At 44.8% G+C, this 144179-nt stretch overlaps 1 protein-coding gene across 1 annotated transcript; it reads right to left on the bottom strand.

Annotated features, from left to right (window-relative positions):
* Positions 1-4430: 4430 nt before the first annotated feature.
* LOC134353861 (ras-related C3 botulinum toxin substrate 1-like) lies at positions 4431-101793 on the bottom strand. Its single transcript, XM_063062340.1, has 7 exons — positions 101594-101793; positions 44502-44573; positions 39812-39929; positions 36081-36143; positions 33129-33288; positions 15011-15143; positions 4431-8635 (listed from the first exon to the last, which is right to left on the bottom strand). Exons 1-6 carry the CDS (start codon positions 101626-101628, stop codon positions 15013-15015), a joined length of 579 nt encoding a protein of 192 aa, XP_062918410.1. The 5' UTR covers positions 101629-101793; the 3' UTR covers positions 4431-8635; positions 15011-15012.
* Between the last annotated feature and the right edge of the window lie 42386 nt (positions 101794-144179).

Here is a 144179-nt window from a genome sequence, read left to right on the forward strand (position 1 = left end):
TTCTTTTTCTCTCTCTCTCCTTTTTCTCCCTCTGTCCCTCTCATTATACTCCTTGCCTATCCTCTGGGCTTCCCCCCTCCCCCTTTCTTTCTCCCTAGGCCTCAATGTCCTATGATCCTCTCATATCCCTTTTGCCAATCAACAGTCCAGCTCTTGGCTCCATCCCTCCCCCTCCTGTCTTCGCCTATCATTTTAGATCTCCCCCTCCCCCTCCCACTTTTAAATCTCTTACTAGCTCTTCCTTCAGTTCGTCCTGACGAAGGGTCTCGGCCTGAAACGTTGACTGTACCTCTTCCTACAGATGCTGCCTGGCCTGCTGCGTTCACCAGCAACTTTTATGTGTGTTGTATCAAACTGACAATGCTCAGTTAATCTCTTCAATTCAACCATGTATGCAGAAATGGTCTCCTCTTCCTTTTGGTTCTGCTTATGAAACCTAAAGTATTCAGTTCTAAATGTTCCCGCATTACTTTCATGATATCAGCAAAGCTCATTTCAGCTAGCTTGGTTGAAGCAGTTAAGCTTCAAAGCAAACTGTATGCTCAGCAAAATTGGCACTTGCGTCTCATTGGCTATTTGATTTGTTTCAAAATACTGCTTAATTTCCTCACTATATACATTCCAATTATCTGTTGTATAATCAAACACATCTATCTTTCTGATATAGGCAGCCATCTTCTGCTCTTTTTATTTATGATTATTATCACCCGGTATTCACTGTTTATGAACCCATGAATTCTTCCATTTTCTGCCTTTGTTTTTATCTCGATTGTCTTTCCTTTTGTGAAGAAAACACGCTGCTCTGAAGCAAAAATATGGCGTGCTTTTTTCTTAACTCAACTGTCTTGCCATGCTTCAAAGGTAGGGCTCATTTAAAACTTCTTTGTTGTCACTATTATGATTTGTAACTCTGAAACATAAAATCTAATTTGAAAGCAAACATGGAGCTGGGGATGAGAGTCTAATTTTGTTTCAAATTTAAGCGAGGCACCCACTTACCATGTGGTAGCGTCATGACATACGCAACTGAATGTGTTTTTACATATAACCCATAATGAATTATTTAAATGAACAATATGCTAAATCAAATAATACATTCCTCAAATACTACTGAAATATTAAATACACTACAGCTGTGATCTTTGGTGCCCTTACTAATCAAGAACTTATCAACCTCCAGTTTAAATATACCCAATGACTTGGCCTCCACAGCTGTCAGTTGCAATGAATTTTAGATTGACCATTCTCTAGCTAAAGAAATTCCTCCTCATCTCTGTTCTAAGGAGACGTCCTATTATTCTGAGGCTGTGCTCTTTGTTCCTAAACTCCCCTGTTTTAGGAAACATCGTCTTCACATCCACTCTATCCAGTCCTTTCAATATTTGGTAGGTTTCAATGAGATTCCTCCTCATTTTTTCTAAACTCCAGTGAGTTCAGGCCCAGAACAATTAAACCCTCCATCTTCCTGGAAGATGACAGTGTCTTCGATCACAACAGCTTTGATGAGTCAACCAAAGGCTTTTATCAACATAATTTTTATGATTGCAAGACCCTGATGGACATTAAGAAAAAGTATTGCAGTTGATCATTGGTGGAGAAACTGAAAGAGCTGGACTTAGTGTGGATGATGCTGCTGCCTGCGTCAGAGAGGTGTCAGTGTGCGAAGGTGGTGTGCAGTCTAACGGTGAGTGATTGTCTTCATCTTTTCTTATGATACAAGACCCTGTTGGACATTGTGAATTTGGAATGGTGTAAATCCGGTTCACTGATCTATTGGCGGAAGGCAGGAGAGCTGCGTGGCATCAATCGTAAAGAGGACTAGGTGTCACACTGCAGTGTCATCGGTTTGCAGCAACCCAGGAGAGAGGCATCAGACTCTGTTCTCTCTACTGAAGGTGGTGAGTCATGGCATCCATGGTGGAGTCAGTGCTGCCCCCAGTGTTCATTCGGCAGAAGACAAGCTGAATTGTGTTCAGCTGCAGACTGTTGCAACATTCACGTACTCAGGGTCTTGGACTGTATGTTTTTGTGTGACCATATTTTACTGCTGTCTTATACTGTATGTGCTATATGTGGCTTGTGCTGTGTGTGACTGTTGGCACCATGACCCCAGAGTAATGCTATTTGTTTGGCGTATTCATAGTCCAGTGACAATTAAACTGGAGTGGGGAATCTGATCAAAATTGACTGGATACTGAAAGATCATGTAGAGGATGTTTCCATTATTCAGAGAGTCCAGGATCTGAGAGCGCATCCTCAGTATAAAGGGCAACTTTTTAAAGGCTGAGATGAGGAAGGAATTTCTTTGCCAGCAGGTGGTGAATCTGGGGAACTCATTACCACAGAGGGCTGTGGAGGCCAAGTCATTGGGCACATTAAGGCACATATTGATAGGTTCTTCCCAGCCTGAAACGTCAACCATTTATTCCTCTCCATAAATGCTGCCTGACTTGTTGGGTTCCTCTGGCATTTAGTGTGTGTCCTACAAGATTTCCATCACCTGAAGAATTCTTTGTTTGTTGATAGGTTTTTGATTGATAAGGGGTTTGAGGGTTACAGGAAGAAGGCTGGAGAATGGAGTTAAAAAATAAGCCAGTCATGGTTGAATGGTGGAGCAGACTTGATGGGCTGTTTGGCCTAATTCTGCTCCTATATCTTATGGTCTATGGTCTAAAAAGGCAACTGACCACTTCCTCAAGGGCAATTATGGATGGGAAATAAATGCTGGTCCTGTCACTGACCATCAAATTGGAGTGGGGTGGCGCTGGTGGAGAGGGGGTCATTGGAAATATCTAAAACAGAGATTGATAGGTTCTTGATGAGTAAGTGTGTCAAAGGTTACGGGGAGAAGGCAGGAAAGAAAACCGTAAGACCATAACATATAGAAACAGAATTAGGCCATCTGGCCCATCGAGTCCACTCTGCCATTCAATCTGGCTGATCTTTCTTTCCCCTCCTCCTCAACCCCAGTCCCAGCCTTCTCCCCATAACCTTTAATGCCATGTCCAATCAAGAACCTATCAATCTCTGCCTTAAATACACCCAGTGACCTGGCCTCCACAGCTGCACGTGGCAACAAATTCCACAAATTCACCACCCTTTGGCTAAAGAAATTTCTCTGCATCTCTGTTTTGAAAGGGCGCCCCTCTGTCCCGAGGCTGTGCCAGCTTGTCCTAGACTCTCCCACCATGGTAAACATCTTTTGCACATCTACTCTGTCTCGGCCTTTCAACAATTCAAAAGTTTCAATGAAATCACCCCACCCCATCCTTCTGAATTCCAGCGAGTACAGACCCAGAGCCATCAAACAATCATTATATGATAACCCTTTCATTCATGGAATCATCCTTGTGAACCTCCTCTGGACCCTCTCCAATGCCGGCACATCTCTTCTAACATGAGGGGCCCAAAACTGTTCACAACACTCAAGGTGAGGCCCCACCAATGCCTTATAAAGCCTCAGCATCACATCCTTGCTCTTGTATTGCAGAGCTCCTGAAATGAACGTGGCATTTGCCTTCCTCGCCACCAACTCAACCTTCTGGGTATTCTGCATAAGGACCCCCAAGTCCCTCCACATCTCTGATTCCTGGATTTTCTCCCCGTCCAGAAAATAGTCCACACATTTATTTCTGCTACCAAAGTGCATGACCATGTACTTTGTATTTCATTTGCCACTCTCTTGCCCATTCTCCTAACCTGTCCAAGTCCTTCTGCATCCTACCTGTTTCTTCAACACAAAGAAGGGTTGAGAGGGATAATAATCAGCCAAGTTGGAATGATGGAGTAGACTTGGTTGTATACTGCTCCTATGATGTGAAAGGGGTGGGACATGAGAAAGAGACTGAGGAGAGGCAAAACACTGGCAAACAAAACAGTTGACATTTCAGGCCAAGACCTGTCTTCAGTATTGGTAAGGAAGAGGGCAGAAGTCAGAATAAGAAGTTGAGGGGGGAGGAATACAAGCTGGCCTCTGGAGGGACCATCCGAGGGAGTAGGTGGGAAGATTGGGGGTCGAATATTGTGAGCAGCTTAGCGGTGATATGTGTTAAAGGTAAAGGGCTGAAGGAAGAGGTATTTGATAGGAAAGGAGAGTGAGCCAAAGAAGAAAGGGAAGGAGGAAAACCAGAGGGTGGTGATGGGCAGGTGAGGAAAAGAGAAGTTGTAAGAGGATAACCAGAATGGGGAATGGGAAAAGAAAGAAGCGGGAGGAGGAGCCTGAGCCCTATCACTTACCAGCTTGTACTTCCTCCCGTTTTCTTTCCAGTCCTGAAGAAGAGTCACGGCCCAAAATATCAACTGTTTATTGCTCTCCATAGATGCTGACTGACCTGCTAAGCTCCCCCAGAACATTGTGTGTTTGCATTGCTCTGGATTTCCAGCATCTGCTGAATCCCTTGTGTTTTAAAGCAGAAACAAGTAAGGCCAGTTTTAGAATGTTCATTTTATTAGAAAAAAATGTATCGAAGTTCATACACGGCTCGTCACCAGCGGCAATAGCTTGTCCTCACAACTTTATTATTCTTTGTAATAAAAATTGAACACATACAATAAACTAGCAGGGTAGCAACTAGATCAGAAACTTAAAGGAAGAAATTGTAACTAATACTAAGTAGATGACCTTGGGCTACAGTCAATCCTGTCAGCACTGCTGATGCACCAGGGTGGGAGGGGAGAGGGCATTTTTATCAAGACATTAACAAAATGCAGGGAACATTTGGAAAGGAATTCTCTTCAGGGACAACATTGTGACTTGTTGAACTTTACCATCCCCCCAAAATCTGAGGAAATGGTTCCCCGAATTTTCAGCGATTGAGGTCCAATTCCTGCCACAGCTTGCGAGAAGTTTGCCCGTTCTCCCATTCACCACATTGATTTCCTCCACGTGATATGGTTTCCTCCCACATTCCAAAAGTTTACAGGTTAGGATTAGCGAGTTGGGGGTATGCTATGTTGGCGTCAGTAGCATGGCGACACTTGCGGGCTGCCTCCAGCACAAACTTTGTTGATTTGATTTGATGCAAGCAACACATTTCACTGTATATTTTGATGTATATGTGACAAATAAAGCTAATTTTAATCTCTCAGAAATGGAATGGAAAACAATTAGCCGAAGTTAAAATGATGACATCATCTCTTCATTGTAAATAGGTCCCACCCACTTGGCCATTAGAAAAGGATAAAGAAATTATAAAGGAGGCTAGGAGTCATGTATCACCCTCCTCTCCCACTGCAAAGGAGATTAATCTGAGGAAAGGTTATCTGCTGCGTTCTTCTCCCCAGATGCTACCTGACCTGTAAGCCTGTTCTAATTTCATCTGCAATTTCAGAAAATAATGAGCGCAAAGCTACTTCTGGCACTACCCATTTGTGAACCTCTCTTTAATCCCAACTCTCCATTTTTATACATATGATTTTAATGGAGGAATAATTTGTTATTTTCTGACACAACTTAACATAGCACAGTGAATGGTACAGGGTGTTGTGCCAGCCTTTAAACCTATTCTAAATTTGTTGTGGGGAAAGAATGAAGAGGGCCATTAACTAGTAAACAGTGATGTGGATTGTGCTAATGTGGTAACAGGAAACCGCAGACAAAAATAGAGACATGGAATGCAGCAGCAACAACACCCACGTTTCAGGAACTTCACTAATTATGTTAGAGTACTCATTGTTGTAACAGAGAATTGGATTGGCTGGTAGATCGTTATTCTGTTATCAGGACCTAGTCTGTTACTTAATTCAATCCTCCTGTCGCCACCATTCTGTTATCAAATGTACTTTCACTGGTAATCTCTTCAACTGGGAATGTAAAACCCATACCAAACTCGTGGCCCGCTAGACCAGCTTCAGCCCGTCTCCTAGTGCACACCAGTTTTTAACAAATTGTCTATGTTTTGAACACCAATGTTATGTGATTTCTCAGTTTGATCCTACAAAGATCAATTTCACCCCTTTCTCCCACAAACCCCTTTATTTTCCTTTCATCCATTTGCCATTAGCTTGGAATAAAAAAAACTGTACATGTCAAAGCACTTTTTGGGGGGGGAGGGTGATGGGGGCAGAGGGTTTCTTACTCCCCAGTACACACACACACACACACACACACACACACACACAGCCAAATAACATTTTGGGGAAGAATGCTGAAAAATGGGAATCACATTAAACCTTTTCTATATTAAATCCCTTAAAACAAGAATGAGGAGTGACTTTATGGAAGTGCTTCAAATTCTGAGGGGCACAGAAAAGGTGGACAGTAACAGCCTTTTCCCCTGGATAGGGGAGTCCAAAGCTAGGGGACACATTTACGGTGAGAGGGAAAAGATTAAAAAGAGAGCCGCGGGCACCATTTTCCATGCAGAGGGTGGTGAGGTAGATACAATTTTATCATTTAAGAGGCACTTTGCGGAGGGGGGGGGTGCAGCTTGGGTCGAACACAGGAAATCGAGACTATCTAGATGGGCTCATCGGTTGGCATGGGTTCACCAAGCCAAAGGGCCTGTATCTGCAGTAGCACACACAAAATGCTGGATGAATTTACCATCTATGAAGAGGAATAAAGGGCCGACATTTTTGGCTGACACTCTTCGTTAGGACTGGGAAGGAAGGGAAAGGAACAGAAAAACAAAATGGGGAGAGTACAGGCTAGAAGGTCATAGGTGGAACCAGGTGAGGGGGAAGATGGGTGGATGGGGGGAATGGAGATGAAGTGGGAAGCTGGGAGGTGATTGGTTGAAAAGGTTAATGGCTGAGGAAGGAGGAAACTGATTGGAGAGTGGACAATGGGAGAAAGGGAAGGAAAAGGGGCATCAGTAGGAGGTGATGGGCAGATGAGGAGAAGAGAAAGGGTTAGAGGGAAGCCAAAACAGAGGATGGAAAATGAGAGGAGGGGGAAGGAGTGAATTTATTGGAAGTTAGAGCAATTGATGCTCATGCCGTCAGGTTTTTCATGCTATGGCCAACATATTGGTAGTGATATGGCAGGAATCTGTACCCAACTACGCTACAGCAAGGGCCCTACCTAACCCAAGGTTCAGAAGAAACTGCAGAACCCTTTGCAAGATGCCTCTGCCATGGGGGCCAGATTGTCAGATTCATTCCCACACTCCAATCTCTCCCACGGCTCACTTCCAGTGTCTAGGGTTGTCTGGGGTTTTTTTGTGAAGTATTAAATAACTTTTTTTCTGACCCAGAAACTAACTGTTACAAAGTAACACAATATGATGCTGATGGTGGATCTGGAGAGAGTATTGCCTCTTGTGGGAGACTATGAACTTGAGGGTAAATATTTGAGAGGTCTCTCATCAGAGGCAATTTATTTTTTGAAAGGATTGGAACACTCTTCCTTAGTGGGCAGTGGAAGCAAATGTCTCTAGATAACTTTAAGGCAGAAGTAGATAGATTTTCCATCAGCGAAGTGTTAAGTTATCAGGGTGGGGGGGGGGGGAGGTCAAATGGAACATGGAACCAAGGTTTCAGAAAGACAAAACTGACTCAAGGGGCTGAGTGTCCTGTTGTTGCTCCTAATTAGCACATTGGCACTGAAAGTAAATAGCATGGAAAAGTACTGCACATAAACAGGCCCTTTGGCCCATCTAGTCTTGCTGAACCATTTAAACTGCCTGCTCCCATCGACCTGCCCTCCATATCCCTACCATCCACTCTTCTCTTAAATGTTGAAATCAAGCTCACATGCATCACTTGTGCTGACAGCTCATTCCACACATTCACAACCCTCTGAGTGAAGAAGTTTCCTCTCATGTCCCCTTAAACCTTTCACTTTTCACCCTTAACCCATGACCTCTGGTTGTAGTCAAACCCATCCTCAGTGGAAAAAGCCTGCTTGCATTTACCCTATCTATATCCCTCATAATTTTGTATACTTCTATCAAATCTCCTCTCATTCTAAGGAATAAAGTCCTAACCTATTCAATCTTTCCTTATAACTCAGGTCCTCCAGACCTGGCAATATCCTTGTAAATTTTCTCTGTACCCTTTCAACATTGTTTACATCTTTTCTGTTGGTAGGTGACCAAAACTGCACATAATACTCCAAATTGGGCCCCACTTATCCCCCAATCCTCATCTTCCGCAAATTGACCAAGACCTCTGCTGGAGTCATTTTAGGGGTGCTCAATTTGGACAGTTGTTGGGGATATCTTTTCAGTATTAAAATGTACAGAAGCCTCCTTTTTTGACTGTCAAAACCCTCCTATATCCTCCCAGATATCTTCATTCGGTTTAATTGCTTCTGGTTTTATAGGGAGTGGTGAAAGAGGGCCCAGCAGAAAGAGGAAAATAAGTTAAATAATGTTCTTGGTTCACATATTTTATAGGATGTTTTTTTCAACATTAATCTGCTGTATAATATCTTTCAACTGGGTGTGCATTCTGTTTAGTTAACAGAACTGGCAACAAATGCGCAAGCAAAAATAAAATATTTTTTTTGGATTAACACAGAATTTTACAAAACGAAATGAAATGAAACCTCCTTTTAAGAAATGTAATTAAACCGTAACATCACAACACCAGATATGTTACAAAAAGGCATTATTCGTCCGCATAAGGCTTGATGGTGCATCATCTGGTAGAATTCCTTGGCTTGGTTATCGGCTATGTAGCGTCCATACAACTGCAATAGTGAGAGAAATCAGACAGGAGTTATAGTGACAGTGTTGAGCACCAGTAACCCTGTGTAACCAAAACTCTCCCCTGCAAGCCTTGCAACTCGCTGTCAGAAAATTTGATGCACAGAATAAAAATACTCCCTCGTGGAATTTACGTGGAAAAAGTAAACTAATAGATATCAAATAAACTCTCATTTCTTGACCCTAGCCATATTATGGAAAATCTAGGCATTTTATAGGAATGCAAACCCCTGTCCTCATAATAGAGGGGTCACCTGATCCAAAAAAGGACAAGAAAATAGGCCATTCAACCCCTCAAGCCTCCTGTATTCAGTACTATCATGACTGATAGGCTAAGACCCATCTCCTCCTCTATGCCATAGCATTTAATTTCCTGATCTCTCACAAATGGATCTCCCTCCACATTACATGCACTCAGTGACCACTTTATGAGGTACACCTGCACACCTGCTTTTAATGCAAATATCTAATCAGCCAATCATGTGGCAGCAACTCAATGCACAAGAACATGCTGACATGGTCAAGAAGTTCAACTGTTGTCCAGACCAAACATCAGAATGGGAAGAAATGTGATGCAAGAGACTTTGACCATGGATTGATTGTTGGTGCCAGATGGGGTGATTTGAGTATCTCAGAAACTGTTGATCTCCTGGAATTTTTATACACAACAGTCTCTGGAGTTTTTAGGAAATGATGCGAAAAGCAAAAAAAACATCGAGTGAGTGAAAGCACCTTGTTAATGAGAGAGGCCAGAGGGGAATGGTCAGACTGACAGGAAGGTGACAGTAACTCAAAATTCATTACAATAGTGGTGTGCACAACAGCATCTCTGAATGCACAACACATTGTACCTTGAACTGGATGAGCTACAGCAGCAGAAAACCTCATTGGGTTCCCCTCATGTACCTAAAAAAAGTGAGTACTGAGTGCTCTCTAATGTTTGTGACCGTCCTCTTGAACGGATCTGTCACACACTAAAAGATAAAGCCTTTGTTTTTCAATCTACCCTTGCACTTTGCCCAGCTACACCTCATTCTCTCTGTTACACTACATTCTCCAGTCAGATTCAGATTTATTTATGGGGTGTACTTCGCAACGCTCCGTGAAATGCATCATTTGCATTAAAACCAACACACCCAAGGATGTGCTGGGGACAGCCCACAAGAGCCACCACAATTCTGGCACTAACGTACGATGTCACAATGCTCAGCAGAACGACACAGAACACGGCAAACAAGAGTGTCCCTTCCTCCCATGGATATCAACACCACCAACGATTCTGCAGCTGCTGGGAATCCTGGGCAACACACACAAAAAGCTTGAGGAAATCAGCAGGTCAGGCAGCATTCATGGAAATTAATACACAGCTGATGCTTAGGGCTGAGACCCTTCTTCAGGACTGGAAAAGAAGGAGGAAGACAATAGAATAAAAAGGTGAGGGGTTAGAAGGAGGATGGATAGAAGGTGATAGATGAACCCAGGTGGGCAGGAAAGGTAAAGGACTGGACAGGAAGGAACGTGATTGGGGAGCAGAGTGGACATGGGAGAAAGGGAAGGAGGAGGGACACCAGGGGGAGCTGATAGGTGGGTGAGAAGAGGTAAGAGGCCAGAGTGGGGAATAGGGGAAGTGGAGGGATTTTTTTTTTACAGGAAGGAGAAATCAATATTCATGCCATCAGGTTGGAGGCTACCCAGACGGAATACAAGGTATTGCTCCTCCACCCTGAAGGTGGCTTCACTGTGGCACAAGAGAAGGCCATGAACCTACATGCTGGAACAGGAATGGGAATCGGAATTAAACTGTTTGGCCACTGTGAAGACCTATGGATATACTGTACACAGAGCCCTTAACCCGAGGACAGGCCGCCGTTGGCCTCCAGATGACTTGTACAGTCGCAAACACCAGAACATAGCACATTACAGCACAGCAGAGGCCCTTCGGCCTACCACACTGTGCTGGCCTTTGTTTTCTCTTTACTACCTGGACACATAAACACAAGGTATAATCTGCCTTCCTCTGTATCTTGGTGCGTGTGAGATTAATAAACCTTGCCTTCCCACTCAGTCACCACCCACAGAGCCACTGACCACACTTATTCCCCTCACCGACAGGCTGGCTTTTCAGAATATGTAGAAGCCAGAACACCTCCTGCACATCAGGTTCCTCTGTCTTAACAAAATCACCAACTGAGGTGTGGTGTGGAGAGAGCTTTGCACTTGTGCCAGCAGTCAGAGGTGGATTTTATACCCTCAGTGCTGGCCTCCAGCAGAACTTCCCTCAACTATCCCCACACACTGGCCGAGGCACCTCCTTGGATCAGGATCTTTGAAAGTCGGTGGAGGCCTGTCCTGTTGTTGTAGGCCTGTCTGTGTGTGTGATTGAGTGGGTGGAGGACGGGCCTGTTTTCCTGTTGTCTTAGTTTTGTTGTTACTGTTGTTGCTGATTGTGTTGTTCTATGGAACATTGTGGGCATGCTATGTTGGCTGTCCCCAGCGCATCCATGGGTGTGGTGGTTATTAATGCAAATGACGCGTTTTCACTGTATGGTTATGTTTCGACGGAAAGGAAGAGGATGGCAGCAGTGATAGGGGACTCTAGAGTTAGGGGGTCAGACAGACGCAGGAAAGAAACGCCGATGGTAGTTTATCTCCCAGGTGCCAGGGTCTGGGATGTTTCTGATTGTGTCCATGGTATCCTGAAGTGGGAAGGAGAACAGCCAGAGGTCGTGGTACATATTGGTACCAATGACATAGGCAGGAAAAGGGAGGAGGTCCTGAAAGCAGACTACAGGGAGTTAGCAAGGAAGTTGAGAAGCAGGACCACGAAGATAGTCATCTCAGATTTACTGTCTGTGCCAAGTGACAGTAAGTATAGGAACAGAAGGAGATGGAGGATAAGGGCGTGGCTGAGGGATTAGAGCAGGGGGCAGGGATTCAGATTTCTGGATCATTGAGGCCTCTTTTGGGGCAGGAGTGACCTGTACAAAAAGGACAGGTTGCACTTGAATCCGAGAGGTACCAGTATCTTGGTGGGTAGGTTTACTAAGGCTATTGGGGAGAGTTTAAACTAGGATTGCTGGGGGGTGGGAAGCAAACTAAAGAGATGGAGGAACAGACGGCTGGCTCACAAATAGAGAAAGCTTGGAGACAGTGCAAGAGGGAGGATAGGCAGGTTACAGAGAAGGGATGTGCTCAGACCGATGGTTTGAGATGTGTCTATTTTAATGCAAGGAGTATTAGGAACAAAGCAGATGAGCTTAGAGCATGGATCAGTACTTCAAGCTATGATGTTGTGGCCGTTACAGAAACTTGGATGGCTTAGAGGCAGGAAGGGTTACTTCGAGGGAGGAAGGCAAAAGAGGTGGGGGCGTGGCACTGTTGATCAGAGATAGTGTCATGGCTTCAGAAAAGGAGGAAGATGTGGAGGGATTGTTGACGGAATCTCTGTGGGTGGAAGTTAGGAACATGAAGGGGTCAATGACTCGACTGGGTGGTTTTTTTTATATAGACCACCCAATAGTAACAGGGATATCGAGGAGCAGATAGGGAGACAGATTCTGGAAAGGTGTAATAATAACTGGGTTGTTGTGGTGGGCGATTTTAATTTCCCAAATATTGATTGGCATGTCCCTAGAGTGAAGGGTTTAGATGGGGTGGAGTTTGTTAGGTGTGTTCAGGAAGGTTTCTTGACACAATATGTAGATAAGCCTACAAGAGGAGAGGCTGTACTTGATCTGGTATTGGGAAATGAACCTGGTCAGGTGTCAGATCTCTCATTGGGAGAGCATTATGGAGATATTGATCACAATTAGGTTAGGAAAGCGTTTAATTGGACTAAGGGGAAATATGACACCATCAGGCAAGAACTGGTAAGCATAAATTGGGAACAGATGCTCTCAGGGAAATGTACGGCAGAAATGTGGCAATTGTTCAGGGGATATTTCAGTGGAGTTCTGCATACGTACGTTCCAATAAAACAGGGAAAGGATGGTAGGGTACAGAAGCCGTGGTGTACAAAGGCTGTTGTAAATCTAGTCAAGAAGAAAAGAAGAGCTTATGAAAGGTTAAAAAAAACGAGGGAATGATAGAGATCTAGAAGATTATAAGGCCAGCAGGAAGGAGCTTAAGAAAGAAATTAGGAGAGCCAGAAGGGGCCATGAGAAGACCTTGGCAGACAGGATTAAAGGAAACCCCAAGGCATTCTACAAGTATGTGAAGAGCATGAGGATAAACTGTGAGAGACTAGGACCAATCAAATGTGACAGTGGGCAAGTGTGTATCGAACCGGAGGAGATAGCAGAGGTACTTAATGAATACTTTGCTTCGGTATTCACTATGTAAAAGGATCCTGGCGATTGTAGGGATGACTTACAGTGGACTGAAAAGCTTGAACATGTAGATATTAAGAAAGATGATGTGCTGGAGCTTTTGGAAGGCATCAAGTTGGATAAGTCACCGGGACCAGATGAGGTATACCCCAGGCTACTGTGGGAGGCGAAGGAGGAGATCGCTGAGCCTCTGGTGATGATCTTTGCATCATCAATGGGGATGGGAGAGGTTCTGGAGGATTGGAGGGTTGCGGATGTTGTTCCATTATTCACAGAAGGGAGTAGAGATAGCCCAGCAAATTATAGACCAGTGAGTCTTACTTCAGTGGTTGGTAGGTAGATGGAGAAGATCCTGAGAGACAGGATTTATGAACATTTGGAGAGGCATTATATGATTAGAAATAGTCAGCATGGCTTTGTGAAAGGCAGGTCGTGCCTTACGAGCCTGATTGAACTTTTTGAGAATGTGACTAAACACATTGATGAAGGTAGAGCAGTAAATGTAGTGTATATGGATTTCAGCAAGGCATTTGACAAGGTACCCCATGCAAGGCTTATTGAGAAAGTAGGGAGGCATGGGATCCAAGGGAACATTGCTTTGTGGATCCAGAACTGGCTTGCTCACAGAAGGCAAACAGTGGTTGTAGACAGGTCATATTCTGCATGGAGGTTGATCACCAGTAGTTTGCCTCATTGATCTGTTCTGGGACCCCTTCTCTTCCTGATTTTTATAAATGACCTGGATGAGGAAGTGGAGGGATGGGTTAGTAAATTTGCTGATGACACAAAGGTTGGAGGTGTTGTGGATAGTGTGGAGGGCTGTCAGAGGTTACAGTGGGACATTGATAGGATGCAAAACTGGCAGATGGAGTTCAACCCAGATAAGTATGAGGTGGTTCATTTTGCTAGGTCAAATATGATGACAGAATATAGTATTAACAGTAAGACTCTTTGCAGTGTGGAGGATCAGAGGGATCTTGGGGTCCGAGTCCATAGGACACTCAAAGCTGCTGTGCAGTTTGACTCTGTGGTTAAGAAAGCATACAGTACATTGGCCTTCATCAATCATGGGATTGAGTCTAGGAGCCAAGGAGTGTTGCAGCTACACAGGACCCTGGTCAGACCCCACTTGGAGTACTGTGCTCAGTTCTGGTTGTCTCACTATAGGAAGGATGTGGAAACCATAGAAAGGGTGCAGAGGACATTTACAAGAATGTTGCCTGGATTGGGGAGCATGCCTTATGAGAATAGGTAGAGTGACGGAGGATGAGAGGTGACCTGATAGAGGTGTACAAAATGATGAGAGACATTAATTGTGTGGATAGTCAGAGGCTTTTTCCCAGAGCTGAAATGGCTAGCACGAGAGGACACAGTTTTAAGGTGCATGGTAGTAGGTACAGAGGAGATGTCAGGGGTAAGTTTTTTTTTTACTCAGAGAGTGGTGAGTGCGTGGAATGGGCTGCCGGCAATAGTGGTGGAGGCGGATACAATATTCTTTTAAGGGACTCCTGGATAGGTACATGGAGCTCAGAAAAATGGAGGGCTATGGGTAAACCTAGGTAATTTCTAAGGTAAGGACATGTTCGGCACAGCATTGTGGGCCGACGGGCCTGTATAGTGCTGTAGGTTTTCTATGTGATAAAGATAAGACATTGACATAGAATTAGGCCATTCAGCCCATTGAATTTCTGTTCCACCATTCACCATGGCTAATTTATTATCCCTCTCAATCCATTCTCCTGCCTTGTCCCTATAACCTTTGAAACCGTCACTAATGAATAACCTTATCAACCTGTGCTTTAAATATTCCCAATGATTTGACTCCACAGCCATCTGTGGCAATAAATTCCACAGATTTACCGCCCTCTGGCTAAAGAAATTCCTCATCTCTGTTTTAAAGGGACAGTGGATCCTGTAACTATGAAACTAGACATCCCCAGATTCGGAGCCAGTGCAGGTGTACACATCTAACACAATAGCGCAGCGGGCTCAAGGCACCTAGTGTCCTGGCCCCAAAGCAAAACCAGGCACCTTTACAGTAGCAGGCACTTCTTCTTGGACCTCTCCTCAGGGGCAGGGCAGAGCACAGCCCGAATGGCCTCATCAAACACAGTCTTCAGTCCTCGCTGGGTGAGGGCGGAGCACTCCAAATACCTCATGGAACCTGTGTCAAAGAAAGAGGAAAAGAAAAAAATATAGGAATTGCTTTGATAATAAAATGCTTGTTGCAATGTTCGGACCAATGTTTCCCCAGTAATGCAAATGATTGGCCTCTTGTTCATTTTCCTAGACTGGCTGAGAATCAGGATCACAATACAAGCCCATTCCATCTCAACTAAAGCCCTCTCCATCACTGAACACATCTACGAGGAGCGGTGTCACAGGAAAGCAGCATCCATCATCTAGCTTCCAGGCCATGCTCTCTTGTCACTGTTGCCATTGGGAAGGAGGTTCAGGAACCTTAAGTCCCACACCACCAAGGTCAGGAACAACTGCTACTCCTCAACCGCCAGAGTGGATAACTTTACTCATCCCAACGCTAAACTGACTCACATTCAAGGACTCTGCAATTCATATTCTCACTAATTTTTTATTATTTTGTATTATTTTCTTTTTTGCATTTGCAGTTTCCGTCTTTTGCACATTGGTTGTTAGTCTTTGTTCTGTGCAGTTCTTTATTGATTCTATTGTGTTTCTTTGTATTTACTGTGAATGCCCACAAGAAAATGAATCTCAGGGTAGTACAGTAGACTCTGGTTAATTGGGACACATCGGAACCAGTACATTATGGCCCAATTAAGCAGCTGCCTCAATTAGCCAAAGTTTCATGGAAATAGTTTAAAAAGGTATAAAAAAAAGCCAAACTATCATTTAACTCAGTAACACATTGTGTATTTAAATGAAGTATAGCACAAATTAGAACATTACCAACGCTTGTACAGTACTATAAAACTATCTATTAAAAAGGTTCAAAGGTTCATTTTGTTATCAAAGTATGCATGCAGAATACAACTCTGAGATTTGTCTTTTCCAGATAGTCAATTACAGAAAAACCATAGTAGTTGAAAGAACAGACATCATCTCCCCCCGCATGAAAAGAAAAAGAAACAAAAAAATCCCAAACCCCAAACCCACCCAACCCCTCCCTCACACAAAAACTAACAGATCGCCCAAACCCCCAGCCTGCCAATTGGCAACAAGAAAGAAAGGGTGAGAACACGAAAAATAAAACAGAACTGAAAGAGGCCAATATGAACTACAGTCCAATCTATAAATGTCAGAATTTAGAGAACACCTCTGAGAGCATCGGGACTCCAAGGGAAGCGACTCGAACTGGCAGTCCCTCCGAGGGAAGCAATGTGAACCAGCAGACTCCCCGAGGGCAGTTTCACGAGCCAGCAGCCCAACCAAGGGAAGCAACATAAACTAGCCGCACCTCTGAGGGAAGCCTGGTTCCTGGTTCCTAATATTTTCTGGCATCTCCAAGCCTGAATGCTTGATGCTGAAGTGAGCAGAACAGTCCAGAAATGTCTTGCTGCTTATTTCTCAGAACTATCAGTGACAAAAATCACTGCTTTTTGAACACAAGCACACACTACTGATGCTATTTAAAAACTGTTCCCTCCAAGCAGACTGTAGTACCTACTGGGCACACAACTGCACCTTACTGACACTAGTTAGAAGATGTCTCCAAGTCTCTTGCCCCAATTAAGTGGCATAATGTCCCAAATAAATGAAGGGAATCCTGGCTATTTTCTCAATTAGTTTTTGTTCTTCAAGAGTTGTCCCAAATAAATGGCTATCCCAATTAATCGATAGCCCAGTTCACTGTATAGGGTGACATATATGTACTTTGACAATAAATTTAATTTGAACTTTGATCTTGGATCTCAGGTGTCAAACAAACTATCAACATCTATGAAGCTTTTTCATGCACGTAAATGTCCCGGGCAGATGTGAAACTGGGCAGATTTAGGAAGACACAGAAGCTGCCTGACCTGTTGAGCTCCTCCAGCACTTTGTGTGTGTTGCTCTAGATTTCCAGCAAGAAAGATTTAGGGAGTGAGAAAACTGTAGGAAAATAAAGGGAAAATAAAACAATAAGAGAAATAAAGAGCTAGAAAGCACTATAGGTGTGTGCATCACGCAGACATTCCACCCTGCAAAAACTCATTTCAGGGAGGTATCACCACCATTTCAGGGAGGTAGCACCCCCGCACCCCCATATCCCGCCCCCTTGCCCCCACGGTCGACCCCCAAGGGTGTATGTAATGCTTTGTTTAGTGATTTTGTCTAATCTGTAAACCAAGTTGGGTATATGCAGAAAATGCAACATTAAAATACGTACTTATATTATATTATATTATCATATTTATTCTATTACAACTTTAAGCAAGTCTACAGGGAGTTTGGCCTCATCACGTAGGACAGCAATAGCGTAGCTCCTTGGCAGCTAGCCAGCTAGTTTAAATCAGGGGTCCCCAACCTTTTTTGCACCGCGGACCGGTTTAATATTGACAATATTCTTGTGTACCGGCCGACCGGAGGGAGGGGAGTGTTAGATGCCACTGGAATATAGGTGATAAATCAACTATAAGTCACTTGCAAGTGGCTGATACACTCAATTTCGTTTCTAAAGGGGTTTATCTAACAAATTTAATATTAAACACACAGCACATATTTTCCTCGCATGAATGTAGTGATAGGTCTATAACAGTGGTCCCAAACCTCCGGGCTGCGAAGCATGCAGTGGTAGCCGGAACACACCCAGCACATCTTTAAGAAAAAAAAGCCGAAATAAACAAGGTAATTGATTAGGTGCCGCCCGGCACGTAACTGTCAGTCTAGATCAGAGGCGATGCAATCAGCAATCACCTCTGATCTGGGCCGACATTTACGTGCCGGGCGGCACCTAATTAATTAGTTTGTTTATTTCGCCCTTTTTCTTAAAGATGTGCTGGGGGCGTTCCGGCCACCGTTGTATTCTTCGCAGCCCAGAGGGTGGGGACCACTGAATTATAAGTCACTTATAAGTCAATAGCATCATAACATTTTAAGTAACGTTTGGATAGTAAACACACAGCGCATATTTTCCCCGTATGAACATATAAAATCATTGCAACACACCAATATCGCTGAATCAGTGGGAGCCCTGGGCTTGTTTCTCTGCAACAAGATGGTCCTATCGAGAGGTGATGGGAGACAGCGATACTCGAAGGGGGTTCCTTATGTCCAGTCTATTCCGCAATTTAGTTTTCATTGCATTCATTGCAGAAAACTCCGCTTCGCAGTGATACGATGTTGGAAATGGAAGCAACGTTTTCAGTGCTTTTGTGGCTATCTCAGGATATTCAGCCTTGACTTTGATCCGGAATGCCGGCAGAGATGTTATGTCAAACATACTTTTCAGCCTGTCGTCATTTGCGAGCTTGAGGAGTTGATCTCCTTCCCGCGCTGACATGGATGACGCGTGCGTAATGACCTCGCATGCGTAATGCAGGGAGTGAGGAAAGGTGCAGCTGACTCATATCGCCAAATCATATCGTTTTCTCGCGGCCCGGTGGATGGGGACCACTCTTAGCATGAAGAGAGACCAATCAGGTTGCTCGCTCTCCATCTCCCTCTCCCACTCAAAAAAATCTATTTCCGGGATATTGTATATAATTTCTGGGCATCAGGGAGCCACTATCGATATGCGGGAGACTCCCGGAACTTCCGGGAGAGGTGGATGTTTGGCATCACAGTTGGCACGGTAACTGCTCTGCATATGACTGCTAGAAAATACAGAGTTGTTGGCACAGCTCAGCACATCACAAGAACCAGCCTCCCCACTGTGGTCTCTGTCTATACTCCTCACTGCCAGACTAATCAAAGACCCCATCCACCCTCTCTTCTCCCTTACACAGTGAGCTGTAGGGCACTGAGGAGTGTGATAGAAGAGAGGAATCTAGGAATACAGATCCAGAATTCATTGAAAGTGGTGTTACAGGTAGATAGGGTCATTAAAAAAGCTTTTGGCACATTGGCCATAAATCAAAGTACTTATGAAGCACAGGAGATGGAATGTTATGTTGAAGTTGTATAAGATGTTGGTGAGGCCTAATATGGAGCCTCGTGTGCAGTTTTGGTTACCTACCTACAGCAAAGATGTGAACAAGGCTGAAAGAGTACAGAGAAAATTTACAAGGATATTGTCAGGACTTGAGAGTCAGGGTTATAGGGAAACGTTGAATAGATTAGGATTTTATTCCCCAGAGCATAGGATGATGAGAGGAGATTTGATAGAGATATATGAAATTATGAAAAATGAGAGGGTAAATGCAAGCAGGCGTTTTCCGCTGAGGTGGGTGAGATAAGAACTAGATGTCATAGGTTAAGGGTGAAAGGTGAAAGGTGAAATCTTTACCGGGAACATGAGAGTGTTCAGAGTGTGGAGTGAACAAGCAGCAGAAGTGGTGGATTTCAACATTTAAGAGAATTTAAAAAAAATATTTATTTATTGACATATAGTACGGAACAGGCTCTTTGAGCCATACCACCCAGCACAGAACAATTTACAAAGACCAATTAACCTATCAACGGGTACATTTTTGGACTGTGGGAGGAAACCCACGGGTTCATGGGGAGAACGTACAAACTCTTTACAGATAGTGGTGGGAATTGAACCCGGGTCACCTCTCCTACACTGTAAAGCATTGTGCTACCGTAACTCAAGGTACATGGATGGGAGAAGTATGGAGGGCTCTGATGTGGGTGCAGGTCAATGGACCAAGCAGGTTATCAGTTTGGCATGGACTAAATGGGCCAAAGGGCCTGTTTCTGTGCTGTAATGTTCTGTGACTGTGTTCCCCATGTCCCATTAGGCAGAAGATACAAAAGCCTGAAAGCACATCCCACCAGGCTCAATGACAGCTTCTATCCTGCTGTTATCAGACTCTTGAACAGACCTCTTGACCTCACAATTTACCTCGTTATGATCTTGCACTTTATTTATCTGCGCTGCCCTCCCTCTATAGCCTTTACCCTTTATCTGCATTGCTACTGCAGATTATTGGGCCTTATTCTAGCTCAATGCACTGTGTAATTATAAAGCTTTTCACTGTACTTTGATGCATGTGACGATAACAAACCAACACCAATTCCCATAAATGGAACATGTTTGAGGTGAAGAGAAGAGAAAGAAGAGTTAATGGAAGTGAAAAAGACTGGGTTCATTTCCCAGGGAGGAACTTACCAATCCTAATCACTAAAGTCCAACAAAACTATGAACTCTTTGATCTCTTTGCACTAAACTTCACTTTTTTGTTCCAATTGTATTTTTCTTGTAAAATATCATGTACAATTTATGCTTAATTTCTATTTCCTTGTGAATACCACGTAGCTGATGCTCTGTGCCTGTGGTGCTGCTGGAAGTTCTTCATTGCACCTGTGCATATGACAATAAACCAGACCTGGAACAGAAGGTATGGCCAGCAATATGGAGGTGATGGAGACAGAGCCGTGCAAGGTGTCACAGTTGGAGACGCCCGAAGGTACAGTGCTGGAGGTAGCTTCAGAGACTGAGACAGGCTGCAGACAGAGTAGATAGCCATAAAGGCGTTCCTGATTTTTCCACACATCTATGCCGTGGGAAGTCATTTGTATCAGGGATCATGTATTATCACCTGTACATCTCAGTAACAAAACATGGGCAGGTTTAAACTGTACTTTTACAATAGAGACAGCTTGAACACTGCTCGAAGTAATCCAAACAGAAATGCCCCAACAACATTCCATTAATCAGTACGACTCAGAGCACCTCATGGATACTGACTGAATTTATCACCCAACTGGTTTGGGTCCAACCTTGTTCACCAAACTGCAAAGCTGAAATGTAAAGTTAACTCTGGTCTTGCCCTTAGCCCACTGTCCTAGTGACATTCAGTGTAAAAACCAAACTGCTGGATAGACTCAGTAGGTCAGGTAGCATCCGCAGACAGAGGTGGAGAGTCGACATTTTGGGATGAGACCCTGCATCTGTATTGCTACATTTAGACAAAGTGCAAAGTTGAAAGTAAGTTTTATTATCGCCAAGTATATGTCACTGTATAGAACTATGAGATTCATTTTCTTGCAGGCATTTACAATAAGTACAAAGACAAGAGAATCAGTGAAAAACTGCACAGAAAGACAAACAACTCGTGCAAAAGACAAACTGTGCAAACACAAAACGAAAGAAAATTAGTAATAAATAAAGCAATAAATATCAAGATCATGCGATGAAGAGAACTTGAAAGAGAGTCCATAGGTCATGGAATTAGTTTAGTGTCAAGGTGAGTGAAGTTATCCACTCTGGTTCAGGAACCTGATGGTAATAACTCTTCCTGAACCTGGTAGTATGAGACCTAAGGCTTCTGTACCCCTTTCCTGATGACAGCAGCGAGAAGAGAGCACTCTTCTTACAATTGTAGATGTAATGGCATCTACAGCTGTTAGATATTTTAACGGCAGCTCTTCAGCAACCAACAGACTGAGTCATGATCTCAATTCAAAATGTTCCTTTAGTGAGCAAAAATTGCATCACTTGCATTGGAGCCAGGATGCAACACCAGAACTCATCCAACAGGTGGCGCTGTAACTCAGACTGCAACAACGAGACAGCGTGTGGGTCTATGGGCTCTTATGTCAGGCTGGCCTTTGGGACAGAAGTCTGCACATTGGTAACAATGACAACAACCTTGTTGGTCTGGTTGGAAGCAGAAGACAGAAAAATAAAAATAAAGCTGTAAATAGATCTGAAAATAAAGCAGTACAAGACCACTTTGGTCCACAATGTTGTGCCAAAATAATTAGGTGCTTAATTAAACTAGTTCCTTCTGCCTGCACATATTCCTCCATTCTCTGCACATTTATGTGCCCTAATCTAAGGGCCTCTAAAATGCTTCTAACATACTTGCCTTCACCACCATCTCTGTCATGCACCCACTATGCTGGGTAAACTTGCCCCTCTCACCTTAACAGATAACACTTAACTGAGATCTATAGAGAGAAAAACAGAGTTAATGTTTCACGTCAATGATCTTTCAAAAAAGGCTCTGACGTGAGGTTTCTCTCTGCACAGATGCTGCCTGACCTGTTGAGTATTTCCAGAATTTTGTTTTAATCTCTCTCCAAGACTATGAATGGTACCCCTTCCTCTCTCAACACTACCGACCCTCCGCACGACTCCATCCTCAGTATTGTCATCCATTAGCCAGCTTGTCAGAGAGCTCGTCCTCTGTGGGAGAGTCTCACTAGTAGACTTTCGCTGACAGGGATGGTATGCCAGCTCAGTCATGAACTTATCACTCACATACATTTGGCATTGGATGGTCATCGAAGCTGGGATTAACAGGTAGACTAATCCCATGAGGATGGTACAGGTAGTGCTGTTGCCAAAAACACAAGAGATTCTGCAGATGCTGGAGGAACTCTGCAGGTCAGGCAGCATCTCTGAAGAGGAATACAGAGTTGATGTTTTAGGCCAAGAACCTTCATCAGGACCACAAAAGGAAGAAGAAAGAATCTCTACCCCTTCCTCTCCAGTCCTGGGGAAGGATCTCAGCCTGAAACATCGACTGTTTATTCCTCTCTATAGATGGTGCCCAACCTGTTGGGTTCTGTTGCCAAACAACTGTAGTGACCCACATTTGATTTTGACCTCTGGTGCTGCCTGAGTGGTGTTTGCATGTTCTCTGTGTGATCTAAGGTGTTCAGCATGTTAAATGTCACTGTAACTTTCCCCTAGTGTGGAGGTGAGCAGTAGAGGGGTGTTGGGATGGGATGGAGTTCATAGGAACGCGGGGAGAATAAAAGGGGATTAGTGCAAATTGCTGTTAATGGTTAATACTGTCTTAGTGGGCTGAAAAGGCCCCATTTTCACACTATACACCTCTACGATTCCATAATAGCTTTGAGTTCAGGCTGTGTACCCACACCAACTGAAATAACCAGGACAATTAAAACACAACTTTTAATCACTTCAATCAATTCTCAGCCCAGGGAGTCCAAACAGATGTTGAAAAATTGCAGATTCAATTTCACACATTTGTTCCTTTCCTCAAATCGGGCACGTCAGCCTGACATGTGGGGAGAAACCAAAAGACCTTTGCAAAATGAGGCCATAAGACAAAGCAGCAAAAGTAGGCTTGTATGGCCCATCAAGTCTGCTCTGCCATTTCATCAAAAGTTCAAAGTAAATTTATCAACGATGCCATCATATACAACCCTAACCCTGAGGTTCATTTCCTTGCAGACATTCACAGTAGATACAAAGATACACCATAGAACCAATGCACAAACTATCAATGTGCAAAAGACACCAAACTGCAAATACAAAAAGAAAAAATAATTAAGCTATAAATATCAAGACCATAGGATGAAGAGTCCTTGAAAGAGAGTTCATAGGTCATGAAAGCAATTTAGTGTTGGAGTGAGTGACGTTATCCACTCTGATACAGGAGCCTGACAGTTGTACTGTAACTTCTGAAGCTGGTGGTGTGGGTCCTGAGGCTTCTGTACCTCCTTCCTGATGGCAGGAGCAAGAAGAAAGCATTTGTTTTACAATTGTAGATGTAATGGCATCTACAGCCTTGAGATATTTTAGTGGTTGTTCCTCAGCAACCAACAGACCGAGTCACGATCTCAACTTGAAATGTTCCTCAGTGAGCAAAAATTGCATCACTTGCCTTGGTGGAGATCCCTGATGATGGATGCTGCTTTCTTGCTACAGGGTTCTCTCATTGGTGGGGAGGGCTTTACTGGTGATGGACTGGGTCGGATGCACCATTTTGTAGGCTTCAAGGAAAACACTAATTCAAGGAAATTAGTGTTTTCGTAGTAGGCCATGGTATCCTGCCCGTTATTTCCTCAAAGAATTCTGATGGATTTGTTGGCAAGATTTCCCTTTAAGAAAACCATGCGGACTTTAGTCCATTTTATCATGTGCCTCTAAGTACCGCAAAACTTCATCCTTAATAACGTAATAGAATGGTATAACTATCCACTGGAAATAAATACCACTGAATTAAGGTCAGGGCAGGTTTTGGAGCAGAGGGATTTTTTAGAGAGCAGGGAAAGCAGAAGTGGCTAACTTGTTTTGTTTAAATATAGGCCGGATTTCCCCCACCCTCTCCGTCGCCATCATAAGGTAGTGAAGCAAATGTCTGCCTCTTTCACTCATTCAAATAGGTCATGACTTTTTCAAGGTTCGTATTTATTTATCACATTTACATCAGAACAGAACCTTCTGGTAAGTTAGTACAATCAGACACAACGCCTCCATGGGGTCAACCAAAGGTGTTAAGGTCTTTTTTTTAAACTGCATTTTTTTAACAAACACAAGAACTTAAAGTCCTTCAGGTCTACCCCATCAGCGAGTTGCTCACTGAAGGAGCTGGATTTGATGTGGACCGTGTTGCTGTGAGCAACAGAGAGTCATTTGTGCGCCAAAGGGGTGTGCAATCTAAAAGCAAATAACCATCTTCATCGTTTTTCTTGCGACTGCAAGACCCTGTTGGATACTGGAGGTGTGGAATGTTGCAAGTCCAATTCATTGGTTTATTGCCCAACAGGGGGAGCATATGGTGGGGGAGCTGTGTGGCCTCGGTCAAAGCGAGGACAAGGCACCAAGCTGCAAGTGTCACCAGTTTGCAGCCACTCGGGAGAGGAGGTGCGGTGTGGTATCCATGCTAGAGGCAGTGCTGCCCCCCAGTGTTAGTTTGGCAGAAGACAAGTCGTATTATGTTCTACTGTAGGCCATTGCAACATTATGGACTCGGGGACTAGGACAAGGACAATTATACTACGCAAAAGCCTTGGGCACATATATATAGACAGGGTGCCTAAGACTCTTGCATAGTACTGTAGTAATTTTATACATTGCTCTGTACTGCTGCCGAAAAAAAAATCATGACATGTGAGTGATGACAAACCTGATTCTGATATGGTCTTTATTGTGGACCGAGAGTGGGAAGGAGGCAGGGAGAAGAGAATCATGTTTGGGAAAAGGGGAAGGGAGAGGGGAGGGAGCAGAAAGCACCAGAGAGACATTCTGTAATGGTCAATAAACCAATTGTTTGGAATCAAATAAGCTGGTATCTCAGGGCTGAGTGTGTCTGCACCAGTGCCACTGCCCACCCTTGGCACACTTTCTCTGCCACCTGTCCCATACCCCTCCTGCAGCAGTCCACCCTCTCCATTCCTAAATATCCTTTGCTCACACCAGATTTACCTCTCCACTTTGGCAAATACTGTTCCGTGCAAAAGTCTTAGACTCCCTGGCTATGTGCCGAAGACTTTTTGCACAGAACAGTTTATATTTTTGTGCAAGACTGAATTTTAAGTTAAAGGCATCCATTAGTCTTGCGAGACCATGGATCTGCGCCTGGAAAGTCTTCACTCTCCAGGGCACAGGCCTGGGCAAGGTTGTATGGAAGACCAGCAGTTGCCCATGCTGCAAGTCTCCCCTCTCCACGACACCAATGTTGTCCAAGGGAAGGGCATTAGGACCCATACATCTTGGCACCAGTGTCGTCGCAGAGCAATGTGTGATTAAGTGCTTTGCTCAAGGACACAACATGCTACCTTGGCTGGGGCTCGAACTCACGACCTTCAGATCAATAGTCAAACACCTTAACCTCTTGGCCACGTGCCCACACTGTATTTTACTGCTGTGTTATATGTGCCCTGTGCTGTATGTGAATATTGGAATTGTGTTTTGAATCTTGGCACTGGAGGAATGCTGTATTCATAGGTATTCATGTATGGTTGAATGACAATTAAAGGAACTTGAACCTATAGTGAGATGCTTCATCTGCATTAACAACCGATTCACTCAGGGAAATGCTGGGGGCCGTGCCCATGTGCTGACACACATTCTAGCAACAACACAGCAGAATATGATTAGCAGCAAAACCAGCGCCATTCCTCCCTCACTCTGAAGCACATACTCATTTCCTTAACCCCAGCAGAGGCCGTCTTTGGCCTCCAGCAGATTTAGAGACATTAGGCTTTTGATTTCCCCAGGTGGACCCACAGAGATTTGCAGACCCAAGGCTTTGTCCAATGGGCCTCAACTTCCAGACTTCCGATCGACCCTTGGGCCTTAACATTGACCACAAAACCCGGTGATCACTGGACTTGCCGGTGACGGACTCCAAACACTGGAGCTCCAAACCCAGTCTCGCCAATTTGCGTACCCATTGGATCTCAATCCTCTTGTCCACACAGAAGCTGCTGACAATTTGTTGGCCTGGAGGAGGGGGTATTGTCCCTTGTCCATGCCGGTCTGCCAACCCCACATCCAATATTTGACCACGGACATCCCACCGCTGCATCACTGGCTTTTGAACAAAGGCTTAGACTCTGGCCTGACCTCCAATTCCCCCATGTCTCTTCCCAAAACCCTAACCTGACCCTTCACTTCCCCAAAAACCATCCCCTTAAAACCAAAGTGATTGACCAGTGTTGTGGGCATATGGTTTGGGAGCAGAAACAGGCCACTCTGCCCAACGCAGTGAAGATGCTCCCACACATTGCTGGGCCAGGATGCCTTGCGTGCTGGTGAAAGGCAACTGTAGAGCTTGAGAAGGACTAGGGAGGTGATGAAAGAGTCTTCACAGAAACAACCCAATTCAGACTTCTCCAGTATTCAATACCATCAGTGCTGAGTAACGAAATTCAGGAATCTACCCCTTTACATCCTTGCTTATATATTCCAATCTTTAAGAAGACGAGAACATAAAAGCAAGGATACAATGTTGATATTGGTCAGACCTCACTTGGAGTAACATGAGCAGTTTTGGGTGCTCACCTAACAAAGAATGTGCTGGCATTTGAGAGGGTTCAGAAGAGGTTCTTGCGAATGATCCCAGGGGCATTTTATGGCTCTGGGCCTGTACTCACTGGATGTTATAAGAATCCCGGGGGGGGCGGGGGAATCTCAGTGAAGCATACTGAATATTGAAAGGCCTAGATAGAGTGGTTATGGAGAGGTTGTTCCCTATAGTAGGGGAGTCTGGGACTAGAGGGCACAGCCTCAGAACAGGATATTCCTTCAGAACAGAGATGTGAAGGAATTGCTTTAGCCAAAGGATAGTAAATCTGTGGAATTCATTATCACAGACTGCGGTGGAGGCTAAGTCATTGGGTATATTTAAAGTGGAGGTTGATAGGACCTTGATTAGTAAAGGCAACAACGGTTGTGGGGAGAAGGCAGGCGAATGGGGTTGAAAGAGATAATAAATCAACCATGATGGAATGGCAGAGAAGACTCAAATGGTCCAAATGTCATTGTTTTATGCCCGCCCCCTTTTTGTTTAACTCATGAGGGGTATAGATACAGTAAATGCAAGCAGGCTTTTCGCACCAAGGTTGGATGGAGCTATAACTAGAGGTCATGGGTTAAGGATGAAAGGTGAAAAGTTTAAGGTGAACATGAGGGGAAATTTCTTTACTCAGAGGGTGGTGAGAGTGTGGTACAGGCTCCCAGCACAAGTGGTGCATATAAGCTCGTTTTCAACATTTAAGAGAAGTTTGGATAAGTACATGGATGGTAGGAGTATAGAAGGCTATGGTCCCAGTGCAGGTCAGTGGAAGTAGACAGATTAAATGGTTCAGCATGGATGAGGTGGACCAGAGGCCTGTTTTTTTACTTTACTTTTCTATGATTCTATGACTTATATTCCTTTATAAGTTCCTTATTTCCTTATTTATATTCCTTATTTACTGCAAATAACAAGACACTGTGAACACAATGCAGGAAGTAAACACTTTAAATTCATTTCTTTGGCATTCTGGACACTGTCAGCACAAGGGAATCTACAGATGCTGGAAATCCAGAGCAACACACACAAAATGTTGGGAGTAACTCAGCGGTCAGACAGCGTCTATGGAGAGGTTTTGGGTACAGTAGATGTTTTGGGCTGAGAGCCTTCAATAGGACCCGAACACCCACCTCTTTGCCTAAACTGCTGATTCCTGTTCTAATCTCCTTACATGCCTCTAAATCAAGTAGACTTTGATCACACTCCTGTGATCAGACAGAAAAGGTTTACCAGGTTGAACCCTGGCATGGCAGCTCTCTTAAACGAGGAGGGATTAAACAGGCCTTAGTTTTACTGGCTGTATATGAGAAGATTGAGAGGTGAGTCAGTTGCCGACTATATTAGAGGGGTAGGGAAGAGATGGTCTTAGTTGGTGAACAGAATGCATGTCTAAGCTGAAGTAACAACTTGTTCTGAGAGTCGGTGCTGCATAGTAACGTTAAAGGAAGTGGTGTGTGGTTGTGTCCAAATTCAGCACAGGGCAAGGCTGTCCTTCCCCAAACACTCAGAGAGATTACAACACAAGGCACGTTACCAACTTCCTCAACTGAGTAAAGACAGAACCAGTCATATCAAACTCCACCATTCCCTGTGGACCAATAGTCTGGACTCTACCCCTTTCCAGCAATCCCTGGGATCATGCTTCCTCCCACATCAATATCCGGAACAGTTGTTGCACGTTGACAGGGTGCTATGGCGAGAAGGAAATGGATAGGCAGGAAACTACAGCACAGCCTCTCATCAAGAGTCCTGATCCGAGGGCAATAATGAGCATATTGGTGCAATAGCTTGGCACTCTGGACAATATACAGGATACAAGTTTGAATCCGTAACTGCAGCTAGGAGATTTAAACCACAAGTCTGGAATTAAAATCAATTGCAGTAATAATCAACATGAAGTCAACCCCAGTTGTATAAAAATGATTCTGCTGGCATCTCTTAACTCTTAACTTGTTCAACACTGTCTTCAAAGTTCAAAGTAAAATTTATCAGAGTACATACATGTCACCACAAAAAAAACCCTGAGATTCATTTTCTGCGGGCATACTCAGCAAATCTATAGAACAGTAACTGTCAAACAGGATCAATGAACAAATGATGCAAATACAAATATAAATCAATAGCAATAAATATCGAAAGCATGAAAGAACAAGATCATGTCCTTAAAGTGAAACCTTCAGTTGTGGGAACATCAGAAATAGAATGAGTGTAGTTATCCCTTTTCGTTCAATAGTCTGATGGTTGAGGGGCAGTAACTGTTCTTGAACCGGGTGGTGCAAGTCCTGAGGGTCCTGTACCTTTTACCTGGTGGCAACAGTGAGAACAGAGCATGGATCTTTGATGATGGATGTTGCTTTTCTACGGCAATGTTTCATATAGATGTGCTCAGTGGTTGGGAGGGTTTTACCAGTGATGCACTGAGCTGAATCCATTGCCTTTTGTAGGATTTTCCACTCAAAGGCTTTGTTGTTCCCATACCAGACCATAGCGCAGCCAGTTAGTACACTTTCCACCACACATCTGTAGAAGTTTACCGAGGGTTTTGATGACCTACCGAATCTCCACAGACTCCTGAGGAAGAGGCCTTGCTGTTGTGCTTTATTTGCAATTATATTTACACGATGGGTCCAGGACAGGTCCTCTGAGATAGTGACACCCAGGAATTTAAAGTTACCAATCCTCTCCACCTCTGAACTTTCAATGATTACTGGCTCGTGGACCTCTGGTTTCCCTCTCCCTGAAGTCTACTATCAGTTCCTTGGTCTTATCGACATTGAGTGAGAGGTTGTTGTTATGACACCTCTCAGCCAAACTTTCCATCTCCCTCCTGTATGCTGATACAGCCCACAACAGTGGTGTCATCAGCAAACTTGTATATGGTGTTGGAGCTGTACTTATCCACACAGTCATAGGTGTAATGTGAGTAGAGCAGGGGGCTAAACACACATCCCTGTGGTGCTGCTGTACTGATGGGAGATTGTGGAGGAGATGTTTTTGCCAATCCAAACTAACTGGAGTCTAAGACCCAGGTCCTGGAATTTACTGATTAGTTTTGAGGGGGTAATAGTACTGAATGCTGAGCTGTGATCAATAAAGAGTATCCTGATGTCTGCATCTTTGCTGTCCAGGTGTTCCAGGATTGTGTGAAGAGCCAATGAGATGGCATCTGCTGTGGACCTGTTGCTCTGGTGGGCAAATTGGAGCAGATCCAAGTTGCCACTCAGACAGGAGCTGATGTGTTTCAACACCAGCCTCTCAAAACACTTCATCAGTGTGGATGTAAGTGCTACTGGGTGATGGTCATTCAGACAGGTTACCACGCTCTTCTTGGGCACTGGTCCAATTGAAGCTTACTAGAAGCAGGAGGGTAGCACACACCACTGGAGTGAGGGATTGAAGATATCCGTGAATACACCAGCCAGCTGGTTAGCACAGGTTCTCAGTACTCTGCCAGGTACTTCATCTGGACCGAATGCTTTCCTTGGATTCACTCTCTTGAAGGCAGACTGCATGTCATCTTCAGATACTGAGACCAAATACATGGGAGTGTGTGATGGTTCCTCCTTGTTCTGGTGATCAAAGTGAGCATAGAAGGCATTGAGCTCATCTGGAAGTGAAACTTTGCTGTCCCCTATGTCACAGATTTAACTTTGTCGGAGGTTAAGATATTCAAAAACCCTGCCACAGCTGTCGAGCATCCCTTGTTGATTCCAGTCTAGTCCGGAATCCCCACTTCACCCGAGAGATGGCTTTCCGGAGATCATACCTGCACCTCTTGTAGCATTCTTCATCTCCAAACTTGAATGCCTCTGATCTGGCTCTCAGCAAATTCCGGATTTCCTGGCTCACCCAGGACTTCTGATTGGGGAAAACCCTGAATGATTTTGTGAGGACACACTCATCCACAGTTGTTTTAATAAAGTCTGTAATGACCCTGGCATAGTCATTCAGGTCCTCAGAGGAGTTCTTGAACACGGCCCAGTCCACTGACCCAAGGCGATCCTGTAACCATTCCTCAGCCTCTCACAACCACTTCTGAGTTGTCCTGATCTCTGGAGCCTTGCTCTATAGGCTCTGTCTGTATGCAGGAAGTAGGAGCCAAATGATACAACTTGTCAGAATGTGGTCTCAGGAAGGAATGATAGGCATTCCTTATTACAGTGTAGCAGTGGTCTACTGCTTGGGACCTCTGGTGCAATAGGTTACGCGCTGGTGACAATTGGGCAGAGTTTTCTTTAAATACGCCTGATTAAGGTCGTCACCGATAACTTGAAATGCATCGGGATGGGCTGTTTCTTGTCTGTACACAACATTGTGCAGCGTCATGAGTGCATGGTTATAATCAGCCGCTGGTGACATGAAACTGCGGTCGGGATCACGGACGAGAACTCCCGAGGCAAATAGAATGGTCTACGTCAGGTGTTCTAAGTCAGGGGAACAAGCAGCTCACCACAGCATATGTAGAGAAGAAATGATCAGGGAACCAAATAGCCAAGCAGAACTTGTTTTATCGTCCCCTCAGAACTAATACTCACATATAGGATGTGGGCATCAATGGAAGGGTGAAGTCATTGGTGACTCTGGGTTTCATAAAACCAGTGCTCACTACAGGAGTTCAATTACACATTCAGCCATCAAATGACAGGACGCTTCCTATGGCGGGAGGGTCAAAAATCAGAGAACACAGCCTCAGAATAGAGGGGTGTCCTTTCAGAACAGAGATTAGCAGGAATTTCTTTTGCCAGAGAATGGTGAATTGGAATTCTTTGTCACAGTCAGCCGTGGAGGCCAAGTCTTTCTGTATATTTAAGGCAGAGGTTGATAGATTCTTGACTAGTCAGGGCATGAAGGGATATGGAGGGAAGGCAGGAGACTGGGCTGAGAAGAAATATGGCCTAATTCTGCTCCTATATCTTACGGTGTTTTAGAAAACATTCACCATCTCATTGATAGAGGTGCACAAGATGATAAAAGGCATAGATCGAGTGGACAGTCAGCATGGACAGTCCAGGGTGAAGTTGGTTAATACAAAGGGGCATAACTTCACAGTGATTGGAGGTAAATAAAGCGAGATGTCAGCTGTAAGTTTTTTTTATACCCAGAGTGACGCACACTGACAGAGGTGGCAGTGGACATTGATATGTTAGAGACATTTAAGAGACTTAGACAGGCACATGGATGAAAGAAAAATGGAGGCTGATGCAGGAAGGAAGATCTTGATTGATTTTGGAGTGGGTTTAACCGTCAGTGTGACATTGTGATCCGATGGGCCTGTACTGCTCAAGGTTCACATCATCTTTATGACAGGCACTCAATGAGGAACTGGAGTGAAAAATGTTCATCTTGATTGAGCAATATACTAAAGTTTGGGACACAAGCAGACTTTACACAGAGTCAATGCAATCTTAAACAGTCAAGATTGGAAACACTCAGCAGGCCAGGCAGTGTTCACAATCGACCTGTATTGTAAATGAGTCTCTCTCTCCCCTCAGATGCTGCCTGACCTGCTGAGTGTTTCCAACATTTCCTGTTATCTCAGATTTCCAGCATCTACAATATTTTTTATTTTGATCATGAGTATAGAGTCATAGAACAATACAGCATGATTACCGGCCTATTCAGCCCAACCAGTCCATGATGACCACACAATTTCCTGCATTTATCCAATACCCCTCCAAGCCCCAGGCTTCCATGTATTTTATTTGATTGCTTGTTAAATCATACTATTGCACCTGTCTCAACCACTTCCTCAGTCTCCCCTCATGTCCCCTTTAAATCATTCCTCACTCATCCTAGTCCACCATATCAATGTGCCTCAATTTTATACATTTCTTTAGATGTTGTCCATCACTTTCCTACACACCAAGAAATATAAACCTAGTCTGCTCAACCTCTCTCTATAATTCAGGCCTCCTAGTTTGGGCAACATCTTCGTAAATCTTCTCTGCAAACTTTCCAATTTAAATTAATCTTGGAGCAAATTAAAAGATCAGCATAGCTTCATAGGCTGAAGGGCCTGACTGTCTTGTTCAAAATCATTGCCCAGTGATTAGAATTAGGGTCATTATGAAGTAACTTTAGACAACAGTAAGTCCACACCAACCATCAACCACTTCAATTCACCCCACTTACTACCATTCACCAACACACTGGGAACAATTTACAGAGGCCACTTACCCACCAACTCAAAGGCTTTATACATGTCAACCCCTGAACACACTGCGCCATCTTTACAAATACCCAAACACCCGCTCCCCTCAGTGTGGTGTGTGCAGCTGATGACTCAGAGAAGGGACAACTCATACCAATCTCCTTTGTCATGGCAAGCCCTTGTGGATAGGTGATGGGAGCCAACTTCTTCTCCTTCAACTTCTCGATGGTGTCCTTGTCGTCCCTCAGGTCCAGCTTGGTGCCCACGAGGATGATGGGAGTGCTGGGACAGTGATGCCTCACCTCAGGGTACCACTGCGAGAAGAAGGTTAGATGTGTCAGCTTACTCACGACTCACCTCCTGGTCCCCCCACCGGCAGCTCACGGTCATGTCCCGTAGGCATATTGGATCATCACTGCTCCAGTTGGAGCGGGTCCAGACAAGGTTCACAAGAATGATTCCAGGAATGAAAGGGTTAACTTATGCACTTTGATGCCTCTAGGCCTAGACTTGCTGGGGTTTAGAAGAATGAGAGAGGACCTTATTGAAACCTTTTGAATATTAGGTGGAGAGGATGTGAAGAGGGTCTTTCCTGTGTTGGGGGGAACCTACGACCAAATGGCACAGCCTCAGAATAGAAGGATGATGCTTTGGAACAGAAATGAGGATTCGTTTCATTACCACAGATGGCTGCAGAGGCCAAATCATTAGATATACTTAAAGAGGAGGCTGATTTGTTCTTGATTAGTAAGGGTGTCAAAGGTAGTGAGGGAGAAAGCAGCAGAAAAGGGTTTTGAGGATAATAAGTCAGCCATGATAGAATGATGGAGCAGACTCAATGGGCCAAATGGCCTAATTCTGCCCCTATGTCTTATGGTCCTATCATACCTGGGGCAATGGCAAGGACATAACAGATACAGGAAGGGGGCCATTCACCCCCTAGCTCCTATAATCTGCCATTTAACAAGATCAGGGTTAGCCATTTACTTCAGGCCACTGTACTGCATCAAGATCACATCCCCCAATTCCTTAAACATCCCAATATCTACTGAGCTGACTTATGACTATAATCTATGACCGAGCCTCTTGGAGATTTCCAAAGAGTAATGATCTTTCAAGAATCATTAGATTCTGGCATGTTTCTGACGGACTAGAAAATTTCAAATGTCACTTCACTCTTCAAGAACGGAGAGAGGCAGAAGAATTAAAATTATAATCCAGTTCGGCGGTACAGAAGATGATCAAGTCAATTGTTAAGGATGAGGTTTCCGAATACTTGTAGGAACCCGATAAAATAGGCCAAAGTTAGGGAAAATATTGCCTGACAAATCTGTTGGAATTCTTTAAGGAAATAACGAACAGGATAGACCAAGAAGAATCAGTGGATGTTGTGTACTTGGATTTTCAGAAGGCCTTTGACAAGGTGCCACACGAGGCTGCTTAGCAAAATAAAAGCCCATGGTCTTACAGGAAAGATACTAGCATGGATGGAGCATAACGAGAATATTTTCTGATTGGCTGCCAGTGACTAGTGGTGTTCTGCTGGTGTTGGTGTTGGGACCGCTTCTTTTTGCATTATATATCAATGATTCGGATGATGGAACTGATAGCTTTGTGGCTAAATTTGCAGATGATACAAAGGTAGGTGGAACAGGTAGTGTTGATGAAGTAGGGAGGCTACAGAAAGACTTAGACAGATTAGGAGAGTGAGCAAAGAAATGGCAAATGGAATAGTGTTGGGAAGTGTATGGTCATGTGCTTTGGTAGAAGGAATAAAAACGTAGTCTATTTTTAAAATGAGGTGCAGAGGACTTGGGAGTCCTTGTGTCAGTTTAACTTGCAGGTTGAGTCATTGGTGAGCAAGGCAAATGCAAGTTAGTATTCACTTTGGGAGGACTAGAATATAAAAGCAAGGATGTAATACTGAGGCTCTAAAAGGCACTGGTGATACCTCACTTGGAACATTATGAACAGTTTTGGGTCCCTTATTTAAGAAAGGTTGTGCTGACAATGGAGAAGATTCGAAGGATGTTCATGAAAATGATTCCAGGAATGAAAGGCTTATCAATGAGGAACATTTGATGCTCTGAGCCTGTAGTCACTAGATTCTAGAGGAATGAGGGGGGATATCATTGAAACCTATCAAACGTTGAAAAGCCTGGGTAGGGTGGATGTGGAGAGGATGTTTCCTATAGTGAGTGAGTCTCGGACCAAAGGGCACAACCTCAGAATAGGGGAATATCTATTTCAAACAGAGATGTGGAATTTCTTTAGCCAGAGAGTAGTGAATCCGTGGAATTCGTTGCTACTGGCGGGTGAGAAGGCCAAGTCATTGGGTAGATTTAAGGCAGAGGTTGATAGGTTGTTGATAAGTCAAGGATTGAAAGATTACAGGGAGAGGGCAGGAGAATGGGATTGAGGGAATTGGATCAGCCATGATCAAATAGCACAACAAACCCGATGGGCTGAATGGCCTAATTCTGCTCATATGTCTTATGGACTTCTGTCATCCATTGGATAACTAACTTTCTTCTTATCTCTACCCAAAATGACTGACCCTTTATCCTGAGACTGATTCCTGGTTCGAGACTCCTCAGCCAGGAAAACATTATTCCTGCATCTTCCTTGTCAAGACTTGTAAAACATTTTGTAGTTTCGGGATCAATGGTGTCAACCAGGCCTTTCAGCCTATGGCGTCCATGCCGACCATTCTACACTAGTCCCATTTTCTTCACTCCACATCCCATTCTCAGAGATCACTCAGACACTCTCCACTCTCCCTTTCTGAGCACCCTATCCCCATGAGACCACCACCATTGAATGCAGTGCATGCAGAGTTTAATTAGTATTAAAGTTTCCAAGTGCCCACACGTGCCTTGCATATAGAGCAGACCCAGTGTTGCCAGGAGCCACTGGCTCGATAAGTCAATGACAGCAAACTGAATGACCAAATTCTGAGTAGCTTGGGACTGTTTGGAGCGAGCAGTGGCACGTTGGCATCCAAGCTCCGGCTTTTAATACCAGGGTACTTGGCAGAATCAGCAATGTCTGGACATGACTCGGAGCACACTGGGTGTAGGCAGTGCTGACAAGAAATTACACTCACCTTAGCACGAACGTTTTCAAATGATGCGGGACTGACCAATGAAAAGCAGATCAAGAAAACGTCCTGGAAAGGAAGGACAATAAATGGTCACTTTGGTGGGTTAATGCAACCCAACACCTGCCTATAACCGTGACACCCTTGGAAGTGGACCTGGTAGGAACAGACTCCCTCTTCTTTTTGTCCCTTCTTAGCACTTGATAATTGTTTCCCCCTCTATCCCCTTTCACCTACTAAATAATTGCTCCTCACACACACAAGCATCAACAAGCGTCTCTGAGCCTTTTGTCTCTAAAGGAGAATCAAATAGGATAGGAAAATTCGTCCTGATGAAGGGTCTCAGCCTAAAATGTTGACGGTTTATTCCTCAGCATAGATACTGCCTGACCCACTGAGTTCTTCCAGCATTATGTGTGTGTTGCTCAGGGTATATAACGTCTTTGTCCATGGGAAACTGGGTTTCGCTTCACCCCTGCATCTTTTCCTGGTTACTGGGGTCCAGCCCACTTGGGCTCAACGGCACAGCAGGAAAAAGCAGCTTCCCACTGACCAATGAGAAGGTGATTAGATGCCAAATGAGACCATGGTGTGGAAGCCCAGCCCAACACACATGAGAATCATCTCTCAACAAAAGGGCAAAGCACACATGGTGGCCTTCAAGGTTGGACAGAGAGGAGTGCTCCATAAAACCAGAACAAGGAATCTCACAATCAACCTAGAGGCAAACAGGGGCTTTAACCTAAAAGTCTTCACTGACTGTCCAGTAACCATTTACATGAATCCCATTTTACTCTGCCCATATTCCCCTTAGTTACCCCCTCACCTGCCAGATTCTACCCCGTACCCGCACAAAAGGGGAAGTGTACAGCATCCAATTAACCCTAATAACCAGCACGTCTTTGGAATGTGGGAGGAAACAGGAGCAGCCATTGAAAGCCTACTAGGCCACAGAATACATGCAAGCTCCACCTAGACAGCACTGGAGATTAGGATTGACCCTGGATCACCGAAACAGTGAGGAAGTGGCTCAACTGGCCGTGCCACTTGTCCAGCATAACAAGTAGGGGCTTGCAGTGTAGCACAGCGGTGAGTGTAACGTTATTACAGTGCCAGCAGCCCAGGTTCAATACCCACTACTGCCTTTAAGGAATTCATACATTCTCCCTGTGGCTGCGTGGGTTTCCTCTGGGTGCTTTGGTTTCCTCCCATATTTCAAAGATGTTTGTGTTAGTGGGTTAAATGGTTACATGGGTGTAAATGGGCAGCACAGGCTTATTTGTACAGAAGGGTCTGTTACCATGTTGTATCTCAAATTAAAATTAAAAATTGAAAAAGAAATGATTACTACATTCATGGGATGCTGACATCACTGACAATGCCAGCATTAATTGCCCATCCCTCACTACTCCTGAGTTGAGAAGGCAGTTACAGCCAAGGTCACTCTTGGATCCGAGTCACTTTGAGAAGACTGGGTAAAGAAAGCAGATCTTTCCTGAAGGCTGCTTGTGAGCCACCAATTTTACATGAGTTACATGCCCAGGTTTCAGCAGATTTGGAACCTGAGTCACCCTAGACCATTGGGTTCCTCACTATGTTATCACTGTGTTAAATGCATACCCAGGCTGAGTTACACAAATGCAATCCCATCCTGACTGGTTACATCACAGTCTGGTATGGAAACACCAATGCCCAGGAATGGAAATGTCTACAGAAAATGGTGGATACAGCCCAGTCCATCACAGGCAAAGCCCTTACCGCTAACAAGCATATTTACAAGGAGCACTGCACAGAAAAACAGCATCGATCATCAAGGACCCCACCAACCCATTCTTCTCACGACTAACATGGGGTATGAGGTACAGGAGCCTTAGGTCCCACACCACCAGGTTCAGGAACAGTTATCAACTATAACCACTGGGCTCCTGAACCAGCATTGATAACTTCTCCTACCTCAACTCAGAACTTTCTTAGGTTTAGGAGGTTTGGATTGTCAGCAATCACTCTAAAACAAACTAGCCTGATTGGTGGCATCTGGTCTAATACAACAATTCAAATTCACAGAACTCAAGAAGCTGCAGTGAACTCAGCTTAATACATCAGAGCACATCCTCCCCACCATCGATAATATCTACAGGAGGTGTTACCTCAGGAAGGCAACTTTAAATGCCTCAGCGTTATTATTTCAGGCGACCTGTCTTGAGCCCAGCACAAGGCTTTGTGGCTTTGGGACAAGCCGATTCTACGCCGGTACCACTGACTGAAGCATTGCAGGAGAAAATGGAATATCAGGAATAGCGGAACACCTAAACCTCTGACAATCTTCTATAGATGTGTGGTTGAGAGAATATTGACTGGCTGCATCACAACCTGGTGGGGAAATTCCAATGCCCTTGACCAGAAAATCCTACAAAAAGTAGTGGATACTTTTTGTTCTCACTCCAGGTGAGACCACCACCAGGCTCAGGAACAGTTGTAACCCCTCAACCATCAGGCTCTTGAACCAAAGGGGATAACTTCACTCAACTTCACTTGCCCCATCACTGAATGTTTTCACAACCTTTGGACTCACTTTCAAGGACTCCTCATCTCATGTTCTCTATACTTACTGCTTATTTACTTATTATTCTTTCTTTCTTTTTGTATTTGCACAGCTTGCTATCTCTTGCACACTGGTCGAATGCTAAAGTTGGTCCAGTCTTTCATTGATTCTGTTCTGGTTATTTTTTTGTGGAATTACTGAGTATGTCTGCAAGGAGATGAATCTGGGGGTTGTATATGGTGATAGATATGGACTTTGATAATCAATTTACTTTGAACTTTGAATATCCATCCTCAAAGTTCTCCACCATCCAGGCCACACCATCTTCTCACAGCTACCATCAGGCAAGAGGTACGGAAGCCTGGAAGTCCCACACCATCAGGTACAGGAACAGTGACTTCCCTTCAACCACTCAGTTCTTGGACCAACCAACAAAATCCTTATCACTACCTCAGTACAGCAGCACTGTGACCTGTCCTGGGCCCAGCACAAAGGAAGACATGCCGGCGAATTTACTTTCTTAGAGGTTAAGGAGGTTCAGCTTGTTAATGAAACACTTATACAAACAGATGTACTGTTCAAGTGTCCTGACTGGTTGCATCATGCTCTGGTGTGACAATCCAAATGTGCAGGAACGCAAGAAGTTGCAGAGAGTGGAGAACTTAAATCCAGTACATCCCTCCCTGCCATCAGCAGTATCTACAGAAGGCAGCATCCATTATCCGAGACCCTCACCATCCAGGCCATGCCGTCTTCTCACAGCTCCCAGCAGGCAGCAAGTTCAGAAGCCTGAAGTCCTACACCACCAGGTTCAGGAACAGCTACTTCCCTTTGTTCTAAAACCAACTGGCACAACTCTAATCACGACTTCAACACGCAGCACTGAAACCACTTTGTCCTTACTGTGGAATTTGTTTTTGTTCCAATAGTTCTTTTCCCTCAGATAGTTTAGGTTATGTATTTCTTGTGAATATTGAGCCTGTAAGTTTTTCATTGCATTCTGTGTAGGACAATGACAGACAGCCGTGCAGTAACCGAAAAGTTTCCACACAGATAGACTTGGTTGGCACGTAGCTGGTATTTTCTTTTATATAATGTGCCACAGTTTTCAGGCCGTGTAAACATTTCCTGCTCAGAGCAATAGTTGTAAAAAGTTAGAGGGAAGGTTGCTTCAGAGTGACAAAGGGGTACGTACTGTCTGTGGGTAGGAGAGCGGACGAAGTCTGTCATAATCCTCTTGTCCGGCTGTATCCCAGAGTCCCAGGTTCACTGGCTTCCCGTCCACCATTACATTGGCAGAATAGTTATCAAACCTGAATGGGGGCAGAAGAGTATCAATGACACAAGTGCAAATAACGATTTACTTCATCAGTCACACGTACACCGAAACATACAGTGAAACATGCTACTTGAGTCAAATCAACCCAGCGAGGGTCGGCGGTGCAGCCTGCAGGTAGCTCAACACAACTCATTAACCCTGACGTATACATCTTTGGAATGTAGAAGGAAACCAGAGCATCCAGAGGAAACCCACCTGGTCAAGGAAGAATGTACAAACTCCTTACAAAAGTGGCAGATTTTGAAGTCAGGTCACTCATACTGTAAAAGTGTTTTGCTAACTGCTACACATCTGTGTCACTCTCGAAAATCTCCCTGGAAATGTATTATTCCTGCCACTTGTGCAGTGGATCACTGCATTACTTTACCAACTTTGGCATTACTTCATACACACAAGGAATCCTGCAGATGCTGGAAATCCGGAACAAAATGCTGGAGGAGCTCAACAGGTCAGGCAGCTTCCATGGTAATGAATACACAGTCGATGTTTCAGGTCGAGACCCTTCATCAGGACTGGAAAGGAAGGGGGAAGAAGCCAGAAGTAAGAAGGAGAGAGGAGGAGAAGGAGGACATGCTCGAAGGTGATAGGTGGAAAAGATAAAGGGCTGGAGAAGAAGATATCTGATAGGGGAGGAGAGTGGTCCATATGAGAAAGAGGAGGAAGGGCACCAGGTGGAGGTGATAGGCAGGTGAGGTGAAGAGGTGGGGCAGGGCAGAGTGAGGATTTGAAGAGGGGAGGGGGAAAATTACTGAAAATTGCTTTTACACATATTATTCCATTATTTATTTGCATTGGTTCTTTTAGGCAACCTCAAGGGGCCTTCCCAAGAGCAGTGAACCCTTCATTATCCCCCCACAACTGAACCTTCCCCCCCCTGCAACTTGCAGCTGACACTACAGCTCTACATACCAGCCGGAAATAACAAAAACCGGTGTGTCAGAGCCAAGAATTTCCCCCTTCTGCTGTCTGAGTCAAAACAAAACTAACAATCAGCAGCTAAAAGCCACCACTAGAGTCGCTGAGTGTGAAGAGAAACTCTCTAACCAAGCCTTCAAATGGTTATAGCTCCCAAAAGCTAAAAGGAAAAAATAAGACACGTACAGCAGTTAGGGTTTGTAAATCTGGCAGGAGCAAAGGATATTGAGAATGGTGAGGGTGCAGCGTCAGGGGAGGGGTATCAGACAGGTGGCAGAGAAGGAGAGCTGGGGTAGGTGCAGACACACCCAGCCCTAAGACACCAAGCAAGGTCATTTGATTCCAAACAATTAGTGTATTGATCATTACAGAATGTCTCTCTGGTGCTTCCCGCTCCCTCCCCTCTCTCTTCCTCTTTTCCCAACCACGACTCCCCTCATCTGTCCTCTTCCCATTCTCAGTCCACAATACATTCACGTCATAAGACTTGTTTTTTTTTCAGCAGCAGTACAGTACAATACATAAAATTACTATAGTACTGTGTAAAAGTCTTAGGCACTCTAGCTATATATATGTGCCTAAGACTTTTGCACAATGCTGTACAAGAAATCCAAAATAAGAACAGAAAATGCTGAGAGCAAACAGAAATGAGGTCAGGTAGCTTTTGTGCGGAGAGAAACTGTTAACATTTCTCTTTCCTTATTATGTCTCTTTCAATCGGTATTTCAGTTCCAATTCCTCCATTTGATTTACACTCGTTCCCTGCTAGTGCCTTTGTTTGCACAACCTTCCAGGACCATTCTGGCATTTAAGATGAGCAGGGGCAAGTTCAAAAGAGATGTTTAGTTATTTGATTATTATTTATTTTACTTAGAGATACAGCACGGAACCAGGCCCTTTCTCGAAGCGTGACCAATTAACCTACTAACCGCACACCTTTCAAATGTGGACGGAAACCAAAGTCACCCACCCAATCATGAGGAGAACGTACAAATTCCTCATCGACAGTGGCAGAAATTAACCCTGGTCACTGGTACAACGGTGTTATACTAACTGTGACGCAACCATGCGCGACCAGATATGTGGGGCAAGCGGCTTTCTTTTACGGAGAGTGGTGGGTGCCAGAGTGTGCTTCCAGGGGTGGGGTTGAAGCCATATATGACAGGGGTATCTAAGAAGCTCTTGCGTAGGCATATCTGACTATGCAGTGAATGGAGATATACAGACCATGTGCAGGCAGGAGATATGAGCGTAATTAGAACATTAGCTTAAAAAGAGGCACAACATGTTCTGCAGATGCTGGAAATCTTGAGTAATGCCTGAAAAATGCTAGAGGAACTCAGCAAGTCAGGGAACATCTATAGAGGGAAATAAACAGTCAATGTTTTAGGCTGAAACTTAGGGACTTAGCTCCTCCAGCATCTTGTATGTGTCGCTCAAGATTTCCAGCTTTTGTGGCTATGAAACAGCACAGCACAGAACTGATTCTACTAATTTCTTCTCCCTACACAACTGTACATACTCCTCAAAGTCATGTACCTATCGCAGAACCTCTAATAGCACTATCGCATTTACCTCGACCAACACCCACTACAGTGTAAAAAGAAAACTTGTCCTGCACATCTGCCACACATCTCCTTTTAAATTACCTCTCTCATCATAAATGGATGTCCTGTAGTATTTGATAATAAGACCCGGGGGGGGCGGGGAATAAAAAAAAAACACAGGATTCTGACTGAAGAAAGGCCTCAGCCTGATTTCCATAGATACTGCCCGGCCTGACCTGCTGAGTTCCTCCAGCATTTTGTGTGTGTTGCTCTGGATTTCCAGCACCTGCAAAGTCTCTGGTGATTCTGACTGTCTATCCTGTCTTTACATTGAACTACAGTACAGCACAGTATAGGCTCTTTGGATCATGATGTATAGGGTTGCCAACTTTCTCACTCCCAAATAAGGAACAAAAGTAGCAGTCAAATATGGGACACTTGTGTTTACCCCGAGAAAGACTACCATGACCATGAAGCCTTGCGCGGTAGCTGTGTGCACATGCGTGTACGTGTTGATTTTTTTCTACAAATCAGTTTTGTTTAATCTTCCCAATTCTGCTAAGTGATACTACACTGTACATACATTATTTCTACTTTATATAGGCTGTGTATTTATCATATCATTCCTGCTTTTACTATATGTTAGTGTTATTTAGGTTTTATGTGTTATTTGGTATCATTTAGTAGATTATTTTTTGGGTCTGAGAATGCTCAAAAATTTTTCCCATACAAATTAATGGTAATTGCTTCTTCGCTTTACGCCATTTCGGCTTACGAACAGTTTCATAGGAACACTCTACCTTAGCAGGGAAAATACGGGACAAGAGCAGTCCCGTATGGGACAAACTAATTTAGCCCAATATACGGGATGTCCCAGCAAATACAGGACAGTTGGCAACCCTAATGATGTGTGCCAAAATCACTCTAACCCCTTCCTCCCACACAGTCCTCCATTTTACCATCAACCATGTGACCATCTATAAGTCATTTAAACGTCCCCAATGTATCTGCCTCGAAAGCCAACCCCGGCAGTACATTCCAGACACCTATTTCTCCCTGTGTAAAATATCTAAAAAAAACCTACGTCTCAATCTTAGCATTTCTATCATGTGTCCCCTCTGCCTCTGGCACTCTAGAGGAAGCAACTCCAGTTTGTACGTTTACTTATCATATATGCCCTCAGATTCAGGCAGCATCCTGGTAAGCCTCTTCTGTACCCTCCCCATAGCCTCTATATCCTTCCCGTAAGGGGCAAATCAGAACTGAATGCGATACTCCGGACGTAGTCAAATGAATGACTCCAGGTACAGTCACAAGATGCACTGTATAGAAGCTTGTTGGAAATACAGAGGAGAACAGAGCCAAATCTGCCACACTTCACACGGTGACAAGTGGAAAGTCACAAATGTGTACTTCAGTGTGGCATTCACACCTACAAAGTCCTAGTCCTACAAGTACGAATTCCTCGTGTTTGCATCTTTAAGCAGGGAGTGGGAGCTCAAAGTACAGGGCAACCAGGCTTAACATCAGAGGTGAGTGACTTAAAAGGAACATCAGGGGCATCTTTTTCCACACAGAGTTCTGCGTATTTGGAACACAAGAGATTCTGCAGATGCTGGAACTCCAGACTAACACACACAATTTGCGTATTTGGAATGTGTTGCCAGAAACTGAGTTAAGCATGTTAGCAACACTCAAATGCCTGATGTTCAGGGACTGGAGAGGTTTAGAAGGCAATGGATCAGACATGGCAGATGGGACTAGCTCACTGGGCCAAAGGCCCTGCTTCCACACTGTATGATTCTGTGGTTCAAGATGAAGGTGGATCCCAGGTAGATGATTCTGCACCTGATCTGGAAAAATATATTCTATAGATGTCCCAGGGGTGAAGGAAAATTTGGCAAAGGCAGTCAATTTGTTGGTGGTGAGACATAAAATGGAGGTGACATATCGTGGGCCTTTAACAAACAGTCCTTGTAGGTAATGAACAGCTGCATAAACCAAATGATTACTATTCTGTGCTGCAGCATAGAGAGAGACACACATAGACACAGACACAGACACACAGACAAACGGATACTTACACAGTCGGGATATACTCTCCAGGAAAGGCGTTTGTAGTGTAGCTGATCAAGAGGCAGGTTTTACCCACAGCCCTGTGAATGAAAAGAGAAACAGCCATCAAAAATGTGACCATCACAGTCAGCACTCTTTTGCTCTGGCGGCCTTATCACCCACATTACAGCAGTGCCTGCCCATTCGGAAAGTGCACGGTGGTGGTGTGATCAGTGCAATGCTTTACAGCACCAGCAACCCAGGTTCAATTCCCACCGCTGTCTGTAAGGAGGTTGTATGTTCTCCCTGTGACCATTCGGGGCTCCTCCCACATTGCAAAGATGCGTGGCTTAGGGTTACTGAGTTGTGAACATGCTATGTTGGTGCTGGGAGCATGGCGACACACAGCAAGCGTCTCCAGCACATGAACTGTGTTGGCCGTTGACGCAAATGACGCAATTCACTGTATGTTTCAATGTACATGTATGCGACAAGTAAAGGTCATCTTTAAAAAAATATTCAGAACAGTACAGTCTGAGAACTCAGCAGGTCAGGCAGCATCTATGGAAATGAATAAACAGTCAAATGTTTCGAGCCAAGATCCGTCTTCAGGACTGAGAGTAAGGGTAGGATTAGTAAAACCAGATGGAGGAATCCAGGAATAGGAGAAGGTCATAAAGCTTCACAACTTTCCCACTATTCAGTAAGATCTTGCCATAGTTGTGGAAGCCTTGTTTACTATGCACAAGCAAAATGAATTGCAGAACAGGGTTCTGAAATTTACTTTGTGAATACATGCAAACTGTACTTGAAACTCACTCCTGAACAGCCCAGATCTTAATAAGGTCAGACTTTACTACTGCTCTCAATTCCTGATGAAGAGCCTCAGCCCAAACAGTCGGCTGTTTCACATATCCATAGGTGTTGTCTGTTTGCTGTGTTCTTCCAGCATTTTGTGTGTGTGTTGCTCTGGATTCCAGGCCTATTCCTGCCAGCCCCTCCTTCACCCCAGGGAAAGAATTTCTCTGCACATTCTAGCAATTGGTCTCTTCAATTTAAAATACCAAAGAAAACTTAAATAATAACTTTGCAAAAAGTTTCATTCCTGCACTTTTCTGACAAGAAACCGAATTTTAGCCCAAGGTTTTATTGATAGTATACAAGTATTTCTGCAACTTCCTTTAACATAACACAGCACTGTAAACAAAATGGAGTGTTTATCGCAAATCACAGGGAAGTGTTTGGACCAGTCAGTAATGCTTTATACCAGAGGGAAACTCACTACAGGAACTTCAGTTTCCAAAAAAACACGGGACGCAGTGAACCAGGTTAATGACTTCTTATGTCAGACTCCAGCAAGACAAGAGATCTCTAATTCCCGGTATTCACATCCTTCTAAACCAGGAAGTGCTGTCTGATCCATGACAGGACCTATAGCCACTGGTCCTCCCACACCCAATCCAGTCTGAGTGGTGCCCAGGGTTGGGGGAGGAAGAAGGAGAGAGTCAGAACCCAAAATTAGTGCATCGCGGTGTTGGGGAGGTGGGGTGTGTGCAGGAGAATGGACCATGGTTCTAAGGTTGGGGTAGGGGTGTGGAGATATTATTGTCCACAATTGTGGGCCATGGTGAAGGGTGGAAGCATCACAATAATTAAAGATAAGAGGCAAATAAAGACAGACTTGGTCACACTGTGTGGGGAGGGCAAAGTTAATTCAAGTGGAGAATTCCAAAGATTTGACACCCTCTGAATGAAAAAGTATCTCAGTAATGAACACCATTGCTTTCTTAGAAAGCAACCCTGCCACCCCGCCCCGAGGCAAGACATTACAACACCATCCCAAATGTAGACACAGGAGACACCAACTGAATTGTTTTGGGAAAAAGGAAGCAACATTTCCCTCCTGTTCCCTCCTGACATCTAAAATTTTGATAAACTTCGAAAGATGTGTGATGGAGAGTATATTGACTGGCTACATTACAGTCTGGTATGGAAACACCAATGCCTTTGAATGGAAAATCCTACCAAAAATTGTGAATACAGCCCAGTCCATCACAGGGAAAGCCCTCCCAACCATTGAGAATATCTGCATGAAAAGTTGTCGCAGAAGAACAGCATCCATCATCACCCCTACCACCGCCCAGGACATGCTCTCTTCTTGCTGCTGCCACCAGGACAAGGGTACTAGAGCCTCAGAATTGACAGCAGCAGGCTCAGAAACAGTGGCTATCTTTCAGTCATCAGGCTCTTGAACCAAAGGGGATAACTTCACTCAACTTTACTTGTCCCATCTTTGAAATGTTCCTACAACCTATGGACTGACTTTCAAGGACTCTCCATCTCATGTTCTTGATATTTATTTCTTGTTTATTATTATTAGTTCTTTTTGTATTTACACTTTTTGTTGTTTTCTGCACACTGATTGAACACTCAAATTCATTGATTCTGTTATGGTTATTATTCTATGGATTTATTGAGTACATCCAACAGAAAATTAATCTCAGGGTTGTATTTAGTGACATATGTACTTCTGATCATAAAATTTACTTTGAACTTTGAAATCTCCTAGGTAATGATTAAAATGCACAATCAGCAAAAACATTGTCATAACAATGACATTTATGGGAACTTTTTGTGTTTAAACCGACTGCCACACTTCCTAAAACCATAACAACTTAGAGAAGCATCACTTTGGCTGTAATGTATCTTGGGATGTTCTGAGGTTGTGAAGGCCGCTACAGAAATACAAATCTTTGCAGCTGAAGCTTGAGACTTTACGGTGGAGGTACAGACCCTCAGCTTGGTCCAACATGCAGCAAGGTGGCAAAGAAAACAGTGGAGGCCTCATTGTTGCTGGGTTGGATATGTTAGCCCTTCGAAGCATTGTGGATTATGATTCATTGAAAACTCTCCTACAGAGTTGAGTCATTCTGAAAGCTCTGTTGCCAATGTGCTCTGTACAACAAAATCCATCTCAAATCTTCAAACAAATAAGGCCATAAGACATGGGATCAGAATTAGGCCATTTGGCCCATAGAATCTGTTCCACCATTCCATCATGTCTCATTTATTGTTCCTCTCAACACCATTCTCCTGCCTTCTCCCTGTAACCTTTGACACCCTTATTCATTAAGAACCTAACAACCTCCACTTTAAATATACCCAATGACTTAGGCTCCAAAGCAGTCTTTGCAAATGAATTCCACAGATTCACTACCTTCTAGCTAAAGAAATTCCAGTTCAAAATTATATATGTTAGCTTAAGAAACAGCCAAATTCAGGGGCTGCAAAGATTTATTCTTCTCTGTATCAACAGTGTTCCATGGAGCGCAAATTCTCTCATCTTCTGCAATCTCTGGCCTCTTCTCCATCGCACACTCGCTTCAGCTCATCTTGGACATAGAACCCGAAACCCTTCCCTCCTCTCAAACCCCAACACTTTCACAAAGAGCTTCCTCTTCTGATTCAGTGAAAGGAGCTATACAAATACAGGTGGTTGCTAGCATTGGATCTCTGACCCAAAGATCTTCCCTCTTATAGGTACTCTGGTCCTCACTGAGGGGTCAGCATTGGAAAGGGTGAACAGCCTCTCAAGCTCCTGGGGGCCAAAGTATCTGAAACTCCATCCTGGACCCAACATATTGATGCAATTACAAAGACGGCACATCAGCGGCTATATTTTATTAGGAGTTTGAGGAGCCTTGGTATGCCATCGAAGACTCTGAGCTAATTTCTGCAATGTACCGTGGAGAGAATTCTAACAGGTTGCATCACTACCTCCATGGAGGGACCACTGCACAGGATTAAAAACCCTGACTGTAGACTCAGCCAGCTCCATCATGGGCACCAGCCTCCCCACCGTCGAGGACATCTTCAAAAGGAGTTGCCTGAAGAAGCAGCGTCCAACATGAAAGACCCTCGCCATCCTGTCCACGTGCTCTCATCAGGGAAGAGCTACAGGAGCTTGAAGATACACTCATTTTAGGAACCGCCTTGTCCTCTCTGCCAGAGTTCTGACTGGTCCTTCAGCCCATGAGCACCACCTCAGTACTTCTCTCTTTTTGTACTATTTAATCTTTATGTGTTCTTAGTGTAATTTATAATAATTTTACCTATTGCACTGTGATGCTGCTACAGAGCAAATTTCATGACATAAGCCAGTGATAAAACCTAATTCTGGTTCAGATGGAAACTGTACAAGATAGTTTGTTTGTGAAATAAATACCTTGATGAGCACCTTGTTGCCAGAAAGTTTTCGTTCCTGAAGGCAATAAATTTTCAGCCAGCAGGTAACTTGAAAGCTGAACAGTTTATGATGAGGGCCATGAGGCTGATAGAGGCCATTTGGCCCATTACACTGTGCCTGTGTACTACTGAGCAGTAATATTATAGAAGTGTATGAAATCATGGGGGGGGGGGGGCACACATAGGACATCCTTTTTCCAGAGCTGTGGTTTCCTGAACTAGAGGGCATAGGTTTAAAGCGAGAGGAGAAAATTTTATGAAGAAAGTTTCAGTGAGCTTGGACTTCTCTCTTTGAAGCAAAAGAGGATAAGGTGTGACTTGATAGAGTTAACAAGACGACAAGATCGTGTGGATAGCCAGAGATTTTTTCTGAAAGTGGAAATGGCTAACACAAGAGGGCATCATTTTAAAGCTGAGTGGGGGAAGTATAGGGGTGGGGAGGGGGATGACAGAAGTAAGTTTTCTTTTTCACAAACAGTGGTGGGTGCGTGGAATGTCCTGCCAGAGGTGGTAGCAGAGGCATAGAGTCTTTAGGGGCATTGAAGAAACTCTTTGATAGGCACATGGATGTAGGAGGGAAGGGTTAGATTGTTCCTAGAGCAGGTGAAAAGGTCAGCACAACATCATGGGCCAAGGTGCCTGTACTGTACTGTGTACTGCTGTACTGTCTAGTGCAGTTTTCCCCATTCATCCTGGGCAGAGGTAACCACCCCCTCATCATAAACTTCCCAACAGCAGAACCTGGCAAGGTCAAACAAGGATGAGGAAGCACAGAGGGGAAGTTTATGACACAATAGAACCCATCACATTGACTGACTGGAATATTGCATCTACTTTTGCAAGCTTTATTGTAGAAAGCTCTCATTCAGGTAGAGATGCTTTTTTTTTATAATCTCTTCCCTGATCATTACAAGACAAATACAGCCAACTTGTACTCCTTCCCCTTCCCCTCCCCACCTTCTTATTCTGGCTCCTGTCCCCTTCCTTTCCAGTTCTGATGAAGGGTCTCGGCCCAAAACACCAACAGTTTATTCTCCTCCATAGATGCTGCCTGACCTGCTGAATCCTCCAACATTTTTGCTTTGACTTAATATATCTAGTATCTGCATAATCTTTTGTGTTTGTAATGGAGTGTGACTGTAGGGTCAGGTGACCTGTCCCACCAAATATTTTTGTAGATTAACCAAACAGCAAGCACAGCCAACGAGGCCACAGGTGTACCCCTACATTGGTGAGACCCGACCCTGATTGGGAGCCCCACTTTGCTGAGGAACAGTATTCTGTCTGCTGCAAGAGGTAGGATCTCCTATTTCAGTCTGACTTCCATTCCCATTCTGACATGGCTTCCTCTACTGCCATGACTGAGGCCAAACTCAGGCTGGAGGAGCAACACCTCATTTCCTGTCTTGGTAGCCTCCAACTTGATTTCTCCAACTTTTGGTAATTTCTACATCCCCCCTCCCCCCCCACTTACTCCTTTCCCTTCCCCACCTCTTGCTCTGGGTTCTGCCCCTCTCTTTTCCAATCCTAATGAAGTGCCTCAGCCAGAAACATCAATTGTTTATTCCTCTCCAGAAAAGTTGGTGTGTGTTGCACCTGCAGACCTTTCTCACCAGTGACCAGAGCTACTGTTATTTCCCAACAGTCCTCCCATTATAATGAGGGAATATGTTGTGTATTTCATATCTCAGTAGTATTTGAGCAATATTGTCAATATGTTGTTGATAAAGCATTCTTTGTTTGTTTACCACTAATACCATTGCCAAAAGGGGTCTATAAAATAACAGGTTTTCTTTTGAGAAAAAAAATTCTGCAGACATTGTGTAAATGGCTTCCCTCTATTTAAACAAAGCACAGTATTCGTTCTGTTCTTCCTCTTTAGTATTTGTTGCTTCATGGAACGCTCAGTTTTGATGATTTTTTTTTGAACCAAGGCATGGTTTTAGGGCCTATGTTCACTGGAGTTTAGAAGAACGAGAGATGATCTTGTTTGAAAGCTAAATGATTCTGAAAGGTATTGACAAGATGGCTGCAGTGGACAAGGGGCGAGGTTTCAATACCATTGAGCAGCATACACACAGTGCTGGAGGAATTCAGCAAGTCAGTCAGCATCTATGGAGGGGGATAAACATTCAGCATTTTGGCTGAGACCCGTCATCAGGACTGGAAATGAATGGGGAGGTGGGGATGGGGAGAAGCCAAGCTGACAGGTATGAAGCCACTTGAGGAGGGATGTGGATAGTAGGGGGTGCTGACGCGAGAAGCTGGTAGGTGATAGATGGAACCAGTAAAAGGCTAAAGAAGGAATCTGATGGGAGAGGAGTGCATACTCCTTCCCCTCCCAACTTACTGAGTTCCACCAACATTTTGTGTGCTGCTCAAGATTTTCAGTTTCTGCAAAATCTCCTTATATTTATGATTCTATCCCATGCCTCCTTTGACATGAGCAGCGAGGTTCCACGATTGCTTGCAGTTCAGGCTTCAGGCTAAGATGGCCACAATAGGCCACTGTGCAACCGTCACCAGATTACCAGTAGGAAACATATTGAGACATCACTACTGAACAGCTAATTCTGCAAGACAAGATACTGAAACTATTTATTTAATCAGTCATTACACTATTAAATGTTTCAGAATGCCTCTAACATTCCTACAAAGCAGATACACCAGTCAGGATCACATGGATATGGAGAGAACAGCATGCTTAAAAAGGTTCCAATCAAGATGGCACTGAGTTGCGGTTTCTGACGATGTCGTATCTCAGACCTTTTAAGTTCATAGGGATGGTTTGGGGTACAAAGGGTGGAGTTAGGGGTGAGGTTAGGGTTTAGGGACAGGGATGGGGAAGTTTGAGGACAAGGACAGAGTCTAAGGCTCACTCTGAGCTTGGAAGTTAGTGATGTGGTAGGACGTTGGGTTAGGAGAAGTTTAAGGCTTCTTGGCCCCCACAAGTCAGTGAGTTGTCAGCGTGTTATGGGAACTGTGTTCCATGCAGGCAGGAGGCACGAGGGATGGTGATCCCCTGGGTATGCAAGTCAACAAGTCCAGAGCTTGCGGCCTGGTATTTGGGATCCTGTCAACAGCAGGTCCATAGTTCAAGGCCTGGTATTTGGGTGCTCAGAGTTCTCATTCATTGTCATCGGTTGATACCAAAGATCGAAGCCTGAAGGTCAAATGCAATGCCAGAATTCGAGGCCCGATGGCCAGAAACCCAAGTTTTCAACCCTCTGAGTCCACTGGGAAGTCTGCGAATGCACAAGTCCAAAGGAGGCCGAAGATGGTCTGATGTAGGATTAGAGGAATGTGTGAGTGGGAGGGATAGCTTGTTTCACGGTTGTCGCTATATGTTCTGTTCTGTTGCGTTCTATGTTGCTCTACTGACTCTTGGGTTGTGCTGTTTGTTAATGTGCATTTCACTGCATGTGCAATAAATCTGAATCTAAATACGAAGCTGCATCACATGAACCTGCACACCATGATGTCACCATTCAGGAATGCCCATCCTTGTGTCTTTCAACTGGTAAAGAATCAGATGCTTTGCACGTTTATTTTCTCGAGAGATGGATACACAGTTTATAGAAATCTATGCAGGCAAAGCATCATCAGCTTCAAACCCTGTACAGATTATAGAGGAGGACGTCTTTGCTGCCCTGAGGCAAACAGGGTGAATAAGTCCTCAGGGCCTATGGGAGGCAAGTGCAGAAATTGCCGGGGCCCTAACAGAGATACTTAAATCATCCTTAGCAACAGGTGAGGTACCAGAGGATTGGAGGATAGCCAATGTTGTTCCACTGTTTAAAGAATAGCTCTAAACCTAAAGCAGGAAATTATAGGCTGGTGAGCCTGACATCATTTGTGGGAAAGCTATTGGAAGGTATTCTAAGGGACCAGATATACAAGTATTTGGTTAGACATGGACTGATTAAGGATAGTCAGCATGGCTTCGTGCGTGGTAGGTGATGTCTAACCACTCTTCTAGAGTTGTTCAAAGGAAGTTACCAGGAAAATAGATGAAGGCAAAGTAGTGGATGTTGTCTACATGGACTTTAGTAAGGCACTTGACAAGATCCCGCATGGGAGGCTGGACAAGAAGGTTCAGTCGCTCGACATTCAGGATGAGGTAATAAATTGGATTAGAAGTTAGCTTTGTGGGAGAAGCCTCTCTGACTGGAGACCTGTGACTAGTGGTGTGCCACAGGGACTGGTGCTGGGTCCGTTGTTGTTGTTTGTTATCTATATCAATGATCCAGATGATTCTGTGGTTCAATGGATCAGCAAATTTGAGGATGACACCAAGACTAGAGGTGCAGTGGACTGAGGAAGGCTATCAGGGCTTGCAGAGGGAAAAATGGACTGAAAAATGGCAGATGGAATTTAATTCAGACTCAGAGGGCCATGAGAGTGTGGAATGAGCTGCCAGCATAAGTGGTCCATGCGAGAACAATTTTAACATCTAAGAGAAGTTTAGATAGGTACATGGGTAGTTGAAGTAAGGAAGGCTATGGCCCTGGTGCAAGTTATTGGGAGTAGGCAGTTTAAATGGTTTTGGTATGGACTAGATGGGCTGAATGGCCTGTTTCTGTGCTGTACTTCTCTATGATTCTATTAAGGAGAAATGGTGGGAGGATGGAAGCAGACTACCCAATGCCCACATACATCTCCACCAGGGTTTCTTGCATCAGCTTTGATATCCCTTCTCCCTCCACCAGCCCATCACCTCACATGACCCTCTTACTTCCACATACTGGCCATTTCCCCTCAGCACTCCCAGTCCCGATACAACACTCCCAAGCTGAAACATCGACCATCCCTTTGTGTCCATAGATGCCTCCTGATCTGCAGAGTTTGTCCCAGCAGTTGGTGTTTCTAATACCAACACACACCACTCCAATCAAGGACAAGGATACCAGCATGAATGCACACCACAGTCTGCAGACAACATCTCTCAATACAAATGGTAGAAAGTGACTATTTTGGATTTGCATAGGTGAACGGATTATGTAGAGATTTTGTTCATTGAGATGTGCTTCCATTGTAAAAATGCAATTTTGCAGTGATTTGCCTCCGCTAAAGTTGAAACTGTATATGATCATCTGCTGTTAACTTTATGCTTAAAAATTATAAAATCTCATTGAATTTTGAGTTCAATGAGATTATTTTTAACAGGCTCTACCAGAATGTCAGCTTCTCACACTGAATAAAGACACAAGTTATACCTATCCCAGCTACAGTACGTGTAAAAATCTTATACACATGTATTAGCTAGGGTGCCCAAGACTTTTGCACAGTACTGTATTTGTCAATGTGCTTGTAAATCTGGCAGGAGCAAAGGATGTTGGGAAAGGAGAGGGTAGATCGCCACGGGAGGTGTGTGGGACAGGTGGCAGAGAAGGTGTGTCAGGGGTGGGGTGGGGTGGGGTGGGGTGGGGGGATGGTATGGGTGCAGACACACCCAGCAAGGTCATTTGATTCCGAACTGGTTTATTGATCATTACAGACCGTCTCTCTGGTGCTTCCCACTCCCTCCTCTCTCCCTTCCCCTTTTTCCAACATGATTCCCTTCTCCTTGCCCCCTTCCCACTCTCAGTCCACAACAGAGACCCCCATCAGAATCAGGTTTATCATCACGAGGAACACTTTGGCCTTTTCCTTATTCCTGTCGGAGAGGTGGAAAGAGCCTAAAGATCCACACACAATAATTTATAAGCAGCTTCTTCTACTGAGCCACAGATTTCTAAACAATCCATGAACACTTTTACATTGGTTTATTCTAATTTTGTGTCTTTCCACTGTGCTGCTGCTGCAAAACAACAAACACAAGTCAGTGATAAAACTGATTATGATGGTTTTACACAATTGATGGTTGAGCTTAGACACGAGAGATTCTGCTGATGCTGGAAATCCAGAGGAACACACACAAAATGCAGGAGGAACTCAGCAGGTCAGGCAGCATCCATAAACAGTCCACATTTTGGGCCAAGACCCTGTCCTGTAAAAGGTCTCGACCAAAAATGTCGATCATTTTATTGACTATTTTTGGAAGTATCCACATCATTTCACATGGCCCACACTGGGCAATGACCATAAAGCACAGGAGTAGATTTAGGCCATTCAGCCTATCGAGTCTACTTTGCCATTCCATCAGGCTGATTTCTTACCCGTCTCAACCCTATTCTCCTGCCTTCTCTCTGTAACCTTTGACACCCTGAGTAATCAAGAATCTTCCAACCTGTACTTTAAATATACCTGTACCCAATGACTTGGTCTCCACATTTGTCCATAGCAATGGATTCCACAAATTCACAGCCGTCTGGCTAAAGAAATTCCTCCTTAGCTTTGTTCTAAATGAATGTCCATCTCTTCTGAGGCTGTGTCCCCTGGTTCTAGACTCACCCACTATAGGAAACGTCCTCGCCACATCCACTCTATCTAGGCCTTTCAACATTTGATAGGTTTCAATGAGGTCCCCCCTCATTCTTCTGAACTCCAGTGAGTACAGGCCCAGAGCCATCAAAATCTCCTCATATGTTAACCCTCTCATTCCTGGAATCATTTTCTTGATTCTCACTGGACACTCTCCAATACCAGCAATTTTATTTATATACACACAAGGGGCCAAAATTGCTCACATTACTCCAAGTTTGGTTTAATCAGTGCCTTATAAAGCCTCAGCATTAATCCTTGCTCCTTGACTTTCTCACCACCGACTCTCATTTTGTGCACGGCGGCAGCAGAAGTGGAAACGATAGAGTCTTTTAAGAGACTCCTGGATAGGTACATGGAGCTTAGAAAAATAGAGGGCTATGGGTAAGCCTAGGTAGTTCTAAGGTAAGGGCATGTTCGGCACAGCTTTGTGGGCCGAAGGGCCTGTATTGTGCTGTAGGTTTTCTATGTTTCAAACTGCAAGTCAACCTTCAGGGAATCCTGCAAAAGGACTCACAAGCTCTTTTGCATCTCAGATTTTTGAATTTTCTTCTCATTTAGAAAGTTGTCTCTGCTTTTAGTCTTTAACCAAAGTGCATGGGCATACATTTCCTACATTATATTCCATCTGCTACTTCTTTGCCCATCATTCACCCAATTCGTCCCAGTCATTCCGCCCCCTCCCTGCTTCCTCAGCACTAACTGCCAATCTGCCTAAGTATCGTTCACAAAGCCTTCAATTCCATCCTCCATTGACATACATCTTAAAAAGAATCGGTCCCAATACTGACCACTAGTCACCGGCAACCAACCAGAAAAGGCCCCTGTATTCCCACTTTTTGCCCCCTGCCAATCAGCCAGTCTTCTATCCATACTAGAATCTTTCCTGTTATACCACAGGCTCTCATTTCATTAAGCAGCCTCATGTGTGGCGCCTTGTCAAAGGCCTTCTGAAAATCGAAGCAAACAACATCCACTGACTCTCCTTTGTTGGATGGTGATGGTGATTGGCAATGACAGTGGATTTAATCTACAGTTCTGATGTCTCTGAGCCTCATTCACAGTCACAATATGTGCAACCCTCCCATGTCAGTGGCCTGTACTACCACCAAAGGGCAGGAGATGCTTCAGAACACCATGACACACAGGTCACACCCAACCCCAATGTAAAAACACCTCAAAAGCCAGTCCTAAATCCTGGAATGTTCTTAACAACTCTGGATACAGCTCAGATACCAACCCTTCAGCTCAACTGGCTGATGGTGGTCAAGATTCCCATCTAAGGTGGTTCCACTTGCTCTCATTTGGCCCATATCCTTTAAACCCTTCCTATCCATATGATAAAGGTTTAACACAGTTAAACATAGCAGGCTGTTTTCTCTGAAAGAAACCGCTGATGATCAACAGATATGCTATTCAATGCTGAGCAGTATTTCTTCTTGAAGTTAGCCAGCTAGTGTTTCAAGGTCCCTGTCTCCTTGTGCAGTCATGCACAGAGATAAGACCACTCCATTATATTAGGCCATTATGCCTGTTCTGTAATGTGTCTCTCGGTACTATAAAGCAATAGATAATTCTGGCTCCAGCTTGGTATGTGTGGGGAGTATCTGAACGACTATATCCATTCTGTAAGGGGAACTGATAGTTAGTTGGTGGACTGGACTGTTTGAGCGACTCACAGAGTAAGCCCCGGGGACTTTGAATAAAGAGTTTGTACTTGTACTGAGTGACTTTATCCTGATTCGACTTCCACACATATACCTGTCCGTGCACCTGTTCACATTCCTTTCAAATGTTAATGTACCTTTCTCAACCACTTCCAGGAGCCCTCCTACCACTGCAGGAGCACTTTCTCCAGAAGGGCGGCAGTGGTTCAAAGCTACAGCTCATCACCAACTTTTCTCGGTCTTAGTAGGGATGGCCCATGTATGGCTCATGTACTTGAGCTCAAAATTCTTGTATGAATAACAACTTTAAAGCCACGGTAACAGGAATAAAGGTGACACACAAAAACCTGGAGGAACTCAGCGGGCCAGGTAGCATCTATAGAGGGAAATAGGCAATCAATTTTGTGTGTTAAGAACACAAAATATAGGAGCAAGAGTGGGCCATCTGGCCCATCGAGCCTGTTCCAGCATTCAAAAAGACCATGCTGATCTGGCCATGGGCTTGGCTCCAGCTACCTGTCTTTTTCACATAATGCTCAATTCCCCAGCTACGCAAAATCTGAGTAATCTTGAATATATTTAATGCAGTAACCTCCACTGCTTCCCTGCGCGAAAAATTCCACAGATTCCCTGCTCTCTGGGAAAGCAATTCCTTCTCATCTCCATCCTACATCTATGCCTCCAAATCATGAGGCTAGTCCCCTCATTCCATTGTTGCTCAAGGTTCCAGCATCAGCAAGCTTCTCACTTCTCAAACAGGAATAAAGCGATTGTGAGTCAGAAAGTAAGTTTCTATCACAGCTTGGCAACAATTTCCACAGCCATTTCAGAATATCACGCTCCATTTCGGCCATTTATCTTGAACAGGAAGAAGCTCGCAGTGGAGTAACCCACACACTGCTGATGCAACCTTCAAGTGACTGTTCTTCCTGTCAAAGCGGCTGGGGTGGGGCAGGTGAAGCAGCCCCACATCCAATAGCCACAAAGGTCTCAAACTTGCAACACTCCACCGGGAGGAAGGAAGTTGGCAAATGGGGAAAGGCAATGCAAAAGCCATCGACTTAACCAGTCACAAAACTGAGCAGTTTCAGAGTATCGATGGTATGTGTATGTATGTATAATAATATATATAAAAATATAAAAGAGAGAGAGGCTTTATTTCCCTCCTGTACAGTACATCGAAACATAGAGTGAAGTGTGCCATTCGTGTCAAATCAAATCAGAAGGTTCTGCTGGGGACAGTCTGCAAGTGTCACCACGCCTCCCATGCCAGTGTGACATACTTACAACTCACTAACCCCAAGCCACACATCTTTGGAATGTGGGAGGAAACAGGGGCACCGGAACAAAACACAGTCACAGGAAAAGTATACAATATCCTTAGAGGCAGCAGCAGGAATTGAACCCAAAATACCGAGGCACTAACCACGGCACCACTGCGCCACCCTAGTGCATGGGGGAACTACAGAAAGGGGCACTCTAAGAAGATGATAAGAGTTTGTTCCTTCTCATGGGGGGACAAAATCAAAATCTAGTTTATTATCACTGACACTGTTGTGCAGCAGCAGTACACAAAATTACTGTTACAAAACAAATAAATGGTGTAAAAGGTGAATAATGACTGTTGAGAAATCTGACCGAGAAGGGGAGAAAGCTGCTCCTAAATATTTAGTGAGAGTCTTCAAGCTCTTGTACCTCCTCCGTGATGGTAATGAGAGAGGGCATGTCCCAGGTGGTGAGGGTCCTTAGTGATATTTGCCACATTCTAGAGGCACTGCCCCTCGAAGGTGGTCAAAGTCAAAGTGAGTGTATTACCAAAGTTCTTACATACACCCTATGTTACCAAATTCTACCTTGAGATTCATTTTCTTGCTAGCATTTGCAGGAAAATAAAGAAATACAATAGAATTTATGGAAAACTATACAAAGACTGACAACAGCCAATGTCAAAAGACAAACAGTGTAAACAAAAATAAATATCACTGAGAACACGAGATGTAGAGTCCTTGAAAGTGAGTCTGTAGGTTATAGAATCAGTTCAGAGTTGAGTGATGTTATCTGCACTGGTTTAGGAGTCTGATCGTTCTGGAGTAATTACTGTTCCTGAACCTGGTGGTGTGTGACTTGAAGCTCCTCTACCTCCTGGCTGATGGTAGCAGAGAGAAGAGTGCATAGCCTGGATGGTGGGGTTTCTTGATGATGGCTGCTGCTTGCTGGTGGCAACACTCCTAGTAGATGTGCTCAATGGAGGGGACGGCTTTTCCCGAGATGGACTGGGCTGTGATAGTTGTACCTTGTGATGGAACTGGGTCCAGAAATGGGACTGTAATTCAAACGAGGAGGATGAATTTCTCATTTCAGGGTGTTGTGAGCTTCTGGAATTACTGACACCAGGTTGTTGTGAAGGCTGAATCATCGATCACTTCAAGGCTGAATTAGACAGGTGACTAGAGGAGCCAATGGGTACAGGCAGCAAGACAGAAGGTTGTTTCAAGGCAGAAGTCAGCCATTATGTTATTGAACAGCACGGTAGTAGGATGCCGAATGTCCCACTCCAGGCCTTATGAAGGCCAAATGTTCCAGTGCAGGCCTGACGAAGGCCAAATTAATATCCTGCTCCTGTTCCGGCCTGCAAAGTTCCCCCAGCATCTTGTGTGTGTTGCTTGGATTTCCAGAATCTGCAGATTCTCTCTCTTCTGTGATTATTCTACTCCTGTCCTGTTTGTTTCCATTTTTAGAGGGGTTTAAAAATAGCAGTTGGTAATGAGGTGCAGGTACGTCTCTACAAAAGGAGGTGTAAGGTGCTCCTTCCCTCCACTAGCCCGCAGGTCACCCTTGGGCAAGATGTAGCACCTGCTTAGCCGCTGATCAGGGTCACGGGAAGCCATGGCAGCAGGTGGTGGATGGTCACACAAGCAGCTGGTACAAATCACAAGTCCTGGTTATGCCACCACTGACACCAAACAGACAATCTCTGAAGTGTGTTGTTAATGGCTGGGGTCACCTGTCTTGTAAAGACACTGCCCAGAAAGAAATGGCAAACTACTTCTGTAGAAAAATTTGCCAAGGACCATCATGCTCAAAGATTATTATAGGAGACGTTATACGTCACAGTACATAATAGTAACCATGTTGAAAAATCGCGAGCCATTATGTCCCCCATTCAGTGAGGTACAGGGGGTGGGGAGAGACAGAGGCATGATGTAATTGCCTCTACCACAATACCAGGCATCTACAACTTTGAGTAAAAACTGACCCCTCACATCCCCCTTGAACCTACCCCCACTCACCTTCAATGCATGCCCTCTGGTATTAGACATTTCAACACTGAGAAACAGATATTCTCTGTCCTCTCTATCTATGTCTCTCATAATCTTGTAAACCTCTATCAGATCTCCCCTTGGCCTCTGGCGCTCCAGAGCAAACAACCCAAGTGTATCCAGCCTCTCGTGATAGCACATGCCCTCTAAACCAGTATTGTTGGATCCCACTCAGAATGGTCAGAATTAAGGTCGGGGAATCAATAGGAGTTGGGCTTTGAAGAGATAAACCAGTTAATAGGACAACAAGGAATGGGGGGATCAGCAAAGCACAGGAATTTGATGAGAGAACCAGATGGCAGTGGAAGATGAAAGAATGGTCTCAGTCTCACCAACAAAGTAAACACAAAACTGCTTTTGGGTGCGGTGTGAAAAGATGAGAGGGAAGGGTTTGATATATAAAAAAATAACCCGGAGGATAGTAGAATCATTTTCAAAGTTCAAAGCACATTTATTATCAAAGTATGTATACATTATACAACCTCGAGGTTCGTCTCCTTACAGGCAGCCAAACAAACCTAAAAGAGCCATAAACAAGGCCAACAAACACCCAGTGGACAGAGAGAGAAAAAGAAACAAATCGTGCATACAATAAAAGTGTGCAAATAGCATTTCGAACGAAAGTGAGTCCTCAGACGTGAAGCCTGGAGCAGCCACAGCAGGCCCACAGCCCCAGCCTCAGCCTCAGCTCATCACAAAGTGGGGAGATGTCGCAGAGCCTGCAGACGTAAAGCCTGGAGCAGCCGGAGCAGGCCCACAGCCTCAGGTTCAGTGCAGTGACGAGCAGAGGAAGCGTCATGGAGCAGTGAGTAGAACAGCCTGACCCTCACCTCTGGTCCCAACACCCTGCCTTTTCAATCCATCTGGCCCCACATTTGAGTTGTGTAGACATCAGGTTGTTCCTCGCTCTAGGACCTGGGCCCTGCTGTATCAATACACTCTCGGCCTGGGTACCGCTGCCATGTTTCCGACTGTACCCAACCTTTCCAAACTGACCCGGCACTTAGGTGGATCAAACCTCGCTTTCGGTTTAGGTGGATGGGCCTGAAATCTGACTTTGCTGTGCTTCAACTCCACTTGTCCCTACTTAGCCTCGAACGTGCGAGTTGCTCTAACTTCTCCTCGACCTAACTCCGACTTTGCCTCGCACCTGCACTCTTCAGGTCTCTACTCAGCTTCGCCTTTGCCCACCTTTTCATCATTTGCAGCAATTGTTTACTATATTTTATACAGAAAATGTGTATTAATAAAGTATTTAGTTGTCTTGTTAACCCCCAGTAAGTTGTTGCTCACCCTCCAGTGATGCCATCTTAAACCAGAAGTCTGTCTAGATTTTGCTCAGGGGGTAAACGTGAAATACTAGAAGGCATCGTTTTACAGTAGGAAGCTTATGCCAGCGACACAGCAGTGGAAACTACGAGCAGTTTCAAACCGCAGGGAGTGCACATCTCACACAATGTCTCATGGGCCCAGAACACACCCTCCAGAATCAAGAAAACTCACCAACGCCTCTACTTTCTGAGGAGGCAGAACTATGCACATCAATACTCTTGTCTGCCTACAGATGTGCAGTAGAGAGCATGCTAACATGTTGCATCACTGCATGGTACAGAAACCGTACTGCAGTGGGCAGGAAGGCTTGACAACGGATAGTCAACACTGCTCAACACATCACCAGCACCAGCCTACCCACCAAAGACATATATACAGAAAGGTGCCGGAAAAGGGCCAGTAACATCATGAAGGATCCCACCCTCCCTGCTCATGGACTGTTTGTCCCACACCAATCAGGGAGGAGTCTATGTAGCATCCACACCAGGACAACCAGACTCAAAAACAGTTACTTTACCCACACAGTAAGACTGATCAACATCCTCACCCACGAACCTACCCCACCCTACACCACTACTTTATCATTTCCTGTCAGAATTACCTTGTGTAGACTCCTGTACCTAGTGTATATAAGCTATCTTGTTGTGTTTTTATGGTGTTCTTTATGTTTATTTCTGATACATCACATCCAGAGTAACAATTATTTCATTCTCCTTTACACTTATATACTGGAAATGACATTAAAGAATTGTCAGTCTTTAAAGGAGAGGAGAGTAATGGGGTAATTTTTTAAAAAAAAAAAGAGTAGAAAGTGCTTGGAATATCTCACACTGCCAGAAGTGGTGGAAGCAGAAAACGGTAATGTTTAAGAGACATTGAGACAGACATGACCATGTGCAAGGAGATGTGCTTTTCAAATTGGTAACATGGTCAGCAGAGATATTGTGGGCCAAAGGGTCTGTATGCTCTATATTCTATACTTCTACAGAAAAGGAACAAAGGGTGTTACTGCGCCAACTGGGTGAACTAGGAATCTGAGATATGACAGAGGGCTGGTCAGGTTTGTCATAGAGCTCTACAGTACAAAAGCAGCCCTTTGGCCCATCTACTCCATGCCAACCTGATCTTCTGCCTCATCCCATCGACCTGGACCCGGACCATAGTCCTCCTTACCCCTCCCATCAATGTCCTTGTCCAAACTTCTCTTGAATGTTGCAGTCGAACCTGAATCCACCACTTCTGCTGCCAGCTTGTTCCATACTCTCACAACCCTCTGAGTGAAGAAATTTTCTCCCTCATGTTCTCCTTAAGCATTTCAACCCTCACCTGTAAACTATAATCTCTAAATCTAGTTTCACTCAACCACTGTGGAAAAATCCTGCTTGCAATATCCCTCATAACTTTGTATACCTCTATCAAATCTCCCCTCATTCTCCTCTGCTCATGGGAATAAAGTGTGCAGCTATTCAAACCTTCCCTATAACTCAGTTATAGTTGAGTTTTGAAACTAGCGGATCTCTTGTCAACAGGTTTTGCTTCTGTACAGAGATTAACTATTCGAAAATGAATGATTGATCAGACATACTGCATCAGATGTGTCATGGGGACTTTGCTGGGACAGGATGCTGTCAGCTCCGCTCACAAGGAGGGCAAGTATGGGAATGAGAGCTCAAGTTGAAGGTAAATCTGAAGTGGCACAGTGGAGTAGTAGTTAGCACAAACTTTGCAGCACTAGCCATTCCCGCCACTGTCTGTAAGGGGTTTGTACGTGCTCCCTGTGACCACGTGGGTTTCCTCCAAGTGCTCCAGTTTCCTCCCATATTCTAAAGCCATACAATTAGGGTTAGTAAGTTATGGGTACGTTATGTTGGCACAGAAAGCCTGGCGACATTTGCGGGCAATACCCAGCACATCTTCGACACAAAAACAATGCACTTCACTCTACGTTTCAATGTACGTACACGTGAGAAATCAATTTAATCTCTAACTGACATGTGCTCAGGATAAACAGGAGGTAAATCAAATCCCAGCATCACAACCAACAGCTCAAGGTGAGCAACACACACAAAATGCTAGAGGAGCTCAGCAGGCCAGGCAGTGTCTACAGGAAAGAGTAAACTGTCAATGTTCTGGGCCAAGTCCTGATAAAGGGTCTTGGCACGAAACAACGAATGTATCCAGCATCTTCAGATTTTCTCGTGCTTGGAGGCTGTTCCTGCAGTGTAATGGTGGTTGGGCAGTTTCATTCAATTTTCCTGCTTCATGCGCGTTGCTTGTGTTAGAAAACAACAAATTACATTTTTCTTTTCAGATGTCTGGAAATGGCAAAGACTTCCAAAAATTCCATGTAGCGTAAATCTCTGATAATCTGTTCTCCAACTACTACAGGAAAGAGGTGCTTAAACTGGAAAGAGTGCACAGAACATTTGCAAGGATATTGCCAGGAATAGAAGGCCCAGGTCCTAGGGAGAGTTTACCCAGGCTAGATCTTTAATCTTCAAATGTAGGAGAATGAGGCACAAATTTACACAAGACAAGTTGGATAGTAACGATCTTTTCCTCAGGGTAGAGGAGTCCAAAACTAGGGAACATAGATTCAGGGTGAAAGGAGAAGGGACCCGATGGCACAACCTTTTCTCCACGTAGAGGGTGGTGAGTACATGCAACAAGCTGTCAGAGGAGGTGGTTGAGGGAGGTACAATTGTATCACCTAAGCAGCACTTGGACAGATACATAGAGGTGTGGGGCTTGGCGGAATATGGGCCAATGGCTGGGAATTGAGATTGCTGGGTGGACACGGTGGTTGATATGAATTCTGCTTGCATCTATGCATATTGTGAGCAGCTTTAGCCTCCTTACTTAGGAAAAGATGTGCTAGAAATGGAAAGGGTCCAGTGGAGGTTCACGAGAATGACCCCAGGAATTGAAGGGTTAATGCATAAGGAGCGTTTGATGGCTCTGGGCCTGTACTCACTGGGGAATTTTATAGAAACATTGAATATTGAAAGGTTTGGATAGAGAGGACATTTCCTATAGTGGGAGAGTCTAGGACCAGAGGCCACAGCCTCAGAATTCAAGAACATCCCTTTAGAAGACAGATGAGGAGGAATTCCTTTAACCGGAAGGGCAGTGAATCTGTGGAATTCATTTCCACAGGCAGCGGTGGAGACCAAGTCATTGCGTATATTTAAAGTGGAGTTTGATAGGTTCTTGATTAGTAATGATGTTAAAGGTTACAAGCAGATGGAATGGTGGAGCAACTCAATGGGCCGAATGGCCTCATTCTGCTCCTATGTCTAATTGTCCACCAAGTTGTATTTGCCAAGTTCTCTGACACCCATAGGGGGCTGATATCCTCACAGTTCTTACCTACTCCCTGTTCCCTGATTCTAAAGCTGCCTTTAAACTTAATTGGTTCACAGTTAAATAATACTGTGTAACACTAAAATAAATTAAAAGAAAGTATATTGGGGTATTAATAACAGCATTAATCCAGACAACCAGTCAAATGGGGCAGCATGGTTGCGTAGAGGTTAGTGTAACACTATTACAGCCCCTGTAGCCCGTGTTCAATTCCCACCGCGGTTTTTACGCTTTCCACATGTCTGTATGCACTTCCTCAACAGGCTTCGGTTTCCGCGTAGGTTGATTGGTTACATAGGCTTAATTAGATGGCACAGGTTTGTTAGACCTGTTACCCTGCTGAATCTTTAATCCTAAAAGCAAAATCTGAAAAAAAACTCAATCCAGCACCACTGAAGTCCCAGGTATGCTGGATTCTCAGGAGTTTTACTCCTTTATCAGGGTTATCCTACTGCAAACATTTCCCCAAATCCCACCCAGTCCTGCCTTTGGAAAATGTCAACTCAAGATTAGACATCATTCTGTTTATGGAAAGAAAGACCAATTTTCTAATGGAATTGGCATGCAAAATGAAACTTAGAGATGTGGGTGGGGTGTTTATATCACACACGGTAAGCTGATTTAAGTGGTACACTGCTGGAACAGTTTAGGAAATTTGTTATTACAGTAACACATGTTGAACAGGAAACAATGAACTCTTGGTTGCAGCCCAGTCAGCCTTGTCCTGGGAGAGTGCAGGCTTCACCTCAGGCTCAGAAACCTGTTGGAAATGAGCTGATTCAAGCAAGGAAGTGAACATAAAAGATTATGGAAGTCTGTGGTTTTGTGAGATAACCAATTTAGGACAACATAAAAACAAGGAAATCTCTCAGGTTGGAGGAGCACTCATAGTCCATCTAGGTATCCTCTAGCCCAGTGGCATGCCCACTGATTTCTCCCCACTCTCCCCTTCCCTTCTCCTGTCCTGCCCTTCACCTCCCTCTGGTGCCCCTCCTCCTTCCCGTTTTCCTCATGGTCCACTCTCCTCTCCGATCAGATTCCTTCTTCATCAGAACTTTACCACTTCTCACTTCAGCCTCCATCCCCATTCTCCAACATTCCAGGGAATGAAGTCCTAATCTATTCAATGTAAATCAGGGCCTCAAGTCCCGGCAGATCCCTGTGAATTTTGTCTGCACTCTTTCAATCCTACTGATATCTTCCCTGTAGGAAGGTGAATAAGACTGCACAAAAGTCTGCACTATGTTGAGGGGAGGAGAAGATGGCAGCGCGACGCAGCACACACGATAGCGTATTTGCTAAATAGGGGCCGTGCACAATCCTGATTTGATGGAGACAGACATGAAGAAGAACGGAGGAACAGAAGTTTCTCCAGATGAAATGCCTGCTTCGCTGTTGCTGCTACTGTGCGATCGAGAATCTCCAGAGGGGAAGGCCCCAAACCCTCGGCTTTGCCTATTGCCGGGACCGGGGTCGAAGCGCTCAGCAGAGATGGTGCTCAGTGCTCGGTGTTAGAGGGCTGGTTGGAGGGTCGAAGTTTTCGGATCGACTCAGAGTCGGACTGTGGTTGGGGTGCTTCCAGGATGCTGCATCAGCAAGTTTGCGGCACTGGAAGCTCATGGCAGGGAGTCCCTTCAACCATCTGCGTGAGATGATGGGACTTTCGAGAGACCTTGAGACTTCTTTTTTGGTCTGTTCTTCATCAAGTTACAGTATTGCTTTGCACTGTTGTAACTATATGTTATAATTATGTGGTTTTTGTTAGATTTTTTTGTCTTGGTTTGTCTTGCGATATCATTCTGGAGGAACAAATTGTATCATTTCTTAATGCATGCATTACTAAATTATAATAAAAGAGGACTGCATGTCCTCATAATCTAATCTAAATCTAATCTAAAAAATTCCCCAAATTAGTCCCCAATGTCTCATACAACTTCAATGTAACATCCTAACTTCTGTACTCAGTACATTGATTTATGAAAGCCAATGTGCCAAAAGTTCTCATTACAACCCTGTGCTGCCACTTTCAAGGAATTAGAGGTCTGCATTCCCAGATCCGTCTGATGACCAAACTCTGCACTGTTGAGCCGTTCACTCTCTAAGCCCTACCCTGTCCTCCCAAAGTGCAAGGTGAATACTCAAACAGTAGCCCAGACCAGGACCCTAGACCACAAGACATAACAGCAGAATTACGCCATTCAACCCATCGAGCCCATTCTGCCATTCAATCATGGCTGAGTTATCATCCCTCTGACCCTATTCTCCTGCCTTTTCCTCGTAACCTTTGACACCCTTATCAAGAGCCTGTCAGCCTCTGCTTTAAATACACCCAATGACTTGGCTTCCACAGCCGCCTGTGGCAATGAATTTCACAGATTCACCACCGTCCGGCTAAAGAAATTTCTCATCTCTGTTCTGAAAAGATGTACTTCTATTCTGAGGCTGTGCCTCTCATCCTAGACTCCCGCAATATAAAAAATATCCTCTCCATATTGAGGCCTTTTAACATTCGATAGGATTCAATAAGATTCCCCCTCAATCTTGTAAACAAGCGAATGCAAGCTCTGAAATCATGTGATTTAAGGATTTCCAGCATTGGCAGATTTTCTCATGTTTATGGTTCTGATTTAGAATTCCTCTCAACCCCATTCTACTGTCTTCTCCCCATAACCTTTGAAGTCCTTACTAATCAAGAACTTGTCAACCTCTGCTTTAATAAATGTCTCCCTCTGTTCCTACACTGCTCACAGTACTTTGCATTTGAAAGCCAGATTATTTCACATTGTGAAACAGCTCCTTTCAGTATCTATTTTTTGCCTACTTCCCAATTCCAACGCAAGTTCCTTAGATTCATACTAAATGAATATTCAGAATTCTGTTATTTATAATCTGCAAGTTCTTTTTAAAGATACACACAAGAATATAATTCAATGGCCCAACATCCCATTTCAGTTTCCTCCATCCCTGAAGCTTCACAAGCCATTCATGACTCAAGGTCATGTTCAGCAGTTTCTCTGTCCTTTCCAAAACAAATATTCTCTCTCCAATGCAAGAATTAAAGGGACAATCCAAGTTCTCACTTGGGGAGGACAACCAAGACAAACCTAGCTAGCCTGTCACCTCATCACCAGACTTCGTGGTCTGCATCACCACATTTATCTGAAGTCAGCACCAAATCATTTCAAGATTCAAGATAATATAATGGCATTTCCTGTACACAAATGTAAGGAGAATGGAATAATTGTTACTCCAGATCCAATGTAGCATAAAAATTAAACATAAAAGAACATGATCATAATAACAAAACCTTGATGGTGGATAGGTTGGTGCCAATGATGTGTAGGGCAGTTTTAACAACCCATGGTAGACCCTCCTGTCTTCCACAGTGCAGGTTCTGTAACAAGCAGTGATGCAGTTTGGAAGGATGCTCTCTACTGTGCACTTGTACAATGACACGGGTGTGGATGTGCATAGTCCAGTACACTTCAGCCGCCTCAGAAAATCGTGGCGTTGGTGAGCTTTCTTGACTGTGTAGAATGTGTTCTGGGGCCCATGAGAGGTTGTGTGTGATGTGAACTCCCAGAAGTTTGAAACTGCTCACAGTTTCCACTGCTGTGCTCCCGAAGTCAATAACCATCTCCTTTGTCTTGTTGACACGGAGGATGAGGTGTCTGTAGGCTTCTCATCACTGTTGCGTCATCAGCAAACCTGACAATGTGATTACTCGGGTGTTTGGCCGTGCAGTCGTGTGTGAGCAGAGTGTACAGCAGTGGGCTCAGCACCAGCCCTGGTGGACTCTAGTGTTGGGGATGATGGGGAGGGAGAAGCAGTCATGCATCTTGACTATCTGAGGTCTGCTCATTAGGAAGTCCATCACCCAGTTTTGCACAGTGGTGTATTTAGACTGAGGAGCAGGAGTTTGCTCACCAGGGTCAGTGAGACAATAGTGTTGAATGCCAAAGTGAAATCCAGAAAGAGCATTCTGACATAGAACGGTGTGTCAGAGCCAGCAGAATGACAGGTGCTAATGATGCCCAATACCATTTGCCTTCACAATGTCCATATTCCTCTGTTCTCTGCATATTTACATTTATCCAAGAGCCTCTTGAACACCTCTATTGTATATCAAGGTTCAAAGTGTATTTATTGCCCATGTACAGCCTTCAGATTCACCTTCTTGCAGGAGCCACAAAACAAAGAAACACACAGAATCAGTGAGAACCCCACACATCAAGGACTGTCAAACAACCAATGTGTGAAAAAAGAATGAATTGCGCAAACAAAAAATGAACAAATAATACTCAGAACATGATCCGCAGAGTTCCCAAAAGTGAGCTCACAGCCCCGGAGCCAGGTCAGCCGATCCAGGAGCTCGATGGCTGCAGGCCACAGACGTGGACTCCGTAATTCAGTGCTGAGGAGGGTGAAGCCGATCCAGGAGCTCGATGGCTGCAGGCCACAGACATGGACTCCGTAATTCAGTGCTGAGGAGAGTGAAGCCGATCCAGGAGCTCGATGGCTGCAGGCCACAGACGTGGAGTCTGTAATTCAGTGCTGAGGAGAGTGCAGCCTGTCTCCACTACCAGCCTGGCAGTGTATTCTAAACACCCAGCACTCTCCCTGGACTTCTCCTTTGAACTTTCTCCCTCTCAACTTAAATGCATGCCTATTGATATTAGACATTGTGACCCCAGGAGAAGGCTAGATACTGCCTGTCGACATCACTCCATCATCTATCAGGACTCCCCTTAACCTCCAACATTCCAGGGAAAACAACTCTAATTTGTCCAACCTCATATGTGACCTCTAATCCAGGCAGCATCCTGATAAACCTTTCTGCACCATCTAAAGCCACCAAATCCCTCCTGTAACAGAGCCAGCACAACCGAATGCCATACTCCTGATGTGGAGTAACATTACAGAGGCAGCTAGTAATTGTGGCCACTGAGTGCCTGTCTGTCTTCTGCTGCTGCATCTCATCCACTTCAAGGGTTGACATGTTGTACATTCGGAGATACCCTTCTGCACAACACAGTTGTAACAAACACGTGATTATTTGAGTTACTGTCATCTTCCTGTTAGCTTGAACTAGTCCGGCCATTCTCCTCCAACCTCTCTCAATAACAAGGTATTTTCACTCACTGGATGTCAGTTGTTTATCGCACTATTCTCTGTAAGCTCTAGAGCAGGGGTTCCTAACCTTTCTTATGCCATGGACTCCCACCATTAACTGAGCAGTCTGTGGACCCCTGCTCTAGAAACTGTTGTGCATGAAAATCCCAGGGGATCAGCAGTTTCAGAGATACTCAAATAAACCCATCTGGCATCAAAAATCTTTCCCCAATCAAAGTCACATTGATCACATTTCTTCCTAATTCCAGTGTTGGCTTTGAGCAACAACTGAACTTCTTGACCATATCTGCCTTCACACATTGGGCTGGTGCCACCTGATTGGCTGATTAGATGTTTGCATTAATGCAGTGACCACTGAGTGGAAATGAGCTTGGTTTCTTTAGTCAGCATGTACTCACCAAATGTACAAAGACAAGTTACGTTTTGTTTCACCATCTGAAGTAATTATGTGTGCTAATGGCTTTAATCCAACCATTCACGGAACCTAGACCAATAAGAGATTCTGCAGATGTTGGAAATCCAGAGTAACACACAAACAAACTGCTGGAAGAACACAGGCCAGGCAGTGTCTACGGAGAGGAATAAACAGTCGACATTTCAGACCAAGGCCCTCCATTGGGACTCTAGAAAAACACCTAGAATCTAGATAAGCTTTAAAGTAGGAGGAGAAGATGGCGACGCAATGCAGCACGCAGCAGCCACTCCAGTGAATGATATCTGTAATCTGTCAAGTAGGGTGCCGTGCACAATCCTGATTTGATGGAGACAGGTGTGAGAGCACGGAGGAACATCTGGAGAAACTTCTGAAATGCCTTCTTCGCTGTCACTGCTACTGTGTGATCCAGAATCTCCGAAGAAGGCCCCGAGTCCTCGGTTTTGCTTGTTGCTCAGCGGCCAGGGCTGGGTTGAAGCACTTGACAGGGATGGTGCTTGGGAGGCCATGTCGGAGGGGCTGGTCGGAGGCTGGAAGTTTTTGGACGGACTCAGAGTCGGCTGTGGTCGGGTACTTCCAATGCATCAGCAGTTGTCGGCACCTGGAGGTTTATGGCAGGGACAGTTTCTCCCTTCTGCCGCCTGCTATCGGGACTATCGGGAGTTGATCGGAACTTTGAGACTTTTTTTTTTACTGTGCCCATGTCTGCTCTTTATCAAATTACGGTATTGCTTTGCATTGCTGTAACTATATGTTATAATTATGTGGTCTTGTCAGTGTTAGTCTTTGGTTTGTCCTTTTTTTTTCTGATATCACTCTGGAGGAACATTGTATCATTTCTTAATGCATGCATTTCTAAATGACAATAAACGAGGACTGAGTGTCCTCATAATCTAAGTTATCTAGACTACAAGTTTCTTACTTGAGATTTTTCCCTTTCCACTATTCTCTGCTTGGCTCCCCTCTTACCTCTTCTCCTCACTTGCCTATCACCTGCCCCTGGTGCCCATTCCCCTTTCTTTTCTCCTATGGTCCACTCATGTCATCTCTCAGATTTTTCTTCTCCAGTCCTTGAACATTCCCACCCACATGGCTTCACCTATCACCTTCCAGATGTCCTCCTTCCTCTTCCCCCACCTTTTTATTCTGGCATCTTCCCCCATCCTTTCCAGTCCTGAAGAAGGGTCTTGGCCTGAACTGTAAACTGTTTATTCATTTCCATAGACACTGCCTGGCCTGCTGAGTTCCTTTAGCATTTTGTGTGTGTTGCTCTGGATTTCCAGTGTCTGCAGAATCTCCTGTGTTCAAACATGATGGTAATCTGTTTTTGAGGTAGGAACTTGAACCATCAAAATGATGAGGAACCATCACAAACTCCCACAACCCCTGATGACCCTATGATTTCAGTCTCTAAGCCTGATGTGAGAGCATCCTTCCAAGTGGTTAAGGCACTCGACTAGCGACCTGAAGGTCGTGAGTTCGAGCCCCAGCCAAGGCAACATGTTGTGTCCTTGAGCAAGGCACTTAACCACACAGTGGTCTGCGGCGACACTGGTGCCAAGCTGCATCGGCCCTTGCCCTTCCCTTGGACAACATTGGTGTCATGGAAAGGGGAGACTTGCAGCATGGGCAACTGCCAGTCTTCCATACAACCTTGCCCAGGCCTGCGCCCTGGAGAGTGAAGACTTTCCAGGCACAGATCCATGGTCTCAAAAGACGAATGGATGCCTTACTCTTCAGGAGGGTGAACCAACAGAAAGCATCCAGCCTAGATGAGGTACCTGGCCAAATACTAAAGACCTGCTGATCAAATGGCGGGAGTGTTGAAACATATCAACTCCTAACTGAGAAGCAGAGAATCCACTGCAGTTTGCTTAGCAGTACAACAGGTTCACAGCAGGTGCCATTTCATTGGCTCTTCACTCAACCCTGGAACATCTGGACAGCAAAGATGCATACATCAAGATGCTCTTTATCGACACCAGCTCAGCATTCATCCCCTCAAAACTGACTAATAAACTTCCCAACCTTGGCCTCAATATCTCCCTGTGCAATTGGATCCTGGATTCCCACACTTGCAGACCCCCATATTAGCAACAACATCTCCTCCACAATCTCCATCAGCACAGGTGCACTACATCTATAGAACTAGGGTTCCCAAGACCTTTGCGCAGCACTGTAGTAATGACACACATGGGTGATGTGATGATACACCTGATTCTGATATGGGTCTCTATGGTGGACTGAGAGTGGGAAGGGGGCAGGGAGAGGGGAATCATGGCTGGGAAAAGGGGAAGGGAGAGGGGACAGAGCAGGAAGCACCAGAGAGGCATTCAGTAATGATCAATAAACCAATTGTTTGGAATTAAATGGCCTCCAGGCTGGGTGTGTTCGCACCTGTGCCACCCCACCTCCTCTGTTGTTCCTTCTTTGCCCGTTGTCCCACACTCTGTTGCATTGCTCCGCTCCCTTGCTAATCCCAACATCCTTTGCTCCTGACAGACAAACACAGTACTGTGTAAGAGTGCTAGGGACCCGAGCTATGTATTTGTGCCTAAGACTTTTGCACAGCTGTGCCTCACTGCTAGTGGAGCCAATGTAACATTGTCGATCCCCTGGCTCACACTAGAATGACATCACACACAGCCTGATAACGCGCAGAAAACCACAGATACTGAACTATGCCGTATAGACATTCCAGGTTAACAACTGTGCAATGCTTGCTCCCCTCCAGAAGGACATCCAGAGACCAGGCCTCAGCTCCAGGCCAGTGATGCGAACATATGATGAAGGACATCCATGTTGGTGGATCCTGAGATCAAGTGTCTGTGTAAGCAGGAAGCTCAACATTGTGGGCAAGCCATGTTGGTAGCAGAATGTGTGGTGACACTTGCGGGCTGCTCCCAGCACTTCCTTAGGTTGTGTTGGGTTTAGCACAAACAACGCATTTCACTGCATGTTTCAATGTAGATGGGAATCATTCTCCAGACATTAAAAAAGGTGGAAAATGACAAATATAACCAGATAATGATGGAAACACTCAGCAGATCAGGCAACATTTGCTGGGAAAGGAGAAAAACAGAACATCTTCGACACCACCTCTCTCCACAGAAGCTGCCTGACCTGCTAAATGTTTCTAACATTTTCTGGTTTAATTTCAGTCAAGTATTCTAACTTACCACATAGTTTACACTTATGCTGCTGCTGTTAGACTGGCCACATTAACTCTAAAAGCTCAAGACAATTAAAATCAAAAATCAACAATTTTTTTGATTATTGAACTATGCCTACAAACAACAATGGAAACATAAGACCATAAGACAAGAGCAGAATTAGGACACCCAACCCACTGAGTCTGCTCTGCCATTCCATCATGGCTAACTTATTATCCCTCTCAACCCCATTCTCCTGCCTTCTCCCCATAACCTTTGGCATCCTTACTAATCAAGAACCCATCAAACTCCACTTTAGATACACCCAATGACTTGGTCTCCACAGCTGCCTGTGGCAATGAATTCCAGAGAATTTCACCCTCTGGTTAAAGAAATTCCTCCTCATCTCTGTTCTAATGGAACATTCTTCTTTTCTGAGTACATTATATTTCCTCTCCATAACCACTCTGTGTAGGCCTGTCAATATTCAGTAGGCTTCTATGAAATTCCCCCTCATTTTTCTAAACTCCAGCAAGTACAAGGCCAGAGCATTCGAACGATCCTCATACGTTAATCCTGTGGACCCTCTCCAATGCCAGCACATCCTTTCTTAGATAAAGGGCTCAAAACTGCTCACAATACTCCAAGAGAGGTATGACCAATGCATCATAAATTCTCAGCATAACATCACAAAAAAGTGTAACAGGCAGGCAAAGAAGAGAAGATGAAGTGGATTTGTTTTAAGGAAATATCCTTTTGGGAAAGAGTGATAGTCTTTCAGCTAAGTGTTGTATTTTGTGATTACTAAACAATCTAATTGGAGAAGGCACAACTCATAATAAAAATAAACAAAATACTGAAAGCACTAACACAAGATGCTGGAGGAACTCAGCAGGTCAGGCAGCATCTATGGGACAGAAATAACCAGACGATGTTTCGGGCCAAGACCCTTCATCAGGACTGGAAAGGAAAGGGGCAAGAGCCAGAATAAGGTGGTGGGGGAAGGAAGGAGTACAAGCTGGCAGGTGGGAGAGGATAGTGGACCACGTGAGAAAGGGAAGGAGGAGGGGCACCAGGGAAAAGTGAGGAGAGAATGAGTACGAGCAGATTATGAACCAAATTTAAATTCTACAGCTGCCTTGGCAGGATCTGAACTTTGAGTCTGGATCCACAAGAGACTACAGAAGTTGGAACCTAGTGCAAGGCTAAGGGAGCTGAAGGAATTCAGGAGGTCAGGCAGCTCTATGGAAAGGAATAACGAGTTGATGTTTTGCCATGGTTTTCTTTCAGGTGCTCTGGTTTCCTCCCATATTTCAAAGACAGAGTTAGGGTTAGTGAGGTGTGGGTGTGCTATGACGGTGCTCGAATCCATCATAAACAACACAGGGAAGTGAAATACAGGACCTGAAGAAAGAGACCTTGCTCAATCCTTTGTCCAAGGCACAAACCTGGCTTTAAAACGTTATACTTTTAACAAGTCATTGAGTCTTTAATGTAACCACAAAAATGTACATTTCCCACGGTGGGAGAGTCTGGGGCAAGAGGGAACAGCCTCAGGATAGAGGGATGCCCTTTCAAAGCAGAGATGCGGAGATATTTCTCTAGCCAAAGGATGGTGAATTTGTGGAATTTGTTGCTACATGCAGCGGTGAAGGCCAGGTCGTTGGATGTATTTAAGGTAGAGATTGATAGGTTCTTGATTGGATATGGCATCAAAGGTCGGAGAAGGTTGGGAACTGGGGCTGAGGAGGAGAAATAAAAGGATCAGTCATGATTGAACGGCGGAGCAGACTTGATGGGCCAGATGGCCTAATTCTGCACCTATGTCTTATGGTCTACTGCAGCGGTTAGTGCAATTGCTTTACAGTGCCAGTGATCCATGTTCGACTCCTGCCACTATAAGGCGTTTCGACATACTCCTTGTGACCACATGGTTTTCCTTCAGGAGTTCTGGGTTCCTCCCATACTCCAAAAACAGAGTTCGGGTTAGTGAGTTGTGGGCGTGCAATGATAGCGCTGGAACCTTAGCAAGACTTGCAGGCTGTCCCCAGCACATCCTTGGATTGTTTTGGTTGTTGACGTAAACAACGCGTTTCACTGTATGTGAAATTTTACATGACAAATAAAGCTCAAGTTCCCCAGTGTCTCAGTATTCTCTTTACTACGGAAATAGGAGTCACTCACCACCAAGCACAGCATAGTAAGAAGCCAGGAAGTGATAGGTGAAAAAGGTAAAGGGCTGAAGAAGGAATCTAATAGGAGAGGAGAGTGGACTTTGAGAGAAAGGGCACCAGAGAGAGGTAACAAGCAGATGAGAAGAGTAAGGGCAAGAGGGGAGCCGGAATGAGGAATGGAAAAGGAGAGAAGGGGAAGGGAGGAAGAAATTACCAGAATTTGGAGAAATTTATGTTCAATTTAGGATTAATTTACAACTTTAGAAAGTTGGGACAAATAAATATTTAGGATTATTGTAAATAGGTGGTCGAAGATCAGTGCAGACACTGAGGGTTAAAGTGTCCATTGAAGCTACCCTTGCGAAGATAATTCATGTGAATCTGGTAAAAGACCCACATGATTACGTTCAGCAACAGCTCAACATTTAACTATGCTAAAAACTGCAAATGTCTGCTCTGTGGAATTTGTACAAAACCGTTTCCTTATTTTGAAACTGTGTGGGTAAAAAAAACAATTATTTTACATTGCGATAAGGGGAGTGAAAGGGAAGGGGGAAGGGTATCTTGTACATGCACTTCATCAACCGCCGTTTTAGACCACTCATCAAGGATGGACCCAAGCCTGGGTGCAAAAGGAGGAGGTTTGGGTACGGGGCTACCAACTCCATCCTGCAAACTCCCAGTGCTACAGAGATGCCAACAGAAGCTCCAAAGACCACATCCCTGTAACTGGAAAGATTTTCAAAGATGGTCTACACCTGGGGACAACTACAAAGACTGGTCCAGGATAGAGGACTCAAACACTGGCATCTCCAGTGGCAGCACATTGAACCACACATCTCAAACTCCAGGCTGATGACAGGAACGCGAGCACTAGGCCTGGAGTGGCAGTATCTCCAGTGACAGGACCCTGCACACTAGACCTCAAACACCGTTCTCACTGCTGATGGGAAAAGGCCCTGAACTCCACCAATTTCACCAGTTTGCAGATCTAGTGGTTACCATTGCTCATGCTTCCTGCCCACATGGTAATCCTGCCAACAACTTGCTGACATGGGGCACCAGATGAAAATGAACTGCCTCTGCTTTCACCAGATTGCTCCTGTCTGATCGCAGACATTGGCAATTGTTGTCCATCTTTTATTGCCCCATTAGCTTCTATCCTGCTCTTCTTTGCACCTCGTTACATCATAACGTTTGATCTACCTCAGCATGTTCTTGTACTTTGCCTGCATGGCACCTCCTCTGTAACTATGACACCACATTCTGCACTCTCTTACTTGCTTTCCCTTTTGTACTACCTCAATGTACCTGCATATGGAATGATCTGTAGGGGGGCATGCAAACCAAAGCTTTTAATGTATCTCAGTACTTAGGACAACAGTAATTCAACAGGCAAATATCAAACTGAATCAACCCTAAATGTGGATCTGGAGTCAAGTACAAGAGAAAAAAGAAATCCTTCTTCAAAGGAGGCTAGGGAGAAACAGAACATAGAAGAGTACAGTACAGGAACGGGTCTTTCAGTTCACAATATTGTGCCAAACCAATTAAATTATTAATCAAATGGCCAAGCAATCTCTCTGATTACACAGTGTCTGTAACTCACCATTTCCAAATCAGAATCTTCTCCATACCAGACACTGAGGCAACCAGTTAAAATGGTGACACCCAGGAACTTGAAACTGCTCACCCCTTCCACTGCTTATCCCTCATAAGATCATAAGAAATAGGAGGAGTAGGCCATTTGGCCCGTTGAGCCTGCTCCACAATTCAATAAAATCATGGCTAATCTGACCTTGGACTCATCTCCACCTACCTGCCTTTTCCCATAACCCTTAATTCACCTACTATACAAACATCTATCCAAACTTGTCTTGAATATATTTACTGAGGTAGCCTCCACTGCATTATTGGGCAGAGAATTCCACAGATTCACCATTCTCTGAGAAAAGCAGTTCCTCCTCATCTCCATCCTAAATCTACTCCCTCGAATCTTAAGGCTATGTCCCCTATTTCTAGTCTCACCTACCAGTGCCTTTATCTTATCTATCCCATTGATTATTTTGCATGTTTCTATAAGATCTCCTCTCATTCTTCTGAACTTCAGCGAGTAAAGTCCCAGGTGATACAATCTCTGCCCATAGTCTAAACTCTCTTCTCTAGAATCAACCTGGTGAACCACCTCTGCACCGCGTCCAAAGCCAGTATAACATTCCTCAAGTAAGGAGACCAGAACTGCACACGGTACTCCAGGTGCAGCCTCACCAGTACCCTGTACAGTTACAGCATAACCTTCCTGCTCTTAACTTCAATCCCTCTAGCAATGAAGGCCAACATCTCATTTGCTTTCTTGATAGCCTGCTGCACCTGCAAACCAACCTTTTGTGATTCATGCACAAGCACTCCTAAGTCCCTCTGCACAGCAGCGTGCTGCAATTGTCTACCATTTAAATAATAATCTGCTCTTCCATTTTTACTTTCATAATGGCTGACTTCGCATTTACCAACATTATACTCCATCTGCCAGACCTTTGCCCACTCACTTAACCTATCTATATCCCTCTGCAGATTCTCTGTACCTTCTGCACAATTTGCTTTTCCACTCAATTTAATGACATCAGCAAACTTAGATACACTACACTCGGTCCCCTCTTCTAGATGGGAAATGTATACCATGAACAATTGAGGGCCCAGCATCGACCCCTATGGCACACCACTCGCCACTGATTGCCAACCAGAGTAATACCCATGCATCGCACCTCTCTGCTTTCTATTAGTTAACCAATCTTCTATCCATGCTAATACATCTCCCCCAACTCAAAGCATCAATATCCTATGGATGTCTTTTATGTGGCACCGTATTGAACACCTTCTAGAAATCCAAGTATATAACATCCATCTGTTCCCCTCTATCCACTGCGCTCATTATGTCCTCAAAGAACTCCAGCAAGTTTTTCCAAAAAGAGCCGCTTTTGCTGAATCCATTCTGTGTCTGCCTGATGGATCCATTTCTTTCCAGCTACATCACAATTTTTTCTTTAATGATAGGAAAATGCTTGAAGCTAACTACAGATGTTAAACTAACTGGCCTAAAGGTACCTGCCTTTTGCCTACATTCTTTTTTAAACAGTGGTGTGACATGCACCACCTTCCAATCTGCCAGGACCTGCCCAGAGTCCAGAGAATTTTGGTAAATTATCACCAAAGCCTCTACTACAACTTCTGCCATTTATTTCAGTACCCTGGGATGCATTCCATCAGGACCAGGGACTTAGCCATCTTCAGGCCCATAAGTTTGCTCAGCACTACCTCTTTAGTGATAGCTATTGTACCAAGGTCTTCACCTCCAATTTCATCCATAACATCTCTCTTTGGCATGTCAGACATGTCCTCCACCATGAAGACCGACACATAGTCATTCAAGCCCCTGCCATTTCCTCATTACCCAATATCAATACCCCCTTCTCGTCCTCCAAGGGACCTATGCTCACTTTGGCTTTAGCCCGATGAGGACTGCTGTGTGCTTCTTTGACTTCCCCTTCCTGAAGTCCACAATTAATTCCTTGGCCTACTGACGCGGAGTGCAAGGTTGTTTCTGCAAGCTGATCTGTCTCACTCCTGTACGCCTCCTCGTCACCATCTGAAATTCTGCCAACAGTGGTGCTGCTGGAAAATTTATAGGTGGTGTTTGCTCAGCGTCTAGCCACAGAATCATGGGTGTAGAGAGAGCAAAGCAGTGAGTTAAGCACACATCCTTGAGATGCGCCAGTGTTGATTGTCACAGAGAAGGAGAGGTTATTTCCAATCCACACAGACTGTGGTCTCCCAGTAAGGAAATCAAGGATGCAGTTGTACAGGGAGGTACAGAGGCCCAGGTTTTGGTTAATGGTAAAGAGTTTCCAAAAACACATCTGCTGAAGGTCAGCACATGTACAGGGTGGCACAGTAACATTGTGGTTAGTGTAACGTGTCACAGCACCAGCAATTATCAATCAGGGTTCAATCCCCACTGCTGCTTGTAAAGACTTTGTATGTTCTCCCTCTGACTGTGCGTGTTTCCTCCGGGTGCTCCAGTTTCCTCTCACCTTCCAAAAGCTAAAGGTTTGTAAGTCATGGGTAGGCTATGTTGGTGCCAGAAGCATAGTGACACTTATGGGCTGTTCCCAGCATATCCTCGGACAGTGTTGGGTGTTGATGCAAATGATGCTCTTCACTGTATATTTCAATGTACATATGACAAATAAAGCTAATCTTTAATTAGAATAGATCTGAGCTCAGTGTACTGCTCAGCTTCAAACACTTGCTCTGCAATGAGAAATGCTATGACTCACTTCAGACACCATTTTAAAATAGTGTTGAAATGCATCATTATTACTGTAAATAAAAATGGCAAACCAAGTCAGCAATCAATAAGTTCATTCTAAAAGTGAGATTTTCTCCTATAATGTACGTAATAACAATCACAAGCAAAGAGTTCTGGGCTGAGGCAAGCCTCACACTGAGTTACCACATAGAACTGTTCAGAGATCAAGTGTAGTTGGACTTGGAAAAGAGATTACAAAAGGACTTAAAGGAATTGATCTGATGGCAGAGGGGAACAGCCTCAGATTTCTGAATGGACAATGAACCCTACCTCACTATCGTTTGGCTCTCAGATGCACAGCCCAACATCGGTAACAGTCACTGGCATTTAGGTCTGGAGAAAGTGCAGGTTACCCAGTATACTCATCATATGGACAGCACTGAATGGAATGTATAGAAATGAGACAGGGACACGCACACAGACGTAGGCATGCACCTCTACTTGTGCATAGAACACTCGTGTATACACAGACACACACACGCACACACAGTGGAAAGTTTCTGTTTGGCAAAAGGCACAAGGCATTGTGAAACAGATCTCACTCAATCTCACACCCAGCATTTAAATTGAACTTTGATGTCTATTTCAGAATCAGAATCACTGACACCTCTTGTGAAATTTATTGTTTTACAGCAGCAGGACAGTGCAATGCATAAAGTATACTCTAAATTACAATAAGAAATATATTGTGTAAAATTAAATAAGGAGTGCAAAAGAGAGCAAATGAAGTCCATTCAGAAACCTGACGGCAGAGAAGCTGTTCCTAGAAAGTTAAGTGTGTACCTTCAGGATTCCATTTGTCCTCATTGATGGTAGCAATGAGAAGAGGGTATATCCTGGGTGGTGGGAGTCCTTAATAATGGATGCTTTCTTCCTGAGGCATTGCCTCAGAAGCTTGTCCTGCACAGATCAGGTACAAAAGATATGATGATTCGGGTAGTTGGGGGTGGGAGAGGTTCTTCAGCTGGTACAGCCAGTGGGCCCAATGGCCTCCTCCTGTGTCCAAAATATTCTGTCCCAGAGTAAGCCACAGGTGTCAGTCAGCTGTAGAACAGGGTAACTGAGCTAGAGATAAGGGTGGGAGAAAGGTGGGTCTCATTCAGTCAGGTTTGATCCCGCCCAGTCCATCACAGAACAAGCCCTCCCCACCACTGAGCACATCAACAAGGAGCAGTGCATCCATCAGCAAGGCCATGCTCTCTTCTCACTACTGCAATCAGAAAGGAGGTACAGGAGCCTCAGGGCCCACACCACCAGGTTCAGGAACCATCAACCATTCAACCATCAGGCTCCTGAATCAGTGTGGATAACTTCACTCACCTCAAATTTGAACTAACTCCATAATCTATGGACTCACTTTCAAGGGCTCTACAACCTATGTTCTCAATATTATTGAGGTGTAGAAGATGATGAGAGGCATTGATCGTGTTTTTCCCAGGGCTGAAATGGCTAGCACGAGAGCGCACAGTTTTAAGTTGCTTGGAAGCAGGTACAGAGGAAATGTCAGGTGGAAGTTTTTTTTTAAACGCAGAGAGTGGTGAGTGCGTGGAATGGGCTGCCAGCAACGGTGGTGGAGGCAGATATGATAGGGTCTTTTAAGAGACTCCTGGACAGGTACATGGAGCTCAGAAAAATAGAGGGCTATGGGTAACCCTAGGTAATTTCTCAGGTAAGGACATGTTCAGCACAGCTTTGTGGGCCAAAGGGCCTGTATTGTGCTGTAGGTTTTCTATGTTTCTAATATTACTTATTATTATTATTATTATTATTATGTGTTTTGGTGTGTATTTGTAGTTTGTCTTCTTTTATACGTTGGCTGTCAGCCTTTGCTTGTGTCTAGTTTTTCCCATTGATTCTACTGTAGTTCTTTGTTCTACTGTGAATGCCCATAAGAAAATAAATCTCAGGGTGGTATATACATACTTTGCTACACTTACAACCACACTTCCACAAACAGCAGTGAGATATCGAACATTGGCTGCTGTGGGATAAACTTTAGCCCAGACAATTAGTGAATCCAATTAGCCTGCCTACAACATGTACTTTAAGCCTAACAAGCACAAATTGGTTCTATTTTGTCACATTGGTCTGCCTAGGATGAGATTATAGATCGAGAGAACTCTGGAATCCCTGACTCATCTCTCAGCCCCAAAGGAACAAAACCAAATTATAATCAAACCTTTCCGTTCTGAAAGGAAAGCCGGTCCGTTTTTAACTGCATCATTTATCCAGTCCCCTGCCCACTCTCCATTATGGTTTTTGATGAACCTGATAGCAGGTAGGTGGAGGCAGATTCAACAGGGAGCTGGATCATGGAATCTGTTCTCTTCACTGTTGCAGGGGTATAAAACTCTAGTTAGGCTACATCTGGAGTTCTGGTTGCCCCACTATAGGAAGGATTTTGAGGCTTTGGAGAGGGTGAAGAAGAGGTTTACCAGGATGCTACCTGGTTTAGAGGGCATGTGCTCTCACAAGAGGTTGGACAAACTTGGGGTGCTTTCTCTGGAGTGGCGGAGGCTGAGGAGAGATCTGATAGAGGTTCATAAGATTATGAGGGGCATAGATAGAGTAGATAGACACTATTTCCAAGGATTGAAATATCTAATACCAGAGGGCATGCATTTAAGGTGAGGGGGCAATTTCAAAGGAGGTGTGAGGGGCAAGTTGTGTTTTTTTTTCCCCATTTAGAGACTAGAATGCACTGCATGGGGTGGAGGTAGAGGCAGATACATTAGAGACTTTGAAAAGATTGGCACATGAGGAAAATGGAAGGATATGGGCATTCAGCAGGCCTAAGGGATTAGTTTTGTCAGCGATTTGATTACTAATTTGGTTCAGCACAACATTGTGAGCTGAAGGACCTGTTTCTCTGCTGTCCTGTTCTATGTTCGAAGAGGTGATGCAAAAGATTCTACACATCCAAAACAGCGCCTATTCATTTCCCACCATAGATGCTGCCTGAGCATTGAGTTCCTCCAGCCTTTCATGGCTGTTACAGAAGACCAGGACTCAGGAAGGTAACATCCATCAAGGACCCCCACCTTCTCGGCCAAGCCCTCTGCTTGATGGCAGCAATACAGGAACCTGAAAACCAACACCTCAAAGTTCAACAACAGCTTCTTCCCTTTGCCATCAGGGTCCTGAACCAGCCTGAAAAACCTTATTACTACCTCACAGAATACTTAGAGATAAAGACTGACTTTATTTGTCACAGTCACATCGAAGCATACAGTGAAACATACAGCATACAGTTTGTGTCAAATCAAATCAGCGAGGATTGCGCTGGGCAGCCTGCGATTGTTAGTACGCTTAGGGCGCCAGTATAGCATGCCCACAACTCACTGGTCCTGGCCTGTGTACCCCTGGGATATGGGAGGAACCTGTAGCACCTGGAGGAAACCCACGTGGTCATGGGAAGAACGCAGAAACTCCTTACAGACAACATCAGGAATCCAACCCCAATCTTACAGCTGTTGCGCTAACCTCTACATCACCATACATCCCCATATATTTTTCATATTTCTTTCTCTTCTCCCTCTCAGCTTGCAATAATGTCATTATGGTCATCTTGTCATGCCTGTTTATTGTCATGCGCTGCTGTTGCATTTACAATCTGGGTGCGTATGCCCGTGAAAATGAACTTGAACTTGGATAAATGTCTGAAACAGAAAAAGAGGAAAGAGTGTGCAGGGCAACAGGAAAAAGGCAAAGGAGTGACCTAGACTGGGCTGGATGAGCAGTCAATGTCCCAGAACTGGGAAGGAAAGGGGAAGACTCCAGACTCAGGTAGAGGGGGGAGGAGGAGTCCAATCAGGCAAGTCTTGTACTCCTTCCCCATCTCCACCTCCGAATAATTCTGGCTTCTGCCATTTGCCTTTCCAGTCCTGATGAAGGGTCTTGGCCCAAAACTTTGACGGTTTATTCCCCTCCATTGATGCAGCTTGACCCAAGTATTTAGTGTGCGTTATTCTGGATTTCCAGCATCTGCAGGATCTTGAGTTTATGGCTTCTTTCTGTGACGAGCATTCTTCAAAAACAAGGGAATAATTCCAAACACTGCATGTACTGTGGGCCAGGTACTGCAGAATCCAATGTGCAAGATTTAACAAGTTTGTTTAATGCCTTTCATGTACTGGGGTGGGGTAACATTTTGGGTTGCTTAAAAATTCTCTGTAAGATAAATACTTAAAAAAAAAATAAAACAGTGCATTTTCATCTAGTCCAACAAATCCTTCTCCCTCTAGCTAAATAGAGAGCAAACCAGTTAAAAAACTCCTTATAGACTGCAGCAGGAAGATGTTGGTTGGATTAGAGGGCAGGTGACATGAGAGATTTGACATCTAAAGAGGAACATTTTAGGGTACCTCAGTAATGAAGTGGTTAGTGCAACACCATGATAGTGCCAGTGATCCAAGTTCAATTCCTGCCTCTGCCTGTAAGGAGCTTGTACTTTCTCCCCATGACCACGTAGGTTTCCTCTGGGTGCTCTGGTTTCCTCCCACATTCCAAAGACATATGGGTTAATAGGATAACTGGTCACATGGTGTAATTGGATAGCACCAGCGTTCTGTGCCAGAAGGGCCTGTTACCATGCTGCATCTCTAATTAATTATTTTTTAAAATCAAAATAAAAACTTGGATTGGATTGCTTTCTCTAGAGGTCAAGGGGAAACCAAAATTACAAGAGGGATAGATGTGGTAGATTTTTTTTTTCTCCCCCAGGTGGAAATTTCAAACAGTTTTAATGTGAGGTGGGGTATGTTTTATTTTTAAAGAAGCAGAAAGACTGGTAGATGCCTGGAATGCACTGCCGATCAATGTTCAAGAGGCATTTAGACAAGTACACGAACAGTCAGGGAAAGGATGTGCAGTTTAAGTTGACATTGTGGCCAGCACAGGAATTGTGGGCCAAAGGGCCTGTCCTGTTCTAGCTCTATGATACTCCTAGACATTTGACCAACCCTGGTGTTTCACGTTCATCCCCCTTGACCAAACGTAGCTCTGCACTTTCTGCATTATCCATCTAACTACACTTGAAGATAGTAGATGGCAGGAATAATGGAAAGCCAGGAAACCAGATGGGTGATGGCAGCAGGTTCCTCTGGGAAAAACTGAAGACACTGGACATTGGATGAAGTGGATGGAGTTGTACCTCAGACAAAAGAAGGCGGCAAATCACGCTGGCCCCGAGGGTTACAGTGGGGAATTCTCACAGTAGTATTCTATACCCAACTTCATGAGTGACTTTCATTCCTTCCTGATCAGGGGTGGGGACACTACAACCGTACAATGTTAAATTGTATTGACAGCTCACCATTGAGGATATCTTCAAAAGGCAGTGCCTCAGGAAGGTGCGATCCATCATTAAGGACCATCATCATCTGGAACATGCCCTCTTGCCATGACTAATATCACTGAGGTACTGGAGATTCAAGACCCACACTCAGCATTTTAGAAACAGCCTCTGAACGCTACCTTACCATCCCTCTTTTGCACGATTTTACCTTGTATTGTAATGTGGTCATTTTTTAATGTCTTGCACTGTAGCACTGCCACAGAACAAATTTTATGCCATACTGTATCTCAGTGATGATAAACCTGATTCCGCTGTGTTCCGTTCCTTGGCAAGTGAAGCAGCCCAAGTCAACATTCAGTAAGACGTAGACAGCTGACAGGTGTGCCTGATAATGTGGAAAGTAACACTGATGCCAAGAGAGTGCCATGCAATGTCCATTGCCAGCAAGGGACAGTCTAACCATCTACCCTCAATACTCGTCGGCATTGCCAACAAGGCCCCACCCCCTCCTGGAGGTCACCAATGAGAAGAAACACAATTGGCCACTTCCATGGTAACCAAAGCAGTTCAGGTACCCTGTGGCAAATGAGCCACGTCCTGATACCCCATAACCTTTCCACCTTCTACAGAATGCAAGAACGGAATATGATGACATTCGCTCTATTGGTACGAATGAGTTACGTACCATCCTCTCTCAGTAAGCTGGACGTATCCAAGACAAAGCAGCCTTCTTGACTGACTCACTATTAACCATTTCAAACATTCAATCCCTTTACACCCAGCACATGGTAAATGTAGTGTGCACCATCTACAAAATTCACCACATTTACTCATCCAGGCTGTTCCAGCAGCATCTCCCTAACCTGCAACCCTTTCATCACGAGGCACAGGGGCAGCAGAGGCAGAGGTACACACCACATGCTGGTTCCCCTCCAAATGTCACATCATTTTCACTTGGTCCATCATTTCTGAGTCCAACCCCTGGAACTCTCTTCCCAAGGGAGCACCTTCACTAGAAGGGGGTGGGCATTAAGATACACAAAGACTAGGTACACATCAAAGACTACTAGGAACTGGTAAAAAAAAATCCCCTAGTAGTGATGGGTGCAATCAATATAAAAAGGGGAATGGGCAGGTTCTTTAAAAGGCAGGATTTGAACAAAGTTGGAGTTCAGAAGGACAGTGGGGGGGGGGTGAAATCTCATTGAAACCTACTGGATAAAGACCTGGAAAGAGTGGGTGTGGATAGGACATTTTCATTAGCAGGAAAGTCTAGGATCTGAGTGCACAGCCTCAGAATAAAGGGAAGTCCCTCTAAACCCAGGATGAGAAATTTCTTCAGCCAGTGGGTCATTAATCAATGGAATGTGTTGCCACACAGAGGGTTGTGGAGGCCACCATTGGGTGCATTTAATTCAGAGATTGACAGGTCCTTAAGTCAGGGCTAAGGCTTATGGGTAAAAGGTGGGACAACGGAATTGGAAAATAATATCAGCCAAGATAAAATGGCAGTTCAGCTTGATGGGCTGAATGGCCTAATTCTGCTCCTATAACTTTGGACTAGATCTTTCATAAGCCTAATGGAGTGATAGCATGCTATGATATTTGAAGACAATGTTGGATAATGTTGACAGAGAAGATTTACCCTTCCTGTGCTAGGGAAATGTTGTCAAGCACAGACCTATACCTGGCTTAAAGGGAAGAGCCAAGAGGGTATAGAGAGTACCAACAGCAGCATTGCCATTAGTGGCATCCTAATGCAGGGCTTTTCAACCTCTCTTTATGCCATGGACCCCTATGATTAACCGAGGGGTGCGTGGATTCTAGGCTGGAAACCACTGTCCTAATGAGTCCCTCGCAGTCTTTAAGAAGGTGATGAGCTACCTTTTGCTCCCCTTCTACTGAAGGTGCTCCCACAGTACTGCTGGAGCCAGAAATGATGAAGGACCAAACACACGTCTCCAAGTGACAATGGTGTGACACTAGAGGGAACCTGCAGGTGGTGGTGCTCCTCTGCTGCCAGTACAGTTAGAGGAAAATTCTACTTACTAGAAATTTCCAACTTGCAGAATTGCATTTAGCCAAAGATGCAATTCAATGCTCATGTTCTAATTTATCCTTGGCAATGTTGTTAAGACAAAACTGGCCAATAGTCTCTGATGAAGGGTGTGATCTGATATGACAGTTAAAGGCAGGAGGTATAAAATATCCAGCCCTCATCCTCTGGCAACAGACCTCCATCTCTACAAAGCCCAGTCATCATCGAGCTGCTTTTACAAATGCTCAGTTCCAAGAGGTCATTAATACAGCCATCCACACAATCTCTTTTGATCGGCTCCTGATAGAGGAACGCAGAGGGAGGGAGAGAAGTTGCAACAGTTCCTAACCCAAGCAGATAAGCAGACATTGTGTCAGGAAGTGTACACTTCCGTCGAGGCCGGGGCTCGAAGCTGCTTAACATCCCGTGTGGTTTAACTTCCTACTGGGTGCAAAAGGTTTTGCCTTTCAGAGAAAAAAAAAGCACCTTTCACAACCTCTAGGACATCCCAAAGTACTTTGCAGCCACTTCCTTATCGCTCTTTGGAATGCTGAGAACGTTGGTGTTGCAACGTGGCAAAATGGCACCCCATTTTGATTTGAAGGCATGAGACTGCAGCTGCTGTAATCTGTAGCAACAATCTGCTGAAGGAACTCAGCAAGTCGAGCAGCATCTGTGGGTGTGTGGGAGGGAACTGCTGACGTTTTGGGCTGAAACATTGCAGATCTCTAATGCTTTGAGTCCCCCAATGCAGGGTTAACTATAAAGGTGGACAATTCATTTCCTCCCCACAGATGCTGCTCGACGATCTGAGCTCCTCCAACAGATATGTTTTTGCTTCAACGTCGTTTGAAACTGTAGCTGGCTGGGAATATTATTTCTGAATATTGGGATCACTGACAAAGGTACATGGAAATTTTGGAATCCTTGTGTATCAGAGTAGCCAATCCTCTGAGATGGGACCTTTGGGACTACAGCACCGACATGCCAATGCCCAGTGTCACCAATTTCTACAGATGTACCCTGGAGAGCATTTTAACTGGCTGAATCACCAGCTCATATGGAGGGGCCAGTGCACTGGATGGGAATAAGCTGCAGAAAGTTGTAACTGCTGTCAGCTCCATCGTGGGCACTGGTCTCCCCAGCAGCTGGGACATCTTCAAGGAGTGCTGGCTCAAAAAGGCGGCATCCATCATCAAGGATACTGTCACCCAGGACATGCCCTCTTCTCATTGCTACCATCAGGGATGAGGTACAGGAACAGATTCTGATTCTGATATGCACTCAGGTGTTCAGCTCAGGCTTCGAAGCTGTGCTTTACTGTGCATTACTGTGCATTATTCAATGAGGCCTCCTTCAGTCAGGTTGACCATGGATATTGCGTCCTGACTGTCTAGATATGCAAGTCTGGGCAGTACGATATGGAGAAACAGCTGTTGCCCATGTAGCAAGGTCTCACTTTCCACACATCTATCGACCCAAAGGAACATCAGAGACCCATACAGTTTGGTACCAGCAGCACCGCAGGAGTTGCCAGTCAACATTGAACTCAATGTAGGACTGCCTTAGGGATTCCAGCTCCGGACTTTTCCCTCAGGGTTTACTCCCAAAGCCTTCCCCATGACTGGGTGAAGCTGCAAGGTAATGAAGGATTGAGATCAGAGTTTTCCTTCTCCATTATTATTATTAGAGTCAAAGAAATAGGTGATTTGACCCTGCTCACCCACGCTAAACAAGATGCCCAACTGAACTAAAGATTAAACACAAGAAGTTCTGCAGATGCTGGAAACCCAGAGCAACACACACAAAATACTGGAGAAACTTAGCATCGATGGAAATAAATAAACAGTCGCCAAGACCCTTCATCAGGACCAGAAAGGAAGAGGGAAGAAGCCAAAATAATAAGGTGGGATGAGGAGAAAGGTGGGAATGGTAAAGGGCTAGAGATGAAGACATCTGATAGGAGAGGAGAATGGACCATAGGAGAAAGGGGGGGGGGGGAAGCAGGGAATTCAGGGGGAGGTGATAGGCAGGAGGGAAGAGGCAAGAGGCCAGAGTGGGGAATAGAAGTGGAGGAAATCAATACTAAAGGTTAGATTTATTTATCAGAGATCTATGGCCCATGTTCAGAGTCGACAGGATCTGAAGAAAAGGTGGAGCCCAGTTCCCAGCCATACTGTTACCAACTTCAAAGCACCAGTAATGCCCACTTGCTAATCTGTTCTGACAGCAGAGATTGCCTGAGTTGGCCTTTTGTCCCCAGTAATCATCCCCAATTGGGTACCAGTCCTCAGGGAAAATCTCCAAGGATCAGCTCAGTTTTCCTTGTGCGGTTTTTAGTTCTCAAATAACCAGGCATGGCAAACAGGCCCCTCTACTCAGTGAGACTCTCCCTGGCAAGTGAGTTTGCCTTACAGAACCTCAGAGTCAAGAACAATAGAGCATAGATACAGATGCCTGGGGAGGCCAAGCTATTGGGTATATTTAAAGTGCAGATTGATATGTTCTTGATTAATAAGTATGTCAAAGGTTAATGAGAGATGGTGGAAGAATGGGGTTGAGAGGAAAAGTACACTTAGGTACACCTGTATAACTGCTTGGTAATATAAATATCAGCAAATCACTTGGCAGCAACTCCATGCATAAAAGCCTGCAGGCATGATCAAGAGGTTCAAATGTTGTTCAGACCAAACATCAGAATGGGGAAGAAATGTGATCTAACTAACTTTGACCATGGATTGATTGTTGGTGCCAGACAGGATGGTTTGAGTATCTCAGAAACTGCTGATCTCCTGGGATTTTCAAGCACAATACTCTCCAGTGTTTACCGAAAACGGTGCAAGAGAAAAACATCCAGTGAGCAGCAGCTCTGTGGACAAAAACACCTTGATAATGAGAAAGGTCAGAGGAGAATAGCCAGACTGGTTCAAGCTGACAGGAAGGCAACAGTAACTCACATAACTAGGAGTCACAACAGTGGTGTGCAGAAGAGAATCTCTGAATGCATAACATGCTGGATGCTGAAGTGGATGGGCTACAGCAGCGGAAGACCTCGCCAAGTTCCACATCCGTACCTAACAAAGTGGCCACTGAAAGTACATCATCCATGGCCGAACTCAGGGCTTCCCAACCTCAGGTTAATGGTAGGGGTCTGTGGTGTTAAAAAGGGTGGGAACCCTGGCAATTCTACTCCCATGTCTTATGGTTTTATAGTCTTATGAGACCAGACCCATCAAACACCTCTTTACAGCAGAGATCCCCAACCTTTTTTATGCTATAGACCCCTACCATTAAATAAGGGTTCTGTGGACCCCAGGTTGGGCTTCGTGATACTCCCATCACTGATCTAGATTCCTCCTCCCACCCACACATCAGGGAAGCATACAGAGACCTACTAAACTGCCAACCTGCCCATCTCAGGGAAAGCCAGAGCACTTGCAGTCATCCCTGGCACCCACAAGGAGAAACATCATAGAAACCAGCCTCCGCGCCTTCCTCACCGCCTCAGTAAAGCAGACAACACAAAAGACCCCACCCACCCCAGGCATACTCTCTTCACGCTCCCCCCCCAAATCAGACAGTACTTCTAGTCTCAATGACACTGTTATACAATTACTGAATGGCTCCTGCTTGAGTGATAAGATAAACTCCTGACCTCATTATGGCCTTCCATTGCACACTTTCTTCTGCACTCTGTTATGGCTTTCCATTATGTTACTTTAATGCATTAATGTGATGAAACAATATGAACGGATGGCATGCTAAAAGCAGCAGTTCCTCAGTCCCTTTGCATTTGGGAAGGAAGAAATAACCTCTGCATTAGTACACACCTATATTTAGATGTGAACAGACTTCATTGTGCCTGCTTAGCAAGGTTACTTTGATCTTTAAATAAAATGCCTCAACTTGTGGAACATTGCACAGTGAAATCTGGATCCATTACTCAAGATATTTGGCACAATTGAACAGTTTTGAATTTGCACAAAATGCTGAAGGATCTCAGCAGATCTATGGAGGGGAAGGAGTACCAGCAGATGTCAAAGATTGCAGAGGGGCAGCAGTGAGACAGGGTTGCACTGGACTCCCAGAGAGAGGATTTAAACTCCTTCAGGTTAGGCTTACCGGAATAGACTTCACAGTGAAGCAGCAAATCATAAATGCAAGAGATTTTGCAGATGTCAGAAATCTTAAGCAATGCACACACAAAACTGGAGAAACTCAGCAAGTCAGGCAGCGTCTATGGAGAACAAACAGATGCCATTTCTGCCTGAGACCCTCCCTCCATAGATCAGCCTGACCTGCTGAGTTCTTCCAGCATTTTGTACGTGCTTTCCAAGCAACTTCACAGTCCAACTCCTCCCCAGGATGATTGGATCAGTATTCTTCATTTTTAATCAATTTTATATGAAATGTTTTAATTTTTAAATTTCTATGAATATTAAGAGATACTTTTAAAATGTCTTAGAGATACTTAAAAATTGTGACAGCCTTGCAGTCTTTGACACAAGACAAAGTTGGAGGAAAAACATTGTCTCTTGTCATTGACACTTCACGGTCAACATCCTGGGTGCAGGAAGTCAACTTACTGGCCCCTTCACAATAGGAAGGATGAGGGGTTTGAATACAAAAATTGGGAGTTATGTTGTGGAGCATTGAAAAGATGATTTCAGAGTATTACAAAATGTATTGGTCTTAATTACAGAAAGCTATCAACCTTCAAAAGGCAATGCATCAAAAAGGCAGCATCAATCAGCAAGGACCCCCACCACCCAGGACATGCCCTCTTCTTGTTGCTACCATCAGGGAGGAGGTACAGGAGCCTGAAAACACACACTCAACATTTTAGGAACAGCTTCGTCCCCTCCGTCATCAGATTTCCGAATGGACATTTAACCTCAATTTTTTTTGCTCTTTTTGCACTTTGTTCATTTAATTACATATAATCATAATTTACAGTTTTGTAAATTACATATTGGACTGTACTGCTGCTGCAAAACAATAAATGTCACAACACATGCCGGTGATATTAAACTAGATTCTGATACTGTACTAGAAACAGTGGGATGAGTATGATCAGCAAAGGTTATAGATAGTAGACAAGAGAATACGGGTTGAGAGGGATAATAAATCAGCCATGATGAACTGGTCTAGACTTGATGGGGCAAATGTTCTAATTCTGCTCGGGTTCACTGAACTGATACCTAGAATGGATAAACTGTCTTTATGAGGAAAGGTTGAACAGTCTAGGGCAGGGTTTCCTAATCCTGTTAATGGTAGGGGTCCATAGGAAAAGGTTGGGAACCCTGGTCTAGTATTGGAACAAACAAAACCCTGAAGGTTTCTGGCAGGCTGGATGTGGAGGTTACGCCCCACACCCCAGTGGAGAACAACTAAACCTCAAGCAGCCTGTTCAGTTGGCCATTCCTGGTCACAAGGGAGGGTTCTCACTGTGGTCAGGCTTGTCAACTCCCTCCCCACCTTTCCACAATCTCTCATCAGCAGCCTCAGGCATCCAGTGATGTCCAGCTCTCCCTTTCCCCACCCCTCCTGACCCACAGTCTCAGCCTCAATGTCAGAAGGATTAAAGTCTTTGACAACAAGCTTACTTTCAACAGCTCTTTCAGCAGTGAAATCTAGGCCCAGAGTAACCTGACAGCATCAGGGCCCGGGTCCTAGTGCAAGGTTTGGACAATTTAAACGCCAGCCCAGATAGTCTGGGAGCTTCTCTCTCCAAGACACTAAGGATGTGAGGCTGCCCCCGGATGCTGTGCTTCGTGTCTGTGAACTTTGTGGCAAATTGCCCCGCCGCTAATATGATGTACAGAATTCCCAGGCTTTGGGCCTACTCCAGGCTGCTCCATGGTTTTGGATCCAACGATTCAAGTTGGTTCGGAATGCTATTGCCATCACTTGCTTCTATTGTTTGTGTGATTTGTTTTGTTTTTTTCTCTTTCTCTGAGGACACTGGGGGTGGGGGAGGGTTGGTCTTTTCTGCAGCAATTCTTTGGTTTCTTAGATTTACTCTGAATGCCCGCGAGAAATTGAATCTCAGGGTTACATATAGTGACATATATGTACTTTGACACCTAAATTTCCTTTGAATTTTGCGTACAGCTGCTGCAAAACAACAAATTTTATATCAGTGATAATAAATCTCATTCTGCTCCATAGATTGAGATTTGACCCAAACACTGACTGTCCATTCCCCTCTCCCTACCCCCACAGATGCAGCCTGACTCACTGAGTTCCATCTGCTTCTCATGTGTGGCCCCAGATTCCAGCAACTGCAGTTTTGTGTCCCTGAGCTACCACGTGAATGCGTGCCTTTCTCTCACTGCCGATGAGATCACTGCAGGGACCCTAAATTCCGCAAGGATGACTTGGTATCACAGGTGACAGGATGACTACCAAGAAATCTCAGAAAGGCTCCTGATTTGCCTACTGCTAAACTGCACAGCAGAGAGACAGTATGCGGTTATGAGATCCTGCGGCAATTGACAAATGCAGATGACATCCCTTGAGGGTAGAATTCAGCTCCTGAGTCTCGGTGTCTGGCACAGTAACACTGCAGTGAGTGTAACACTACTACAGTGCTGGGTTCAACTCTGCCGCCGTCTGTAAACGTTTGCACAGACCACACAGGTTTCCACCGGGCACTCCAGTTTTGCCCTACGTTGAAGAGACGTACGGGTTACCTGGGTGTAAATGGGTGGCGGAGAAGCTATCTATTGCATCAGTGTTGAGCACCTTCACTCTGATTTGCCACATGGCTTTGTGCGGCAGCTAGCGTTCGCACGCGTTGGGTGGCGGTGAAAATAAACCAATAAACCTGTTCATCTTTCTGGCGGCAGAGAGAGAGGGAGGCAGTGAGTAGGGAGCGCATAGTTGATTGCTCGTCCTTGTTTGAATTGGATCCAATTACTTTTACATGAATTACGGAAGGGTTGAATGATTTTATTATTGGTCTGCAAGAAAGGATTAAATGTACTTTTTAAATTTGGAATTCAGCAAGTTGGAAGCACGCCTCTCAGAGACTTTTAGTTTGCTTTTGAGTCATCACTGCACACGGAGGGATTGTTACTGTGTTGATTCTCTAATCAGAATACCTACAGATGCTGAAATCCGGAGCAAAAAAGAAATCTGGAGGAAATCAGGAGGTCTCGACCAGAAACAGTTTCTCTAGCTGTTTGCTTCCTGCTTAGGAACAGATTATTGCCTGCAACCCTCACTTCCACAAATTTCTTTCTGAGCACTGGCCAGGATTTAGTGTAGCTCTGTCCACGCAGACCATTCCTCTCGAAGGCATCAAAACAGATACCAGTGTGGCAAGCCCTCAATAGCTGCAGGGCTGTGATGCAAGGACCGACAGGAAGATGGTTGCATCGCAGGTGGTGAGCAGCTGAGGAAGTTGAGCTCTGCACCCCAGCATAGAAATTAATACATGAAGCAAAGAGGAACCTCAGGCAGCCTGTTCAGTCGGCCTTTGCCCGCTACGGGGAGGGTTCTCTCTAGCGTCAGCCCTGTTACCCATCATCCTCAGCCTCCCCACAATCTTTCATCAGCACATTTCTCTTTGGTCTCAGACACGTGCTCCACTCCTGTGCACCGACGACATCCAGATCTTCCTCTCCTTACCCTGGTAGACACCCTCCTGAACCACAGTCTCAGACTCAGCGGACCAAATACCAGAAGGAGTGAAGTCTCACATCATTGCCTGACTATAGATGCCACTCACACATCTGCTGCCCCACCCACAATCACCAGACTGTCCAGGCCATAAATGTTTCATAGCTCTGAGCCTGTATTGACAGGAGTTTAGAAAAAAAAACAGGAGAGATCTCATTGGATCCTATCGAATATTGAAAGGCCTAGATAGAGTGGGCATGGTGAGGTTGTTTCCACTGGTGGGGGAGTCTTGGACTAGAGGGCACAGCCTCAGAGTACAAAGATGTTCCGTTGGAACAGAGATGAGAAGGAATTTCTCAGCCAAAGGGAGGTGAATCTGTGGAATTCATTGCCACAGACAGCTATGGAAGCCAGGTCATTGGATATATTTAAAGCAGAGGTTAATTAGTAATGGTGAAGAAGGTAGGAGGATGTGATTGAGTGGGATAACAAATCAGCCATGGTGAAATGTGGATCAGTTTTGATGGGCTGACTGACCTAATTTTTCTCTCATGTCTTATGGTCTGGCTTGCCCAGAATGACAGACAACTAAAGAGGATTTTTCAGGAGCACCTTATCCAGAGCCTACCTTTGCACAATACTGCAAACACCAAAACTCCTGTACCACATGCAACACTTATGGTCTCATTGTCCTCCCCTTATAATCGGTCCTCATATAGCCTCCCTCCACTCTCCTACACAGCCCATTCCCGACAACATGGGTCCTCTGTCGTGGTGAGATCCATCTCCCTGGAGCTATTTCAACTCCCCCATCCCTACTGCTGAACCTACTCTCACCTGACCGAGATTTGGTTTGCCCAGCTCATTGGTGTTTGTTTCAGACCACCTCCTATGCGCTGGTGTGACGCACACCAGTGTGGGTCAACCATTGGGCCCACTCTGACTGAACCCTTTTGAACGATGGATCCAGACCTCTGAAATCCTTAATCTTAAAGGCCAATGAGTGCTTGTTGGAATGTAGATAGGAATGCAATCACCCAAGCAGAGACTTGGGTCCTTCACAACAGCTCCCCTTTGAGTGATAAAGTTTCATGCACCCAATGGCCCGTGTTCCTTAGGATGGGAGATCGCTGAAGGTAAGTGTTTAGTCACGAAGGAGGATAAGATGCAACTTGATTGAGTGGACAGCCAGCACCTTTTTCCCCAGTTAGAAATGGTCAATACAAGAGGAGATATTTTAGAGGTGATTGAAGGAAAGATTAAGGTGAAAATGTCAGTGGTAGGAACAGAGTGGTGGATGTATGAAACACTACCAGGAGCGTTGGCAGAGGCAGGCACACTGGGGACTCTTAGTTGGGCACATAGATGAAAGAAAATATCTATATCAATGATCTGGATGGTAATGTGGGTCACTGGATCAGCAAATTTGCAGATGACTCCAAGAATGGAGGTGTAGTGGACAGTGAGGAAGACTATCATGGCTTGCAGAAGGATCTGCATCAGCTGGAAAAATGGGCTGAAAAATGGCAGATGGAATTTAACTCAGGCAAGTGTGAGGTTTTGCATTTTGGTCAGACCAACCAGGGTAGGTCTTACACAGTGAATGGTAGGGCACTGAGGAGCACGTCACAGATAGAGAAGATCATAAAGAAAGCTTCTGGCACATTGGCCTTCGTAAATCAATATACTGAGTACAGAAGATGGGAAGCTTAAGGAGAACATGAGGGGAATCTTCTTTACTCAGAGAGCTGTGAGAGTGTGAAATAAGCTGCCAGTACAAGTGGTCCATGTGAGCTCAATTTCAATGTTTTAGAAAAGTGTGGATAGTTACATAGATAGTAGGGATATGGAGGGCTTTGGACCTGGTGCAGATCATTGGGAGCAGGCAGTTTAAATGGTTTTCAACATGGACTAGATGAGCTGAAGGGTATACAATGATGTGGGCCAAAGGACCTGCACTGTACTCTTCTATGTCCGAAGGTCTTGGATTTGGTTTAGTAAATGGAGATAGACAGCCCGTGACAGGAGATGCCCCAGGTGGTATTCCCCATCTCTGCTCAAGGTCAGTAGAAATACTGAGACCAATAGAATCTTCAGGAGAGGCAGTCAGTAGGAAATGGCCCACTGGTCCCTGTCTCACCACTCTCGCCCCTCCACTTTAAACTGGCTTTATACTTGATGACATGCCAAGGTCTGGCATATCATCTAAAACTTTGACAAACTTCTATGGATGAGTGGTGGAGAGTATACTGACTGGTTGCATCACGGCCTGGTATGGAAACCAATGCCCTTGAACTGAAAGGCTTACAAAATGTAGAGGATACGGCCCAGTCCATCACAGGTGTACCATTGAGCACAACTACATGGAGCACTGTCACAAGACAGCAGCATCCAAGGACCCCCACCATCCAGGCCATGCACTCTTTTCATTGCTGCCATGAGGAAGGATGTACAGGAGCCTTGGGTCCCACTCCCACACCACCAGTTCAGGTACAGTTATTACCCCTCAACCATCAGGCTCTGAAACCAGAGGGTATAACTTCACTCAGCTTCACTTGCCCCTTCACTGAACTGTTCCTACAACCTATGGACTCATTTTCAAGGACTTAGATTCTCAATATTTATTGCTTAATTATTTATTTTTATTTTTCCTTGTACTTGCACTTTGTAGACTTTTGTGCATTAGTTGTTTGTCCTTGTTATGTGCTGACTTTCATTGATTCTATTGTGTTTCATTGTACTTACTGTGAATGCCTGCAAGAAAATGACTCTCAGGGTTGTATGTGGTGACATGTGTACTTTGGTAATAAAACTTTGAATTTCACTTGACTACCTTCCCTATGAGTTCCTCCACAGATTTGCTCATATGAACAGCACAGAACAGTCCATTCAGCCCACAATATCTGTACTGAAAGCAATGCCAAATTAAACCAAGTTTCTTCTGCCTGCACGTGATCCAAATCTGTCAGTATTGACATTCCTGAAAGCCTCTTGAATCCCTTCATCGTAACTAGTTCCACCACCACCGCCTTGGTAGCCAGTTTCCAGCACCTGTCAGTCTTTGTGTAAAAAAAAATCTGCAAATCTCCTTTAAAATTCCCTCACCCCTACCTTCTTGTCACCTTCCTCACTGTAAAAGGAAAAGAGTCTTTCAATTTATTAACCTTTTTATTTTGTTTTAGAAACATCACTCAAACCAGTGCCAAAACAGTGTTTGAACAACACTGGGATCAGCCTGTCATAGAGCACTATTACACAGAAACAGGCCCTTCAGCCCATCTGCTTTGTCAAACTGTTAATCTGCCTAGTCCCACCTGGACCATAGCCCTCCATACCCTACCCATCCATTTACTTCTCCAAACTTCTCCTAACTGAGACTTACATCGATTGGCACCAAGTGAAAAAGTTCCCCTAAATATTTCATCATTCATCCTTAAACCGTGATCTCTAGTTCTAGTCATACCCAACCTCAGTGCAAAAAGCCTGCTTACCCTATCCATACACGTATAATTTTGTATACCTCAATGAAATCTCCCCTCAATCTTTTATTTATTCATTTAGATACAGCACAGAACAGGCCCTTCTAGCTCAACGAACTGCACAGCCAGCAACCCACCCATTTATCCCTCAGCTAGTCACACTCCAGGGAACAAAGTCCTAACCTGTGAGACCTTCCCCTGTTACTCAGGTCCTCAAGTCCCAGCAACACCCTTACAGATTTTCCCTGTATTATTGGTATCTTTCCTGCAGGCAGGTGGCAGGCACTGAGGAGTGGGAGAGTTGGCAAACTGATACACTGTAGTGCAACAGCAAGGCGGTTAACTTGCTGGATTAGTAGCCAGAGTTCAAGACCATGATCCAGAGATAAGAGACAAGAGCTCAAATCCCACCATGGCAGCTAGGGAATTAAATAAGTAGTCATGCTAGTGTGATGGTTAGCTTGATGCTATTACAGCTCAGGGAATTTTGGAGTTCAATTCCGGCTCTGCTCTGTAAGGAGCCTGGACGTCCTCCCCGTGGAATGTGTGGATGTACCCCAGGTGCTCCGGTTTCCTCCAAAGATATACCAGTAGGTTAACTGATCATTTTAAATAATTTAGGGTTAGCCGCTTTGTCTGTGGTGGTATGACTCAAAGGGCCGGAAGGGCCTTCTCCACACTCTATCTCTAAATAAACTTCCAGATGCAGTGAAACATTGGTCAGAACCATCAGCAGAACCGGTCCCGTTACACCGAGTAACTAACTTAGCCTCCGGTCAATCAATTCATCAACATTGCCTGATACATTGTCCTAATGGAGGGCAGGCTCAGACAGGAAGCTGGCAGGTTACAAAAGAATTTGCACCCAGCAAATTTGTACTCGTTGAAAGCAAGAACTTGCATTTTTCTTTGGTAACACACATAAGATCCTGGAAGAACTCAGCAAGTCGGGCAGCATCAATGGAAAGGAATGAACAGTCAATGTTTTAGGCCGAGATCCTTCCAGATGAGCCCTACTACGTCTACTATTTATTTCCCTCCATAGACATTGCCTAACCTGTTGAGTTCCTGCAGCATTGTGTGTGTGTTATTCTGGATTTCTTGCATCTGCAGAATCGCGCTTTTATGATTGACGTTTTTCTTTTGTACCCCCCACCCCTTTCCACCCACAAATTGCAGTCATCCTGGAGAAAGGACAGTACCATATTAGTGCTCAGCAAAATCCCATTAACCACAGCAAGATAAATGGTAATTTGTTGGGAAGGATTAAATACTATACAGACAACAGGGAAATATTAAACACAAGGTATCTGCAGCGCTGGAAATCCTGTGCAACACATGCAGCCTGCTGCAGGAACTCAGGCCAGGCAGCATCTGTGGAGGGAATAAACAGTGGGCGGTTCAGGAGGAGTCCTGGTGACAGGTCTCAGTCCAAAGTCAACAGGGAAATATCCCTCTGAATTACACTATAGAGATTGGAGAGGTGTGTGTGTGTGGGGGGGGGGAGCGTGAACTGGGGAGTTCTGAATGGTCCACTAACACTCTCAGTGGTCCTATTTGACTTTTACACTTTATTTTCTAAAGTAATTCTAATGTCTCACGCTGTAACAGATTTTCATTTGTCAGTGATCATAACCCTTCCAGTACGATGTTATCATTTAAAAAAAACATCTACACAAAGTAACCCCCTTCTGAACAAAATCACAAAACCATACAGCCTGACTAGCTCGCAGATATGTTACAACTTTCTGAAATTTCAACCAGTCCACCTGCTTGAGTTTAAGGTCCGTTAGATTGGAATACTGTGGAACGGCAGATCATCGTTAATTAGAACCTCCAAGCAAAAACTGCCCGAGCGTTAAAAATAATACTTTCTGGAAATCAAGCCAGTGGTAGTAGGTATTGAAATTCTAAGATACGTCATCACCGTTACATCCGTAGCCTGTTATCACTGGCTTCTAGAAGCAGATATATCAAACTGTATGTAGAAATTCTGAAGATTTTTTGAGCTGTCATTTCGAATTAAATTAACCCTAATCCGATTACAGAGTCAGAGACCATACAACAAGGAACAGGCCCTTCGGTCCAACTCGTCCACGTTGTCTGCTTTAGCTAGTCCCATTTGCAAATATCACTCGAACCCTGTAACCTGTCTAAATGTCTACTAAGCACTGTACTTGCACCCAGCTCGACCACTTCCTTTCACAGCTCGCTCCTTCAAGCCTCCCCATCATCGAGCACTTCAAAGGCAGTGTCTCAGAAAGGCGGCATTCGTCATTAAAAACCCTTACCACCCAGGACATGCTCTCTTCTCATTACTACCATCAGAAAGGAGGTACAGAAGCCTGAAGACCCACACTCGATGTTTTAGCAACTGTTTCTTCCCCTCTGCCATCAGATTTCTGAACAGTTCATGAACTAATTTCGAAACAACACGTTTTAGGACCCGGGTCTGACATACTGTACTCACCACCATCTGTGTGGAGAATGTCGCCCTCAGGTCTGCTTAAAAACTTTCCGCTCTCACCTTACACCTATGCCCTGTGGTTTTAGACTCCCCTGGCCTAGGAAAAAGACCACGACCATTCACCTTTTCTGTGCTCCTCGTGGTTTGACACACCTCGCTGATGTAAAAAGTCCCAGTGTAGTCTCTCCTTCTAACGCAAGCCCTCACGCTTATTTCACAAGAGAACTTTCGAACTGTCTTATGACAAACACTACCAGGGTATTTTTTAATCTTCAGTCTACAATATTAACCTTCATTAAAAACAGATGGAGCATTAAAGGCAGATGTGGGAAGTTACACAGTGAGAGCAGCAGACACAATGTAAGATCAGTAAAGTTTCAGATTGCTAATATTCTATTTTTTAAAGGCAACTTGCATCGAATAACCTTCATGCACAATGCTGAGAAAACGAAAACATCCTCCCAGCATACAGCATGAGAGAAAACAAAATCTATCATGACAAAAATTAATACAAGAATTAATACAACATTTCCACAACTTCTCAATTTAGGGGAAGGGAGCGTAAAAAAGAACTTGTAAAAAGTTTAAATAGTTGAAGTTTACTTACCCATCCCCCACTACCACACATTTGATTGCCTGCATCTTCCAGATAAGGTTTCAAAGTTTCCAAAAAAAAGTTAATTTGGTGAAAAATAGAAGGTCAGGAGCGTTGAGAAGGGAGAAATAAAATAACTGCAAATTAAACAAATCCCAGACAAGTTCCCCTGACCAAACCCGAACACCAGCCACCACCCAAAGCCTGCGCTGCAGATTTAACTAACTTGAGTTACTGCCTCCACCTTCTCATCCCGTTCATTGGTCGTTTAGCAACCAACTCTAAGTTGGTTGGTTCATAGTGATGTCATTCATAACCAGCAATCTTGCCTGTCCCTTCTGTCAGTCAGCCGGTCTTGCTCCCGCCCCTTCGTTTCTTATTGGACTGTTCTGATAATAGGCAGAGGAAGGCTGCCAATTTTGGACCAGCGTTGCACCAAATTGCCTTGTATAAATATCTTTAGTTATCTAAAGCAAGCCTGTAAAAGGAACCCTCTTCCCACCTTTGTGTTTGTATATCTATCTATATTCTCGAATCTGTAGGGGTCAATATCTCAACAAAGAACAAACTAGTTGGTAGCACAAGAGACTCTGCAGATGCTGGAAATTCAGAGCAACACACACAATATGCTGGAGGAATTCAGCAGGTCAGGCTCACACTCCTCGTATTCCAGCTAGGTAGCCTCCAACATGATGGGATAAACATCGATTTCTGCATTTTCCAGTAATTCCCCTCCCCACTTCAATTCCCAGGCCTCTTACCTGCCTCTTCCCTTCCCTTTCTCCCATGGTCCATTATCCTCTCCTACCAGATTCCTTCGCCAGCCCTTTCCACCTTTCATGTCCCAGTTTCTTACTTCATTCTCCCTCTCTCACCCACCTGGTTTCACCTATTACCTTCTAGCTTCCCCTCCTCTTCTTATTCTGGCACCCTTCCTCCTTCTTTTCCAGTCCTGATGAAAGGGTCTTGGTCAGAAACATTGACTGTTTATTCATTTCTATAGATCTGCCTGACCTGCTGAGTTCCTCCAGAATTTTGTGTGTGAGTAGTTGGTTGGTTAATTGTAACACTTGGATTCTGCAGATGTTGGAATTCCAAAGCAGCATACACAAAATACTGGAGAAATTTGGCAAGTCACGTGGCATTTATGGAGGGGAATAAACAGTCAATGTTTCAGGCAGAAACCTTTCATCAGGACTGAAAAGGAAGGAGGAAGAAGCCAGAATAAATGGTGGAGGGAGGGGAAGAAGGATCGATGGCAGAAGATGGTATCACACACAAAATGCTGGAGGAACTCTGGATTTCCAGTATCTGCAGAATTTCTTGTGTAGGGTAAGAGATGAGACCATGTGAGGGGAAAGAAAGGTGATGAAGGGAGTAGCTGGGAGGTGATAGGTAATAATTTAATTGGTCTCTGTAATTTACGCAGAAAAACCAGATAAAAATAGGTCCTTTGGCCCAACTCATCCAAATCAAATCCCTTATCTAAGTTAATCCCATCTGTATGTACCTGTATTTGGCCCATGTCTCCCTAAGGCTTTCTCATCCATGTAACTACCCAAATAACTTTGAAATATCATAATTGTACCCCTTCCTCTGCAACTCTTTCCATCTATTCCTTCCATCTAGGCCTCACCCATAAACCTAACAGTCACCCATCAGTCCTGATGAAGGGTCTTGGCCCAAAACGTCAACTGTTTATTCCTCTCCATAGATGCAGTCAGAGTTTCTGAGTTCCTCCAGCATTTTGTGTGCGTGTTGCTCTGGATTTCCAGCACCTGCAGAATCGCTTGAGGTTTTTAACAGCTTCTTCTCCCCCTCTGCGTTTCTGAAATTTCTAAAGATTGATGACCTTTTAAGAGAGGGAATTCCTCTTCATCACCATATAATTATGACATTTCAAAGGTATCTGGGCAGTTACATGGATGAAAAAGCTTTGGGGAGATACTTTATACTTTAAACTTTATGGTCGCCAAACAATTGATACTAGAGCGTACAATCATCACAGTGATATTTGATTCTGCTCTTCATGCTCCCTGGAATACAAATCAATAGTAAATATTAAAAATTTAAATTATAAATCATAAATAGAAAATAGAAAAGGGGAAGTAAGGTAGTGCAAAAAAGACGAGAGGCAGGTCCGGATATTTGGAGGGTATGGCCCAGATCCGGGTCAGGATCCGTTCAGCAGTCTTATCACAGTTGGAAAGAAGCTGTTCCCAAATCTGGCCGTATGAGTCTTCAAGCTCCTGAGCCTTCTTCTGGAGGGAAGAGGGACGAAAAGTGTGTTGGCTGGATGGGTCGTGTCCTTGATTATCCTGGCAGCACTGCTCCGACAGCGTGCGGTGTAAAGTGAGTCCAAGGATGGAAGATTGGTTTGTGTGATGTGCTGGGCTGTGTTCACGATCTTCTGCTGCTTCTTCTGGTCTTGGACAGGACAACTTCCATACCAGGTTGTGATGCACCCCAGAAGAATGCTTTCTACGGTGCATCTATAAAAATTAATGAGGGTTTTAGGGGACAGGCCAAATGTCCTTAGCTTCCTCAGGAAGTAAAGGCGCTGGTGGGTCTCCTTGACAGTGGACTCTGCTTGGTTGGACTAAGTCAGGTCATTTGTGATATTGACCCCAAGGAACTTAATGCTTTTGACCTGTTCCACTTGCACACCACCGATGTAAATGGGGACGTGCGGTCCGCTACTCCTCCTGAAGTCAACAACCAATTCCTTCGTCTTGCTGACATTGAGGGATAGATTATTGTCTTCGCACCATGCCACCAGGTTCTTAATTTCCTCTCTGTACTCAAACTCATCATTACCCGAGATACGGCCTACAATTGCTGTGTCATCAGCAAACTTATATATTGAGTTCGATGGAAACTTGGCGACACAATCACAGGTGTACAGATATAGGGCCAAATACATACAGATGGGAGATACTTAGATAGGGAATTTGTTTGGTATCAAACATTTGGTCAGTTAGAAGGACTCCCACCATCTAGGCCATGTTCTCTTCTTGCTACTACCATTGGGCCTTAGGTCCCACACCACCAGGTTCAGCTTATTACTCTACAGCCATAAGGCTCCTGAACCAGCATGGATAACTTCACATATCTCAACTCTGAACTGATTCCACAACCTATGGACTCACTGTCAATGAGTCTACCACTCATGTTCTCAGTATTATTTAGAGAATGGTACAACAAACAAATAAAAACATCCAGTGAGTGGAAGTTCTGTGGGCAAAAATGCCTTGTTAATGAGAGAGGTCAGAGGAGAACGGCCAGACAGTTTCAAAATGACAGCAAGGTGACAGTAACTCAAATGACCAAACGTTACAACAGTGGTATGCAGGAGAGCACCTCTGAATGCACAACACATCAAACCCTGAAGTAGATGGGCTGCAGTAGCAGGAGACCACAAACATGCACGCGGTTGCTACTTTATTCTCCAGGAGGTACACAGAAACATCGATGTTTATGTTGTCAGGTTGGAGGCTACCCATATCCATTAGACAATAAGACATAGGAGCAGAATTAAGCCACTTGGCCCATCAAGTCTGCTCCACCTCTGTTGTGGCTGATTTATTATCCCTTTCAATCCTATTCTCCTGCCTTCTCTCAGTAACCTCATTCTTAATAATGGGCTCCAACATCTTCCCAACAGCTGGGCTCAGGCCAATAGGCGTATAATTTCCTATCTTCTGCCTCCCTCCCATCTTAAAGAGTTGAATAACATTTGCAATTTTGGAGTCCTGGAAAACCATTCCAGATTCTATTGATTCTTGAAAGATTATTACTAATGCCCCCTCACTCTCTTCAGCTACATCTTTCAGAATCCTGGGGTATAGACTGTCTAGTCCAGGTGATATATCTACCTAAAGCCCTTTCAGTTTCTCAAGTGCCTTCTCCTTAGTAATAGCAAGTACACTCACTTCTGCCCCTTGACACTCTTGAATCTCTGGTGTATGCTAGTGTCTTCCACAGTGAGGCCTGATGCACAGTACTGATTAAGTTCATCTCCCACTTCTTTCCCCCCATTACCTCCTCTCTGGTATCATTTTCCAGCAGTCCAACATCCACTCTTGCCGCTCTTTTAAAGTTCCAAAGTACATTTGTTATCAAAGTATGTGTGCAGTATACAACCCTGAGATTCATCTTTCCACAGACAGCCACGAAACGAAGAAACTCCATGGAACTTGTTCAATGAAAACATCAAACACCCAATGTGCAAAAAAAAGAGCAAATTGTGCAAATGGCAATAAATGAGTGAAAAACAGAATATAAAACATCAAACCACAGAGGCATTGAAACAGTCTAGCCATGTTCAGTTCAGTGCAATTTAATGCTGTGTCGTTTGTTGACGGCAGGCCACAGAGTCAATCTGCCCCGATTAAAATAGCAATAATAAAGGAGTAACCAGAAACCAAAAACACATATAATATGAACTGCAGGGTCCAATCCACAATCTGCATCAATTAAGTCTTGCCCAAGACACAAGACTTTGCCACCATCGTCCGGCAGCATCGAGTGAAAGGGAAGGAGGGACTGGTCAAATGCAGGCAGACGGCACTGAACAGCCGCTTGTCTTCTGCTGTCATCCTTATAGATTACAATCTTGCTCAACACTTTAATCGCGAGAAATGGAGCCAATCATGGGCTCATGCTCTGTTTCCAGGCTTCTTGGATTCCAGGCCGCACACTCTGCTTGAAACCTCACGAGACAGCAAAGCACCAGATTGCTCTTTCACACCATCAAAATGTAAATCACAGGTTCCAATCACACGCAGCTTGGTAGTAGAATCATATTTGGAAGAAGAAGTACTAAAAGGAGTAAAAGAAGTAGTTTTGTGAACTGTCTGAAGGACGTCCTATTGTTCACTGACACCATCTTCTTCAAGATTGGCCAGCTTACCTTTATATTGCATCATTACACTCCTTATGCTTTTTTTATTTGTCTTCTGTTGGTTTTGAAAAGCTTCCCAATCCTTTAACTTCCCACTATTTTTTTGCTATATTACATGCCCTCTCTTTTGCTTTCACTCTGTCTTTGACTTCCCTTGTCAGCAACGGTTGCCTCATCCTTCCTTTAGAATACTTCTTCATCTTTGGGATGTACCTATCCTGGGCTTTCCAAACTGTCATCAGGAACTCTAGCCATTGCTATGCTGCCATCACCCCTGCTAGTGTCCCCTTCCAATCAACTTTGGCCAGCTCCTCTCTCATGCCTCAGTAACTCCCTTTAATCCACCATAATGCTGATACATCTAACTTTATCTTCTTCCTCTCAAACTGTAGGGTGAATTCTATCATATTATGATCACTGTCTTCTTAGGGTTCCTTTATCTTCAGCTCCCAATCAAATCTCATTCATTACATGACACCCAATCTTTTTTTACCCTTTTTAGCCCTGCAGTTTCTTAATTCTACCCGCAAGAATTCTACATTTTCCAATCCTAAGTTACCTCTTTCTAAGGATTTCATTTCATTTTTTTTTATCAAAAGAGACACACCACCCCCTCTGCCTATTTGTCTGTCTTTTCATTACAAGGTGTTTCCTTGGACGTAATGTTCCCAGTGATGATTTTCTATCAGCCTCTACTGTGATGTCCACAACACCGTATCTGCCAACCTCAAACTGTGCTACAAGATCATCTACCTTATTCTGTTGAGTCCTTCTTCCCAGAGAGAATATGAGGTGTTTCACCTCTAACCTGAGTGTGGCCGCATCATGGCAGTAGAGAAGACCATGGGAATGGGAAGGGGAAGTTGAAATGAGTGGCCACTGGGAAATCCTGCTGTCTGTGGAGGACAGAGAAAATCATTGGAACAACATCATGGGCTGACGGTACTGAACTGTGCTACACTGTTCTAAGATGTTGTACGTTCTGCTTCAGGTCAACTGGACAGTAGGTGCTAGTTCCTCCTCCTTTACAGATGTGCAGAGAAGTTTGATCAAAGCCATGACAAAAAATGTACTTTTTCCTGGGGTGAAATGTGATAAAGATAATTTCTGAGACACATTATGTCACTCCAGTCTCATTCTGACAAGAAGTGCGCTCATGACTGAGTGACATAGTTACCTGTGTAATCTCCTCACATTGTTCCAAGGACTGGCCTCTCCTGGAACAATCTAATTTGACTGGCACTCTGCCAGACTGCTTTTACAGTAAAGCAGCTTCCAGACCTCAGTGCTTCCTACCAATTATCCCTATCTCCACAATTCCCCTTCCTACCCTCACACTCACTGCTTACAACCATACTCACTAACATCCTCCTAAAGCTACAAGCTCCCAACTTCTGCTGTAGGACCCACCATTCATTATATACTCACTTTAAGAGGTACACCTGCTCATTAATGCAAATATCTAATCAGCCAATTATGTGGCAGCAACTCAATACATAAAAGCATGCAGACATGGTCAAGAGGTTCAGTTGTTGTTCAGACCAAACATTGGAATGGAGAAGAAATGTGATCTAAGTGACTTTAACCGTGGAATGATTGCTGGTGCTAGACAAGGTGGTTGGAGTATCTCAGAAATTACTGATCTCCTGGGATTTTCATGCACTGCAACCTTCAGAGTTTATAGAGAATGGTACTAAAAAACATCCAACGAGCAGCAGTTCTATGGTGAAAAGACCTCGTCAGAGTAGAGGTCAGAGAGGTTAGAGCAGGATGACCAGACTGCTTCAAGCTGACTGTAACTGAAATGATGACGCTTTACAACAGTGGTGTGCAGAAGAGCAATCTCTGAATACACAAAACGTCGCATCTTGAAGTGCATGGGCTAAAACACAGAAGGCCACAAACATAATAAAGTGGCCACTGAATGCACTTATTGTGTAATTCTCCTCACATAATTCCAAGGAATGATCTCTGCTGGTCCTCTTGGAACAACTCAGTTTCAAAGTTCAAAGTAAATTTACTATCAAAGTACATACATGTCACCATACACAACCCTGAGATTCTTTTTTTGTGGGCATTCACAGTAAGCACAAAGACAGACATTAGAGTCCGTGAAAAACCACACACAACAAGATGAAAAACCAACCAACGTGCAAAAGACAACAAAATGCAAATACAAAAAGAAAAAAATAAAATAAATATCGAGAATATGAAGGGTCCTTGAAATTAAGTCCATAGGTTATGGGAACAGTTCAGTGATGGGGAAAGTGAAGCTACTTCAAGAACCTGATGGTCTCACCCGAGACGGATGGCTCTGGCAAGCTACATTCGGCGGCCTATTCCCTGATAGGGGTGATGAGCTTAAGTCAGTAAGTAAGCTATTGTCCATCAGAACATGCCCCAAGTGAGGGACTGAGTGGAATTGCACCACTCTCACTAATAAGCATACAAGTAGAAGTGATCCAGTGGACTTTTGGCATTTGGCACCAAATGGCTGAGCTCATGGGGACAGCCTCAGGGCTTCTTTGTTGTTCTGGTCATACCACTTCCTCAAGCAACACCAGACATACCTTGTTCACTCTTACTGCCTGCTGTGTGCCCTGTTTTCACTAGTGCAAAGACTTCCACTCTTAAGAGGCAAATCTTTTGAATGTTTAAGAAAATCATTTCTTCTTTATAACACTACTAATAGAAAAGCAACAATTAATTATTTACTATATTATTCCTATAGATGCTGCCTGGCCTGCTGCATTCACCAGCAACTTTGATGTGTGTTGCATTAATTATTTACTTACTTGTTTAGTAAGACACAGCATGGAATGGGCCCTTCTGGCCCTTCAAACTGCACTGTCCAGCAATCTCCCCATTTAATCCGAGCCTAATCACGGGACAATTTACAATGACCAATTAACCGACCAACTGGTACATCTTTGGACTGTGGGAGGAAACTAGAGCACCTGGAGTAAACCCACACAGTCATGAGGAGAACATACAAATTCCTTATAGGCAGCAGTGGGAATTGAACCCGGGTCACTGGTGCTGCAAAGCGTGTGCTAACCTCCATGCCGCCATGCTGCCCCTCTTAATTTTGCATATACACACAGTGGCCACTTTATTAGGTACACCAGTATACCTGCTAGTTTATGCAAACATCTAATCAGCTAATTATTTGGTGGCAGCTCAATGCATAATAACATGCAGACATAGTCAAGAGGTTTAGTAGTTGTTTAGACCCATCATCAGAATAGAGAAGAAATGTGATCTAAGTGATTTTGGCTGTGGAATGACTGTTGGTGCTGGATGGGGTGGTTTGAGTATCTCAGAAACTGCTGGTATACTGGAATTTTCATGCACAACATTCTCTAGAGTTTACAGGGAATGGCATGAAAAACAAAGAAACATCCAATGGGCAGCAGTTCTGTGGGTGAAAACACCTTGTTAATGAGAGAGGTCAGAGGAGAATGGCCAGACTGGTTCAAGCTGACAGGTAAATGACAGTAACTGAAATAATCACACGTTACTATAGTGGTGTGCAGAAGAGAACAACAGATTGAACCTTGAAGTGGATGGGCTGCAAAAGCAGAAAACCACACCAAATTCCGCTCCCTTACGTAATAAAGTGGCCACTAAAGGTAGTCTGGATATCAGGGCACAAGGACAGACACTGACTCATCACAGTAAGCAAGTAGCTACTTAAGCAAGGCTCAGTTTTATCGATCTTATGCCTCCTTTAAAATCCATCCATATTTCTACCCCTCCACATCTCTGTAATCTCCATAGTATCCCTCCTAGATTAACCCCTCCGCCCCCCAGGTTAAAGATTAAAGGAGTTCAGGAATCATGATGCAGTTTTGGTTATGTGGCACTTGTACACCTCATTACAAGGAAGGACGCAAGGGCTTGGGAGATGGTTCTGAAGGTGCTGCCTGGATTAGAAGGTATGAGCTAATAGGAGAGGTCAGATAAACTTGGATTATTTTCTTCTGCGTGTTGGAGGCTGAGGGAGACTTGATATGGTGTTATAACAATTAGAGAGGCAAAAATAATGAAGAGAGTGAGAATCGTTTTCCCAGGGTCATCGTCATCATCATCACGTGCTGTGTCATTTGATGTGTGCAACCATGAATTTGACCATGAATGTTTTTGGCAAAGTTTTCTACAGAAGTGGTTTGCCATTACCTTCTTCTGGGCTCTGTCTTCACAAGACGGGTGACCCGAGCCATTATCAATACTCTTCAGAGATTGTCTGCCTGGCGTCGGTAGTCGCATAGCCAGGACTTATGTTATGCACCAGCTGCTCATACGACCATCCGCCTCCTGCTCCCATGGCTTCATGTGACCCTGATCGGGGGGTTAAACAGGTGCTACACCTTGCCCAAGGGTGACCTGCAGGCTAGCGGAGGGAAGGAGCGCCTTCCACCTCCTTTGGTGGAGACGCATCTAAACCCCGCCACCCGTTTCCCAGGGTTGAAGTGCTGAATACCAGAGGGCAGAGTTTTAGGGTAAGAAAGTGTTTGCTGAAGATTTTTACGCAGAGAGTGGTGGGAGCCTGGAAAGCACCTCCTGAAATGGTGTCGGAAGTAGATATGATAGCGGTGCTCGAGATAGACACATGAATACGCAAGGAATGGAGAGATATGGATCATGTGCAGGCAGGAGGGATTAGCTTAAATTGACACCATGCTCGGCATGGGTGTTGTGGGTCAAAAGGCCCAATATTATGCTGAACTTATCTCTGTTGTATCATTCACTAACTTCCAGTGCTCACTCTTGACTGTTAACTGCTTCATCAATGATGCCATGTGTTTGGTTGGTTTCCTAGATCCTGGTCTCTGGAATTCCTTCCTTCAACCTCTCCACCTCTTTGGATTCTGAGCAGCACCGTGGCGCCACGAGAGGAGTCGCTGCTTCACAGCGCTGGTGATCCAGGTTCAATCCTGACTCCCTCCGGGTGCTGTCACTACAGAGTTTGCATGTTCTTCCTGTGACCACGTTTGTTTCCAATGAGTTCTCCAATTCCTCCCATGTCCCAAAGGTTCATTGGCCATTGTAACTAGCCCCTAGGAGTTACATGAATGTGGGGATAATTAAATGGGGTTAGTTTAAGATGAGTGCAGCCAGGTAGCTTATTGTCAGCACAAACACCCAGGAATGCAAGGATTAATGTACGAAGAGCGCTTGAGGGCTCTGGGCCTGTACTCTCTGGAGTCTAGAATAAATCTCAATGAAATTTACCGAATACAGAAAAGCCAAGATACAGTGTATGCAGAAAGGATGGTTCCAATAGTGGGAGAGTCTTGGACCAGAGGGCATGGCCTCAGAATAGAGGGACGTCCATTTAGAACAGAGGTGAGGAGAAATTTCTTTAGCCAGAGAGTGGTGAATCTGTGGAATTCATTGTCACAGATGCCTGCGGAGGCCAAGTCATTGGGCATATTTAAAGCAGAGATTGATAGGTTCTTGATTGGTAAGATTAAAAGGAGAAGGCAGGAGAATGGGGTTGAGAGGGAAAATAAATCAGCCCTGATCAAATGGCAAAGCAGGTATGATGGGCCAAAAGGCTTCATTCTGCTCCTTTGACTTATGTTTCTGTGCTTTATTTTACCGTGACAATATAACCCTTTCCAGCTCATCCCTCCACCTTTACTAACTAACTTTTGTCTCCCTCGTGTTTTTACATGTCACTTCTTTTTGTTTGATACCTTTTGCATGAAGTGTCTTGGATTGAAGGCGCTACAAAAATGAAAGCCACTGTTGCTGTTGAGATCAGCGTAAACTCTCCGACATCCTGCTCACCACTTCCTCTAGACTTTACAACATTTAAAGAAGTCATGAGTGCAAAATACCAATTTCCTCAACTGAACCTCCATCGTATTTGAATGTAAAGCATGATCCTTTATAAAGTTCCACTAATGAGCATTGGTGCAGAGTGAATCGATGCTGAATCCACCATTTCGACTGAATCTTTTGCACTATTTGCATTGTCAATTTTGGTAACGATAAATCCGCCTTGTAGGCTTCTTAACTGCATCATCTGCATATTTCCTGTGGTTGACATTAAGAAGAACTTAATGGTGAACTACAAGAGCTGTGAATATAGCAAGCTTACAGATCCAACACTTAAGGGTGGGATTAAGCTCAGTAGTTCCTCTGCTACTAGCATTGGAAGTTGAAGAGTCCCCTTCTATGTTTGAAACTTTCTTGATATCTTTCTCTACAGAGTGATCAATGTGGTGTAGTAGAAGAGGGTGAAAAGTTGCTGCATTGTGTGCCAGGGACCCTGTTTCAATTCTAACATCTGTTGCCGTCTGAATTTTCTCCCTCCCTCTGTTGCGTTCCCTCTGGTACTCTTGCTTCCTCCCACATCCCAAAGGCACAGAGCTAAGAAACAAAACATGGAATGATTCTGCACCAGGAGCACACGCTTCGGCCCACAATGTCTGTGCCAAACATGGTGCCAACTTAAAGTGCTATCTGCCTGCCTAGTTGTCTCTATTCCAATACTTGCTCCTGTCTAAATGTCTCCTAAATGTCGCTCAGCCTTGTGCATTGGTGGGTCAATTGACCACTATAAATTGCGCCTAGTGTGTAGTAGGGAAAGTTGATGAGAATGTTAGCAGAACATAGGGCATAGTACATAGAATGTAGCATACATAATATAGAACAATGAACATGCTACATACAATGCAGAGCACGTAACATAGAACAGAGAACATAGTACATAGAATGTAGAACAAGTAACAGAGAACATAGAACCGCTCAGAGACCACGCACAGGGCTTGATACTGTATGATTCATTTTAAACTAACCAAGTTCTGAAGTTCAAAAGAGAGTATTCAATCCTTAATTAAGAAACCAGCAAAGACGGACAATCTTGTAATGACAAAAAAGTAATGGACTTAAAACTATCAATATAACGAAATAAGCACTTTGGTAACAATATAGCGACATAGCGGTAGCATTGACATTGACATTCCAATTAGTGGTCAACAAAAAATATCAGCCCGTGGCCCACTCCCGGGCTCTACTTAGACTAATCTAAGTCTAGCCAAAGCATGAATACGTAAATATATTCATTCACCCCAAATTACCTATAATAAACGCACAACACAAAATACAGTACGGACAAACAGATAAGAGATACATGCTCCTAAAGAATATATAACATCGGACATACAGCATAGAACACAGAACAGTATAGCCCAGTACCTGCGCTTTGGCCAAGCAATACAAACCTACTCCATGTTCAATCTTACCCTGCACAGCCCTTAACCCTTTATTTTGCTTACAACCATGTGCCTATCTAATAGTCTCTAAATATCCCCAATGTGCCAGCCTCTATTACCACCCTTGGCAGTGAGTTCCAGACACCCATCAACCTATCCCTGACATCTCCTCAAAACTTTCTTCTATTTACCATAAAAGGATGTTCTCTCGTGTTGGCCATTGCCGCCCTGGGAATCCACTCTATGTGTGCCTCTCATAATCGTACACACCTCTATCAGGTCGCCTCTCATCTTCCTTTGCTCTAAAAAGAATAACATTGGATGAGTGTAGCATGGGCACTTGTCGGCTGGCACGGACTCAGTGTGCGGAAGGTCCTGTTTGGGTGCTGTATCTCCCAATGAGGATCTTTGCTGTACAGACATTGAGCTTTAGAGACAACCTCTCAGATGATCCAGTGAATCATACTTTACTAATCCCAGGGTTTTCATTACAGTTGCTCCATAAATAATAAATAGTAATAGAACCATAAATAGTTAAATAGTAATATGTAAATTATGCCAGTAAATTATGAAATAAGTCCAGGACCAGCCTATCGACTCAGGGTGTCTGACCCTCCAAGGGAGGAGTTGTAAAGTTTGATGGCCACAGGCAGGAGTGACTTCTTATGACGCTCTGTGCTGCATCTCGGTGGAATGAGTCTCTGGCTGAATGTACTCCTGTGCCCACCCAGTACGTTATGTGGTGGATGGGAGACATTGACCAAGATGGCGTGCAACTTAGACAGCATCCTCTTTTCAGACACCACCGTGACAGAGTCCAGTTCCATCCCCACAACATCACTGGCCTTACGGATGAGTTTGTTGATTCTGTTGGCGCCTGCCACCCTCAGCCTGCTGCCCCAGCACACAACAGCAAACATGATAGCACTGGCCACCACAGACTCGTAGGACATCCTCAGCATCGTCCGGCAGAGAAATAGAGACGGCTCTGACCCTTCCTGTAGACAGCCTCGGTGTTCTTTGACCAGTCCAGTTTATTGTCAATTTGTATCCCCAGGTATTTGTAATCCTCCACCATGTCCACACTGACCCCCTGGATGGAAACAGGGGTCACCAGTACCTTAGCTCTCCTCAGGTCTACCACCAGCTCCTTAGTCTTTTTCACATTAAGCTGCAGATAATTCTGCTCACACCATGTGACAAAGTTTCCTACCGTAGCCCTGTACGCAGCCTCATCTCCCTTGCTGCTGCAGAATCAGGTTTATTATCACTGACCTATGCCGTGACCTTTGTTGCTTTGTGGCAGCAGTACAGTGCCAAACATAAAATGTAGTACAAATTATAAAAAGAAATATATATAAAAATTAAATGAGTAGTGCAATAAGAGAGCAAAACTAGCGAGGCAGGGTTTGTGGATCCGTTGTCCACTCAGAAATATGACGGCAGAGGGGAAGAAGCTGTTCCTAAATCATTGAGTTGGAGTCTTCAGGCATCTGATGGTAGGAATGAGAAGAGAGTGGTGGGGATCCTTCAGGATGAATGCCACCTCTGAGGCAATCCCCTTTGGAAGATATCCTTGATGGTGGGGTGGTTAGTGCCCATGATGGAGATGGCCGAGTTTACAGCCCTCTGCAGCCTTTCCTGATCCTGTGCAGTGGAGCCTCCACACCACTCCAACCAGTCAGAATGCTCTCCACAGTACATCTGTAGAAATCTGCTCAATCATAACATATCATAATTTCATCAATATGTTGGGCCCAAGATAGATCTTCAGAGATGTTGACACCCAGGGACTTGAAACAGCTCACCCTTTCCACTGCCTTCCCCTGGTTAAAGCCGGATCCCTCAATTTCCCCTTCGTGAAGTGAAGTGATTGGTTAGTAATGGATTAGCTCTTGATCCTGAAACTGTGCAACCTTAAGCATCTGCTACACTGACAAAAAATAGGAACAGGAGTAAACCTCCAAGCCCCTTAAAGTTGCCCATTATTCTTGGCAAATCCATTAAGGCTTCAACTCCTCTACTGTGCCATCTTGGCAACCTCCAAGATTCAAGTAACTAAGTCCAAAGTGCACTCACTGTCGGACCAACTGCTTCTCTTTCGTACTGGCGATGAGCTATACTCCCCACATGAACTTTACAAGGCATTGGCTGGACCACATTTGGAATATTGTGAGCAATTTTATGCGCTGAATCGCAGGGAAAATGTTCTAGCCCTGAAGAAGGTCCAGAGGAGGTTCACAAGAATGATTCCAGGAAGAAGAAGTTTGACATCTGAGAGGTGCTTGATATCTCTGGTCCTGTACTGGACAGAGTTCAGAAGGGTGAGGTGGGGTCTCATTGAAACCTATTGGATACTGAAAGGCTTGGATTGATGAACGTGGAGAGGATATTTCCATTTGTAGGAGAATCTAGGATCCGTGGGCACAGCCTTAGAGGAAAGGAAGGTGCCTTTAATTTGAGCTGAGAGGAATTTCTGCAGTCAAAGGGGCTGAACATGTGGGATTCACTGCCTCGGACGGCTATGGAGGCCAGATCATTGGGCAAATTTAAGAGACAAATTGGTAGGTACTTGAGTAGCGAGGGGGTTAAGAGTAATGGGGAGAAGGCAGGAGAAAGGGGTTTAAAAGCATCAACCATAATTGAATAGCAGAGCAGACTAAATGGGCTGAATGGCCTAAATCTGCTTCAGTATCCTATGGCTTTATGACATCGTGGCAAGGAAGGGTGAGAAAGTAACACATAAAATGCTGCAGGACCTCAGCAGGTCAGGCAGCATCCATGGAAATGAACAAACAATCAACGATTCCGGCAGAGACCCTTCATCAGGACTGGAAAAGAAAGGGGAAAGCACCAGAATAAATGAGTGAGTGGGAAGGAGGGAGGAGGATAGTTAAAAGGTGATAGGTGAACCCAGACGGGTTCTAAAGATAAAGGGCTAGAGATGAAGGAATCCCATAGGAAAAGACAGTGGACCATAGGAGAAAGGGAAGGAGTTGGGGGAGGTGATAGGCAGGTCAAAAGGAGTAAGAGGACAGAGAGGGGAATAGAAGAAGAGGAGAGGGGGAAGGATTTTTTTTTTAAATCAGGTTGGAGACTACCCAGATGAAATATAAGGCACTGCTCTTTCACCCTGAGGGCTCATCGCGGCACAAGAGAATGCCATGGACCGACATGCCAGGATGGGAGTGAGAATGGGAATTAAAATGTTAGCACACAGGGAAGTTCTGCTTTTGGCTGATGGAGCTAATGTGCTTAACGAAGTGACTCCTCCAATTTACAACAGGTCTCAGCAAGGCAGAGTAAGCCTCAGCAAGGCAGAGGAGATCTCAGCAATGTAGAGGAGGCCTCAGGAAGGTAGAGGAGGTCTCAGCAAGGTAGAGGAGGCCTCAAGAAGGTAGAGGAGGTCTTAGCCACATAGAGGAAGCCTCAGAAGGGTAGGGGAGGTATCAGCAAGATAGAGGATGTATCAGCAGGGTAAAGTAGTCCTCAGGAAGGTAGAAGAGGCCTTGAGAAAGCCGAGGAGACCTCAGGAAGGTAGAGGAGATCACAGCCACATAGAGGAAGCCTCAGCAAGTTAGAGGAGGTTTCAGCAAGGTAGAGGAGGTATCAGCAACATAGAGGAGGCCTCAGGAAGGTGGAGGAGGCCTCAGGAAGGTAGAGGAGGCCTCAGGAAGGTGAAGGAGATCTCAGCAAGGCAGAGGAGGTCTCAGCAATGCATATGAAGCTTCAGCAAGGTGGAGGAGGTTTCAGCAAGATAGAGGAGGCCTCAGGAAAGTAGAGAAGGCCTCAGGAAGGTAGAGAAGGCCTTAGGAAGGTAGAGGAGGCCTTAGGAAGGCAGAGGAGGCCTCAGGAAGGTGAAGGAGATCTCAGCAAGGCAGAGGAGGTCTCAGCAATGCAGATGAAGCTTCAGCAAGGTGGAGGAGGTTTCAGCAAGATAGAGGAGGGATCAGGAAAGTAGAGAAGGCCTCAGGAAGGTAGAGAAGGCCTTAGGAAGGTAGAGGAGGCCTTAGGAAGGCAGAGGTGGAGGAGATCTCAGCAAGGCAGAGGAGGTCTCAGCAATGCAGATGAAGCTTCAGCAAGGTAGAGGAGGTTTCAGCAAGATAGAGGAGGCCTTAAGAAGGTGGAGGAGGCCTCAGGAAGGTGGAGGAGGCCTCAGGAAAGTAGAGAAGGCCTCAAAAAGGTAGAGAAGGCCTTAGGAAGGTAGAGGAGGCCTTAGGAAGGTAGAGGAGGCCTCAGGAAGGTGGAGGAGGTCTCAGCAAGGCAGAGAAGGCCTCAGGAATGCAGAAGAGGCTGCTGTTGGAGCCCCATATACAATAGACCAGTATTCCTGATATAGAAAGTGCTGGACAATGCCACTTCCTTATCTTTCCAGTATTTGTTCAAGGGATGTGAGCATCACAGGCTGAGCCAGCACTCATTCCTAGTTGCCCTTGAGAAGGTGGTAATCAGCTGTCTTCTTGAACCACTCCAGTCTTTGAGGTGTGGGTACACCTACAATCGTATTTGTGGAAGAGATGGTAGCTTCTAGATTTTTACCCAACAATGGTGAAGAAACGGAATGATTGTTACACAGATCCAAAGCAGCATAAAAGTAAGCACAAAGCATAAAGAACACAATAAAAAACCAAATAAATCACAATAAATATCGTAATTGCATAAAACACAATTTACATAGACTCAAACATGAGGAAATCTGCAGATGCTAGAATTTCAAGCAACACACATAAAAGTTGCTGGTGAACGCAGCAGGCCAGGCAGCATCTCTAGGAAGAGGTACAGTCGACGTTTCGGGCCGAGACCCTTCGTCAGGACTAACTGAAAAAAGAGCTAGTAAGAGATTTGAAAGTGGTGGGGGGGAGAGATCAGAAATGATAAGAGAAGATAGAAGGGGGAGGGATGGAGCCAATAGCTGGAGAGTTGATTAGCAAAAGGGATATGAGAGGATCATGGGACAGGAGGCCGAGGGAGAAAGAAAGGGGGAGGGGGGAAGCCCAGAGGATGGGCAAGGACTATAGTGAGGGGGACAGAGGGAGAAAAAGGAGAGAGAGAAAAAGAATATGTATATATAAATAAATAAATAAAGGATGGGGTACCAGGAGGAAGTGGGGCATTAGCGGAAGTTTGAGAAGTCAATATTCATGCCATCAGGTTGGAGGCTACCCAGACGGAATATAAGGTGTTGTTCCTCCAACCTTAGTGTGGCTTCATCTTTACAGTAGAGGAGGCCGTGGATAGACATATCAGAATGGGAATGGGATGTGGAATTAAAATGTGTGGCCACTGGGAGATCCTGCTTTCTCTGGGGACACAGCGTAGGTGTTCAGTAAAGCGGTCTCCCAGTCTGCGTCGGGTCTCCCCAATATATAAAAGGCCACATCGGGAGCACCGGACGCAGTATATCACCCCAGCCGACTCACAGGTGAAGTGTGACCTCACCTGGAAGGACTGTCTGGGGCCCTGAATGGTAGTGAGGGAGGAAGTGTAAGGGCATGTGTAGCACTTGTTCCGCTTACAAGGATAAGTACCAGGAGGGCGATTCCCCGCCGCCCCCCCCCCGCTCCCCTTTCTAGATCTTTCTGTCTCTGTCTCTGGAGACAGCTTATCTACTGAAGTCTACAATAAGCCTACTGACTCTCACAGCTATCTGGAATATTCCTCTTCTCACCCTGTCTCTTGCAAAAATACCATCCCCTTCTTGCAATTCCTCTGTCTCCGCCTCATCTGTTCTCAGGATGAGGCTTTTCATTCCAGGACAGAGGAGGTGTCCTCCTTTTTTAAAGAAAGGGGCTTCCCTTCCTCCACCACAACTCTGCTCTCAAACGCATCTCCCCCATTTTACGCGTGTCTGCTCTCACTCCATCCTCCCACCACCCCACTAGGAATAGGGTTCCCCTTGTCCTCACCTACCACCCCACCAGCCTCCGGGTCCAATATATAATTCTCCGTAAATTCTGCCACCTCCAACGGGATCCCACCACTAAGCACATCTTTCCCTCCCCTGCCTCTGCTTTCCGCAGGAATTGCTCCCTACACGACTCTCTTGTGCATTCGTCCTCCCCATCCCTCCCCACTGATCTCTCTCCCGGCACTTATCCTTGTAAGCGGAACAAGTGCTGCACGTGCCCTTACACTTCCTCCCTCACTACCATTCAGGGCCCCAGACAGTCCTTCCAGGTGAGGTGAAAATTCATCTGTGAGTCAGCTGGGGTGATATATTGTGTCCAATGCTCCCCATGCGGCCTTCTATATATTGGCAAGACCCAGCACAGACTGGGAGATCGTTTCGTTGAACACCTACGCTCTGTCCACCAGAGAAAGCAGGATCCCCCAATGGCCACACATTTTAATTCCACGTCCCATTCCCATTCTGATATGTCTATCCACGGCCTCCTCTACTGTAAAGATGAAGCCACACTCAGGTTGGAGGAACAACACCTTATATTCCGTCTGGGTAGCCTCCAACCTGATGGCATGAACATTGACTTCTCAAACTTCCACTAATGCCCACCTCCCCCTCATACCCCATCCTTTATTTATTTATATACACACATTCTTTTTCTCTCTCTCCTTTTTCTCTCTCTGTCCCTGTCACTATACCCCTTGCTCATCCTCTGGGCTTCCCCCCTCCCCCTTTCTTTCTCCCTAGGCCTCCTGTCCCATGATCCTCTCATATCCCTTTTGCCAATCACCTGGCCAGCGCTTGGCTCCATCCCTCCCGCTTCTGTCTTCTCTTATCATTTCAGTTCTCCCCCTCCCCCTCCCACTTTGAAATCTCTTACTAGCTCTTTTTTCAGTTAGTCCTGATGAAGGATCTCGGCCCGAAACGTTGACGGTACCTCTTCCTAGAGATGTTGCCTGGCCTGCTGCGTTCACCAGCAACTTTTATGTGTGTTGATTTACGTAGACTGTTTTTACATGAAGTTACGCTGGGTGATGTGTATGAGGTGGTGGTGGGCCAGTGTGGAGTAGGTTAATGGGTGAAAGTGTTGATTAGCCCGATGACTTGGGAGAAGGAACTGATTTTGAGTCTGGTGTGGATCCTGGGTCGCCTCTTCCCTGATGGGAGTGGGACAAACAGTCCATAAGCAGGGTGGATGGGATCCTTCATGATGTTGTTTGGCATTTTCCCAGAGCCTTTCTGTATTTACAGTATGTCCTTGACAATGGGTAGTCTGGTGCCCGTGATGTCCTGGGCAATACTAACTACTCATTGTCGGGTGGAGGGCAACTTCCGGGGGGTGGCAGTATTCCCTGTGCTTTTGCTGCCCTTGTCCTAGCTGGTAGAGGTGGTGGGTTTGGAAGGTGTTTTCTGAGGAATCTTGGTGAGATGTTCCAGTGCATTTGTAGGTGGTACACATTTGGAAGGTGCTCTCATTCCAGTGCATCTCATAGATGGTACACATTTGGAAGGTGCTGTCTGAGGAATCTCGGTGAGGTTTTCCAGTGTATCTGGTAGACGGTACACATTTGGAAGGTGCTGTCTTTCCAGTGCATCTTGTAGATGGTACCCAGTACAGCTACTGTGCAGCAGTGGAACAGGTGAATGCTTGTGGATGGAATCTCCATCGGGTGCACTGCTATGTCCTCTATGTTGATGAGGAAGTTGCATGTAAGCAACTCACCGTTCACAAGAATGATCCCAGGAGTGAAAGGTTTAACACGAGGTGCGTTTGATATCTCTGGGTCTGTACTCGCTGAAGTTTAGAAGAATGAGGAGGGATCTCAATGAAACCTATCGAAGGCCTAGATAAGGTGGATGTGGAAGCGATGTTTCCAGTAGTGGGAAAGTCTAGAAGCAAAGGACACACCCTCAGATTACAAGGACCTCCCTTTAGAACAGAGATGAGGAGAAATTTAATTAGCCAGATGGTGGTGAACCTATGGAATTCATTGCTGCAGATGGCTGCAGAGGTCAAATCATTGGAAATATTTAAAGTGGAGGTTGATAAACTCTTGATTATTAAGGGTGAAAAAGGTTATGGAGAGAAAGCAAGAGAATGGGGTTGAGAGGGTTAATAAATTAGCCATGATTGACTGGTTTGATGAGCCGAATAACCTAGTTCTGCTCTGATGTCTTATAGTCTTATTGTCTAAGCAGTCGAACACAAGTCTGGGCTGAGGAAGGTTCTGCAGACCAGCTGGTTGACATCACAGTTTGCATGTCATTGTGGGGCAAGAGCACTATGGAGAATGACATTCTGTGGTCAGCCAAATCAGAAATTGCCCACACTTGACACCTCCTGACCCATCTGTAGAAGAACATAGAACATAGAACAGTACAGTGCAAAACAGTCCCTTCGGCCCACAATGTTGTGCTGACCTATTAACCCAGTCCACAATCAATCTAACCCTTCCCTTCCACATAGCCCTCTATTTTTCTTTCACCTATGTGCCTGTGCCTGTGCCTGTCTAAGTGTTATTTAAATTCCCTAACAGTACCTTCTTCTACCATCACCCCCAGCAACACAGGTACATGTACTTACTACTCTCTGTGTAAAAATCCTACCTCTGATATCCCTCCTATACTTTCCTCCAATCACCTTAAAATGATGCCCTCTTGTATTAGTCATTGCTGCCCTGGGAGAAAGGTGTTGGCTGCCCACTCTATCTACACCTCTTATCATCTTATACCCCTCTGTCAAGTTACCTCTCTTTGTCTTCTTAGTCTTTGCTAAAGTATAGACCAAAGTTCATTTTCATGGCTGCATTTCGTTCCTGTGTAATTTTCAATTTCTAACATCTAGAGTTCAGGTTTTGCTTTTTAGTGTCTTCACAAACATCCTTCTTAGCTTGTTTTAACTGGCATCTGTCAGAGACCTGTTTTTATCCAATCCCAGGTTGCCCTTTTTATTTTACTATTCATTACGTAATTATCACTTTTCCTGCCAAACTATATCAGCTCATAATTCTCTGTCTTAAAATTCACCCGGCTGTAGCTGTATCATTGGAAACATCAATGCCCTGGAACGGAAAAGTCATCAATGGAAATTCATGGATATAGTCCATTCCATCACAGACAAATCCCTTTCCACCATTGAGCACATTTACATGGAGTGCTGCCACAAGAAAGCAGCATCCATCATCAAGGACCCACCACCCAGGCCGTACCCTCTCCTTGCAACTACCATCAGGGACAGGGTTCCACAGGAACAATTGTTACCCTACAACCATCAGGCTCCGGAACTAGCGTGGATAACATCACTCATCACCACTCTGAACTGATTCCACAACCTACAGACTCAACTTCAAGGACTCAACAACTCTTTCGGGGCAGCATAGTCGTGTATCGGTTAGTGCAACACTATTAACCTCAGGCTGTTATGGAATTCGGACAAGTGGAACAACTGCTACACCTGCCCTTAACCACCTCCCTCACTACCATTCAGGCCCCCAAACAGTCCTTCCATGGAAGGCAACTCTTCACCTGTGAGTCTGTTGGGGTCATCTACTCTATTCAGTGCTCCTGTATGTTGGAGAGACCCAACAGAGATTGGGAGATGGCTTTGCTGAGCACCTACACTCCGCCCACCAGAAAAAGTGAGATCTCCCAGTGACCACCTATTTTAATTCCACTTCCCATTCCCATTCCGACATGTCGGTCCATGGCCTCCTCAACTGTCATGATGAGGCCACGCTCAGGTTGGAGAAACAACACCTTATATTCCATCTGGGTAGACTCGAACCTGATGGCATGAACATCCAATTCTCGAACTTCTGGAAATGCACCGCCCCCCACTTCACCATTCCCCATTCCCATTTCCGTCTCTCACCTGATCTCCTTGCCTGGCCATCATTACCCTCTGGTGCTCTTCCTCCTTCTCTTTCTTCTATGGCCTTCCGTCCTGTCCTATCAGATTCCCCCTTCTCCAGACCTGTACCTCTTTCACCAATCAACTTTCCAGCTCTGTACTTCATCCCTCCCCCTCCCCTCCTGGTTTCACCTATTACCTTGTGTTTCTTCCTCCCCTCCCCCCACCTTCTTATGCTAACTCCTAATCATTATAAATAAAGGCCTAATAAAGGGTCTTGGTCCAAAACATTGACAGTACTCTTTTCCAATAACGCTGACCGGCTGCTGAGTTCCTCCAGCATTTTGTGTGTGTTGCTTGGATTTTCAGCATCTGCAGACTTTCTCTTGTTGGGAATGGAAGTAAGAGTTCAATTCCAGGACCATCTGAAAAGAGATTGTACGTTGGCTTCCCTCCTGGTGCTCTAGTCTCCTTCCACAGTCCAAAGATGTACTAGTTAGCAGGTTAATTGGTCATTGTAAACTGTCCTGTGATTAGACTAGGGTTAAATCAGTGAGTTACTGGGCAGTGTGGCTTGTTAGGCCGGAAGGGCCCGGTTCATACTGTATCTCTAAATAAATCAAGAAATCAATCAATCAATATTTAAAAATAAACTCATGTTCTTAATTATTTATTTTTATTTGCATAATTTGTCTTCTTTTGCACATTGATTGATTGTCAGTATTTTTTTTGTAAATTCTATTTTTTTTTATTTTCCTGTAAATGTCTGCAAGAAAATGAATCTCAAGGTAGTATACAGAAACATATACGTGATTTGATAAATTTACTTTGACTGATTCACTTTTGTTACCTTCCTGCCCTCTCCTCTCTCAATGCCTGGGCGTTGTGTGCAGAGAGGCGCTACTTGTCTTAGTTAGTTTGAATGTTGACGGGATTCATCTCTGGTGAGTATTCTTATCAGCCAATGTTTAAATATAGCGGAAGTTTAACATGATTCATGTCATAACTTTTATGCAAGCTTCTGCCTATACTGCTGTATAACAGCAGTATAAGGACACACACCCTGTAAAATTGACTCATTTAACTCTCATTGTAGACTCATAGTGTTACACCATGCATAGGCTGGAATGTCACTGATTGAAAATGTACTTTTGTGTGTACTGTGTGTTTCGTGTGAACCCCTACTTGTGTATATAATGCAGTGATTATTTTCCTCACAATATCTCAAGCCAAAGAGTCCTACCTCTCTGGAATGAAGGAGTGCTTCCTGATATACAGGGAACGAAAGGGTTATCGTATGAGGAGTGTTTGATGGCTCCATGCCTGTACTTGCTGGAGTTTAGAAGCATGAGTAGAGATCCCATTGCAATCTATTGAACATTGAAGGGCTTAGGTGGAAGGGGTAAAGAGCTGAAGAAGGAGGAATCAGACAGGACAGGAGAGTAGAACATGAGAGAAAGGGGAGGAGGAGGAGAACTAAAATGAGGTAATTGGCAGATGAGGAAAAGAGAAAGGAGGTGAAGGGCTCTACCACCTATCCCCTCCCAGCTTCTTACTTCATCTTCCCCACCTGACCCACCTCCTCTTTCACCTGGTCTCACAATCCTCCATCCCTCACCAGGAAGGTCTCAAAGCTCTCCACTTCTTTTTGGATTCTAGACCTAACCAGTTCCCCTCTACCACCACTCTGCCCCGTCTAGCAGAATTAGTCCTTAGTCTTAATAATTTCTCCTTTGGCTCCTCCCACTTCCTCCAAACTAAAGGTGTAGCTATGGGCACCCGTATGGGTCCCAGCTATGCCTGCCTTTTTGTTGGCTTTGTGGAACAATCTATGTTCCAAGCCTATTCTGGTATCTGTCCCCCACTTTTCCTTCGCTACATCGACAACTGCATTGGCGCTGCTTCCTGCATGGATGCTGAGCTCGTTGACTTCATTAACTTTGCCTCCAACTTTCACCCTGCCCTCAAGTTTACCTGGTCTATTTCTAACACCTCCCTCCCCTTTCTGGATCTTTCTGTCTCTATCTCTGGAGACAGCTTATTTACTGAGGTCTACTATAAGCCTACTGACTCTCACAGCTACCTGGACTATTCCTCTTCCCACGCTGTCTCCTGCAAAAATGCCATCCCCTTCTCACAATTCCTCCGTCTCCGCTGCATCTGCTCTCAGGATGAGGCTTTTCATTCCAGGATGAAGGAGATGTCTTTCTTTTTTAAAGGATGGGGCTTCCCTTCCTCCACCATCAACTCTGCTCTCAAACGCATCTTTCCCATTTCACGCACATCTGCTCTCACTCCATCCTCCCACCACCCCACTAGGGATAGGGTTCCCCTTGTCCTCACCTACCACCACACCAGCCTCCGGGTCCAACATATAATTCTCCGTAACTTCCGCCACCTCCAACGGGATCCCACCACTAAGCACATCTTTCCCTCCCCCCCTCTGCTTTCCACAGGGATCACTCCCTACGCGACTCCCTTGTCCATTTGTCCCCCCCATCCCTCCCCACTGATCTCCCTCCCGGCACTTATCCTTGTAAGCGGAACAAGTGCTACACATGCCCTTACACTTCCTCCCTCACTACCATTCAGGGCCCCAGAGAGTCCTTCCAGGTGTGGCGACACTTCACCTGTGAGTCGGCTGGGGTGATATACTGTGTCCGGTGCTCCCGATGTGGCCTTCTATATATTGGCAAGACCCGACGCAGGCTGGGAGACCATTTTGCTGAACACCTACGCTCTGTCTGCCAGAGAAAGCAGGATCTCCCAGTGGCCTCACATTTTAATTCCACATCCAATTCCCATTCTGATATGTCAATCCATGGCCTCCTCTACTGTCAACTCAGGTTGGAGGAACATCACCTTATATTCTGTCTGGGTAGCCTCCAATCTGATGACATGAACATTGACTTCTCTAACTTCCGTTAATGCCCCTTCTTCCCTTCTTACCATATTCCTTATTTATTTATTAATCCCCCCCTTTTTTTCTCTCTCTATCCCTCTTACAATCACTCCTTGCCTGTTCTCCATCTTCCTCTGGGCTCCCCTCGCCCTTTCTTTTTCCCTCGGCCTCCCGTCCCATGAACCTCTCCATTCTCCAGCGCTGTATCCCTTTTGCCAATCAACTTTCCAGCTCTTAGCTTCATTCCTCCTCCTCCTGTCTTCTCCTGTCATTTTGGATCTCCCCTCCCCCTCCCACTTTCAAATTTCTTCTTTCAGTTAGTCTGGCCTGAAACGTCGACTGTATTTCTTCCTGCAGATGCTGCCTGGCCTGCTGCTTTCCACCAACATTTTGTGTGTGTTGCTCACATTTTATCTACCAGCTTGTACTCCTACCCCCTCTCCCACCTTCTTATTCTGGTGTCAGCCCCCTTCATTTCCAATCCTGATGAAGGGTCTTAGCCTGAAATCTCCATATGACCATATGATATAGGAACAGAAGTAGGCTATTTGGCCATTGAGTCTGCTCTGCCATTTGATCAAGGGTGATCCAATTTTACCCTCAGCCCTGATCTCCTGCTTTCTCCCTGTATCCCTTCATGCCCTGACCAATCAAGAATCTATTGACCACTGTCTTAAATATACCTAAAACTTGGCCTCCACAGCTGCCAGTGGCAAAGACTTCCACAGATTCTCCACTCTTTGGCTAAAAAAATTCCTCCTCATTTCTGTTCTAAAAGGACACTCCTCTTTTCTGAGGCTGTGCTCTCAGATCTTAGACTCTCCCACCACAGGAATCATCCTCTCTATCAAGGCCTTTCATCATTTGATAGGTTTCGATGAGGTCACCCCTCATTCTTCTGAATTCTAGTGAATACAGGCCCAGAGCCATCAAATGCTGTTCATATGACAAGCCATTCAATCCTGGAATCATTTTTGTGAACCTCCTTTGAACCCTCTCCAGTTTAAGCACATCCTTTCGAAGATAAGGAGCCCAAACCTGCTCACAGTACTCTGTGAAGCCTCGCCAGAGCTTTATAAAGTCACAGCATTTCATTCTTGCTTTTAAATTCTAGCCCTCTTGAAATTAATACTAACATCGCATTTTCCTTCCTCACCACAGACTCAACCTACAAATTAACCTTTAGAGAATCCTGGATAAGGACTCCCAAGTCCCTTTGTGCCTCTGTTTTTTGTATTTTCTCTCCATTTAGAAAATAGTCAACCCTTTCATTTCTTCTACCAAAGTACATTTCTTCCACCAATGAATTCCACAGATTCACCAGTCTTTGGCAAAAGAAATTCCTCCTCATCTCTATTCTAAAAGAACGTCCCTCTACTCTGAGCTGTCTCCTCTGGTCTTAGATTCCCCTACCATAGGAAATATCCTCTCCAGACTCACTCTTTGAGGCCTTTCAACATTCCATAGGTTTCAATGAGGTCCCCCCTCATCCTTCTGAATTCCAGTATGTAGATGTCTAGAACCATCAAACGTTCCTCATATGTCAACTCTTTCAATCCTGGAATCATTTTCGTAAACCTCTTTTGAAATTTTTCCAATGTCAGCACATCCTTTCTTAGATAAGGAGCCCAGAAGTACTCATAATACTCCAAATGATGCCTTTATAAAGCCTCAACATTACATCCTTGCTTTTATGTTCTAGTGCACTTGAAATGAATGCTAACATTGCATTGACTTTCCTCGGCACCAAATTAACCTTTAGGACAGGGTTTCCCAACCGGGGTTCCATGGAACCCTAGAGTTCCACAGTGATGGGCAGCAACCCAGCAGAGCAGTTAGCAATCTCGTTCGAGGTCTTCCAGCCCAGTGTGACAGTACGCAGTAGGACCCTGTTTATTGGCTGAGTCCATTCTCAGTTTTTAATGAGAGTTAGGGGAGGCCGCTCATAATTAGTAAGTGCAGTATTGTATGGAAGGGAGGACAGTTCGCTGATAATTGGTCAGCACTGTATTGCTCAGGGGAGGACAGTAGGTTGATAATTGGTGAGCGCTGTATTACACAGCGGGGAGGATGGTAGGCTGATAATTGGTGAGTGATGTATTACACGGGGAGGACGGTAGGCTGATAACTGCAGAGTGCTGTATTGCACGGAGGGGAGGATTGTAGGCTGATAACTGCTGAGCACTGTATTACACGGAGGGGAAGACGGTAGGCTGATAATTGGTGAGCACTGTATTACACAGAGGGGAAGAAGGTAGGCTGATAATTGGTGAGCGTTGTATTACACGGAGGGGAAGACAGTAGGCTGATAATTGGTGAGTGCTGTATTACACAGAGGGGAGGACGGTAGGCTGGTAATTGGTGAGTGCTGTATTGCACAGAGGGGAGGACAGTAGGCTGACGGTGAAAACTGCATTGCACGAAGGGGAGGATGGTCGGCTGATGAAGAGCGTGAAGTGTGTTTTCCAACCATTGAATGAACTCGCCCAACTTGGGCTGTGACGTCAGCCTCTCCCTTCGGAATCGCCCTCCCCAACTTCCCCTAATATGTCACTGGCTGACTTATAGAAACATAGAAATCTACAGCACATTACAGGCCCTTTGGCCCACAACTTTGGGCTGACCATGTAACCTTCTCTAGAAACTGCCTAGAATTTCCCTACTGCATAGCCCTCTATTTTTCTCAGCTCCATGTACCTATCCAAGAGGCTCTTAAAAGACCCAATTGTATCCACCTCTACCATCGTCAACAGTGCATTCCACGCACTCACCACTCTCAGTGTGAAAAACTTACCCAACATCTCCCTTGTACCTACTTCCAAGCACTTTAGAACTATGTCTCCACCCATGTGTTAGCCATTTTGGCCCTGGGAAAAAGCCTCTGGCTAGCCACATGATGAATGCCCCTCATCATCTTATGCACCTCTATCACATCACCTCCCATCCTCCGTCACTCCAAGGAGAAAAGGCCGAGTTCACTCAACCTATTCTCATAAGGCATGCTCCCCAATCTAGGCACCATCCTTGTAAATCTCTGCACTGTTTCTATAGTTTCCACATCCTTCCTGTAGTGAGGTGACCAGAATTGAGCACAGTACTCCAAGTGGGGTCTAACTGAGGTCTTATATATGGGAATTATAGGATCGACAAAATCTACCGGTGATATAGACAATTGAAGGGAAATTTTCATTCTAAAGACAGTCCAGTGTGGAGATTTTTGAAGAGGAAGTGTGAGTGGGAAAAGGAGGATTCTAGGCAAAGACCTAAGGACAATTCTGATAAGATTAATGATGAAGAATTACAATCTTCTGAATTATTTCACTGCACTAGTGCAACAACAGACACAAAAAAATCTTAACAAAACTATAAAAATTTATTTACGCAACAAATACACAGAGTACAAATGTTAAGTATTTGCAAGACAGTGAATAAATTTGAATTAAAATATGATTACTACTGTCTATAAAACAGTCAATTCCCCGGGGTGTGGGCACTGCTCTAGAAATTTTAAAAACAATATAAGTTTATTTACATGACATATACACAAGGTACAGGCATTCAATATCTATAAGAAAGTAAGTATACCCAAATTAAAATATGGTTACTATTGTTACAAAACAGTCAATACCCCCGGGGTCCACCGCTCCCGGAAGTCCCCACTGTACCCATTGCAACCGCATGGTCCATCTCCCAGGACAGCCGGGCACAAGTGTATTTTGGAAAGGGGCAGACATTCAGCCCTGGCAGAGGCCTCGACTTTCCGCCGCCTAGACCAGTGAATGGCCATTTTTGCGGGGCCCAAGAGCAAGCCCACCAGTAGATCCATTCCTCCTCCCGACCCACCCCCTTCCGAACTGGGTGCCCGTATATAAGAAGCCCGGGGCCGCAGAAGCTCCTTCAGATACTCATACAGGGGCTGCAACCTCTTACAGCCCGTATAGGTGTGGTAGTTGTACACTGACTCGGCCCAGCCGCAGAATGGACAGGTGGACGGGGTGTCACTGAACCTGTTGTCTGGTACTGCCCGATGCAACACCTTCTATGCCAGGTCCCCAATGTACAGGGGAAGGGCCCCTGCACCAAGAGACTTCCACTGGGGACCTCCTCCGCTGCCGGATGGTAAAACAACCGCCAAGGCAAGGCAGGTCGGCAGAAGTGAAAGGTGTGCAGGAGCAGCCCGTACAAGAAACGCTTTGGAGGTGGACATCCCCACAAGAAGTGTGGGACCCTCTCCAGCATGAGTGGTGGTGCAGCCGAAACCCCTCCACTTCCCCGAGCCCCTCGACACCCGCCACGATAGGATGGGGAGCAGCCCCCCTCGCAGCTAGAGCACTGTCCCCCCCACCGGCGAAGCAGCACTCTGTCTGGATGCGACTAGACCCCATACCCTCAGCAGCTCTTGGTAAAACTGAGGCAGTTCTCTCAGTCCGCTGGAAGCCGCGAGCACCCCCCCCCCACCTCCCGCAGGCAGAGTGTCCCCGGTGGAGAAAGTGCGTCGCCAGTCCTTGCCATCTCAGTGTGGTCCTGAGGCGGAGATCTCCCAGCCGGGTGCGCACACCAGTGACTGACCGCCCTCCCCGATCCGACCGAGGACCGCAGTGCCTCCTGTTGCCCCAGAAGAAGTCCACCAGCCTCTTCTGGGTCTTGGAGACAAAAGCAACGGTTGGGACTAAAGTAATCAGTCGGTATCCTATCTTTTTCCGACTTTTAATGGCGGTTGGTAGCTCAACTTAAAGATGCATTGCCGCCCCCAGCTGGACTGGAGTGCGGTGTAGAGTTGGGAAATAAAACCCCTACTAGTTCTTTATCAAATGAAAGCTAAATTACCCCAAACAGCCATATAGATTGTCAATAATGAAAGGCAATATTGTGAATTAAATTAAAATTAAATTTAAAAACTTGGTAAGGTTTTTAAATTAAAACTATCAACCCCCAAAGATAGTAGTGCGCTCGCATTTTTGTTCTTTCAACCTGGTATGTTTCACTTTGTAAAAGAATGTGTTGAACTGGAGGATTGGGAAAACGTTAAAAAGCAACAAAGGAAAACTAAACATGAAATAAGGAAAGAAAAGATAGAGTATGAAAGTAAATTAGCACAAAATATAAAAACAGCAAAATTTTTATAAATATATAAAGCAGAAGAGGGTGGCTAAAATCGACGTAGGTCCCTTGGAAAACAAGAAGGGGAAATTGATATTGGGTGATAAGGAAATGGCTGAGGCATTGAACGACTATTTTGTGTCAATCTTCACGGTGGAGGACACGTCTAATATGCTAAAGACTGATGTTATGGACGAAATAGGATTGAGGACCTCGATAAAATCACTCTCACTAGAGAGATAGTGCTGAGAAAACTGGAGGGCCTGAAGGTAGATAAGCCCCCTGGTCCTGATGGGATGTATCCCAGGGTGCTGAGGGAATTAGCAGAGGTTATAGTAGACGCGTTGGTAATCATTTACCAAAATTCTCTAGACTCTGGGCAGGTCCCAGCGGATTGGAAGAAAGCAAATGTCACGCCACTTTTTAAAAAAGGATGTAGGCAAAAGACGGGCAACTATAGGCCAGTTAGCTTAACATCTGTAGTCGGGAAAATGCTTGAAGCTGTCATTAAGGAAGAAATAGCGAAACATTTAGAAAGGAGTGGTTCCATTAGACAGACGCAGCATGGATTCAGAAAGGGCAGGTCCTGTTTAACAAATTTACTGGAGTTCTTTGAGGACATAATGAGTGCAGTGGATAGAGGGGAACAGGTGGATGTCATATACTTGGATTTCCAGAAGGCGTTCAATAAGGTGCTGCACAAGAGACTTATAGATAAGTTACAGATGCATGGAGTCGGAGGAAGTGTATTGGCATGGAAAGTGGATTGGTTAACCAATAGAAGGCAGAGAGTTGGTATGAATGGGTGTTTCTCTGGTTGGCAGTCTGTGGTGAGTGGGGTGCCGCAGGGGTCGGTGCTGGGCCCGCAGCTGTTTACCACTTACATTGATGATTTGGAAGAGGGGACTGAGTGTAGTGTAGCAAAATTTGCTGATGACACTAAACTGAGTGGAAAAGCAAATTGTACAGAGGATGTGGAGAGTCTGTGGAGGGATATAGGTAGGTTAAGTGAGTGGGCCAAGGTCTGGCAGATGGAATACAATGTTGAGATCATCCACTTTGGAAGGAATAATAGAAGAGCAGATTATTATTTAAATGGTGAAAGATTGCAGCATACTGTTGTGCAGAGGGACTTGGGAGTGCTTGTTCATGACTCGCAAAAAGTTGGCTTGCAGGTACAACAGGTTATTAAGAAGGCAGACGGAATGTTGGTCTTCATTGCTAGAGGGATTGAATTCAAGAGCAGGGAGGTCACGCTGCAACTATACAGGGTACTGGTGAGGCCGCACCTGGAGTATTGTGTGCAGTTCTGGTCTCCATACTTCAGGAAGGATATGCTGGCTTTGGAGGCAGTGCAGAGGAGGTTCACCAGGTTGATTCCAGAGATGAAGGGGTTAATCTATGAGGCGAGATTGAATCGCCTGGGACTATACTCTCTGGAATTCAGAAGAATGAGAGGGGATCTTATAGAAACATAAAAATTTTGCAAGGGATAGATAAGAGAGAAGTAGGAAAGTTATTTCCATTGGTAAGTGAGACTAGAACTAGGGGCCATTGTCTCAAGATTCAGGGGAGAAGATTTAGGATGGAGATGAGGAGAAACTGTTTTTCCCAGAGAGTGGTGAATCTGTGGAATTCTCTGCCCAGGGAAGCAGTTGAGGCTTCTTCACTAAATATATCTAAGATACAGTTAGATAGATTTTTACATAGTAGGGGAATTAAGGGTTATGGGGAAAAGACAGATAGAGGGAGCTGAGTTTACGGACAGATCAGCCATGATCTTATTGAATGGCGGGGCAGGCTCGATGGGCCAGATGGCCTACTCCTGCTCCTATTTCTTATGTTTTTATGTTCTTATGTTCTTATAACTGTTCATAATAATGACAAAACACACACACCCTAAAGTGATGTTTTCCAACAAGATTAAGGAATAATTAAGCACAGTATGCTCAATTCTAAATCGAGTCAAAACAATTCCTTCCCTTTTTGTCTTACCCCCTTCTCCCATCAATCCAACAGTTTTATGTATTTTGTAAAGGTGTCTCCTCTTATGCTCATTATCCCACAAGTCTTGCCATAATCCCTAGTTCTTAGCCCCACCAACCTCATAGCTTCTGATTTGCTAAGTGGTAGGTCTATATCCACAGATGAACTTTTAACAGTTTTTTTTGGCCAAACGATTGTTCCAATCGAACTGCTCATTCCTCTAAAAGTTCCCCGAATAGCCGACTTCTGCTCCTATATCTTATGGTCTTAACAATCGACTCCAACATCTTTCCAACCGCTGAGGTCAGACTAACTGGCCTATAGTTTCCTTTCTTCTGCCTCTCTCCCTTCTTGAAGAGTGGAGTAACATCCGCAATTTTCCAGTCTTCCGGAACCATTTCAGAATCTAGTGATCCTTCAAAGATCATTACTAATGCCTCCACGATCTCTTCAGCCACCTCCTTCAGAACTTCGGTGTGTACACCATCTGGTCCAGGTGACTTATCTACCTCCAGATCATTCAGTTTCCCAAGAACCTTTCCTCTAGCAATGGTAACTCACACACTTCATGCCCTTGACACTTGGAGCTTCCACCATACTGCTAGTGTCTTTCACAGTGAAGACTGATGCAAAATATTTATTCAGTTCATTCACCATTTCCCAATCCCCCTTACTACTTCATCAGCATCATTTTCCAGTGGTCCAAATCCATTCTTACCTCTCTTTTACACTTCATGTATCTGAAGAAACTTCTGGTATCCTCTTTAATATTAGTTTACTTTCGCAATGACTTTTTCAGTTGCCTTCTGTTGCTTTTTAAAAGCTACCCAAACCTCTAACTTCCCAGAAATGTTTGCTCTATTATATGTCCTCTCTTTGGCTTTCATGTCAACTTTGACTTAGACATAGACATAGACATAGACATAGAATAGTACAGCACAGTACAGGCCCTTCGGCCCACAATGTTGTGCCGATCCTCAAACCCTGCCTCCCATATAAGCCCTCACCTTAAATTCCTCCATATTCCTGTCTAGTAGTCTCTTAAACTCCACTAGTGTATCTGCCTCCACCACTGACTCAGGCAGTGCATTCCACGCACCAACCACTCTCTGAGTAAAAAACCTTCCTCTAATATCCCCCTTGAACTTCCCACCCCTTACCTTAAAGCCATGTCCTCTTGTATTGAGCAGTGGTGCCCTGGGGAAGAGGCGCTGGCTATCCACTCTATCTATTCCTCTTATTATCTTGTACACCTCTATCATGTCTCCTCTCATCCTCCTTCTCTCCAAAGAGTAAAACCCTAGCTCCCTTAATCTCTGATCATAATACATACTTTCTAAACCAGGCAGCATCCTGGTAAATCTCCTCTGTACCCTTTCCAATGCTTCCACATCCTTCCTATAGTGAGGTGACCAGAACTGGACACAATACTCCAAGTGTGGCCTAACCAGAGTTTTATAGAGCTGCATCATTACATCTCGACTCTTAAACTCTATCCCTCGACTTATGAAAGCTAACACCCCATAAGCTTTCTTAACTACCCTATCCACCTGTGAAGCAACTTTCAGGGATCTGTGGACATGTACCCCGAGATCCCTCTGCTCCTCCACACTACGAAGTATCCTGCCATTTACTTTGTACTCTGCCTTGGAGTTTGTCCTTCCAAAGTGTACCACCTCACACTTCTCCGGGTTGAACTCCATCTGCCACTTCTCAGCCCACTTCTGCATCTTATCAATGTCTCTCTGCAATCTTTGACAGTCCTCTACACTATCTACAACACCACCAACCTTTGTGTCGTCTGCAAACTTGCCAACCCACCCTTCTACCCCCACATCCAGGTCGTTAATAAAAATCACGAAAAGTAGAGGTCCCAGAACAGATCGTTGTGGGACACCACTTGTCACAACCCTCCAATCCGAATGTACTCCCTCCACCACCACCCTCTGCTTTCTGCAGGCAAGCCAATTCTGAATCCACCTGGCCAAACTTCCCTGGATCCCATGCCTTCTAACTTTCTGAATAAGCCTACCATGTGGAACCTTGTCAGCTGTGGTTGTAACATCTTGCCTTTAGAATGCTGTTTGTCCGTCATTTCTGATGGTGACTTTTGTCTGTGCAGCACATCGATTGTGTGTTCTGAGGTGGCTCTGCAATCCGACTCTAGAAAGGCATGAGCGCAGACAGTGAGGGCAGGTAAACTGTCCAGCCGCTGTTGGAGCAACTGATGTGGCTGTTTTTCTCCTTTCTCGAGCGGTGACCAGATCTGCACAGAGACTATTCCTGAAGTTGTTGGAAGCTTGTCTCACCAGGGCACGGCACCCAGCCTGGTCCTGAGCACTTCGCTCGAGCTGATTGGGTACAATGTCAGCATGTGCGAGGTAGGCGTTCACACAGTCCTTGAACCTCTTACAAGGTCACCCCCATCTCTTCTTGCTTGTGACAGCTCTCTGTTTAGCAATTGTTCGTGTATTCCGGAATCCTCCATGTGTATAACGTGCCCCGTCCAGCGAAGCTGGGCTTGCGGGATCCTTGCTTCTATGCTTGTGTTCTCTGCACTTTCGAGGACGTTCAGGTTGGTGACACGGTCCTGCCACTGGATGCCCAGGATTGATCTCAGGCTACATGTATGGAAGGGTTACAGTATTTTAAGGTTCCTTCTGTATACAGTCCAGGTTTCACAGCCGTAGATTAATAGATTAGCCTGCTAGTGACAATCACTTTGTACACCTTGAGTTTCATGGCTTTTTGGATGTTAGGCTGGTTCAGTACACATGAACGCAAGCACCCGAGGGCTTGACTGGTCTTGCAAATCCTGGTACTGATTTCCTCGGAATACTTCTTCCTGCTTGAGATGCATATATCTAGTGCCTTCTGAATTAGTTCCAGAAATTCCAACTATTGCAGTTCTGCCGTCATCCCTGCCAGTGTTCTTTCCCAATCAATTCTGGCCAACTCCTCTCTCGTGCCTCTGTAATTCTCTTTACTCCACTGTAATGCTGATACATCTGACTTTAGCTTCTCCTTCTCAAAATTCAGGGTGATCACTTTCCCCTCAGAGTTCTTCCACCTTAAGCTCTCTAATCAATCCATTTCATTGCACAACACATAATCCAGAATAGCTGATCCCTGACTGGGCTCAACCACGAGCTGCTTTTATAAGGCCACCTCATAGGCATTCTAAAAATTGCCCCTCTTAGAATCCAGCACTAACCTGATTTTCCCAATCTACCTGCATATTGAAATCCCCCATGACAATTATAACATTGCCCTTTTGGCATGCATCTTCTATCTCCCATTGTAATTTGTGGACCACATCCTTACTACTATTTGGGGGTCTGTATACAACTCCCATCAGGGTCTTTTTACCCCTGCAGTTCCTTAGCTCTATCCACAATTATTCAACACCTTCTGACTCTATGTCACCTCTTATTAATGATTTGATTTCATTTTTTACCAACAGAGCAACACTGCTCCCTTTACCTTCCTGCCTGTCCTTCCAACACAATGTTTTTCCTTGGACATTAAACTCCCAACTATAATCTATAATCTTCTGTCAGCCATTATTCAGTGATGCCCACAATGTCACACATACCAGTCTGTAACTGTGCTACAAGTTCAGATACCATATTCCATACACTGCGCACATTCAAATATAACACCTTTAGTCCTGCATTCACCCTTTTTGATCTTGTCCGCCTTTGATGGTCCAACTCATTCTGTTGACTGCAATTTTACCCTCTCAACTGCCTCTCCTAACTACACCTGGCTTTTGTTTGTAAACCAGCTACCTCATCTTCAGCACTGTCACTCCAGTTCCCATCACCCTGCCAAATTAATTTAAACCCTCCAAATAAATCTTGCCAGCCTGCTAAAGTTTTACTGTTTATTCCTCTCCATAGTTGCTGTCTCTCCTCCAGCATTTTGTGTATAATGCAGAGCCTTATCTTTATACTTGGGTATAACTATCAACATCTATAATGTACTCAAGCAACACACACAAAATGCTGGAAGAACTCAACATGCCAGGCAGCATCTCTGGAGAAGAGCATTGTCAATGTTTTGGGCTGAAAAACTTCAGCAGGAATGTTTGTATGTGTGTGCATTAAGTGTTGTATAATTTTCAATAAATAACACCAGCCGTTGGTTTCTGAGGGCAAACAAGTAGCATTTTTAGAACTCTTAACCCAACCATGAGCCCTTAACATTTTCCTCCAGTGACTGTCACTCGTTACATAGGAACATAGAACATCTACAGCACAATACAGACCCTTCGGCCCACAAAGCTGTGCCGAACATGACCCTACCTCAGAAATTACTAGGCTTACCTATAGCCCTCTATTTTTTTAAGCTCCATGTACCTATCCAAAAGTCTCTTAAAAGACCCTATTGTATCAGCCTCCACCACCGTTGCCGGCAGTCCATTCCACGCAATCACCACACTCTGAGTGAAAAAATTTACCCCTGACATCTCCTCCCCAGCACCTTAAACCTGTGTCCTCTAGTGGTAACCATTTCAGCCCTGGGAAAAACCCTCTGACTATCCACACGATCAATGCCTCTCATCATCTTATACACCTCTGTCAGGTCACCCCTCATCCTCCGTCACTCCAAGGAGAAAAGGCCGAGTTCACTCAACCTATTCTCATAAGGCATGCTCCCCAATCCAGGCAACATCTTTGTAAATCTCCTCTGCACCCTTTCTATGGCTTCCACATCCTTGCTGTAGTGAGGCGACCAGAACTGAGCACAGTACTCCAAGTGGGGTCTAACCAAGGTCCTATATAGCTGCACATTACCTCTCAGCTCCTAAATTCAATTCCATGATTAATGAAGGCCAATACAGCATATGCCTTCTTAACCACAGAGTCAAACTGCACAGTTGCTTTGAATGTCCTATGGACTCAGACCCCAAGATCCAGCTGATCCTCCACACTGCCAAGAGTCTTACAATTAATACTACCTACTGCCATCATATTTGACCTAACAAAATGAACCACTTCACACTCAATGAACTCCATCTGCCACTTCTCAGCCCATTTTTGCATCCTATCAATGTCCCGCTGTAACGATACCTCCAACCTTTGTGTCATCAGCAGACTTACTAACCCATCCCTCCACTTCCTCATCCAAGTCATTTATAAAAATCATGAAGAGTAAGGGTCCCAGAACAGAACCCCGAGGCACTCCACTGGTGACCGACCTCCATGCAGATTATGTCCCATCTACAACCACTCTTTGCCTTCTGTAGGCAAGCCAGTTCTGGATCCACAAAGCAATGTCTTCTGGATCCCATAACTCCTTACAATCCACCTCCCTTAGGGTTCTCGGCAGCTCAATACTCTTACCCAGGGAGGGGACTGGCCAGTGTGCAGGGTCTTAGAAGACCATGCTCAGGGATTGAATGAGTGAGGACAGAGATCCGGGAAGGAGACAGGATGGAGGGGAAGAAGGAGGGCAGAGATATTGAGGGGAGGGGTATAAAGGTGGAGTAGGGCGGGGGTCAGAAACTACAAAAATTGGACTTGGTTTATTATTGTCACATGTGCCAAGCTTATCTTGAATACTGTTCCTACAGAGTACATTGAGCTAGTACAAGAACAGAACACAAAACAAAGTGTAACGGTTACAGAGAGAGTGAAGTGCAGGTAGACAATAAGGAGTGAGAACATAATGAGATAGACTGAGGTCAACAGTCTATTTTATAGCTTATCACAGCAGTGAAATGGAGGGCAGGTGCAGACACACCGTTGGTGGCCAAAAGGAGCCCAGTGCCCCTGAGAGTGTTCGGGGGTGGGGAGAGTACAATTCATATTCAGATTTATTCATCAGGTGTACATCAAAACATACAGTGAAATGTGTCATTTGCGTTAAAAACCAACACACTTGAGGATGTGCTGGGGGCAGCCCGCAAGTGTCACTAACATTCTAGTGCCTGCACAGTGTGCCCACAGTGCTCAACAGATCAACACAGAACACAGCAAATGCAAAACAACATCAGCAAACCGAGCCCCACTCCTCCTTACTCCTCCACTTACGCACATGCTCTAACCCCAGGACAGGCCATCATCGGCTTCCAGTAGTAGTAAGTCCAGGAGTGGCTGAGACAGAGGGTAGGAAACACAGGAGGGGTGGAAGGTATACTGTTTTGTAACTCCAGAAACTAATTGAAAGAAAATCACAGGGACTGGAATACTAACGTACTTAGCTTTTCTTCTCCTTTTTTTAGTGAGGCACTCACATATGATGTGGTGGCATGATGATGTATGTCATTCATGTACTTTTACATATAACCCATAATGAATTATGTTAACAGCAATGAATGCTTATTCAAACAATATTTTACATTATTACTGAAATATTAAATACACTACACTCCTTCCAGCTTATCTAAGAAGTCCAACTCAATTTAGAATGCATCTCAACTCAAATATGTAACATATTGTTCTCTCATCATCATATATGTATATACTATATATACATACATGTGTACATACAGTATATATTTACTGTATGTGGGATAAAGTCTCTCCACTCAGGAGAAGGGGTAAGCTCTGCTCGGCAGGTGAGACTTGTGGCTGTGAAACAATCTCAGGGTCTGGGGTCTCCTCCATGGTGGTTGCAGGAAGTGGTTCTGACAGCTCTGGGCAACATTCTTCCCTAACAATTGACTTTGCTCTCCTTAACTGATCAATGTGCCGTCTCCATATTGGGCTTGAGGAGATCCAAGTGTGAGCACAAGGGACAACCCAGGAACAGCATAGCCAGTGAGTTGCTGGTTGTGGAGTATGCTGCATTGTGATATGCAAGCAGGAAATTGGCAAGCCTCTGATTCAGTGTTGGTGAGGTGTGTTCTGCTGGCATCGCTTGTCATGCGTTCTTTAGACTCCGGACAAAACTTTCCGCCAAGCCATTTGTAACTGAGCGGTACAGTGCAGATGGAGTATATCTTATTCAATAGGTTTCAACAGGTACATTTAATGTTAGAGAAATGTATACAATATATATCCTGAAATTCTTTTTCTTCAAAACATCCACGAAAACTGAGGAGTGTCTCGAAGAATGAATAACAGTTAAATGTTAAAACCCCAAAGCCCCCCCAGCTCTCCCTCCCACGCATAAGCAGCAACAAAGCAACGACCCGCACCTCCACCAGCGAGAAAGCATCAGCACACCCCACCAAACACTCAAGCGTGCAGCAAAGGATCAATAAAGACACAGACTTGCAGTACCCCAAAGACTACTCATTCACCCAGTAATTCGACATACCACAGGCTTTCTCTCTCCCGAGGAAGGGAAAAAGAGGTATCCCTGTTTCACAGCGAGAGAGGAGTCATAACAAAACAACTTGCTGATTTAGGATGTTAAACGTCTGTTGCGTCACTTTTTCTGAGCTCTGTGCCCAAAGAGCTCGGGTCTCTGGGCACACAGCCAGCAGCCAACTCGCTGCTTACCATCTTCCATCTCTCACGACACATCAGGCAGCAGTACTGGTCTTGAATCCGCCCGCCTCCAGAGCCACAAAAATCCAGCACCCTGAAGGTGAGCTAGTTGTTCAGGTCACATCCTTGGCATATCGAAAAGCGGTGGGTTGTGAGGCCCCGAGAGTGGGTCCCATTTCCGCAAAGAACCAAAGTCAGCCTGTGCTTTGCTGAAGTGTTTCCCTGCAGAAAGGTTTGCAAAGATATCCTCTATTCTGGGCAGAGGGTATTGATCCACTTTCAGTACTGTGTTGATGGTGACCTTAAAACATCACAGGTCCTAACACACCCATCCTCCTTGCTACTGGGACCACTGATGTTGAACCAAAGTCAGCCTGTGCTTTGCTGAAGTGTTTCCCTGCAGAAAGGTTTGCAAAGATATCCTCTATTCTGGGCAGAGGGTATTGATCCACTTTCAGTACTGTGTTGATGGTGACCTTAAAACATCACAGGTCCTAACACACCCATCCTCCTTGCTACTGGGACCACTGATGTTGCCCTTGGGCTCTGCTCAGCCTCAGAAAGAATTCCTTCAGCTCCATGCGATCTAGCTCACTGGCTACTTTATCATGGATGGTGTAAGGAACCAGACAGACTTTGTAGAACTTGTGTCTGGCATTTTCATTTAACACTATTTTACACTTGCTATGTTTGAGTTTTCCAGTGTGATCCTTCAATACTGCTGTGGCATCATCCAAAATACTTTTCTTAATTCACTTTCAGTTGACTCTACTGCAGGGTGGGTGGATTTCCAATCAAGATGTAGTTTTCTCAGCCTATCATAGCCCCACAATGCTGGCTCTCGTTTCCAAAGAAAAATGTGCTGTGCTTCAACGGGCAGGTAGTTGCCTCGGTTCTCGGGTTTGTTTTAAAGCTCCCTAGCTGCCTCCGTTATGTTTTTTAACTCCAGAAACAAATTGAAAGAAAAACACAGGAGCCGGGATACTCATCTACTTAGCTTTTCTTTTCTTTTTTTTTCAATGAGGTGCTCACCTATGATGTAGTGGTGTATGCCATACATGTACTTTTCACATACAGTAAACCCATAATGAATATGTAATCAAACAAAGAGTGCTTATTCAAACAATATATTTACAATAATACTCAAATATTGCTGAAATATTAAGTACACTACAGAAGGGAGGTCCAAGATTCCGGGGAAAGCTCAGATAATCTGGCCCCATCCAACAGAGAGTTTACAGGCCACACTGCCCAGCAACCCACTGTGACGAGAATACACATAAAATTAAGATGTTTGCTGGACTGGGTTAGCATCAGTGACATCAGCAAGTGGTCTGCCACCTGCCCTCAGGGGAAGGAGAGATAAGGAACAATGGAGCAGCGTCTGGAGATGTGTAATGAAGGGACGTGGGAGAGAGAGCTGTCTGGAGCGGCTCCCCCTTTGAACCCTGAACTGTTTGAAGTGGTGGACAGGCGATACCCCAGCAGGGGGATAAAAAGGGACCGGTTCGCTAAGGACAGACACACACGCCACCCGAGGTAACGAGACCCTGGAAGCGGTGCGCCTCTCATGAGTGGTGAGAAGTATCGGACAACGCACAGGGTGGAAAGGTACGATCAGCGGGAACCCGGTGTGTGTCCGCCCTTGCCTGGGTGCCGGGTTCACTGCAGAGGATCGACCGCATCTGGAGGAGGGGTCACAGTCGGTGACCTCAGGTGACATCACCAAGGACCCGCCCAAAAGTTGCTTGTGAGCCATCTCGCCGGTCAGTGAGTGAAGCCGTTCTGAATGATCAGTTGTTCCTGTTCTCTCTCTCTCTCCCCCCACCTTGTCCATCGCCATGGCAACGATTACTGCGAACTGAACTTTGAATCACTTTGAAATTTGGTCATTTACCCCTAGACAACGATAGAGCTTGATTGATGCTGTTATCTTAATTCTGTGCACATGTGTGGTTAACATTGCTGAACTGTTGCATTTATTATCCTTTCGATTACTGTGTTGCTTGTTTCTTTAATAAAACTTTCTTAGTTCTAGTACTCCAGACTCCAACTGAGTGATTCAACTGCTGGTTTGGCAACCCAGTTACGGGGTACGTAACATAAGTGGGGTTCTTGTCCGCGATTTTGAACGCTAAATTTGGGACGGAGTAAATTGATTGGGTTAAAATTCCCGAAAGAAAGAAAAGACAAACAGCAGAAATGGAGGCTGAGGAATTTATAAAGGCGCCGACCTTGGAGGCATTAGAGGATGCCAGGAAATCGGAATTGATAGCTGTGGCCAAACGGTTGAATCTTGCTAAGGTGAAGTCGACAATGTGGAGAGAGGAGATACACAGAGCTATTGTAGAGCACTATGTATCTAAAGGTGTGTTTCCCCAAGGTGAGCTGGGGATGGTGTCTATTGAAAAACCTGCTGGAGACGCGGTACAGGTACAGCTTGAAAAACTGAGACTCGAGCACGAGTTCCGGGTACGGCAGTTAGAACACGAAGAGAGAGAGAGGAGAAAGAGAGGGACAGACAGTTGGAGAGAGAGGAGAAAGAGAGGGACAGACAGTTGGAGAGAGAGGAGAAACAGAGGGAAAGGGAATTTGAGCTGGAGAAGTTAAAGATAAGGGCCGAGCAGGGGCTCGTGCCGAACCAAGGTGGAGGGTTCCGGGCGACCCAGGAGGTTAGGCTGGTTCCCCCATTTGACGATACCGACGTGGATCGGTACTTTCTCCACTTCGAAAAAGTGGCTATAAGTCAGGACTGGCCGAGGGATAAGTGGGTTGTTTTACTTGAGAGTGTACTGAAAGGGAAGGCCCAAGAAGCTTACTCAGCTTTGTCCGCGGAAGATGCCCAGAGGTATGAGGTGGTGAAGGAGGCCATCCTCAGGATTTATGAGTTGGTCCCGGAGGCATACCGGCAGAGGTTCCGGAATGCGAGGAAGCGGTGGGACCGCACGTATTTGGAGTTTGCTCGTGAGATGCAAACATATTGTGAGCGTTGGTGCGCCTCGAAGGGGGTAGAGGGGGATTATGACAGACTGCTACAACTGATCCTGATTGAGCAGTTTAAAGGTTGTGTCCCTGAGGGTATGAGACCCTACCTCGATGAGAAAGAGGCAGCCACGTTAGCCGCAACTGCTAAGTTAGCGGATGAGTATGCGTTGACGCATAAAATGAAGTTTGCCCCGAGTAAAGGCTACCAGAAGGGTAGTCAGGACGGCGGGGAGAGTCCGCCGGAAAAGTCAGAAAGTAAGCCGGGCCGGACACTTTGCGTCCAGGTGCTTTGTCCCAAGGAA

Source organism: Mobula hypostoma, chromosome 11 (assembly GCF_963921235.1).
Source record: "Mobula hypostoma chromosome 11, sMobHyp1.1, whole genome shotgun sequence".
Classification (NCBI taxonomy): domain Eukaryota; kingdom Metazoa; phylum Chordata; class Chondrichthyes; order Myliobatiformes; family Myliobatidae; genus Mobula; species Mobula hypostoma.

What these genes read in the sequence shown, in the direction of transcription:
- LOC134353861 (XM_063062340.1), bottom strand. Translation starts at nt 101,628, where the DNA reads ATGCAGGCAATCAAATGTGTGGTAGTGGGGGATGG. An exon ending in TGTGTGGTAGTGGGGGATGG is followed by an intron (nt 44,574 to 101,593) that starts GTAAGTAAACTT and finishes TTTCATTCACAG; the next exon opens with GGCTGTGGGTAAAACCTGCC. An exon ending in GGAGAGTATATCCCGACTGT is followed by an intron (nt 39,930 to 44,501) that starts GTAAGTATCCGT and finishes GCCCCCATTCAG; the next exon opens with GTTTGATAACTATTCTGCCA.